The sequence below is a fragment of the Solea senegalensis genome, linkage group LG4, assembly GCF_019176455.1.
Source record: "Solea senegalensis isolate Sse05_10M linkage group LG4, IFAPA_SoseM_1, whole genome shotgun sequence".
Classification (NCBI taxonomy): Eukaryota; Metazoa; Chordata; class Actinopteri; order Pleuronectiformes; family Soleidae; genus Solea; species Solea senegalensis.
In genome coordinates this window covers 5,276,226-5,398,121 of record NC_058024.1, presented here as the reverse complement: position 1 = coordinate 5,398,121, position 121,896 = coordinate 5,276,226, and the positions used below count along the sequence as shown (strand labels likewise).

General features: G+C 41.9%; 2 protein-coding genes across 11 annotated transcripts in view; both read right to left on the bottom strand.

Moving 5' to 3' along the window:
• Window positions 1-1,117: 1,117 nt before the first annotated feature.
• celf4 (CUGBP, Elav-like family member 4) lies at window positions 1,118-97,435 on the bottom strand. 10 transcript variants are annotated; one of them, XR_006360276.1, is made up of 13 exons: window positions 96,697-97,435; window positions 73,305-73,387; window positions 25,330-25,378; window positions 19,359-19,487; window positions 18,514-18,593; window positions 16,847-16,987; window positions 16,266-16,404; window positions 14,603-14,755; window positions 10,916-10,978; window positions 10,494-10,574; window positions 9,088-9,231; window positions 6,225-6,418; window positions 1,118-1,239 (listed from the first exon to the last, which is right to left on the bottom strand). XR_006360276.1 is itself a non-coding variant. In XM_044023892.1 (13 exons), exons 1-13 carry the CDS (start codon window positions 96,971-96,973, stop codon window positions 6,291-6,293), a joined length of 1,602 nt encoding a protein of 533 aa, XP_043879827.1. In that variant the 5' UTR covers window positions 96,974-97,435; the 3' UTR covers window positions 6,231-6,290. The 10 variants fall into 10 exon arrangements, 5 of the variants coding, with proteins under 5 accessions (XP_043879827.1, XP_043879828.1, XP_043879829.1 ...); XR_006360280.1 differs by having other exon boundaries at window positions 10,494-10,571; XR_006360277.1 differs by having other exon boundaries at window positions 19,359-19,484.
• Window positions 97,436-110,002: 12,567 nt separating this feature from the next.
• LOC122767932 (tensin-2-like) overlaps window positions 110,003-121,896 on the bottom strand; it is a 31,450-nt gene continuing 19,556 nt past the window's right edge. The window contains exons 6-24 of the mRNA XM_044023508.1: window positions 121,611-121,794; window positions 120,860-120,910; window positions 120,599-120,721; window positions 120,151-120,215; window positions 119,675-119,758; window positions 119,469-119,581; window positions 119,011-119,071; window positions 118,690-118,765; window positions 118,310-118,439; window positions 117,514-117,579; window positions 116,699-116,815; window positions 114,806-116,179; window positions 114,102-114,252; window positions 113,036-113,901; window positions 112,789-112,920; window positions 111,721-111,810; window positions 110,750-110,827; window positions 110,431-110,508; window positions 110,003-110,235 (exon numbers count right to left, since the gene is read on the bottom strand). Of these exons, the coding sequence (XP_043879443.1) occupies window positions 110,003-110,235; window positions 110,431-110,508; window positions 110,750-110,827; window positions 111,721-111,810; window positions 112,789-112,920; window positions 113,036-113,901; window positions 114,102-114,252; window positions 114,806-116,179; window positions 116,699-116,815; window positions 117,514-117,579; window positions 118,310-118,439; window positions 118,690-118,765; window positions 119,011-119,071; window positions 119,469-119,581; window positions 119,675-119,758; window positions 120,151-120,215; window positions 120,599-120,721; window positions 120,860-120,910; window positions 121,611-121,794 (4,072 nt within the window). The remainder of the gene's footprint in view (window positions 110,236-110,430; window positions 110,509-110,749; window positions 110,828-111,720; window positions 111,811-112,788; window positions 112,921-113,035; window positions 113,902-114,101; window positions 114,253-114,805; window positions 116,180-116,698; window positions 116,816-117,513; window positions 117,580-118,309; window positions 118,440-118,689; window positions 118,766-119,010; window positions 119,072-119,468; window positions 119,582-119,674; window positions 119,759-120,150; window positions 120,216-120,598; window positions 120,722-120,859; window positions 120,911-121,610; window positions 121,795-121,896) is intronic.

The window sequence follows — 121,896 nt, the reverse complement described above, 5'->3', positions numbered from 1 at the left end:
TCCATATATACTGTATATATATATGAATACATTTTGCTTGAATGCTTGTTATACATATATATATGTACTGCAAATATAAACGAGTTCATATATTTCAAACGCTTCGGATGTTGTTCTATCTATCTATGAGGTTAGGATGTCAAGTTAAAAAAGATAAGGCTGTGATACGGAGCAGCCCCTCCCATGCACTCGCCATCCCTCCCGAGACAAAAAAATGAAAACACAAAGGAGGAAAAAAAAAAAAGAAAAAGAAAAAGAAAAAGAAACACCTTTGAGTAATTGTAAACTAGCGAAGTGAGAGACCCCGTTTGGTCACTGGAAATAGTTCCGCCTGTATTCAAAAAGCATATCAGCAATATATATGTATATATACATGTGTTGTATATATTCGAAATGTACACTTCTTTTAAGTGCAACCCCTCAGCCAGCTCACACTGACTGAAAGGGATGCAGTGGTCCGAGTATATTAGAGCTACAAGTCCTCAGCAATAAAAATGTTTGGTCTTTTGGTCCCTAAAACAACTAAGGAATGACAGGTAAGACTCCCTAGAGACCGTTGCTATGGCTCTCCTTGGCAACGGTATCCCCTGGAAACGGACAGGCACTCCAAGCTAAAGATGGCCATCCCAAATCGAAGCCAATTTGTGTCCTAAAAAATATCACATTCCCTACTTAAGTTCTGTCTCTGGGAAATTTTGTCCCTTCTTGTTTCAAGCCTTAAAAATTGGTCTCCAAAAGTCAATTGCCCCAAACTCAAACCGTCTTACAGAAAGATCTCCTACGGCAATCCTCTATTCAGTTTTTAAAAGGTTTGTTTTGTTCTTGTTGGACTTTTGACATCCATTTTCCCAAGAAGTGTTCAGTGGGCTTGGTCATTGTAAGTAGATTTGATAAAAGTTGCTTTTACTTCCCGTTTGTTCACGTAAAAGTTTTTGTGGTCCATAAAAGGTAGCTGTCACTCAAGCAGGGTTTTGTGGGGAAAAGAGGTGTGTATATGTGTGCAGAAGAAAAAAGGATCCTGGGGCAAACCAGGCTGGTACAAATGCTCTCTGAGTTCCAAAGTTTCAGTACATCCAAAAAAAAGGAGGTGTCCTTGACTTGGTCATCGCTCTCTCCCTCTCTCCCTCTCTCTCTCTCTCTCTCTCTCTCCGCTCTGTTTCTGAAGCAGCCTCAGTGGTCCAGATGCTGAGTTTGCACTCGGGCAGCAAGAAGTCAACATAGGATTCAGCTCAACAAAACCTGGAAAACAGTACAAGTACAGTCAAGTACATCCAAGTAAAAGCAGTCTTGTACAAAGTACCTAAAATGGATACTTGGACTTTAATGCGCGTTAAACGAAGCCACGGCGGTTTTATGCAGCCGTGCAGCGATGACTCCGCCCATGTTGTGGAAACACGACCAAACCGCGTCGAGCTGGGACCGTGCATTGGAGACGCGGCAAAAGTCTTAAAGTATATGACATTTATTGTAATTAAGTATCAAAAGTCATTTTCTGAAGGTAATTCCCCCCGACGTCTTATTTTGAAAAATGCCAACAATAAATAATAATAGTAAATAACATCTGACACCGAGTTGCAGCGGTGTGAGATTCTTGATGACACGAGCCTCTCCATGGCTTACGCCGCGCTTCAAGTCTTCAAGAAACGACACCTCACACATTTATAAAAAGGGGGAGGAGTCGGGATTTTTTTCGCCCCACCCCTACTAGATACCCATATACACTGGTTTACACCTGAAACAAAGTGGTTTAGGGGTTTAGTTACACTTAAAATATCATCATTATCAACCATGAGCTTTATTTTTCTTTAATATCCCAACATGCACTGAGTAGATTTCCTTGAATTCATTTTTGAAATTGTTGTTTTCCCAAGGACAAATCGGCCTGAACAATTACAGGATTGGAAATTGCAAATTTAATTATATATTTTGTTAATGTTCTATGCCAGTTTTTTTTGTTAAAGTTCTCATCCTTGCATTACAGTACAAGTTAATATACCTTGATTGTACATTCAGACTCCCCACTTCTGGCGGTTTGGCGGATTTCAAAATAAAAGCTCCGCTTTATATACGAATGTTGTAAAAACATTTCTATACATGTCTATAAACGTATTAACATATATCATATTCAGGGCAGAACATTGAGTGTTGCTATTGTAAATATTACATTATATTAATTAATATTAATATATATATACATTAATAATATAAAATATTATTTCTATATCTAGTATATTTCTGAATAATCACAGTCAGATTGATCAAATCATTCAGCCCCATTATCCAACAGGATCTCTTTTGTTGTGTGTGTGTGTGTGTGTGTGTGTGTGTGTGACAGACAAAGTTGTGCATGGTCATTTGTGGTCCTCAGACGACACATGCACATTTTAATCTTAATTTAGAAATGATGCTGGGAATTTACTCTAAGACACACTCAAACCTTTTCCTGCAGTTAGAATAAGCCGCACACAACCCTGTTGTCTTTATATAAACCCATCAATCTAAAAACTCTGTACCTTTATGAGGTTTTTATTGTTTTTGTGTATGAGGAAAACACACATATAGTATGCAAATGTCATGCAAATGCCAACAATTGTGGTTGTTTGTTGCAATTTTGCACACAAACTCAGGCCAGAAGAAAGAAGTCGTAGAAACGTCGTCTTGAGACACTATACGAGTTGATTTATCGGAAGCAACTGTGCTACATATTTTGTGACGCATTCATATGAGATTGCACTATTCTTCCCGCAGTGATTTGCCTCGGGACACTGTCTGGCACGGTTCAGTTAGTTTGTGAGTGGGTGATAAGTTGCCCTTGAATGAAGTCATCAGCGGTGAATGAACGACACAGCCTAAACTCTCCATCACACAGATGAAGGGAGAAGACAAAGAGGGACGGCACAATTACCCGCCTGAGGGGTAATAAATGCTTCTCCCCGAGGAAGCTATTCCTTCCCTGCGCACTTCCCACTGATCTTTTACCTCCAGGAAGACACACAGGGTCACCCACTGCAAAACTCTTCTTCAAGCAGAGTAAATGCTGCACACGTGTGTTTGCTTGGACTTTTACAAGTGACAGCACAACAACGTAGTGACTTCCATATGTGAGAGATCACTGTTCTCATATGTATACGCTTTCTCCCTCTCTGCCCTTGTGTCACTATGTCGCTTTAATAATAATAATAATAATAATAATAATAATCATTGTCTTTGTATTGTGCTTTTCAAGCTTGAGCACAATGTGATTTTCCAGATGAAAAGGAACACAAAATTAATGAATTGAATTTAGAAGGAGACAAATCAAAAAGTCATCCACCCTATTCCCAACTGATATTAGGTAATTATGTAAATCGATAAATAATCACACGTGCAAAACATAACGTCAAGACTAAAATGTCTATATTAGGAATAACTCATATTAAAAAAACAATACAAATCAGGATAAAACACCATAAAAAGGGACACACAATATAATACTTTGGTGAAGTGGCATTCATTCTTGGCCATCTTATACAACTGCATTTTCAGAATATGTCTAAAACGATAGTTTTTTCTTCTTTTCTTCTGTTATGTATTCATTTTCTGTCCCGTTCACTGTCATAAACCTGACACTTAAACTGTGGCATGGCTCCGGCACGGCTGCAGTTGCTCACTCAACACTTTGAATCAGCCGATGCGTTCACATCCTAAATGAACTGAAAAGTCGGGAACCAAAAAAAACCAGATGGTTTTTCCTGCGAGCGATGACATCATCAGTGGGCGTGTCAATGAAAGCCGTAGACTCACCAACACACTGGTGAAAATGTACGAGCACCGTTTTCTGAATGAACAGAAGTTTAAAGTCAGAATTCTGAGAATAAAGTCAGCATACTGAGTTTAAAGTCAGAATTCTGAGTTTAAAGTCAGCATTCTGAGAATAAAGTCAGAATTCTGAGAACAAAGTCAGAATTCTGAGTTTAAAGTCAGCATTCTGAGTTTAAAGTCAGAATTCTGAGAATAAAGTCAGCATTCTGAGTTTAAAGTCAGAATTCTGACTTTATTCTCAGAATGCTGACTTTAAACTCAGTATGCTGACTTTATTCTCAGAATGCTGACTTTAAACTCAGAATGCTGACTTTATTCTCAGAATTCTGACTTTATTCTCAGAATTCCGAGAATAAAGTCAGCATTCTAAGTTTAAAGTGGCCCTAATCCTCTTCCGTATCTTCGAGACGAGAAAGACTGTGACACTGGCACTCCCTCATAATTTAGGCCACGCCTACTTGGCACAGGTGCGGGCAATCACAACAATTAGCCCACACCTGTTTGGAGGGAGCAATCAATCAAGGGTCATTTGACAGTTGAACGTACATAGGAACAGAATATACAAATACAAAAAGGATTTCCAATGTAAAACTAAAGGAGAAAACACTTTTATCATATTCATATTCAGTGTTCAGTATTTGTATTTTTATTTATTTATTTTTTTTTGCAACACAAGGGCAAGTAATAAGATGTGGTGATTTAGGATTTGATTCATATGAGGACTCTTGAAGCTGTGTCCTCAGCTCCTTTGTCTTAGTTGTATCTACTGAGGTGTGTGAATGTATCCGGGGTGGATAGGGTGTTGTTTTGTTTTTTTTATGTAAAGCACTTTGTGCTGCATTTTATATGTATGAAAAGTGCTGTATAAATAAAGATTAATGGATTGTTGCAAAAGAAATTATATTTACATTTGCTCTAACAACCGCAGCAGCCGTTATGAATAGATGTTAAAGTCCCTTGAGATGGTGTTGCAAACCATTAGGGTTTGCTCATTAAATACATCCGTGAGGTGACCATCAGATTGCTCTACACCTTTGGAGTATTGTGTTATACTTCTTACACAGTGGTTTTTGTTGTTCAAACCTTGAGATTTTTCTGTTTTCCTCATTAAGAAGCCAATCATTGCATGCAATGATCTCATGTCTACACCAACGTCTGTCTCTATGTATGTTAACCTCTCAAATTAGCCTTGATTGTTTGCTCCCTCCCAGCAGGTAGAGGTTAATTGTTGTGATTCCAGCACCTGTATCAAGCAGGAGTGACCTCGAAAGCCTGCCCCACACTTGAGGATAATTGGCCAGATTTCAGTCCCATTCTGTTGCTTCGGACGATCCTGGGTGACTTCCACTTTTAGGCGGATTCGAACAGATTATCTGGCCAAATTGTCGTGTCGTGATGCATCAGTCTTCTCAATTACAAATCGTTAAGTATTAAGCGGGTTTGATATTTACGACAGTCCACCTGTCTGCGTTGTCTATTTAATCTGAAGTCACGTTAAATCACGCGAGTTTCTGTGAGATCCCAAATCCCTGGAATCTCCTCCCTGAAAGAGTTCGATTAAAGCTTTCTCAGAATTAAAACATTGACAATTTCGTTTGTGTCTGTGGTCGCCCACGTTTTTAAAATCAAGTGCATTTACACTGCATGCGACGAAGATCCAAATTGGGTTTTCTGGTCTTTTCCTCCCATGTGGCACAAATCAGATCTGAGCAGAAAAAAAGCACACGGATTCAAATATGGTCAGGTCCGATTCAGGCCTCATCCATACGTGGAATTAGGAATCAGACGTGTGCGTTTGCATCTGCAATCGAAAGAGGCAGATCGGATATTCCACTGGTGTACACCATCCGTGACTATCTTTCAACCTGTGCGATGGAGGACGAGGACTCAAACCAGTGGACTCGTGCTGAGGTTTCATGTCTTTCAAGCGAGGATTTCTAAATTTCATAGTAACACCACTCCCATTTACCACGCCCACCCTGTGGTTTGTTCCCCGCATGTGTTTAGACTGATATGGGCAACGTGTCAGAATTGAGCACCTGCAGTGTAAATGCAGCCTACATTAATGTTTTAACAAAGACAAAAACGTCACTAAAATCAGTCAAAATGAATTCTTATAGAGAAAGCGCGTGCAAAACTTTCTACCCGTCTTCAGACGTGGGTGGACTTCCACTTTTGCAGAGGGAAAACTTCATCACTATTCCTTACAAGTACTTTGTTTGCACATGATCAGCTAGTTATTGGGCAGCTGCAAATGCTTTATGACATTTATAAAAGGTTACTGAGCCCACATCAGGCTGTATAAGTGGGCTTGCCATTTGAACATTTGTCAATATAATATTGCATTTGTTGCGTAAGCGTTGGTTCAGTTAATCGGCCATGAAAGGAGCGTGACAATGAAACACAGTTCCTCAAAGTCTGACCTGTCTTTCCCTGTGTGCGATGGCTGCCCCGGCCACCAGGTTGGCGGCGGCTGGCTGGGGCGGGGGCTAGTAGGGGCGGTTGGCATCCTTTGGCCTCTTCAGCTGCACCTTGAGGCGTTTCATTCCAATCTGGAAGCCGTTCATGGACTGTATGGCAGCTTGGGCACTACCTGGGTTGTCGAAGCTCACAAACCCTGGTAGGAAAGGCCAAAAAAAAAAGAGGGAAGAAACATGGTCAGACGAAAGAGGCAAGGACAGTTTGGGGTTACAGAAGAATGAATAATGGGGATGAGAGTCAGAAAGACGAGAAAAGTCTCTGGCACGAATGAATAAACCTTCACAGTCATCATGAAATCCTGTCATCTGCACATGAAAATAAAAACAAAATCGAAAGTCTCTCCACAATAAAACGCACCACGGAGCGTAAGCGTGAATATAGCAAAAAATATACAAAGACAACAAGAGCATTACAATAAACTCATGCAGCCAGAACCACAGCATGAACGTATTAATGGAAATCTAAAACCATAACATCAACGTTGTTGTGCTGTTTCTTTTTTTTTTTTGTTGTGCTTCATTTATTTATATTTCCACTTGAGAGTGAAAAAAGGCATCAAATCACAAATTAAAAAAATCTGCATCTCAAAATTGCAACATGAATAATACAACATTAACATTCTGTTGTATTAATGAGCAAAAGCTACTTTGCAAATGGGTTGCACCTGACGGACTCTCCATTAAATACTCTGCGCGATCCATTTGTAATTTTCCACATAATTATACGTTTGGATAAATTGTGCTGTCACTGTCATAAAGTGAGACAGCGGTTCTTTATCTCCTGCACTGAGGAGGCTAGAGAGTCAGAGTTTGTGTTATAAATGTGCCAATAAAAATAATATAAAAGTGATGAATTCCTTCCCATAGTGAACAGGTATTAGATATTTACATTGCATTCATAAAGGATTTAGAACTCCTTCAGTCTTCTCACATTTTATGCTGCAGCATTATTCGAAGACATTTTTTTTCCTTCATTAATCTGCACCTTTACATTCCACGATGACAAAACTGTGACAAAAAGTGAACATATATTCAAAGAAATTAAGTATAGAATGTTTTGTAGCCCTCAGCATCAAAACTTTGTCTATATACAAACAAGTGGTTGATGCCGGGACAATGATTTAGAATGACACACTCTGGTTCATTTGAGGCCTCACAGAGGATAAGTATTGCGGCTGCCTGCAGGTGGAAGGCATGATGTCTGCACAAGGGTATTTAAAAAGTTGCTTCATAAGGTTCCTAAATGTGCGACATGACCTGGAAGCATCTCAGTTCCAGCTATAATAAGACGTGTTTCATTTCTATCGTTTAAATGCTATAAGCAAGTGAGCTTCATTTCACATCTCCTTCAGCAAAGGATACACTTGACCTTCTTTAATGAAAGGAACGGAGATAATGTTGCCCCACAATCCAATACAGAAGTTTATAAAGCAGTGGCTAAAGTGCTACGGACAGGACTGAGGGTTCAATTCTTTTTGGACTATTTGGATTTACCCTTAATAATTGGGGTGAGGGCAAGAACACAGTGGCCCCTTCTGGCTGAGCTCCTGTGTGGAGATGGAAGAAAACCTCCAGAAACACAGCATCACTGAGCTGCCAGATGGAAGCCACTACTGTGGAAGACGTGAAAGCAGGGGTCTCAAACTCACGGAGCATCTGTCTGGTCAGGAGGGGGGCCAGTCAAACTGTCTGTTCATGAGGAATTTCAGAATAAAGGTGTTTGTTTTGATACGGAATGAGTTAGCAATAAAAAGAATGCAAAATTGATCAATGAATCACAAAAACAGACAGAAACAACGAATTACAACTTGATATTAAGTGGTGGACCTCTGCTCTCAAACGGCTCCAGAGAGCGTGGCAAACATGAATCTAATGAATGGAAACCAGTGCTCAGAAAATCAGACTGGACCCAAATTTAGGATTCTATGAGAACTTTGTGAATGTCTTAGAGACCTCGTTTAAAACCAGTCAAATATCTCTGGAGGGAAGGCAAAAAAAAAAACAAAAAAAAAACCATGGCTGTCTACCTGTCAGAGCTGGAGAGGCTCTGCAGAGAACAGTGACAGAAGGAAACCAGAATCCACGTTTGCAAAGCTGGCTGCAGCATACTGAAGAAAACTTCAGGATGTGATCTCTTCCAAAAGTGCTGTAAGTACGTGGAGTATTCGTTCTGAAGACGTGTAGCAATATGACATTTCAGTTCTTCCCTTTTTTAATACATTTATTCTGAAACAATAAACAAAACACCACGCTCATGGCTGCAGGATATGCTTCAGTTCCAGGAAAACAAAAAAAAAAACAACAACCCCATAATTATCAGACTCTCTTATCTTTAATACATTTTTATAACTACTATAGTTTGGCTTTTTTCATTATGGGACATTGAGTTTTTATGGAGGCAAAAACATTCATTTTAAAGATGATACCATAAGGCTGCAGCATCATAAAAAAGGAAAAAAAAAAAAGGTGAAGGAGTCTGAATACTTTCTGAATGCACTGTACAGTATATTAACAATAAGAAATTAAGCAGAGCGTCAAAAGAAAACAGCTTGAATGATTGATAGACAAATCCAGAAATGCTCATTCTCCATTCCAGCTTTTGCACAACTGCAGAGAAATCCTCCACTGTGTGTGTGTGTGTGTGTGTGTTGTTTTTAAAGTAAGGGTGTTGAGAGGTTAGGAAGGGGGGTGGGGAGTGGGAGTCGACTGCAGTAAAGAAGGTGATTAGTAAAAAAAAAAAAAAAAAAAAGAAGAAGAATAAGAATAAATAACCAATAATCTTTTGGTTTTGTTCATTTTTACCCACCAAAGCATTTACTTTGGTTTGTCGCCCGATCCACAAACACTTTGGAGGAGATGACATTACCGAAAGGTAGGAACATCTGCATCAGCTCTCCATCCCCAAACTCCTGAGGGAGGTGGTAGATGAACAGGTTACAACCCTCTGGTCCTGCACACCACAACACACACACACACACACACATGGAGAAAAAGACAAGGAAAGAGCAGAAAAGATAGAGGACAAAGGTCAGACAAAGAAAGGAAAAAGGAAACTGTTCAAGCTTGACAGTGGCAGGAGGAGCAAGAGAATGTGAAATCACAGAAAAATAGAGGGGTCAAAAAAATTTGTATAATAATAATAATAATACTACAGTAGCTTGTAATTATCATGTTATTACATTTAACGTTACATACAGTACAGCTTGTTTTTATTACAGTTGTACATTATTATTATGATTATGTTAGATTTATTTCACTGTCACATAAAAGCACTTTTACTTTGAAATGATGTGAAAAATCATCAAAAATATCTTTATTGCAATATTACAATTGGGATTTACTGTCTTATAATGCTAAGCTAACTCTAAGGAGCTTGACACGTTCGATCACTGGTTTAAAGTGGACAAACTTGGACGTATAGCATTTGTAAATGTAAGTAGCCCAAAAATAAGTTGATTAATTGATCGATGGGAAATTCATCTGCAACTGTTAGATTGATAGATAACTCACTTTCCGAGCCAACATGGCAACAATCACTCACTGTCAACAGGCGCAGGCATTAATGGACAATAACTCTGGCTCCTTTCAACTGTTTGACAGTTTGAGCTTTAATGAAAAACTCAGGTTTAGTATTCACAGCTTTCAGGTATCTCTAATTGAATGACTAAATGCTTAAATGGTAACCCCTGGGACGCCACAGCTGTTCCACTGATTTGTATTATGTTGTTTGTTTTCCACAAGGGGGCAGTAAGGTCCCAAGCATTGCTGTCCCATACCAGGAGGTCATCGAGTTCAAAAGTAGTTTTACAGCTCAGTTTGAAACTCTGTGTGTAGAATTAGGGGAGTTAAAGTTAGGGAAGCTACTACTCACAACACCACAACAAGAATCACTTTTCTATATTCCTTCTTTCATTTTGATGGATTTAAAGATGAGGCATCGTTTCAGACTGACGCACACGCGTGTAATTCAACATGTTCTCTATTATTCTTTCACGTGTCTTCACTGAATATTTTGCTTTTGATAGATTTTTCCCTGGCAAGAGGTGAAATCATGCCCGGAAACAAAATGAGGGCTGGGAATTGCCCGGGATATTTCAAAACGTGCCCGTGTCGTCCGCGGCAACATGAAAGATGAATGTCGAGGAGGTAAATATGAGTATATGTGTGCAGCATATATGAATATTAAAGGAAAGGAAGTAAACGCGGCGTTACCTTCTCGCTGCTGCTGTGGAATGATGGGTGGAGGGTGGGGGAAGGCCTGGCTGATCTGGCCATATGCAGCGGGGTAGGCTGCTGAGACACAGACACACACACACACACAGACACACACACACACACACACACAGCACGGATCAGATAACAGTCATGACCACTCACACGTACACTTGGATACGTATAAACAATGCGATATATGCAGGGCCACAGCAGGCAATTGATCAGATAACAGACAATAGAGGCTGCGTGTCACACACACACACACCAGCAAGAATAAATTGATGCAGTGACACTGAAACACTTAATGTTACATGATCAAAATTCAAATTAAAACAAAGGCAGAATCTTTATCTCGCTGCTCTCTCTCACATGCACACACACACACACACACACACACACTATGAGATTGACAGACAGACCTGCATACTGCTGGACTCCTGTGTAAGCCTGCTGGAGAGGATCAGCTGCAGTGGGACTTTGAGCTGCTCCAGCAGAGACACAGAGAGGAGAAGAAGACGGAGGAGGAGGAGGAGGAGGAGGGGAGTGTGGATGGTCGGATGATGGAGGGGTGCATGTGTGTGAGTTGGGCACGGTGAGACGAAGGGAGAATGCAGATGTGGCGAGGGCACGGAGGAAGGCGAGAGTAATATGGAACATGGGTGAGGGGGGAGGAGAGATGAAGGGAGAGGAGGACAGATAGGAGAAGAAAAGCAGAATGGTTAGAGAACCGAATGGCGCCGCCTCAACTCTCTTCGTTTTCAGTGTGTGAGGAGCTGAACTGAGAATTTCTCTCCCTCTTTTACTGGGCATTTTAATCAATGCGCCGTCTCAAGCATTAAAAGTAGAAAAGTGCGACGTTCAAGGACCATACTTTACAACAAAGAAAAACAACACACGGCTCCACAGTCACCACAGGGATGGAAACTCTGAACACTCTATACACAAACTCTGAAGAACAATCGACGTAAACATGTAGAACACGACGAGCACGACACTGGATGCACCTGTTGCGAGGACGTCACATGTGAGAGACACACAGTTAATTATTTAAAAAGGAGAGGTGGACATTTCTCCCCGCAGCCGAAACACACTGGGAACTACCACGGATGCTGCGCCACACTTTACAACCGCCCATCTGTACACAGAGTATACATGCACATCGAGTACACCACTGAGAAAACACACACACACACACACACACAAACCAAGAAACCCACCGTCACCAAAAAACCATAGAAATACTGAACACACCGTGGATTAACAGGACGGGCAAACACAGCTCAGATAGCCGAGGAATGACACGTACAGGCTCAAATAAATGCTCAGTGAAATGTTGAAGCCCGTGCCATCATGTTGAGAAATCATTTTAAATGAAGCAATTGTCACCGTCCGAGTCACTCTCTCACTGCAAAGCTGTCAGAAAACGTGCACGAGTCAGTTTGTGAACGTGGAGACGAGATAGAAAATAAATACTGAAACTCTGTCTAACCAGGAATAAAAAAAAAAGACAGTTTGTACGCAACAGAATGAGACAAATAACTAAATAAATAATTAGTGTGACCTTATCTCTCGCTCCATCTAAATCTAATTTCCGTTATACCAGTGTCTGAAGTATATGTGAGGAAGAGGAGGATGATGAGAGGGCAAATTATCTTAGAAATAAATTTTGCCTCCTTTGAAATGTCCATAGCTGACTTCACTGGGCCTATTTACACCGCTCTATTTTCACGTTTCCGTGTCACTTTGAGCATGGACCCGACATGGCCACATATATACAGCATTTTCACATGTCAAAAGAATAAAATACACATAAAAAATAAAGTTTCTATAAAGTCAATAAATGTGCATTCAGGCTAAACATCTGGCTCCAAGTCGTTTAAGAACACTTTAAACGTGTCTAATGACACCAGATCACACAATTTAGTTGTAGTTTTTTTTCAATGCCTGCTCCCTGTGCTGCTCTGGTGCATGTCGATCAGAAGATGTGATAGGAGCAGAATCAAGACGGTCTAATCAATTCAAATATGCCAGTGTTTGGAGTCAGACGATGCAGACAAAGAAAGAAAAAAACTCGACTTAAAATCCCATGAAGATAGATGAAACGAGACGCTGTGTTTTGCGCCGTTAAAGGAGCCGCGCTTGCGCTGCCTCTTCTGTCTCACTCGCTAATAGCTTGTCAGAAATGTGAAGAGAAGCGCGCGGCGTTACCAACAAACACACCTCCACGTTGTTCTGCTGCTTTATCCCCTCGCTGGTGTGTCGTGTAATTATTAGCACATTTAAAGTGAAGCGAGGCGTTCCAGTGGGAGACTCCAGCAACAAACCTCTGCTCTTACACATAGACACAATCCGAGGTTTCAATGTGTGTGTGTGTGTGTGTGAGTGCTGTTTCAGCACATTTAAATAACAATAACCATGACGTCACGATACAAAACTGTCATCGCAGGCGCCTGGACGACCTTTAGCAGTAAGACCAGATAAAAATATCATTATTGTTACTCACTGATGTTCAGGTACGTTTTACTTTGAAAGTGGAAGTGATATCCTCCAATCTCCAGTGGAGGGAACACCTTTGTGTGGAGAAGAGCTCTGTCATTGAAGATTGTCTATAGTGTATCTTTGGGACAGTTATGTTAACAGTGAGGTTTGACAAAGAGATATGTTTTATGTGCTTAAATATTTGTGTGTCCCTTGTGCCGGTGAAACAGCATTGGTCACATGACTTTTATGTTCTGAAGACCAGTGTCTATGGCACGCAGAGATAGAGAAAAGGTAAAACAAAAAAAAGGGGATCAAAGCACCTCGTGCTGCTGTGAAATTAAATACAATTTCAACTTTTATAAAAATAAATGACGTGAACGGTCGGTCTTAACTGCATCCTGAGGACGAGTTGCTTTCATGACTGTGGGCGCATGCGTCCTTAAACATCTACAGATGTGGTTTTGGATCAGACCTGAGGACACATTCATGACCTGAACTGGGTGCGTTCAGACCTGATCAGAGCTTAAGAATTGAATCGCTTTGAAGCCTCGGGATTGGCGATTTGGTCGGCGCCATGTTGAGCTTTGACAGCCACAAATTCACACATGTCACTTGCAACCAGGCACCTATAGGAGGATTCCCGCTGTCAATCAAACTGGAGTCTACTCGCGCCTCTAAATGGGCACATACGTGAAGAAGAAAACCTGAAACTAGTTATGGAGACAAGTAACTCTAATGAAGTGAGAAGTCAGCTAATGTCCCACTGACTTCCATTCAAATGTAGCAAAGTAGCCCCCTGCTGGCCATTCAGTATATTCTTAATTACAGGTAAGTCTCAACTGGCAAAGATTTGATTTGTTTGCCACATAATGTCCTTTTTAAATATTTAAAACTTATAACTTACAATGCGGGGAAGTCAGAAGGTTATGACGAGACACACTTAAATCACTTAGGATGCATGTATGTTACTCAGAGTCTAAACAGAGCCGGTATATAGTGTTCTGCTTTGCATGGTAAACGTTTCCCCACCCTCCACATCTACAAATCTCTTCTACACATTCACAAACTTCAATTCCGTGTGCAAGTTTACCCAGATTAGAACCACATGCTTCGAAAATGATTTCCCAACATTATTTTTACCAGCTCAAGATCTCATTTGAGCACATTGATTAAGAGGGTGGTGAGGTTGGGAGAGGGAAGAGACGGGAAGGGAGAGGGAGAGGGAGAGGGAATAGGGGCAGGGAGTGCTACCTTCAGAGAGAGAGGAGAGGAAGCAGCCACCCTGAACCCCAAAACAACTTCGCGGAGCCACGCCCAAGCCGTTTTTCTCCGAGTCCTCCCTAAAAACCACCTCCTGTAACACTGGGGAGACAAGAGTGTAAAGACAAAAGAAGAAGACAGTTGTTCTTCCACCTCATCACAACAAGGTACCACGACCACGGCTCATGACACAAGCGCATATTTAGGCTCCAGTAGCCGATAAGCACCTCTGCCACACACTCATCTCCTCCTGAACATGCGTCTGTAGGCCAGCGGCATGCACACTTCCCTGTTACAAGACATATCTAGCTCTGTTTTTTTTTTTTTCGTTGTTGCATACATATCAATAGATTTGTCAGACTTACCAGGGTAATGGTGTATTCCGTTAGTGAAGACAGCCTCTGCAGGCGGCTGCCCATTTGCCTGGGGGGGCGGCATGCCAGTAAAACCATTTACACTAATGGGGGAGGGAATGCTGGTCACTGTGGGGGCGCTGATGCCTGGAGGTGTACTGCCACCTGCAGCCACGGGCAAAGAAAGAGAGACACAGCAGCATTCCACTGATTTCCTTATTTTTCTTCGACGTCACGGAGAAGTTTTACTTTGAGCGGCTCTCCACTAACTCCGGGAAATGTCAGAGGAGCCGGTTCAGTGGGTCGGCGAAGACACTAAATGTCAGGGGTGATTTCTCGTCCCCGTGGGGCCTGGTACTGTGACACAACAGCTTAGCCGTACTGTATGAGCAGCGTGAATGCAGCGTTGATGACATCAAACGGGTGCCAGTTATGCCTTTGCCGCAGATGATTGCGTGTCAGGCCACAAATGTGTTATGTTCATTCCGGCGACACATCGGGAAATATTCACAGCGTGGCTCCTTCAGCGTCGTTTAAATTCACGGCCCGTCGTTCCCTTTTCCCTTTACTTCACAATGACAATGAGTAATTAAATTATTTACATATTACATTTTTGCTGGGCAAAAGACTTTTCGTCCCGGATTAATATCTGATGCATATGCATGTTATGGCGGTGCAGTTTATGCTGACATCTTAAAATGTTTCATTTAAAATTCAAACTACTGTGTAACCGTGAGAAACCCCAGCTCAATTTCATTTGCAATTATTTGCTCTAATTCATAATTTCCAGCAATTTTAGAGCAAGACTTTGCCCTGCCTTGCTGCAATGGGGGCAATTCTGGAAATGGACTCTAATCCTTTCACATTCCCAGTTGCCTGATCAGCGCGCGGGGCTATTGTTGTCCTCCGTGCTAACGCAGAATGGAGAACATGAATGACCTGTGCTGAACAGATAATCGCGGCACACTTTCAGAGTAAACGCGAGGACACAGTTTCATTAGATTTAACTCCACAGATGGAAATATCACGGGTAAAACTCAAGCTGTTTTCTGCCCCTTTAATGACATTAGTTTGCCGCACACAGACGCAGCAGAGGCTCAGCAACTGAATGGAAGTTGGTTTTTTTTATTTTTTTTTATTTGACAGCATAGTATGTTTATGTGTTCTGGTTAATTTGTAGCAACAAATCTTCATTTTGAATTTAGTTAAAGGTCCAGTGTGCAATATTTCTGAGGGTTTACTGGCAGAAATGTAATCAACCAATGTATATTTGTGTATAATCACAATTATACACAATATAATATAATAATAAAAGTGTATAATCACTTAAAATAGAAATGGATTGTTTCATATAAGCCTTTAATATGTACTTATGGTAAGGACTTTGCTTTACAGAGGCCGCCATCTTGTGCCACCATATGAAATGTTTACTTAGTGTATTATTGGAGTGGAGAGAGTAGGGAAAGATTGTTTAAATTACTTCCTGGTATGCAAAGGATACTGTAGTTCCATGAGATGCCACTAATTCTTACACACAGGACCTTTTATTGAAAGTTAACCTTCAAGTTCCTTCCCTGTAATTGCACTGCCAGCTTAAAAAAACAAGAACAACTTTGTACTGGAGTAAGAAAACTGCCTAAAGTCCTTCCACCTATTATCTTCAACTAGTTTTTACCTGACGTGGGGGTCAGTGGTGCTCCTGGGAGGCCATTGATAGTCGCCATGTGCTGCATCTGGGCGGCAGCGAAGGCTGCCATTGGACTGAGGTAGCCTCCCTGGCCGACAGATGCCATCAATGCTGCCTGCTGCTGCACCTGTGCAGGGGAACAGATGGAGTTGTTAGGACGTTGGAGAATAATGAAACTCATGAAAGGAACGAGGAGAGAGAGTTAGAAGTGGCTGAGTTAAGACAGAAGGAACGGGGAAGGAGTGGGAGAGGTAAAGTGAACCAAATAGAGGCAGGAAACTGAGTTACTGAAGTACGGAATCCCTTGATGTGTTATTTTTGTAAACCACTTTTAAGTAAGATATTTTAAATCAGTGTTTCCTTAATGCTTTTAACACGAGGACCCACGTTTTGAAAATCTAAAGAGAGAGTCTGAGCATAATATAACATTTCATTATATTCTATATATTAAAGGCTGGGGAAAAAAAAATTGAGTGATCATATCATAGGGAGACGACTTTCCCTTTAATCTTCATGGTGCATTGAATGAATAAAAAAAAAAGAAAGAGATGCTTTGCAGGGCGTCTTGCCTGAGCGTAGGCTCCGTAGGCTCCAAACTGCAGGGCCATGGGGTTGAAGATGCCCATCTGACCGGCCATCTGCTGCATGCGACGGATGGTGCGCTCCTTATCCGTGTCGGCAAACTTGACCACCAGACTGGAGGAGGCTCCCTGTGCACCCACACATCCAACCACCCACACAGACAGACACACCAAGCAGCGCATGTTAGTGATAGACACAGGACACAGGCCTGTGTTTGCTCCTGCACACATCCTCTCCTAAATAAACAACAGCGTCCATCAGAGTTGGGACGTAACCAAGTACAAATACTTTATTTGATTGAATTTGCTGGCACCTTGTTACTTTTACTCCTGACATTTAAACACAAATATTTGCACTTGTAAGGCTTTATCACTTTATCCTCCACGTGAGGGCAAAGCCATCCTATAGAGAGGAACAACCACTCACTCTCACACTTCAGTTAACTTAATCTGCATGTTTTGGGACTATGGAAGGACGCTGGAGCACACGTGCAAACTCCACGCAGAACTGGGATTTGAACTTCAACAATCCTAGCCACTGCACCACCATGTGCCCCCTTGTGAGGGGTATTATTGATTGTTTATTTGGTCTTCTCTGATTGTTGCCTTCTTAACAGTAAGACTAATTTCGGCCTACACAGATGATGACCTGAGACTTATTGTTATTATTATTATCATTATTATTATTATTGATAATAATAATAATAATAATAATAATAACAATAACAATAATAATAATAACAATAATAATAATATTATTATAGGGAGGGAATGTCAACTGCAGATTAAAGTGTCACTGACAGCAAACTGAATAAAGAAAATAAGCAGAACAGATTCTTTTCACAGGTGCATATTTTTAATAAACAAAGAAAATATCCTGTTTTGTGTGTCTTTTTTTTTCCATTCTGCCAAGCTATCAAAGGAGGCATCGTAAAGTCAAAGGTTCATTTTTGCATTTTACTTCTGTACTTCATGCTGCAGTGGGTAACTTTTGTTGTTGTTGTTGTTGTTGTTGATGTTATTATTCTGCCACTGTTTGGTCTCAGTGAACCGAAAACAATTCAACATGATTTGTACGCCGCTTCCTTTTATCTAAAAAAAAAAAAGGGCTTTGTCATGCAACACGATCCGACCTGACCTGACCCAGGGAGCGTTTGTGCGTATACAACAGCAGTGCAGAAGCGGGTGGGGCAAGAAGCGTTTCTCCTGTCGTACTCCGTTTGACGTAAAACAAATCGCAGCCAGCGACATTATACTGAGAAACACACAGTGTTGGGAGCTGATGAACTTAATCAGCATGGTGTGAACTGAATTTGACATTCGTTTGAATGCAATGGACATTAGCTTATATTTAACATGTATGCACTACAGCTTTAAGCACATTTCAGGGCCTGTTCCTTCTTCTGCTTGAGTTTTTACACAAGTATTCATACTTCTATTTAAGTAAAGAATGGGAGTTCTTTTGCCACCTCTGGTGTCGGTTACAATGAAATACTTGGTATATAAGGGGACACATTTCCTCACAGGGATTAATAAGGTATAGCTTTACTTTAAGAGGGTAATTAAGTGCTGTGTTACGGTCTCTCCGTGTGACTCACCTCTCACATAACTCTACATGCTCACACACACACACAGTTACTGTATAATGTACTCACAGGCATTGTCTGGCTGCCGTGTAGTGCACTGATGGCTGCCTGAGCTTCAGCGTGAGAGGAGTATTTTACAAATGCACAACCTGGAAGAAGCAAATGAGTGCAGGTTAAAAAAAATATATAACAATTACTACAAAACATTGCCAGAAACAAGAGGGGAAAGCTAATTATTTTTCTTCCTTCTCACTTGCAAACATCTCGCCCTCTTGGCTGAGATGGTTTGCGTCAGTGGTGATCGACAGTCAATAAGTGAGCTTAAACGCGCCTCTCCGACACCGCTAACGACTCCGGGATCCTCCGATGTCACTGGGAACGCCGCGGCATTCTGGTGTCGCTGACAACTGACAAGGCCCCGTTGATGAATTTGAGTGATCAAGTTCCCAGTAATTATTGAGCTAAAGCCCACTTAGCAGAGTAAGCTGGCTGATGAGGCTCCGTTAATGGAGCTTCACGGACGAATCAGAATGATCAAGCCCGCTGTAATCATTGGGCTTAGTTGTCATCGGCCTCATTGATTGGTTGCTAAGCCCACTGATGAACTTCACGCGATGAACTGGTGTCGCACTCTGACAACATTCTAAAAAACATGAAGCATGATGGTTAGTCTTTTTTCTTCTTCTCTTTTTCAAATTGAGTGCTGATGATCTTAATGAAGTTCATCTAAAAAAAAAAAAGTAGTGTTCACAGTAGTGAACATAGCCTGCTTTGACATCATTCAACAGGGAGAGTTTCAAGAAAAATCTTTCCAAAAGTCCCAATCGTTGAAAGGTCAAATCATTTCTGTGCCGCGGCCCGTGAAGAAAAGCGTCTCCCCCCCGGCTCAAAGTCATGAAGCGCCGTGAACTCACCTTTGCTGTTTCCGTCAGGCCCTCTGAGGATGGTGCATTCCTCGATGCTGCCGAAGGCCTCAAAAAGGCGCCGCACATCGTCTTCTGACTGTTGCTTGTTGAGCATACCCACGAAGAGCTTTCTGTCTTCTAAAAGGAAGAGGGAATAGGTCATGATCAGAGGACGAGCAAAGGCTTTATGATATCTCACATAAAGACGCTGAATGTTGAACAGAAAGTTTTGAAATACAAAATACATAGTTCCACTTGAAAGATGACATTTTATTCACCCATTCATTGATGCAAAACATGTTTTTTTCTTCTCCTGAGAAATATCTGTAGCTGCCTCGCGCTCTACTTTTTTCAGCAAAATAAATGTTCTCCCTCGCCCATTTGTTGCCTCTCACATACGGTCCCACATAGGTTGATCAGACCTGACAGCACCAAAACACTTATGCTGCAGGCTACGGAACCAAAAGCAAATATTTGAAAGACGCTCAAAAACTTTGCCGACCCGAGACCAACTGTGGAGCCGAGAGATTCTGTGGTTAGTCAGCACGGAAGACCCCAAAATCGTTTTAGCTTAAATCCTCAAAAGCTCTATAGTCAAAGGCCAAAAGTTGTATTCAAAAATTCTAAATCAGTGAAAGTCTGGTATTTACAGTGCATAAAGTGAGATAGAAAGTGAGATAGAAAGTGAAATTTGTTAACTTTAGGATCAAATATTAATAGAACTAATGATGCAGAACTCGCCTCGCTCAGAGACTTCCTTGAAGATCTATGGCCAAGTACAATTTTAAATAGAGTCACTTTTGTCCCTTGTGCATTAAAACGCATATTTACTAGTATATACTGTACATTTTGTTTTACATAATAATTTTGTTTATGCATATCAGGTCTGTAGCTGCGAGGATCTTTTGTACAGAGAACACTGTTGGCACCGTGCCCTCAGCAGACGCTCTTCATATTCATTAGTCACCAAATAAATGTATGTTTGCAACCACGTCTTGGTGAAATAAACACCGTTATGGGCTAATATTTCACTTACAGTCAAAAAGCTATACTGTCATGTCATTGCTTATAGCTGTAGAGCTGTATTTCTGCTCATTTATTCCAGGCAGAAAGCCACACCTGTGATTTCACAGTCTTTGTAAACAATAATAGGTTTTTGCTTTTCGCCTGTTATTTGTGGACGAGGGGAAAACCCTCCTGATGGATTTCACAATTCTCGTTATACTGTAATACACAGAATAACTACAATACTGTATGTACACTGCTATGGTAAATAATAAATGCTCTTTGTCTATTCACCATGTTTAAAATGAAATGAGCAAATACAAATAATAGAGATACAGAATATATATTTTTATATATATACACATAAATGTATGTATATATATATATATATATATATATATATATATATATATATATATATATATATATAGGTATATATATATATACATATATGTATATATATATATAGGTATATATATATATATACATATGTGTATATATATATATACATATATGTATACACACACATATATACATACATATATACATATATATGTATACACACATATATATATACATACATTTATGTGTGTATATATATAAATATATATATATATATACACACACATATATATATATACATATATACATATATGTATATATATACATATATATGTATATATATATACGTATATATATGTATATAGTCAGAGATTGGCCACCAACACCCAGGATGAATCACTTTCTCCCAATTTTCTATATCTTAGGTAAAACATCAGGGTCAGGGTTCATTTCCCAAATGTTATGAACACACAGCAACCAGTGTTTTACATTAAGCAACTATTCTATGTTCCTTTTACTGGACACTTCTAAAACATCTTGGTATCTATCACCGAAAACAACGTAGAACTTCATGCTCGACGATCTCTAGGTTATTTCGACAAGTTTTTTCTGCTGCCGCCAAAAGGAATCTGAGGATCATATGATGAACAAAGTCTATATGTGCGGGGCCTAAATAATGAGTCTAAGCATTAGTTCATTAGTGTGACAGCATGACAGCGTGATTGAGTCACTGAATAAGTGTTTGTGTGGGGGGTTGGGGTGTGAGGCAGATGGCGTGTTAGTGCACAACATCAGCAGATGTGTGAGTGGGCCGTCTGTTTCTACGTTACACGGATTCTTAGCTTTGTGGGGATGGATGTATATGTTGGGAAATTAATGAGCCTCGGCACAATTGCCTACGCGCGCCGCGGCTTAACAAGTGTATAGGTGTGGGTAAATATGTGCGTGCGTGCATGCATGAGGGTCTGCTCCTCACTGCCTGCGCCGCCTGACAGGGTGTCCTTGCAGAGTCAACAAGACTAATCTGTGCTCTGGCCTTGCTTGGGGTGGGTGGGTGTGTGTGTGTGTGTGTGTGTGTGTGTGTGTGTGTGTGGTGGGTGTTTACGAGAGTGGAGCACACATCACAGGTGGAGGACACACGCATATGCACACACACACGCACACACAAATCTTTGTCTGTTTGTCCGCCCCCCCCCACACACACTTCCCACTCCGTCCCACACATCTACACATTAATAGTACACACCTCATTGGAAGCCAAAGTCTACAGTTCCCAAGGGAGGACACCAATAAACATTACATCTTTCTTGGGGAAAGGAGACACACACACACACACACACACACAAATCAATATACACCAGTCTCAACAACAATGTAAAGCTCTCTCTCACGCAGAGACGGCGCATGACAATGACTCCCCCTGATTTCCCTGTACTGTAATATACAGAAGCAGCAGTTGGACCAAATATTAGTTTTTATTATTCATTTTTATATCTTTTTTTTTTTTTACAATAGTATTTATTATCACCATAATGTTATCAAACCCTAACCCTAATCCATTTCACAGTCTATTTGTAGCTGATTGTTTCCTGTGCATCTTGTCCACAGCATTTCATTACACTGCATATGTGTATACAGCAGTTATTATTAAATAGAAATGGATTTTGTATTAAATGTATAACGTGGTCTAAGGAAGATTAAATCAATGGCTGTCAATCTCAGATTGATGGCAGCTTTCCGAAGGACTTTCCCATTGTAACTCTGCTCTCAGGTAATTTCCTTTAAAGGTCCAGTGAGTAACAAATGCTGACATCTAATGGCGAGTACTGTACTCGGGAAACAACTCCTCCTCTCACAACCCGGTTCCCAAGTTCTTCAAGAAAGTACAGTGGCCTTTTCTTTGTCTTTCTCCTTTATTTGCATATTAACTTCAAAACCTAAAATGCAGGTACGGCAACACAACATATAAAATAGGCTTATAAAAGGCTTATTCTAAGCTTACAAAAACCAACCAAATTTGATGGTATTATTATTATTATTATTTGAATTATGCAAACATACTTGTAGTACTTACTTAAATGTTACACACTGGACCTTCAAATCGTTGCTCAAGGCCCTTGAAGCCACTGGACTACACTACGTTACTTACTACGCAAGTAATATTTAAATTTACAGCTCTACTCTAATAATGTACAATAGATCTACTAGTGTAATAACAAATTGGTGAGGAGAAATTTTATTGCAGACAGAGAACTTTATACTTTAATTACTTTTTATTATTGATACTCTTTTTTTACTGGTAGTGTTTGGAATGTAGGACTATTATTTTTAGTTTTAATGGTGCTCCTAAAACCTGAGTAATATCTATCTGCAATTAGGCTATTGTTTTAATGCCTGCAAAAAGAGATAGAAAGACATTGTAGAAACAGAGGGGTGGAAGTGGGCTGAGGACTGGAGTTTAGACCCAGAATGCAGACAGACGTCCTGCATCGCCCTCACTTTCCTTCCTCCAGCTCAGTGCTCGCTCCGTTCCATCCCACTCCATCAATCATACTCACAGCTGCACCAAACTAAATAGAAGAGGATGTCGCACCATCTCACTTCTTTTCCTTAAAGGTTTTTTTTTTCCATCGCGGGCTCACACCTCTCTTTCATGCCCTTTGCTTCTCCCTGCTTATCAAGCCACAACTCCTTGCATGCTCTATTTCTTCTTCTTCTTTCTTTCTTTTTTTTTTTGCACTACATCACTCTGGTGCCAATTATATTCACCACTGCAAAGTTTGAAAGACTTCAGCCAAAAGACAAAAAAAAAACAAAAAAAAAAAACTGTTCAACTACATCAATCTTCTCTTGTACAGTCCATTGATTGGTGTCAGGAGTGGGTCACTCCATGTCTAGACATTGAAAATCAGCTTTAAGTTGTCTTAGCTGTCAATACGGCGCGACATGCGCGAAAATACCTCACCGGGCACACAAGCGCACACTCATTTACACAGATCTGTCATTAGAATGAAATTGCTTGATATGACCTTGTGACATGAGTCAAACAGGATTTGCTTTGCTGCAGTTATTAAAGCTGCAGTGCACACGTTTTTCATGATTTTTGTTGTTGTTGTGTGACATCGTGTTATTATTCTGCGCCCGTTTGGTCTATTTAAATAGAAATGATGTAATGTTATTTGTATGCCGCGTGCTTCGTGTGAAAATTGAGCTCCGTCAAGCAAACCGGACTGAGGGACTGCGGGAGCATTTGTTGCAGTGTGGAGCCCTGCAAACAGTGGAGCAACTGGGTTCCGTGAGACAGACAGACAGACAGACAGACAGACAGACAGACAGACGACTTTATTGATCCCTTTGGGAGGTTCCCTCTGGGAAATTAAACTTTTTTTGCATCCTACTGTGTGCTTTTTCAAACATAGGTCCGGTGATGTCACCATGTGAAGATCTCAACACCACCGTATTGAGGAACACGGATTTCATAAGAAGTCTAAATAAATCTGCTAAATTTTATTTTTCGGGAGCCCTGAAATGCTAATTTTGAAATCGGGGCTCAGAGTGGGGTAAACTTGAAACGCCTCCCTTGCGTTTTTGTTTATGCAACCAATAAGCTACTGACTGACAACCATGATGTCATAATCCCACTTCTGTCTTGCGCTTGCATTCGTAGTCGCTTGTCTTCAACTTTTATTTCAGAATCAGAATCAGAATCAGAAGAGCTTTATTGCCAAGTATGATTTGCACATACAAGGAATTTGTTCTGGTGTCATTGGTGCATAACAAGCATACAAAATTTTAAAAAAGTTAAGTGAAGCAGTATACGTATATATACACAGTATATAAATTATTATTTTATTTTTTTTAAAAGATGAAAAAGAGCACTACAGAAGAGCAGTAAATAGCAGTACAGCTGGGCAGTAAGTGATTTACAGTGAAATAACAGTGAAATATTCACCAGGTGCAAAAGTTCACAGTAATTACGTTCATTTTCTTTCTTATTCTACCCCAACTTTCTTCATTCTGTTCCGGTGTCTGTATACATTATAATTTATACTTAATTAGAGCTTTATCTAAAAATGTTGTATGCTCAACGCCTACTTGTTTTAGTGTATTTCTGTTGCAGCGCTACACTGCTACATACTGTACATGCCTGGCATTTGAAGCATTTAGAGTCACTTTGTAGGGTTTCATTTGGATGAATTCACTTCCTGAAACAATGCAGCGTTTACAGAAAACGTTCCGTTTCTTACCTTAATCAACAACGCGTGAACTTATTTGACGATGGTTTAAATCTAACAGACATTTGTTGACACACGACAGTTTTTAATGTGTTTGACAAGTAGCAGTGATCTGTTTTCCCTTAACAAGACAAACAAATGTATCCCTATATGTGTGTTTCAGGGCAAATGATGAAAGTCCAAAGAAGCTAGAAGCAAGAGGTTGTTTCTACTGAGACCGACGCTTAACATGCTTTGTTGTAAATACTGAACAGGCTGCGTAGAGGCACAGGGTTTTGTGTTTTCGGACAGATAATTGTGAGGTTGACATGTGCAGGCAGCGTGTGTGTAGGGCTGGAAAGAGGGAAGATACAACAAAGCGAAGATAAAGAAAATAGGAAGGAAAGGGCGGACAGTACCTCCTCGGCTCTCACTGTCTGCTGGCTTCACCTGGATCGGTCTGTTCATCTGTGACATAGAGATAGAAAGAGAGGCAAAAAAAAAAGGAAGAAAACAAGAGACAAAAAGCCAGTTACAATCAAGTCATCCTATAATGGCACATGCTTCCACCCTCCGCCCATTCTGAAACAAGTTTTTTTTTTTTTTTTTTAAATTCACTCAGCCAAATTGTGGGTAAAGTGTATTGAAAATCTCCAAAGCTGTTGCACTCATAGCCATTGGGGGAAAGCTGGTTGGGAATACGGGTTGGAAATATTGTTTGATCTGAGATGAAAGGAAGGAGAGAAGGGTTGGAAAGACGGATAAGCAGAGGGAGGAAGGGAACGATGGATAGAGGGATGGTGGAGAGGTAACTCTGGGTCAGCAGAGCTACTGTGACCATGTATCATCTCTGTGGCTGCTTCTGGATCTGCTATCATGATTCATGATGTGGTTTATGTGGATGAGACGGATATGACACGAATCCCAAACTAGTTCATACTAATTAAAATCCTAGCCCTAAATGTAACCACAGAAATGAGGTTCTGTCTCATTAGGACCAGGTCTTGGTCTGCATGAGGACAACTGGCCCTGACAAGTTCAGTATTTATGCTAAAAAAAGGTCCTAACGAGGTGACAAATACAAATGCTCACACATACATTCTTGCACAGATGTCTTAGTGAGGACACTCATAGACATATAGCTCGTTAGCATGACAACTACACGCACAGCATGCAGGTACCTCCGTCATCAACACGGAGCCCGGATTTTGGAACCGCGTGTAATGAGCAAACTGAACTTCTGCCCCACCGGTAGGTGGAGTGTAAAGCTCCGCCCACCAAGCAGAAAAAAACATTTTAACAACTAAAGTAGTCGCCAAGAAAAATCTTCCAACCTCGACCTGGCGACCCGCAAACTAGCTAACACCCGACTCCTCTGTCCGTCGGACCATTCAGCTGTTGAGCCGCTCGAACCAGATGTGTCCAAGGGAGCTGTAGCATCGTTCTCTTCTTCTTGGGTAGGAATGCGTCCAGACTTGTACCGCCACCCGCTGGTGAAGTCAGATACTACAGGACCATATACCAGGGCCTTAAGCCTTAACCAAGATTAGATTATCCGATTATCTTAATTCTAACCCAAACAATAAAACCATATATTGCCCTTTTAAGGTGTGACAGAACATAACAATTTCATTGCTTTCTTTTTCTTGTAGTTTCTTTGTAGTTATTTGGTACACACAGAGATGTACAAGGACACACATATTTCAAATTCCCAATTGTAGATGCTAGTTCCTTAGAAATGAAGTTCCGACTCATTAGGACCAGGTCTGGTCCACTGGTCTCCATGAGGACAACTGGTCCTGACAAGATCCTTAGTGTTTATGCCAGAAAAAAAACCTCCTCAAGAGGCAACAAATTGAGAACACACACACACACAGGTTCTTGTGTGAGTTGTCAAACTCCTCAGCCGTACTACAAAATCTTCTTTGCGCACACACAAGTGCACACACACTCCTTCTCTGCCTGTGTCCCAGTGTGTCCACCGCCAAGGCCCTCCTTTCATTTCAGTCCTGCATGTCAAACCTCCCCTCTCCACCTCTCCACTCTGCTAAACGTTCGGCACCAATCAATTTTTAATAATGCCAATCGCCACGCTGCCAGGAGGAATGGAGGGCGTGTGTGTGTGTGTGTGTGTGTGTGTGGGGTGAGGGAGGGTGGATGGTGATGTGAGCAAAAGGAGAAAGCTGAGGGTGAAAAGGGAGGAGGGGAAAAAGGTCAAGGTTCTGTGTGACGCAGCGTCATTGTTTTGCTAAATGTCATTAAATCTTTTATTCCGCATTTGCTGATACAGTCATCATCTTAATGAACGCTGGAGCTTTCCAATGATTCACCAAAGGGAGGAACCTTCGAGCATGGTGGGGGGGCAGCGCTGTCACGACACAAATGCAATTAACGCTCGGACCTTCACCCTTGTCTGGAGCTTTCCTGCTGCTAATATTAAATCTTCATAATACTCCAGAACACTTATTTAAAACGAAGTTATCCATTCCTCGCTCTCGCTCGTCTCCTCCCTCCGTTGGACAGCTGAGAGAACCCCACTAATGTTTTTAATGCGCGGCGATGCATTATTTATCAGACCGGCTGTTGATATGAAAAAAGGATGAGAGCGGATAAAAAGAGGGAAGAAAGGGAGTTAAAAATGTGTAAAAAAAAAAAAAAAATTATAATAAAAAATAAATAAAAGGTAGGAGAAAGGAAGAGCAGAAAAAAGAGGGAAAGAAGCATTTGAATAAAAAATGGGATGGATTCAGAAAAGAGTAAGAAGGGTGAACCCAATGAGGGTGAGAGAGAGGAGAAAATAATAAGAAAAAGTAAAAGAAAAAAAAAAGGGGGTTAAGAGGAAAAGGGAGAGACAGAGTGGAGGAATGAGGAAAAGAGGACATGGGGGAGATGAGGACATAGATCAGTGTATGGGACAAGGTCAACCCAGTGCTCCCAGGGGAACCATAAGCCTGCATACATATGAGCGCTTTTACCGTGACCCATACAAATGGTCTGGCCTCAATCTGACCTAATTGTGTTCCACCTCCTGGTTTTATGTATGCAAGCGCTGGTGTTAACCTGCACAGTATGTAATGACACTGACTTTCTGAGGTCCCGCTTAATTCACTTAGATCTCCGTGCTCTCACATTTTAGGGTTTCTACAGATGTTCTCTACCACTTTTTAAAGTTTATATTCAGAAAACTGCAACACGCTCCTCGTCTTAAATCTCCAGCCTCTTTCACGTTAAAATAACAGGGTTTTTGAACTTGGGTGAAGCCGCAAAAAAATAGGCCATTCACATCATTCTTTCTGCCAGTGATCGATCAGAGCTGTGGTGTTTTATCCGAAGGATACTAAGGATTATTAGTGGTTATCATTATTATTATCATTATCATTATTATTGGATATAACACGCCAAAAGATCCTCCAAAATGACTAATGATTAAAACAGTAGGCTGAATAAGCTGCTGCCTCCCTAACATCTATGCTTGCGCTCTCTCCAACTATTACTTTTTAATGTTTTCTTTTTCACAATGAAGAAAATTTACATCGCGCGAGTATGAAAAATATGCAGGGAAAAGTATATATCAGTATCAGTAATCAGATATTGGCAAACATTCCAATATTGTAAAAAACAAACAAAAACAACTACAACAACAACTAAAAACAATACCATGATACTGTCCAAGTAGTTAGTAATTTGTATCTTTTATTTAGTCCTCTACTTTCACTAGATCCGACCATGCTGAAATAAAACATATTGGGCACTGCCCCAAGTTGTAAAACATAAGGTTCCCTGCAAACATTAATGGCTAATGACTATGTTTATAACTGTGTTGCAGCAGAAATGACACATCCCAGACACAATGTAAGCAGATGAAGACAAAATTAGCACTTACGTTGCCATTAATGCTGGTGTAAGTTGATAAAAAAACGGCCTGCCCGCTAGTAATTTGACACAGGAGCAATTAAATACAATTCCCCTGGTGATTAAACAGGTTTTTGGACCAGTGGGGATGGTAGTATTAGAATTACATAAAAATAAAGACATACTCATACCCCACTATCTCCATCACGATCTATAGCAAAGATAATGTACACTAAGAAATGAGATATTAAAATGGGTTCTGTTCTTCCCAAAATTCTAAAATCTCCTTTAATCAGTCACAATATATTATGATTATATCCCCTCTAGATTTTATATATTTTTAGCTATGAGGGAGGTTTTTTAAAACTACAGTTTAATTTAGCATTTTGTTTAAATTAAAATTAAAAAAATTTCAAACATCTATAATCTACTATCCCCTATATTAGCCCCCTTAATCCCTTATTTTGTCTGTCGTTGTTCAGCAGAAACATGTAAAATGTCTCATAGTATTTACTAGCTACACTTCAAAATGATGCTGAAGGGCGAAACCATTATTTTCCTTTGTCAGACAAAAGCTGAGCGCAAACTCCATGTGCCCACTATCAGTGCTCTCCGTTATCCCTTGCACATAAACTGCTTCCCGGTCAGTTTTTATCATCCTGCTCATAACAGGGTGTGTTAGCACCAGCCCACTGGACACCTGATCCCAAAACAGTTGTTAAACCCAGACGCTGACTAGCATGGATAGCTCCCCGAGGACGTCTGTGGTGGAGTTAGCCAAAGCCAGATGGCAGCATTGAGCAGTGGAGGCAATGCAACGTACACACAATACAACTTTACTTACTCTATAATGCTGGTATGAGAATAAAATACCTTCTACAGTATATATATATATATATATATATATATATATATATATATATATATGTATATATATATGTATATATATACACACATATATATATATAAATATATATATACACATACATATATATACATATATAAATATATATATATACACATACATATATATACATATATATATATGTGTATATATATATATATATATATATATATATATGTGTGTATATATATATATATATATATATATATAGCGCTTCATAAAGCTTACACACACACACAATGGCTTGCCTCACACACACAAACATGCATACTCACAAATTGGCCTAAGCATTCAAGCCATGGAAACATACAACAGAAATCAAATTAGTATACATGCATGCTAACACAATAGATATGTAAATGTGTCCTCATGAGCCGACATGTGCACCTCTCTCAGGACGTGCTCCTAACACCTCACATGTAGCATGCTCTGTTTTTACCCTCTGCCTCGTAAACGTGACTGTCTATCCGTCCGCACACAAACACACACACACACACATGCAGAGGCTTCTCGCACCGTTGTTGCTGAACGTCCACCTCAGCAGCCGTGTGTCAGAGTGGCCTTGGTACGCCACATGATCGACAGCTCAAAAAGAACTGCGGCCAACACGAACGCATGGGCGCACACACACACACACACTTGCTACGCTTCTCCGTTGATTATGTAACTCAATGACAGCGCTCTGCCTCAGTGCTGCCATAGATTCCCTGCTAACTAGAAGCTGAGGGAATTCATGGTCTGCATGCAGTCTGCGCTGTACCAAACTGGTGAGTCATTCTTCTGAATCAGTCTAGTACGACCCAAATGTCTATAGCGAGGCCCACAAGATTAGCTCAAAACAGCATGGGACTATAGTTTGCTTTATTGGATTCTGCCCCTGAAATGGGACAAAATTGAAGTCCTCGATCTAAGTTGTGCTGCTTATGGTATTGATTCAGCTGCGTACGAAACCACAAAAGCAGCGTTGCAAAAGCGGCGTTACAGTGACAACTCTGTGGGATTTTTTCCATTTTCTTATTTTTTTTCATTTCTATCCACTGAATTTCTGTGCTGTTACCTTGTTATGTCAATTGTGCTTCAGATTCAGTTTATTACCAGAGCTAGCCTCCCAAGCAGCGCACAAACAAACACATGCTACACAACACTCGCAGGGAGAAGACGGCACACAGTCACTCACACTCATATCATTCTGTGTGACAAAAAAAAAAAAAAAGAATATTGAAAGTGTGCTTTATGAAACGCGGGAGACAAGGTAGGGTTTTCTCATTTTCACCCTTGTCTAGCAGATGTGTTGCTGAGAGAGAGAGAGAGAGGGAGAGACAGGAGCGACGCAGGCCAGGTCATTTCATTATCACAGTGAGAAAGCACTCCATGAAACTCTCCCAGGGAAGTAAGGAATGCCTTTATAATGTTGCCCCGTCTTCTATTGTCAAAACTTGCTCTACTTTACATTCTGCAGCTGAAGAAGCAGCTTTTTTTTTCCCCTTTTACTGCTCTGTCATTCTGTCTTCATTCTATTTGAATGTTTGAGGGTTATTTTTTTTGTGCTCTCTGTTCATCCATGTATTTACTGATTCTTAACTGTCATGTATTTAAAAAAAAAAACAACAACAACAAAGGGACATGACAGATGTTGAAAAGTTCTTCTCTTGGCATTGTTCCATGTAATTACATATTTGGAAGTAGTTTTTTGTTGTTGTTGTTTTTTAAAGCTTCTCAGCAGAAGCAATTCCAGTGGGTGTAAGTGTAACCAAATGCCCACATTCATACTGTCAAATGAATCACTGGCACTCGACCCAGATCTGCTTTCCGAAAGTATCTCGGCGCGCAACGCACAAGACTCATCTTGGGATGGAAACATGCCAATGGAAACATTAGCTAAACAAATATGATCACAACCCTGAGACATTTTTGGGAAACTGGGTCTTTGTATGGAGAAAAAAAAAAAAACACCTGATCGCAAGAAAATCTAACATTCAACACATATGGAATAAATTTCACTGGTGGTCACAAAGAGGACAACCTATTTATAAGTATTGATTTTTACATTATTTCACAGATGCCTTAGGATTGCATAGAATACCTCCCACATTTCACACAACGCTCCAACACTAAAAATACATTTCCATTTCATTTTGACTTTTGCAGCCTCTTGAGTCACCGAAGTATTTTTACAAAGGGCAGCTCACACCCTTTCACCACTGTTACTGTGCCACTGCAGACTGCAGAGGGAAGTGCTGTAATGTGACTAATGGAAGCGGCTTGTGTGAGGCGGTAAGTTATTTCTTTTTCCCATGGCACTGAATGTGTTCATCGGGGGTGAAATTCAGGTCAATCAGACAAAAAGCATCGCCTCACCTCATACTCACTGATCCTCTTAGCAAGTGCACAGACTAATCTTGGTAACAAACATTTCTTCCAGCCAAACAAGTCACTCAGAAAGCAGAAACGAGAGAGGCATTGTGTTTTTTTGTGAATAACATCAAGGTTAGGAATATCTAATAGTCTGCGATTCAAACAACACCAACGCTAACTCATGTTCTATTCAGCGGTGCTGCATAGAACATGAGGCGCGGTGACAACATGTTTGTGCAGTTCATACATGCACGGCAAAATATGTTTTACCACACACTGACATCAACGTCAGGCTTGTGGGAAAAGTAGGTTCAAAACAGGGCAGCACACTATTAGGAAAACCTTTGACACATGAAAAATAACACTTGTCCTTCACGCGGGGCCACACGGTGATATAGTGTATAGCACTCTCGCCTTGCAGCGAGAAGACCCGGGTTTGAGCCCCGGTTGGAACAAGGGCCTTTCTGCATGGAGTTTGCATGTTCTCCCCGTGTGTGCGTGGGTTCTCTCCGGGTTCTCCAGCTTCCTCCCACAGTCCAAAAACATGCAATGTGGGGTTTAGGTAAATTGGACACTCTAAATTGACCATAGGAGTGAGTGTGAGAGTGAATGGTTGTTTGTCTCTAGTTGTGTGTGGCCCTGCGATGGACTGGCGAACTGTCCAGGGTGTACCCCGCCTATCGCCCGATGTAGCTGAGATTGGCACAGCACCCCCCACGACCCTCTGGTGGAGGATAAAGCGGTTAGATGATGACTGACTGTCCTTCACGCATTTCTTGCTACACCAATGCTGCCTCACACCGCTGCTGCTGGCATAGCTTTGCTACCACCAGCCCAGCCTTTGTTGCAATAAATGGTTTATTATTATTATTATGAAGATTATTAATCATAATAATAATCATAATAATAATAATGCATTATCAATGTTCCTGATTGAATTTGGTTAATTATGCCTATCAGGACAGGGATAATGATCAGAAGTCCAGCTTTAATCTTCTCTTCGATATGAAGGCTGGTGTATGTGTCTGTAGGAATATTCTCCATCTGTCGTGGTCAACAATATAGTCTCAGCCCAATCATTTGCTACGGTGGTCATTGTTGATGACACAGCAAAAAAATAATGCAATGAGAGTGAGGGTTTTACTTGTTCAGATGATCAGTGAGGAGGATATAATGAGATTTCGAGGCAATGAGATGAAAGTTGTAATATCCGTCAGATTAAAGTGACCATTGGAAAAAAACAACAACTTGCAAATCGATGTTTTCCTGCTATGGAAAAAAACACAATCTTCAACCTTTTTTTTATCTTCTGTGTATTTTAATGTGATTGTAAAGCACTTTGGCCAAACGTGGTGTTTTTAAAAGTACTTTATAGATACAATTCGATTGGACTGGATTGTTACCTATCTTCAAACAGCTCATTTAATGCATTGCCCACCCGACTGTGACTTTTCTGTGTCATCCACTACAGTGGGTATTTTTCCTCTCGCCTTCCCCTGTAGTACTTCATCTTGACATACGGAATGGCCAAACAGCAAACCTCTCTTTTTGATGTTAAAGGAAAACATATTTTAGAGAGATCAATGTCTCTGTGTGAGGGTAACGAGACCTATAAAAACAAAACATCCCTTTTTCTTTTGCTGCATTCCCTTCTGTTTTATCCCTTCTCATGTTTACTGAAAAACAGAGGTGGGCAATCTGTTCCACGTCAGATCTGAGAGGCTCTGGCCCAGTTGTTTGGGCTGGGATGGGGATGGAGTGGCAGTGGAGTGCTGCAGTCAGGCTGAGTGGACGGGAGCAAAATAAATAAGAAAAGCACCCAGATGAATTATGAATTGGCACAGACTGTGTCATCTTGGGCTATTATGCTGCAGCTCGTGGAACAACGACGTGGCAGCAGTGTCCACGATGACATGTGACACGATGACGAGGTATTGCATCAAACATTAATATGAGCGCAAACGTTTTAATGACTAGATACACTGTCATTTCCTAGGGATGGCTCCATGTCAGTTTTTCCGTATTGTGTTGATTGTGTACCGATACCGATATCAAGTCACATGACTCAGTTTGCTCACAGCAGTCAAAAAGAATGGGGCGGGCTACTGGATTCAAACTGTCAGGGTTCATGGCGTACTTTAAATCCACAGAGACTGACCGATATTCACGAAACTTGACAGACTGAATATAGTTGATCCTTATCCTTGCCTCCCCCCGCATGCTTTTTACGAGTTTGGAGAGCACATTATTCCAGACCTGCAGTATCCTGACAGTAACTTCCCTTCATCTTACTTACAGAGAGTCAGTGAAAATGTACAAGAGCCTGGAGGGAAACAAATGGACGCAATCTGGCTTTGTGACAAACATTCAACTCTGGAGTGTACCAGCAAAATAGAGCATTGTTGTCACTGGAATTGTCACGTAAGCTTAACGCAACTGGCAGTGTAATGTAAACAACTGCTGGGTTAACGTTGCTGAGCAGAGCAGCTCTTGGTAAATCTAGTCTGACTCCGTTATTTACCAAGAGCTAACTACAAAATCTGTTGCTTGTGGTTCACTACGGTGTCTTCTTCTTCTTCATTTCATAGCGGCGTTTCACCTGCAGCCGTCTCTCTGGAACTTTGGGGGGTTTGGCATCCTGGGGCACAACCTCTATCCACCGTCTTCACTGTAATGATGAAAACAGCGGGCAAAGTGATGAGTTTTCTGACATTGTGCCTGATTTGTGTGTGGTCTAGTATATATACGTCTATAGAGGTGAACAGTGTCGTTGACTGCCAGAGGGCGGTTGCTTGAACTCAGCTAGTGGATTTCTATACAGTCTTTTCTCAAAATTACGCTTACGGTACCATTTTTTTCCCCGTTTAAAATAAGTCCAACCATTTTCTTGAGATTCAGGCCTTGGATTTGTAAACATGTCCTATCAGAACCTGACCAACTGTTCCACATTTTATATTGCAAGTGATCAGAAATCTGATCTGTGTGTGTCCATGTTGACATCATCTAGTCCAGTCTTTTCCACTTGGATTTCTATAGTTAGAGGCCACACCCCGGCAAAAAATGGTAAATGGTTTGTATTTATATAGCACTTTTCTTGCACCATTCACTCACTCTTACATACAGCGCATTTTCTATCACACGCCGTCAGGAGCAGCGTGGGGTTAAGCGTCTTGCCCAAGGACACGTCGGCATGTAGACTAGCGGAGCCGGGAAATCGAACCCACAACTTTTGAGTTGAAAGACGACTCACTCTACCACGGAGCTACCGTCGCTCCCAAGACAAGTCGTGTAAACGAAATAAAGACAATGGACGATAGAAATCTGTGGCTGTTTGTGTCTCAAATGGTAACGCGGAGCCACGGCGCCAAGTTTCTCCTGATTTTTGAACTGACGTCTTCCATCGTGTCCACTTCTGTCTCTAGATCCACATCATTATTGTTGTCGTCGTTCATTTACTAGACGTTAAATACATTCGAATGACAATAGCGCCCACAAAAACGTTGTCAAAAAGCAAAACTAACAAGACTTTATTTCCACGTGACCCTGAAATCATACGTCTGAGGATAAAAAAAAACAAACAAAAAAAACACTCACTGTATTTCTCTGCTTGTTTCCATATGCTAATGCTCGCTCTGTGGTGCGGCTGTCCCAGTGGTGTCTGCTGAGATCACTACGTCTTCACAAAAGGCAGGTGAAAGGGAAACACACACAGCGATCATAAAAGGAGGCAAGCCTCGCTGTTCAACTCTGATCATCACTGATTCCTTCGTGAGGATTCCTTCACACGCGCGCACCCACACACACACACACACACACACACACACCTGAGCGAGGACGTTCTTCATAGCCAAATCAAAATCATCTCCACTCAAATGCAAAACACTTTTCATGTCTTCCCATTTATCTCTTTTCATTCCTGGCCCCATGCTGCTTTTGCTTCCTAATTAAAGACAATTTCTTTTGTACAACAAAGTATGCCGTCACTCTGAAAATACTTTCTCAAACTTTCTGAAGACCTGGTGTTTGTGAACGTCGTTACAAAACACAGACAATCTTAAAGCCGCAAGTTATCACACCAACCCCCCCGCTCATCCTCCACTCCCTTTTTCTCATACGCCCGCCGTTGGTTGAGAACAGCATCGCTTTTTCTCACAAGCATTGTTTGATCCATTTCACACCAACCCACCTCTTCTTTTTTCCCCTCCTGTTTTCTTCTTCTTTCACTGGTAAGCAACCTGAGCGCTGTTTTGAACGAGAGGTTAAAATGCAAATGTGGAGCCCTCACTGTTTTCCTCACTATTTTCGCTCTGCATCTTATTATTTCCCCGTTATTCTCCCTCAACTTCTCCGGTTCAGATTTATTGTCAAATACAGTAAATGAGTGTGAGTGTGAAAGGTACTTTTTTCTCCCCCCACTGCGACTTAATGCATAATACAGTGTTTTCCTTGCCTCCGCTGTCTTTTCAGCGCCCTGTGTGGGTAAGAGTCGGTGTTGAATGAGGGGAGACAGGTTAACACTTCTTGTTAATGACTGAGTCACAACACAACTGCATCACACAAAGTTCCTCTGCGTCTCCGAATGATTTTTGACCACTGTGCAGGTGAGACAAACATATTGATGCGTCGACAACGCCGGGGGAAAAAGCACAATTCACCTGACTGCATGCACCGTGGACACAGACTGAACATCACGCCACAGCTTGACCCAACGGTACAAGAGACATGACACCGCCGGAGTGAGAAAATTAGAAAAATATAGGCTGCAGTGTACGCACACACACACACACACACGCACACACAACCCCTTTGCGATAGTTACATAATTAGACGTACTGCACCTTGGCAATCAACAACTCTGATGTTGCCATGGGGACTTAAGCTTTGACTATAAAAAGAAAGGATCTATACGTGGAGGCGGCTGAGGGCGGAGGTGCGGAGCGAGGCAGTGAGAGAAAGAAAGAGGAGGAGATGCAGAGAATGAAAAAGTGTGAGAAAATTGGTGTGAGAGAAGTAAAGGTGTCGCTGCGGGGCTGCGCGGCTCTCATTTAATGTGCGAGCGTGTGCCCGTGTGCATAGCACACCTGCATGTACAAAACCTGTACGCGTGTGCACTTAAGCGCATGTCGGCGAGCCTAAGAAGAAGGAGAAGAAAAACGACAAGGACAAAATGTGATAGAGTTGGTGAGCAGGTGAGAGGAAGAGAGAGAGGAAAAAGAAATGCTAACAAGAGAAAGCCTCTCTCTCCCTTTGCCTTTAAGCTTACTTCATTTCTTGGGCTTTGCAGCATATAATAAAGATTAGGCAAGACGAGAAAGCCATAAATTCCACTTTTCTCTTTTCAGAGGTGAAAATAAATCATGTCTGGCACTGGTGTGCCATCACTTGGTTTTTGCTTTTCACTTAATGGAGAAAAAAAACCCAACATGTTAAAAAGTTGTCATATATTCAGAGCTTGGCAGACTGCTGTCACTTCTACCCCCCCCACCACTGTTGTCCTTTTCTCCAGCGATCACCGAGGTACAGACGACGAATGGGCTTCCAATAATTGCTGCCGAAGTATTCATGAGCTGCATATCACTGGACTCTGCGTGTGTGTGTGTGTGTAAGAGAGTGAGTGCTGACTTGAAAGCCCTGTGCATATGAAAGGTACCTTGCAGCATATGCAGATGTAAATATAGACACAAATACGAGCACGGGCAAATAAACAGTCCTTGGCGAGGAAGTGTGGTCGCTCTCATTTTTCCAATTTTTCACTACACGCACGCACAACGTGCACGTAAGCGCACTCCCATCTCTGTCTCATGAGGTTCTGTTGTAATGAGCCGTCACTCACTCATGCCCTTGTACTGGAGAAATACAGGGAGAGAAACAGTTATGAACAACAAAAAGAAAACTATATAAATCCCTTTGTTCAGTAATGTCTCCAACGAGGACGATGTGTAGGGTATCCACTTTTTTTAAATTAATTTCAGAGCCCCGATCAAATCAATAGGTTCTGTTTTCTAATAATTGGAACAGGACACATATGTAAATGACCACTCCTAAATAGGGATTTGGCTGCATTACAACACAGCGGAGGTAATTATGAAGAGCCAGCGGAGTAGATTTGAAGGAAAAGTCTGACAATCTGCAACAAGCACAGGCCAGTGGACAGTGCTGAGGAGGCCCCCTCTCCAGAGGAAAGGGCTACTTGAGCAAATAAGCCTCGGCGAAACCACATGTTGATTAGTGGGCTTTAAAGGCCCTGATAGGCTTTTTCATTACATTCTCACAGACAGACTCTCCCATCATTAATTTATAGTCTTATACTAAGCTACCTGGCCGCTGGCTGTAGTTGTATATTTACCAGACAGACAATTGAGTTTCATTGATCTTCAATTTGAGCTCTCAGCGTGAGAGTGAACGTGCATTTCCCTAAATGTTGCCGTAGTTGAGACTCAGCTCTGTTTTGTTTGTTGATTGTCTATATTGCTTTTATTTATATATTTATTCAAATCTATTGAAAAGTGATGGGTGTAAAAAAAAAAAAAAATACAATCAGACTCTGAATAGACATATTTCATCCTCATCTTTTACTCCCCACATTAGACATTAAAAACTGTATAGACTTGTTTTTTCATTACATTGTAATAGACCATGATGCATATGTCCATGTGTTGCCAATGATGATGGATGTATTGCAAAGCTGATGTCTCTACCTTTCTTTACCAAGTTATCTGCACGGCCAACTAAAGCCACTCGAGGACTTTATGGACAAAGTTTTCTGGTTTGAAAAGTGAAGATGTAGCAGTTAGCCACCAGGGGGCGACTCCACCAGTTGCTAAAGAGAACTCCACTTGAATGGAAGTCGATAAGAAATTATCTTTATTTATTTATAAAGATAAATAAGATTTATTTATCTTAATAACGTATTGATATCAATGTTTGTATGCATATCTTATAGTTTATTTATATATTTATTTATATATATATATATACACACATATATACATATACTGTATATATATATGCATATACACACATATATACATATATACACATATATACATATATACATATATACATACATACATACATATATATACACATATATATATATATATATATATATATATATACACAATCATATGGATAGTACAATTGTATGCATAGTATTTAAAACATATTCACATAAATCTTAACATAAAGGGTTTGGGACAATGTTTGGGGACCCAGAAAAATGTTCCCATGACCCATGTGTGGGTCCCAATCCAGTCTTTGCAAACCACTGGTCTAAAGGGTCTGATGCTAATGTGAACGTGACATGAAGGTATAATGTTGCAGACACAGGCTGAGAGGGACGAAAGTACCACAGGGGTGCCGTTCAAGTCTGTGGTGTCTTAAACCCCCGAGAGACCTGTCATACAATTGATTAACTTCCACACTACTCTGCTCTCTCCAAACCTCTGAGATGAGGAGCCCAAGACAGATATAGTGAGAGATCAACTCTCATTTTGTCACACGCTCCTCTCATCTGCATATTTCCATTAAAATAATCACTGATTCTACACTCCCTGGCTGATTAAATATAGAAAAGACAGGAGGAGAGGACGAGGAGGCAGAGATGAGCGTTGGTAACAGAGGAACAGAGCAGATCCAAGGAGAAGACGGGAGTTAACAGTGAAGGAGTTAGGAGGAAGTGATTCAGTCAAATCTGCCAGTTCGTCTCCGCCAAAGAAACAACACTACAACGACTTCACTGGCTCGCAGCTCCGGCCCAGGTGGGCAATGCGAACGTTCTCTCAATCCCACGCGCTTACGATTTAAAAATACGCACACGCATGTGAATGTGAATACGCGCAAACTGGCGTGGGTGTATGCACGCACACTCAAAAGGTAATGTGCAGACACAATGTCAGGAACAAGACATACTCAGGGGCAGAGAGAAGAAAAAAAAAGAAAAAAAAAAAGGAGAAAAGTATTGTTCGTCCTTTTCAAGCTCCAAGGACAGAACAGTCAAATGTCAGTTCGTGTCTCGTCTTTGTCTTTTATTAATCTTACTCATCCTCATATTCACACTGATGGCTTCAGCTATTCAGTGGCATGTCATAATGTCCCCGCTTTAATGTCACATGCAAGAAAAATCAGAGGAGATGGAAAAGGGAGACAGGTGGCCATGAAAATGAATGTAGCACTGAAAGGGAAATTGAACTGTGGTGACCATAAGAACTGCAGTTTTTCCAATCTTTGTTTTTTTTTTATTATACTCCATTTTGCACTGGAGGTAGATTGTATTTCTTTCACCGTTTATTTGTCTTTCTTCATTTACACCCGTTTCATTTGTCACCCTCCATTTGTGTCTTCCTTCCTGCAAAAATGAAAGTTTCACAGGGGATAAAAGGAGGGGAGCCCGAGAAGCTAAGTGCGAAAGTTTCAAGCAGCACCGCCAGGTTCATTCCAGGGAGAGTGAGAGACGAGGGGAATACGATTTCATTATTGATGGAGGAAACGTTTCTTCCGAGTGAACTTGTAAAGTATCTCCAGGTGCCTTTCCTTTGGAGCAGAGGCAGACTGGGTTAGGAAAAGGAATGGAGAGTATATGAATGAGGAGCTTGCAAGAAGGGAAGGAAAAGGTGAGATTTATATCTACTTCCTATGTCTTCACATTGCCTAGTTTTGGATTAGAGCCATTTATTACTGCTCCTATAATACAGTCAAACCGGGGGATACAGGTCTTCAGTGCACATCTAAATCTTTGAAATCGGATTTTAAAGCACTAATAAAACATCATTCTTCCCCAAAAGTTGAATTCATCAGCATTTAAATACACTATTCCTCAGTAACACAAACATTGCTGTTATTTCATTTCTCCATCACGTTACTTAAAAGCTGCAAGTTATCAGGAAACACATTTCAACAAGAGCATCGAGAGAGCGCAGCCGTCCACCAAGGCTTCAACACTTTGTCACCTGCATTTTATATACCGGCACCTGACTCTCTGAATCTTTACAGAACTTTATCTGCGTAAGCCCACTTCACATTCGAGGACTTTAAAAATCTGACTTGATGTTAAAAACATGGGAGACCACGGACACAACAAACTTTGTCACTGATTTCCAATGTTTTTATACTGAGAAAGCACAGATGAGACTATCCAGTCACACGACCACACACTCTTGGGATTTGGGATGTCAATTACTACTAAATAATAATAATATTATTTTATTATATATATACAAATATATATTAAATAATAATAATAATAATAATAATAATGATAATTATCATTGCTATTAATAATAATAAGAATAAGAATAAGAATAAGAATAGTATATAATATATATATTTATAATAATATGTATTATTATTGTTATTATAATAATAATAATAATAATACCATAATTAATAAAACAACTAGCTGTTGTGTGTGCGATGTTTTGCTCTGAGAAATTTGAAAAACTGAGGATGAAGTCATGGCTGAGAGGACAGAATCAACTTGTTTTGTACAAGTTACGGTTCTAAACAAAAGTACACAATATATATTTCTCAGTCAACTCAATCTCATTGGTTATTGCGTAAATATTAAACAAATATTATTGCGTATAATTTGAAATGGGAAAGACTCCGATTCTTCAAAATGACGTTACAATCACGTCTGTTAACCCTTCACACTACAAGATCATTTGGCCAGATAATCTGTTCAAATTAGCCTAAAATCTGGCAAAATTATCCTGTAGTGTACTGTTTTGCCCATTACAACAGATAGGGATTTCTTGAAAATGTGACTTATTTTTTCATCAGGGAGTGATTCTTACCAAAATGTAATGGGAACATCACCTGGTGATCAACTACCCATCACATAAATTCAGACTGATCCATTAAAAATGTAGACAGGAAGTTGAAGGAAGAAAGGCAAAGAGTACTGATATATTGACCAGTCACTGATGTCACCATTCTTATCTTTATGTCATTTATGTCAGGTTTGTTCGCAGGTCCGGCCATTGCATTTAAGCACCTGACCCATCGTTTGAGTTCAAATTGAGTTATTTAGCGTGTTCACAAGATGAGGATATTTGAATATTACCCTGCCATCTTTAGGACCTGTTAACTCTTGTTTTGTGAGCGCTCAGAGTTCAGGGTGCACTGATTACAAGTTCATGTATTCCACTTGAACGTAGCAGCAGACACAGAAGCTTGTTCAAAGCATTGAGAAATGGCCTAGGTGTAACTACAGCTGATAGGGTCTCTGCATTTTGCTCTCTTGCTAAGTTTATGACAATTCCTTTTATTTACTTCTTGTTTCGCTTTGGTGATAAGATCATTGAAATGCTGATGGTTAATGGTCGTACACCAGGTAAAAGAATACTACGAGTTTGTTACCTGACTCAAAATCTTAAGTTTCATAACATTAGCAATTGGCACCATGGGCAAAGCCGTCATACAAGACCAAGTCGTTGAAGGCTGTAACAGCAAAACATGTTTTATTTATTAGGAATTTCACTTTATGCTGTGTTGGTACTTTAACTGTTCCCTTACTGCATGTCATGACAGTGTACTGTTTTCAAGCGGAGTAGCTTCTGCTTTTGCCATTCTCCCTTGGCACCAAGTCCTACAACGCTTTGATGTATACTTTTGGAGGAATGGTGCCAAAACACACGCCGCTTTTTATATTTATCTCACCTTGCGAGGCAGACCCCTGTTTCATCTGGCATGAAATGACTCAAATGAACTTGGATTTTCCCCAAATTGAGCTTAACCACATAAAAGGGGATATGTCCACGCAGCCACAATAAACCTGTGACACTGGCACTGGCAGAGTCAAACCAAAAAGAGTGTTCAGTTGACTCGGTTCAGTCCAAGACTAGAATCCAGTGGTCAAAGCAGTAAACAGGTCAGAACAGGCAGATGAATGAACTCAAGAATACTGGAAAGACGGGAGGAAGAGAGGACAATCAGAGGCAGAGGTAAGGTGAAAAAAATAAATAAATATATATATATATATATATGAAATGACAGTAGAGTTAGTGATTCATATTATATCAGAGAATAAAAACTAAGAATTACTGTGAATTGTTCCAAAAAACAAAGTCAGCTATAATGATGCAACAGGGTGAAGCCCACAAAAGGTTTAAAGTTCAAATATGCATGTAGAGAAAGAAGCTTTAGCTTTTTTTTTTCCTTTTTAAAATATCTCAAACAGCAAACAGGAAAATAATTATGTTTCCTGTTTGAATCCCATTGCCACTGTCCTACGCACTTGTCTCTTCAAATAACTGTGCAAAGTATGTATTTGTTATTTATAAAGGTCTGGCAGTAGCTTACGCCATATGATATGCCCACCGATTGCTTACTCTATAAGACATAAAGCTATAACTAGGAATTAGCAGCATTGAACAGACCCTCGCACTCCCCATGCAAGTGTGGAGCAACCGCAGTTGCCATTGGGTGGCTCTAGAGAAAGAGACCACCAATCATTTATTTTGTAGAGTATAGCAAAAGTAAACCACAGCCTGAAAGCTTCGTGTAAATGAAACAATGTTTTTTTTACTGAAGGCAGATATTCTGTTTTGGCTTTGCAGGACTGATTGGCCCTAAAAAGAAGATGAAAAGAATAGAGCCTGCTGCATGCTATTCCTGCAAGCATACCTTTGGCCACCACCATGGTATAACTCATACAGATCAAAGGAAGGCGAGAGTGGGGTCTGTCTGGGGGGGGAAGCCTGCTGCAGGATTAGTGGGGACAAAATGTGTAAATATGTTTTAAAGTACTACAAAAATTCATCAGGTCCTCCACCAGAGGGTCGCGGGGGGTGCTGTGCCAATCTCAGCTACATCGGGCGATAGGCGGGGTACACCCTGGACAGTTCGCCAGTCCATCGCAGGGCCACACACAGATAGAGACAAACAACCATTCACTCTCACACTCACTCCTACGGTCAATTTAGAGTGTCCAATTTACCTAATCCCCACATTGCATGTTTTTGGACTGTGGGAGGAAGCCGGAGAACCCGGAGAGAACCCACGCACACACTGGGAGAACATGCAAACTCCGTGCAGAAAGGCCCTTGTTCCAACCGGGGCTCGAACCCGGGTCTTCTCGCTGCAAGGCGAGAGTGCTAACCACTATACCACCGTGTGGCGTGCTCAAAAGTGAAAGGACAAAAAAAATTGAAAATGGAAAAAAAAAATAATCAGAGGAAATAAAAACGCACACATCATTAAAACTTTCCACGTTGAGCGACTTGCTTGTTATGTAGTTTTCTGAGGGAACGTGACGGACTGATTAACTAGGATGCATTATACCACAATGTAAAATAACGGGTTTATATCCAGGGGCCAAATAGAACCTGTGGATGTCTTGGCTGTGAGTGCTGAAATCAAGAGTTACATCGATAGCATGTTGTTAGAACTCCTTAACCTTTAACATCCACCCACTCTGAAATCTTCCCCCGGGATATCCCATATGTCAGGGATAATGTTTTATGTTGTATGAGCTAAAGTTAAAGTGCTTATGCAACTCTGCAGTGGTGCTGCCTTTATTTTCATTACCTGTCAGGATAGGTATTATGTCATTCTTATGACAGCGCTGGCCAATATGTCAGCCTCTTTAGGCTGAGTGCATCCATCTGTGTTACTATATATCTGACTGTAATATCTTGCTGGCTGTTGGCCAACTGAATCTTGGTTTGCCAGGTTGCTACTGTATCTCACTGTATCTCCGCAGCTCTAATGGCGATAGGAAAACAGATGCTTTGGCCAGCTTTTTACACCCATTAAAATCCACCAAGAGAACTGACTGACCATTTTGTACATTTCCAAGAATTTCTGTGGGAACCACACTCCAAATCCATCACCCAATGCACACGTTTGTACTTCCAGTGGTTACAAAGTCATTTAACAAGAGGAAATCTGTAAATATCTAAGTGAAAACCCAGTGCTTGAGAACGCTGAGGCAGAATGACTCATTTCAGACGATAGTTTCTCCCCAGCATTAAGAAGGCCGACTGGCCCTTGGGAGCAGCATGTCATAGCTAGAGAAACTCCTGCTGGGGCCACTCTGTTGAGGTTTTCAGCCAGATCCCAGGGGGTCCCCATCACCACTTACTCGTTGAAACAAAAATCAATGGCTTAATGATCCAAAACAGGAAATAGAATGAGAAAAAAAAGAAAGTCCCTAAAACAACAAAATGTCTTTTGGCAAGGGACATTCTGTCCTGAGCCTTTGTGTGTGCGTCTGTTGAAAGAAATTTGCCGGGATGGTAAGTGAGTATGTATGTGTGTGCGTGTACATGCACACATAGCTTTGAGAGAGTGAGCTTTCCCTAGCTTAGTGGCGCAAAACATATTGATTTATTGATTGCCTGTTTCACCCCCTCACCATCTCTCCCTCTCTCTCTACCTTTCTCTCCTCTCCTCTCTCTCTCTGCCTGTTATATAGGCTCCCGGGACTTGAGACTGCAGCAAGGACTAAAAAAAGGGACGTGAGTTTTGGAGAGATGGAAGAGGAGGGAGGGAGTCAGAAGGAGAGAAAGAGACAGAAAGCAACAGAGGGATGTCCCATTTGAGAGTTGATCCAGCAGCCTTTTAACCAAGGCCCCTACATCATTCAGATTTATGAACTGAGGTCACGACCAAATCAAAACCTTGACCCGTCCGTGAGGATGCCGATTTATAAGCACCATGTGGTGGGGGGGGCGGGGTGTCTTGGCAGGAGCTATAGTATTCTTCTCCTTGGCCTAGCTTCCCTGTGGAGAGAGCTGGGTGAGGACTGGAGGAGAGGCACGACAGTACGTGCAGTACGACATCCTACCCTTGGTTTTGTTGCAACTCCTAGTGCAAAAGAACGTCCCGCGCCATTTAAAGCTGGCTGTCTCACTAGAGCAGAGCAGGGAGGAGCAGATCAAAATTCCAACCCTGTGTTCCAAGTCACTATAGTTATTAGCATGCTTGCTGCAAACCCTTACTTGCCCAGTTGAGCAGCCATCCTTGACAAACTGCTAACCATTTCCACAAACTATCACTGACACATAACGACTCTTGGCCAAACAGTGGTGTAGTGACCAGCAGTGTCACCTCACAGCAAGAACGTCACCAAAGGGCCTTTCTGTGTGATGTCTGCAGGTTCTCCCAAAATTGGGGATGGATCGGTTGTTGGACACTGTACATTGACTGTAAGTGTGAGTGTTGCTTGTTTCTCTACGTTAGCCTTGCGATGGTCTGGCAACCTCTCCAGGTTGTACCCTGCCTGTTGCCTATGTCAGCTGGGATTAGCTCCAGCCCCCCCCCAGTGACCTAGCTGCATGTGGAGGATAAAGTGGTAGAAAATGGACGGATGGATGGATAATGACACTTGATGGGATCTGCAAATGTGTAAGATGGGAAAACAGCGAGGCTGAGCAGTAAACAGAAACATGAGTGTAGCTAATAGAAACACGTGTCACCATCGATTTGTACCCCCCTCCAGTTGCTTATGACTCATGGGGGATGCTTTTTATAAGCATCCCGCATGTTAGCCTAATGTCCCTTCCTAAACCTTGTCTCTCCATAAATTATGGACAGGATGAAATACGAGTCCCTGTTTGACAGCCCTTCATTTCCCCCTCCCAGAGAGACCCAGCGCAAATAAACATTTGCTGTTTTCCTTGCTTGTCCTTCTCAGAACAGGAACAAAGAAATGGACCAACAATTTGCCCCCAAAGATGAACAAAAACTGCAAAGTCACTGAGACGGCAAGAGAGTGAGAGAGGGAAAGGGAGTGACAGGAAGACTGAAAAGTAAGTCTTTTCATTTCCCCCTCACCAGTTGCCTACTGGTTGTCATGACAACTTCTTATCCTGGGGCCGGTCTGCTCCCTCCGGAGGCAGCTGGAGAATCAGGTAGGGGAGGGCTAGCGGGACCAAAGCAGTTCTATTCTTAAATACACAGCATCAGATAAATGCAATTACAAACCCGAGGAGGGCCAGAGTCTAATCTAATAAAGTAGTCATGGTCCACGTGGTGAAAGCCTGCCACTTACATGAGATGGCACAAACAGGCATTGAGCACTGCGGCCTTTCCCCCCCGTGGCTCTCACCGACCCCCCGCCAGGTCCTGGAAGGGACTGTAACATCCTGATTAATCTGTTGAGTGACTGGGACTAAACTTTGCAGCAACCGCCGTCTACTCAACGTTTCCTCTCTATTGTAGAGAAATCCGAAATATTTCTGTGATGTTCATGCACGAAAGATCTATTTCGCTGAGCCATTACTGCACAGTGTCCATTATCCTGGTTCCATGCACTTAAGCGAGATCGAGAGTCTTGGAAAAGCTGTCCACTAAGACGGCTTAAAGACTCCGATTGAGTCCCGGACCTCAGCTCATCATCAGCAACAACTCACTTCAGATTAATAAATGAGAGATCTGATGATGTCGACTGTGGCCAAACTTTCTCTAATTAAATTCACAATGGTTAAAAAACACTGCAATACTGATTTGTCTTTGCCAAGGGAAGTCCACTCTGCCCTTATTAACGGAAACCTAGAGAGGAAAGGTTAATAGCACAAAGCGCTCTGATAGAAGTGACGGTGTAATCCTATTAAGCTTGTGGAACCATGGTTTACACATATATCACTTAAGCTGCACGTCTATCACTTTTTTCCTCGATAAAACTGTTCAGTTACTTCTTAAAAACCCCAGCATCGCAGGGTATTAATGTTCTAATTGTTGCTCTTAAAAATCCAATAATGGAACTACCGTCTTCTGGAGAGGGACAACTTAATTCTCCTAATTTCTCATCAAATATAACGAAAATAAACAAATCAGTTCAGAAAAGGGACACATTTTAATTATGTAGATTTAATTTAATACCAAAATACATGATCATTCTAGGGAGACGTTCAGTAATTATGCTGTAGAACCGTAGTTCTTTATCTCCCTCACAAAATATTTCAATTCAGTCACTATCTGGTTTGTCCACACAGGATTTCAGTGTTGACGTGAAACATATATTTGCCAAACTTTCAATTCTTGTTGTGTTGACTGAGATGAGTGAATTCCAGTCAGGACTGACTGCTGATTGATAAACAGACACACGACAAACACAGTGGGACCGATTTGCGTAGGCTTTTCTACCTTGTTTCAAATGGATTCTGTGCCTGGAGACATGCAGGTTATTTATCAAACAAGCTCAGTGGCCTGGAAGAGCAGTTTGCTTGTCATCAGAAAGCCCACCGTGCATGTAATCGCTTTCTCCTTCACGGGAACGCATTTAGAGCACGATCACAGGAGAAAAAAAAAATAGACCGGATCAGTCCATAGTCTAGTGGCTTCACTGATTGGCACACATTGAACATATACTCATATGTGTAATAGTTTTATTATTGCTTTGGCACTAAAATCATTGCCCTCAGACTGACACTTTTGTTTGTATTTTAGGCGTGTTGCTCTATAGAGGTCACCATGTTGATATGGCAGCTTGAATGGACGATCCAGCCAGTGTTTGGCCCACGAAGACCTGATGCATACACAACAAAAGAAGTAGGGGAGTGGCAATGTTGAGATAGTTGTTACAGAGAGTTTCCATCCTTTCTGGTGTGCAAAGGCCACCGTAGTTGTCCTCTGCTCGTTGTAATCTACAATCTCACCACAGGATGTCACTAGTTCTTACACATGGAACCATTAAGCAAATTGTGTTTTGTGTACAATTTCATCTTTCAGTGAGCAAAAGTGTGCATCTGGTTTTCTAAACATGCCGACTGTCTCAACAGCTCAAAATACGGCATATCCAGCAGCTGCAACGTAGCTGCATTTGGAATTAGATGTCTCTTGAAAGCCGATTTATACTCTCCGTGTTCACGAGACCGAGCAGACCGTACACGCTGACTGCACAGGCTCAAGGTAGCACAAAATCATGCACAGTGGGTCCAGGTATGACTTGGACACCACAGGGGTGTATGTGCAGAGCTCATCTCTGCAGACAGAGGATGTGGGAAGTATGGCGAGGCAGCAATTCCCCTGGTATTCTGTTGCATTAAACCGATAGGATACAATCACACCGTTGATGAGTGTGCTTCTTTTAACAGCCTATGACAGCAGAAATCTCAGTGAACAACACAGTGTCACATTTTCAGACTGCACTTGATAAATTATACAAACACTTTGCTTAAAACAATAAACTCCCTTAGTTTCAAGCCCTTTCTTGAATCATGAGTCATGAATCCAAGCAGTCAGATAAATATGACCTCATAAATGAATTTCTTTATAAATGCAATTGAAATCTTCTTTCTTTGAGGAGCTGCAGGTCCTGGCAACTAGAAAACGTGGCTATAATCAATGCGGAATTGTCCATGTGCGCATTATGATACGTCTCGGAAAGTAAGTGGGGTTTTTTTGTTGTTTGTTTTTTTCAAACTCCCTCGTGTGTATGTCGCCTCCATACTCTCTGTGTAAAGTACAGAGCACACAACAAATCACTGTGTGCATGGCCACATAATTTTTGCCCTGAGACCCAGGGAGCAGTATTAAAATACTGCAATAATACAGTTGGATCTCCGGTTTGTTTTGTCAGAGACTGTGCGGTTCATGTGGTTAAGGATTGTGCACAATATACGCTAAAAAAGACAGGTCTGGGAACTGGATTTTGACAAGACCTATTCATCAGTATAGTGCATTGTCTTCATCGTCGGATAGTCAGATTTTGAGAAAATTGTTAACTTGAAGCTTTAGAGTAAATGAAGCTTTGGAAGTTGATGCAAACATTTCCTCCAGGAAACATAGTGTTTGATTAATAGCCTTCTTTTAAAAACCTCAGTCTGTGTGAGCAGTGTGGGGACAAGCTGTGTCACTGCACAGTCTGATGGATTATTAGGACAATGCTGTGCTATGGAACATATTATTGTATTCTGCTACAAGACCGGTGGAAAAAAAAAAAAAATACCGGTATCTATCAAAAGAAGACAGACTGGTTCATCGGAAGTTCACTCCACGGCAAGATAATGAGCCAAAACATTAGAGGAAAGAGCAGCACAGTCTCCACACTTAAACCATGTTGAGCTGGTTTGGGAGCAGCCAGGCCAAAGGTGAAGGCAGACACATCTTCAAGTCTGCAACCATGTTAGGAAAAACACTATTATTTCCATTGTTTGGTATGAGACAGAATGAGTTTTAAAAAAAATCTTTTGTCATTTATTTAAAATATAAAATATATAGACATATCCAGGATGTCTTGCTTTTCATTTTTTGTGTCTCCAATTTGCAGTGATAAGTACAGATGTTTTTTTTTTTAATTAATATTCCAGCATTTTATTCCCAAGAAAGGCAAAATTGTGCATCGAATGCATTAGCGAGAAGTAACATCCTATTAAGTGAAAACAAAATGTTGTGAGATTGTAGTGAGATGTTCCCCCCTCTTAAAAGAGGTCAACTAAAGTGTAGCTTAGGAGGGGAAATCGCTGCACACAGCTGGAGGAATGAAATAAACTTTGTTTGCCTCTGCAGAGGATTGAGAGCTGACAAGAGCTGAATGTTATTTTACTGACAACTATTATGAGACTGATTTGAACCAAGGAATTTTCAATAGAGACTACAAAAGCTGCATAGGCTAGAGCTGAGACACAGAGAGGGGTGCAGGAGGGAAGCACTCGAGGGAAGGAGCAAAAAAGCAGCGAGAGCTGAGGCTGACAAGAGATGATACATGCTTGGTAATAAATGAGAAATAAAGGGAGAAGAAAATAGGAACAGCCTTCTTTTCCCCCAGTTAAAAGTGAGATGCATTGTAGGCCTCGGTTGAGTTATGTTCAGTTTACTTTGAACACATTTTGGCACACCATATTTTAAGTTTGTCTTTTATTTTTACACTTTGAGAGTAAAATGAGCCGGTGCTTGCTAATTTTCCTATGAAGTAATGTAATCAGTAATCTGCGCGCAGGATGCCAGGAGAAGACAAAGAGCTCCCAACATGTGGGCTAGATGAACTTGCTCTCTTGGAACCTTGCCTGGGCAAACAGGAGAATGAGCTTGTAAGGTCTGTGCATCAACACACCCGACACCAGCCAGGACTCTGGTCTGTAACACATGCAGGCTCTGGCAAGGCCTGAAGTCGGAAAAAGCAGGTTTTGATTAGGGATGGGCATGAGAATTTGATTAGAATAACTTTGTATATTCATAATATATATCAAAAAGACACAAAACAGGTTTTTATCAATGATTGCATTTATAAAAACTAATAAAAAAATCATTATACTCTATTATCACAAGGTGGCAGCAGCAGCAAGCATTAGTTATTGGACTTCATGGGATTTAAGAGATTTCTTGAATGCATCTTAAACTGCTACTCTGAGCTCAACACACTGTAGATTGCCCTGCAGAAGTGATGAATATTTACATGGGTCTTTGAATGCATCTCATGAGCTACTCCCATTAGCTCAACACACTGTGGACCCTGCATTACTGTCACTCGCTCTCATGCACTGGAGTTTAGAATATTCAAATATTCTATGAATACAAGCGTTAAATACTCCCATTGAAGCACATGAAGGAATAAGAGTTCAGATTCGATTAGAAAAAAACACATTGGGAAGTGGTTTGGGAACAGTGTGTGTGTGAACACAACCCATCCACAGGATGCATTAGAGCCCGCCCCCTCAGTGGATGTCCTCTGACCTGCTGCAGTGAACTCATATGTAAATCTATTATTTGTAGCAACCACCCTAATAATAACACTGATCCGTCACATGATTTCTTCCTCAGTGGTTCCCAACGTATTTCATGTCACAGCAGTGTGAGTAGAGCTTTGATTCACTCGGCTCATCCAGACTCTTCTCTCATTATTACACCCATTCGCAACTATTCACTCACACGTTCATCCAATTCCAAAACTCATTCATAGATCACATCTATGTGCAGCGCATTTCCCCGTCACTCATCTTTCATACCCCTTCACACAGGACAGGAGCAACGCGGGGGTCAAGTGTCTTGCCCAAGGACACATCAGCATGAACACTAATGGACACTGGACTCGAACCCCACTTCCAGTTGAAAGATTACTCGATCTTCCACTGAGCTACTGTCGCCCCATGTAGTCACAGGAGATGCATCGCAACACTGACTACTTGTGATCCCATCTCTCCGGACAGACGCTTAATTCCAGCTTATAAGTGCCGCCCAATGTCAGCTGAGATTGGCACAGCACCCCTACGACCCTCCTGAGGAGGATAAAGTGGTAGAAGATGGATGGATGGTGCCTGAGAGTGACATTTTTTTTTGTTGGAGGTCTGATATTCATTCATTCATTATGTACCAGTTATCCTTTAGTATGGTCACAAAGGCCTCACAGTCAACAATTCACAATTCAATCACTTTCACAAAAAGAGTTTATGTCTTCACTGACAGGAATCCTACAGTCTTTCCTCCTACCTTCTCACCTTTCTTCATCTCCTTTTGTCCTCATTCTCTTCTTTCCCATGCCTCTTTTCTCTGCTAATGAGCAGGGTAATTAAGGTTGGCCCAGGCCAAAAGGAGAGGGGGAGAGATAGAGGGAGAAGACAAAGTAGGAGGAGAGGAAGAGGAGACCCTGTCTTGTCTAGCCTGGTGCTCCAGATAGCATTAGTTCTCTCACTTTCTCTATCTCTCTACCCCACCTCTCTCTCTCTATGACACATAGCCCTACGCTTAATTAAACATGCCTCAGAGGGAGGGAGAGAAAGTGTGTTCATGTTGGAGAAGAGGAAAGGAGAGGAAAAGAGGAGTGAGGGTGATGTAAATGCAATGGAAGAGGGCAGATAAGAAGCTGGTGATGGAGTGTGAGTGAGGGTGGTGGTGGGTAGGGTGAGTGGAAAGGTGGGGAGATATAGGGCGAGGAGGCTGAAGGGTGTGTGTGGTTAGTGAGCGAGATGGAGATAGAAGGAAGAGCTGGAGGGGGGGGGGTTCAGAGCGAGGTAAGAATGCTGGAGATGAGGACACGTGCAGAGGGAAGAATAAGTTTGGTCTGATGAAGGCAAAAGGGAATTAAAGACTGAGGTAGAGCGCGGGGAATGGGATTACTATAATGGATGAAAATAATAGCGGAGCGACTCCCATGAGAGCGTGCAGTATACACTCTAGAGAAATCTAAGTAGTGAAAATTGCACCAAGAAATAATTTATCTGCATTCTCATTTCAGGACACAAAGCGAGACGAAAACATGACAGCAATCTCAAGCCTTGCTAGCGCCCAGAGGCTGATGAGTTTACAACTCATCAGTCCAAGTGTATCACGTTCGTGACACGGAGTGAATCCGGCATGATTTGAAGTGTGTAGCACGCGGCAGACACATCCACTGGGTCCAACAAGTCTTCCAAGACTAAATGACAAAATATGTTATGGCACACGGACAATGTGCCTTCCAAAACTGTTCCAAATCACTGCTGAGGAATAAATCTGCATCATGTGATGATACAATTGGTTTAGTTTGGTGAGATTTCAGCACAATTGTACTGTAATGTGGTTATGGCTGCTACGAGAAATAAGCCAAATATTCTTAAATTGGGTTACATAGTCTGCCAATGCGGTAAGAAGCTTAAACTTGAAGTTGACTTCAAGGATGTAATGTATAGTTTTTATAAACTTTTTAATTTCTTATCTTTGTACACACACACCAATCCGTGATGATGAATTTAACTTGCCAGGATTAGTTGGAATTTCGTGCTCACCATTGTTTTGGCTTGTTAGTGGTAATTAAAGCTCAAAGTAGTAGTATCTTATTAAGACAATTTTGAGGCTGAGACAAAATTTGTGTAAAACCTGATGATTTTTTTCTATTCAGAAAAAAAAAATATAACCAATTTCCCACAAACAGTGCAATTTAGTGAACACAAAAATGGCTGAGGGTGCAAGTCAAAGATCACCTCAGAACAAATCACACTTTTGGCCGTTAATTTGTGTTGCCGAAATTACTGACTAATTGATATTTTCCTCGTTACTTTGTGGGTCGTCACGATAGACAGTGTACACACTAATCTACAGCCCAAATGTGACCAAATTAGCTTGTTTTCTGGAGTTTATGGGTCACATGTGGATCATCAGCTCTGTTCAAATGCTGTATCTGAAGTGGACGACTTACACAGAAAAGACTCAATGCAGTTTTGAGGCCTATTATTTCCTGCCACGAAGGGACTCAGACCAAATGTGCCACAAATGTAACATTTATTGAAAGAATAGAGGTCAGGATCCTCCCCTGCGGCGCAAAAGTATCTACAGACAAAATGTATAGAATTACAGCAATTACTCAAACCCAGCACTTCAGGCCACTTTGTCGGGACCTCAAGTGCTATTACGGGGACAAAAAAAAGGAATGACCACCTCCGTATTTCACTCCCCATACACTGGCTATTCGATTTATAACCCTGTTAGATTTGAAATTGATTTTAAAATTATATTGCTAACTTTTAAGGTCCTAAATATGTCTTAGATTTATTGACCTGGTATTCGCCCTCACGATCAGTGAGATCTGTGGATGGAGCTCTGCTAGTTTCTCTCGTCAAATCTTGTAGTAAAGGCTATTGGAGCACCCACACTGTGGCTGACCCACTGCAATTAAGACCCACTATCGCTCCTTTTAAAACGTTTGTTGTATTTACATTGAAAAATCACCTTTAATGCTTTTTCTTCTGTGTGATAGCGTTCACTTTTCGTGATTCCTCATCTTCACAGTCTTATTTATTTATAAAAATTTGAATTTGAAGCACTTTTGACACATTATAAACAAAAATGTCCATCGACTTGATTAAATATCACTATGTAAGTTTAGGGCCACAATAATTGCACCAAAATGTGGTTTGCTGTCACTTAAATATACCTTCCAAAAGGTATGAGTGGCAACACGCTGCAGGCCCATGCCAATTAGTGGGCTTTTGCTATTGTCAATAATAAACCAGGCTAATCATGTCTCAATTACGAAAGTGTAATCACATTAAGGGAACGAGACGACTGGTTTCAACCTGGTGATGACGACATGCAATTAGAGCGCAACTGTTACTGTATCGCCGGGATCATATCAATAATTCATCACCACCCGCATTATGTGTTGCCAAAAGATGACACTCGGTGATTAAGAAGTCGATACACGTATGTCTGTCTGCTCGCCAAACACTGACAGCTGATGCCACATAATTGGAGGAAGCCATTCCCGCAGTTCTAAAGACTGAAGCATTTGGAATATAACTAAATAAACCCACAAAAAAGAAACACAAATAGTTCTGGATTTAATTTCGGCGAGTATCCGCTGCTTGTTGTTGTTAATTTTTTGCAAAGGCACAGCGATCCCAAGAGAAGTTATGGAGTCAAAGTAAAGCAGAGTCAGTGAACGGTTGCAGAAAGTCACAAAATAAGTTTTTCTTCTGCCAATATAAGAAATCAGTGCAACTGATGAGCAATACATGATGCCAATTTGTTATAATGTGGCATGATGTGGTAGGGAAATAAAATATAACGGTCTAATCATAAATAGTTAAAATAACGTGAATAAATGTCCCCATTGATGGACCTTGTTATCTTTAATATAACGCTGTCTGTTTATTTTTGCATTTGTCCATTATATGCATAAACTAATGAGTAAACTCTTGCATGAAAGAAACAGATTGAGTGACTGAGCCGCATGTAATAAGTTTAACCTACATAAATAAAAATACTTCACTAATTAAATAACAATTGGCCAATAGAGATTATGGAATGATGGTAAAAACTGGCCCAGTTCATCAGTCTGACACTTGGTGAAAATCATATATATACACATTACACTGCAGCTCTAAATGTTTTGATACAGTACAGAAAAAACATCCCAGCTTGTGACCGCACAGCCCAAACACTCCAATGGAGTCAGCCTCCATTTAAAGCACTTTATTTGTTTTTTGCTTCCAGTGCTTTATTATGTAAGTTTATCTTCTGAAAACCAAGCATACTTGATGAGTCAAGTTTGGCGGTAAATGTTTCTTTGCTCAGGGCATGAGGTGTAAAAGAGGGAAAACATCCATTAAAGAGCCCAAAACATAAAAAAAGCACTGTCAGCTTCCTCAGAAAAGGGAAATAGAAACTTTCTCAAAGTTTAATTACAGAACAGGAGCATTGTCCTCAAAGACTCAAGTCTCAACATCTGGGTTCTGAGCAGGAATTCTATTCTCAGTAGGCGAAGACAGGCAGAGAAAATGGCTTACACGTTCAGATCCTCAGCATGACACAGAAAAACAAAAGGACAGCAGGAAGGAGGGGAAAAAATAGAGATGGAGTGAGCGAGCAGAGTGAGACTGCGACTGACAACGGAGTGTTAAACTTTAATGAATACAGCCCTTCAGACATGATGTAATGAGATCATGAGAAGGAAAATAACAAAGAAATCCCAACGAGACAGAGAGAGTGAAGTTGGGGGCGAGAACGGAAATAAATGCAGTGTCATTGCTGTTGACTCATCATTCAATGTGTAAACACACCGGAATGATAATCCACTCGTGCTGTGCAGTATCCAAAATCTCTGATGGCAAGAATAAAAGAGCATTTCTGTACTTAGCACACAGAATGTATATAAAAATGGATGTGGCCCTCTGATTGGAAAAGTGAAGTCTACAGAAGTAGCAGTTAGCCACCAGGGGTGCAAAAAACAACTTCGTAAATAAGCATACTTCTCCCTTTTTTGATAATGTCAATAACATTTTCTTTTCTTTTAGGCTCTTCAAGGTCACATGATGGGAGTTTTACAAATTGTGTTCCCATGTAGAGTAAAAATGACTATAAAGTTAGTGTCATTGAATAGGTGCCTTGTTGTGAAGTTGATTTTGCATCCATAAGACAATGTCCATTTTGATATAAAGTCTTCAATACCACAGCAAGTGCCTCAATGCAGTATAAAGTGAATACATATTATATTGTTTTAACAGTTTCAGCAGCTAATAATAAGCATAATTATTTCAGATTTTCATTCTCTCGCTCTGTTCATCTGAATAAGCCAAATGCATGTATCTATGTATGTATTCTGTCAGATATACATCACACATGAGCGAGACGCATCCAGTGCGAAGCAGGCCTATGTTCAACATCTGTACCCGCGTCATGCAACTGAATAATGACCAGGATTGCTATTGCAGAACATAATGTCGTATAACCTCATCAACATCATGCCTTCATGGCTCACCATTAGCATGTGAATTCTAAAAAGGCCACTTGACTTTGACTTGAAGCTGAAATTTGTGCCAAAATTTGAAGAAATTTCCTTTAAGGTGTTCCTGAGACACCACGTGCATGAGAGAGACAGAGACAGAGACAGAGAGAGAGAGAGCGAGAGTATGGAGTGGACACATTCAAGCACAGAAAACCAGAAAACATAACGTCCTTCATAAAAAACAGCATAAAAACATAATTCGCTCAGGGGCAGGTAGGCTTAGAAAATGAAGCAGCTCTCTTTGCCTTTAAGGAAGAGTCAACATCAGTTTCTTTATGAGATTAGAGGGGGGAAAAAAATCTATGATGGCAACTCAGAGATGCAGATTTCTCTTGAACTGACTGAACTTTCATTTCTTAGCCGCAGGCCACACTGACTTATATTATCATTTTGGACCAGTGCCTGGATTGAGATGCAGTTATTCAGATGTATTGCTAAGTACTAATGTACAGTGGCTCGCCGGGAAAACGTACTCAGCGTCAGATGCCTTATCGTTGACATGTTGTCATTATTGGTTAAGTATCTTGAGGCAGCTGTAGCTTAGCTGCAACACCAACACCAATTATTGTGTCGTTGTGTTTAATCTAGTGATGCAGTGCAGATGTTGCGTGTCTCTGTGGACACTGTCATGCTCTTAGACACTGTCTTAAATTCTGTTGAGTGCTTGCTTCACTGGTGTCAGTTGTTAATTTGGCGTTATCATGTCTGGGATTAAGGAATGCTGCCGTTAATCTGGGCAGAGGATTGGTGACAAGGCTTAAAACGAGTCACTGGGAAATGCAGTGCGAACGTAGCACCGTCCCGCTACCAAAGGTGTGTCCCCCCCCCTCCCCCCAAATCAATTAAAAGATAAATAGTAATCTTAGCGATTAGAATTTAAAATGTACCAAGGTGAAGAAGCAGACAGTTTAATTATTTGTGTGCAGGCAGAGCTACTCACAGCAGCCATTAAAGGAGAAAATATACACTTAGGTAGCTTACCACTAAGTGCTCCTGCAAGAGCCATGTCAAACTTTTAAGTCCTTCACTGCCCAGGAATATGTGGTACTGTAAGGTAAATTAATTATTGGTTGGAATGGATCCGTGCCAAAGACAACCTTGTTGTGGAACAAAGGTGCTAATTAGGTCTGCATGTGCTGAAGGGCTAACAGAACTCCAGGCTAAGTATTTCAAAACGCTCTGCCCTTTTAACGCAAGCCTCGATTAAACAACCTGTCAAAATACAAATGTTGGTGAAAATCTATTTTGTATTCATAGAGCACTTTTCTGCACTACTACTAGCTGGAAATCGAACCCGTAGCCTGCCAGTTAAAAGACGACTCACTCGACCTCCGAGCCACTGTCGTCACTGGCCTTTAAGTCTTTGCTCTTTGCCACACAAGTGCCAAGACTCCATTAAGGAGGTCGCGTCCGTGCATCTTTGGCCATCATTTATTCAACAATGGCAATTAAACTCTCCCCCACCCAAAGACGGCATGTGGTACTGAAACCTCTTTTAATTATTGGGTAGTAATTAGTTCCCGCGAGCAGTATCATCAGGTATCATCTCCGGTGCCGTTTTCGCAGCCAGTGCACGTCTGAGATGACAAAAGGAGACAGACGAAAAGAAGAGAATCATCTCTGTAACAGAGAATCTGTGTGAGTTAGAATCCTGTCCAAAAACGTTACAAGGTTGTCCCACGAGAAGCATAATCCATCAAAGTGATTTTTCTTCTCTCTCTCTCTCTCTCTCTCTCACACCTCCTCCCCTTTCACCCCCTCCCATCTTTGCAACGTAATCATTTTCCTCTCACAGGGTGTGACATTCATAAAGGATGCTGGTGCAGGTGCCGCATCTTGCCAAAGTTTGGGATGAGTTTTAGAGGTGTACTTACAGTATCGGAATTGCCAGAGGTGAGTTACAATACTCCTTGTCAGACTTACCCTCCGAAATGTCCTTCTTGCCTAGTTTCTTTTTCCCTGCTCTTCTTCATTTCACCCTTTTGTCCTGTCCACCATTGATCCGTTCAGAGAGGATCCCTCAGCTGTACCACATCCCTGCTCCTCCAGGATTTATCTCTATATAATACATATTAGTTGATCGCAGTGGAAAGGAAAACTGCGGATCTCATTCAGAAGACGAACTGCTTGATTGAGTAGACTAAAATGTCAGGGTCTTGTCCCCCCAGTGAAAAAGTTACCAAATAGTTTGGCCAACTGCTAAGGCCACTCCACCACATCTGACTTGCATCAAATGCTCAGGAATCCGGATTAAGATTAGCGACATCTCAAATCTGTCTTGAGCTATACTGGTAGTAATAAATACCAGTTATTCAGCAGGCGAGGAATGTTCTCAGTGAAACTGTGCAAGTCTTTGTGCCGCTTCTTCGTAGGTAAGAGTGTGTTCCTCTGTGAATTCTGTTGTGTTTTTCCATGGCAGGAACGCAGATGTTCGGTCCCTTAAACACCTTTGGTTTCTGCAAAACATCCTCTATGCAAAGTTTCCACGGAGCCCCAATGGAAATGTTGTTTACTTTTACTCTTCATATATATGCCGACAAGCTGTCTGAATATACAAACCTTATCATCACACAAACTTTGTAAGTCAGTCTGCCCCAATCCCCAACTCCTTGCAGATCCCTATTTCAATAATGACCCAACAAATTCTCATTCTCTTGACGTGCAAGTGCAACGCGAGTCAAAACTTTGTCAAATACATAGACGGAGTTAAAACGCACACGCGACCGCTGAAGTAGAAGTACGGGAACAAGGCGGAAAACAAACATCAGCTGACACGTTTGTGGCACATTTGGTTCAGACAGCGTGATTCCCCTCAGGATCTGAGAGAGTGGTAGCGAAGAGAGCAAGCGTGGGAGAGGAGGGCACGGAGAGGAAGAGGGAAAGAGGGCTGGAGACAGAGTGAACACTGTCAGAGCGATTGTTCTTCCAGGTGGAAAGGTGACAAAAGGAAAGTGTGAAAAGTATCATAAGAGAGAGAGAGAGAGAGAGAAGGTTATTGGAGAGAAGGATGGAGAGAGGCCCGAGGTGGAAAGAAAGGAAAAAAGGTTGCAGGAGAGACCGTAAGAGAGTGAAGAGGATATACTCTAAGGATTTCAGATGGTCGTAAGCCAGTCGAATTTCCAGTGTGTCTGCACACAGTACTCACATAACACATGACTTCACTGAGAGAAATACAGAGCAATAAAGTCCTTTCGCTTGGTTGTTGGTGGTGCAGCACATGTCCTCATATATAGATACACACACTCTAGATTTGTATACATATATATATATATAATAATAATAACATAATATGATATATATTATAGGTGAAGGCTGTCTATCTATCTATGGTTCTTTTTTACTCTGTTTGTCTGTCTGTTTGTGAGCAGCACAATCTAAAAAAGTAAAGGATGGTTCTGGATGCAATTTTCTGGGGATGTAGGTTGTGGCCCAAGGACAAAACTATTCGATTTTGTTTGTAATCTGGATCCAGATCTGGATTCCAAAGAATAATTACACTGTGGGAAACTGAGCGGCCTTGGCAGAGGTTTTTCTTCTTTAAGTGCTTTTTGTACTTTCTGTACTTTAGAAATGTTTCGGTTGTGTTTCTCTCTCTCTCTCTCTCCCTATCGCACACAAAATATAAAGTACCGATGGTACCAATAGTCGATGCTCCTAGCAGCAGCATATCAGGCCGTAATGATGGTGTGTCACACACAGTCTGAAAGTATAAACACACACTTTCTGTTGCCTTCCTCTCTCATCCATACATGCACACTCTCTCTCACAAAACACGGAGGAAGGAGCTTAAGTGGGTGAGTCAGAGGGACGCTCTTCCCGAGTCTCACACACACACACACACACACAAACACTCACCCAGCAGAGGTGAGGCGAGCAGCAGAACCCCTGCCTGGTTATATGGAGGGACAGAGTGTTCTGAGTTACTGCACGGCGCAGCCACTCTCCACAGCCGCACCATGCAGAGTCCATAAAGCATGATGGATGACCCATCATCATTTACCTCTTTGGTGACTTCTCAATGCTGTCACACTCAGCCAAGCACATGCAAGCGAGGTGAGACACACCAAAACAGACAGGCAAGCAAAGGCAAGAGTGTAACGACAAAAAAAACAAAACGAGAAAAAAAAAAAAAAAAAAAAAACACAACAAAGGCGATGCAGACAAATTGGTGTTAAAGGAGGATTAGAGAGAGTGACAAAGGGAGGGAGAAAGAGAAGGAGAGAAAAGACAGAGAGATGGATGAGGGTGCATCTTTGATGTTTGCAGGGATTAATGCACACTCTGTCACATAAGCAAACACTTGTCCACACACACACACACACACACACACCATCACAAGAGAACTGAAGCATCTCCTGTCCCGTCTCTCATTTTGATGACAGCAGCCCACACACGTAGAGGCTGTATTTAGAGCATGCAAAATCTCCTGTCTCCTCCACTCGTCTCTCTCCTGCTCCTCTCCATGCCACAGCAAAGGGAGTGAGAGCGAGACAAAGACAGAGAGAGAGACAGAGAGAGAGAGAAAATGAATGAATGGCAGATGCAAAGTGATGACAGTGAGTTTAAATGTCAAAATGGGTGAGATATCAACAATAGGAGCAAGAAAAGTGAAACAAAGGGAAAGTGTGTGTGTGTGTGTCGATGGCGAGAACAGTAAATAACTTCCATTAGAATAACGCAGCCATGGAGCCAGAGGGGGCACAGGGCTTGCAGTCTGTGCTATAGTGGAAAGTGAAGCACTCTGTACATTGTGATGATGCTGGATTTCGGCTCCTGTGCTATTTTAACCTCCTGATCCTGAGGCTGTCTTTCATTCACTTGTGTTCCAGCCACATATTATGCCATGTACTCTATTTTTATTTTCAGTGGGGCACAGTGGTTTAGGACTGCACTTGTGAAAAGTTAAGAGAGTCACAAAAGATGCAGACATTATAATACCCTTCAATACCAAAACAACAGAAGTTTAGTATATATTGATATCATCTTTACACAGTGTGCAAGCACATTTTGAGAACACGCAATTGATATTGAATGTCTTGCTCCAGATTTGTTTCTAAAAGCACAATTCACTGGCATTATCTGGCAATTTATCTGACATTTTATTCTTATGATTGTCAATACTTGAATTGATTTGAAACCTAGGGTTGTAACAGAGGCTTTATGTAGTAAATCATTGAAGTATCCGAGCTCAGCTGAAGATTATCCCAAATGTGCCATGACAGGTTCTATTTGTCAGACATGAGAGAGCTTAACATGTCCTGTGTTCACGCTTGCTGATGGGGATTTCACCGAGTGAGAATCTCCACCAAGAAAATGGAAACAATCACAGATGAGGTTGAAGGCGACATGCAATAAGAATTGTTTCTGCAATCAACATGAAAAAAAAGTAAAGGAAAACTCCAGTGATTTTACACAAAAAGTCTATTAAAAGGGCTTGGGGAGAACTGCTCTGTGTGTGGAAATAAATGTATAAAAGCCTTTTGTGGCTGCAGAGGAAGCAGAGTAAAGTGTGATAAATTGTCTGAAGTTTTGTCAATTGAGTCAGCGTCAGTTGGGGCTAAAGACTTCAAGTGCTGAAGAATTAAATAATCTCGGGTGTGGAGTCGAGCCTTCATCTCTGCTGCAGGCTTGTGGCTTGAAGCAATAGCAGCAACGACTGTAGCGTTAGCCACTAGCAACACACTCAATACTCTGACCAAACTGTTGGCAGCTGACTTGCATCATTAATAATGTAACTGCCAAAGTTTGACAAGAAAAGACACAGACACATAGGTCGTGCGTTGTTCGTCAATGCTAATAGTCATTTAATCCACCTGCTCCTAAAAAACAACATTTTCACTATCGTTGAGTCGACTAAAATCACACACAACAGCCACAACAAACAAAAAAATGGACCCAGTGTGTAAAAACTAGTGACATCTATTGGTGGGACTGCAGATTGCAACACATGGAGAACTCCATGCCTCTCTTTTCCACGTGCGTCACAAAACTACAGTGACCTTCCGCAAACCAGAGAACGTGTTTGTCGCCTTTTTGTGTGGCTATCTTACACTTCAAAATGCAAATCGCTCTATGGTTGGTTTGTCCGTTAAGAGTAAAGAGCGTGAGGCTCTTTCTAAGGCAACAAAAACCAAATTAATTTATTTTAAAGTGATTCTACACTTGTACAAACACACTGTGCTTACTCAGTAGAATTCAATATCTGCCAATAAACCATCCTAAATGTTGCACACTGGACCTTAAGAGCTTCACATGCACTTTAATTAAAAAAAATACAGTGTTTTTAATGTTATTTGTGTCTGGAGTATTGAAGGTGTTAATGTTGGTTGTGGGTGATCACAGTGATTTACTGTTACTCTTAAACCAAAGCCAGTAGGGGAAAACTCCCCACAGCGTTGCAGTATAGTGCAGGACACGGAAAGGAAAGTGTTTCCACCGTACAAACAGAAAGAGTGCAAACGTGAGAGAGAAGGAGCGAGTGGGGGGGAGGGAGGGGTGCACACTACATCTCTGGACAGTGCCTATTGATCGCCACCCAGCACACATCACCACAACTTTCACAAATTGCTATTGAGAAGTGACCTGTAATGCAATTACTGGCCAATCCGGGGCCTTGGCTGCCATCAATTATTAAAAGCTGCCTGAGCCGTGGCCCCCGCTATCCAGCCTCGGTTGGTGCGTTGTGTCATTATCACATCCCCCGGCCACCAGCTCGCCAGCTGCTACAGCTGGGGTCTGGAACAAGATTTGTGAGCGCCGCTTCCCCGCTCCGATGAACATATCAGATAATGTAGGCCAAATGAAGAAATTGAAATCTCTGGATTATATATTCCGCGGGCTACAGTGAAGGTGAGGTGGTGAAGGTCACAGAATGAAATGGTTTGTGGTTTTTCTTGGCGTATTATTCTCACCGAGCATGAGAATTGTATTTACAGTGGAGTAAAAAAAAACCTCTTTGTAAAAGCTGTGGGGTTAGTTTATGCTTCACAAGAACTTTTAGATGTGGAAAAACAACATTAATATTGCAGCGAGACTCACCACTGGGTCCTAGTTTTAAAAACGGTAATGCTGTCAACAAAAGCAATGGCTACCGTTTCTACCTCTAACCTGCTCCGTCTCACTGTCTTTTAATCATCTCCTGCATATTCCCTTATTGCTACACTGTTAGCACTTCTGTAATCACTTATACATTCCTTGAGTGGTTTCTGCCATCAGGGTTATGATGAAAGAAGACAGAGAATACAGCTATGCAAGCATTGCATGATAATTGCCCTTTGCTTTGAACCGACACAATCATTTTTCTTTTAGTTGTTCTCATTATAGAAGCTCTTGTTTAAAGTGGGCTTGTGATTCCCCCGCTACAGTCCCTGTGAAATAATGTATTTCTTATATAGCATAACACCAAAGCAGCATTTTAAACGACTGCAACCAAAGACGAAGCATTGCAGAAAGGAACTTCAATATCAATTTTGAAACACTTGAACAGTTTTATTCCGAATGACTATGAAACCATTTTTGAATAATGTTCATTGCAGTAAATGTCCAATACAATCATTTTTGTTGGGGACGTGGAAAAAAAAAAAAGAAAAAAAAGTGAACTAATTTCACACTAGCGGTTTGTCCGACTTGAAACGCTCCATTTGAAAAAGTGGAAAACTTTGATTAATAGAAAGATCCGCAGAGCAGTAAAGAAAGATATAGTAGCTACAAGGAGTGAAATCACTGAATAAAAATGTTCTCTGCGGTTTAAAAAAAACCCCGTCCTGCACTGACATCTGAGGGAGAGACAGGGGAGTAGAACAGAGTAGTCAAGCAGCACTAATGCATGACAGAAAGGAAAGGTATACAGTATGGACCATTATATTCTCCGACGATCAATAAAACACCGCTCTAATATATAAATTACGTTATAGGTGTGACTGATTTATTGCATTTTATTGTTTTCAGTTATCTGTTCTCTGTTCCTCGACATTTAATGTGCACGGTAAATTAACTGAACAGGCTCCAATAAAAAGATCAGACAACACTGCACTTACTGTTGTGGAAAGATGTACGGTACTGTATGTGTGTGGGGCTGGAGGGCATGGGAAAGATAAGGTGATACAGCAGTGTGACATACAGCTACTCACACAGAAAAGAAATGGACTGGCGGGAATATTTCAAGGCAGCTTTGGTCAGGAAGCCTCAACGCAGCAGGAGGAGGTGAACGTAACACGCATGACCAGGGCTGAAGCCAGACGCACAGCGGTTAGGACGCTATTAAAGCTTCTTTTGGAGAAATAGCTTCAGCCGCAACAGCCCATACCTCTGCGCTTTCCCCCAGTGACAGTCCAGAGCAGTTTTCTCATAAAAATGTGGAGTGTATCAGGTCAATCCATTGTCTGGAGTTGACCTTTCAGACTTGTAGCACACAACCGGGATTTGTCTCACCCAGACAATTTCTCCAACTACTGGAAATACTCCATTCGGATTAGACGAGTTGCGGTGCCTACATGTCATTAACATGCTCGCTGGCGTGCTGCAAATCCTCTGGACAGTTTTAATCACACGTGTGATCAATGCTACATTGAACAGATGTTTCCATCCTAATACAGTTTGGTTAGGAACGGTAAAGCCCTGGGTCAAGCTTGCAGTGGGGCTTGAGTGTGGGCTGAGCCCCATGGCTGCGTCAGCGAGGTACATACAACGCTATTTAAAATTGCCTCAACTTCCATGGGATATTTACACCCGTGGCAAGGCAGTGACATTTTCCTGTCGCCCAATCAGCTGACTGTCTTACTGAACCATTTAACTCTGGTACCCCAGGGGAAATTTAACTGTAGAAGCTGGTTACTTTGGTATTATTTCTAATGGAAATGCAAAAAAAAAAAAACATGCACCGTACTGTACCAAACTGAACCGTTCCACTTGATGGAAACCCAGCTGCTGTAGTACGGAGCTGGCAGAGTTATGGTCAATTAATGGTCAGTCCATGAGCTTCTCCATGTAATGTCTGGATACACACTTGTATATGTCACAGGGCTGCAGCGCGTGTGTGAAAGCAGCTCCAGCCACTGCCATGTTACCGCATCAGTCAGTAAGTACAGGCCAGTTGAGTTCATGAAACAGAAGTTTTCATCCAACTTCCCTTTTTTAATAAAAAAAAAGTGAGCAAACTGCCAGGAAATTATTTCCCTCCCTCTTTCCACGCTGGTTTATACACTGAAGAGTCCCAGTAGTGACATTAACACTTGTAAATGCTCAGTGAAGTGAGCTACTGAGAATGAAGACTCATCGGTGCGTCGTAAGGCTACGCTTTTGTGAATCAATACAACCTCAGGGGAAGGACAAGTTGATTTTAGACAGCGACAATAACTTGAGCCAGCATTCGATGCCGGAAAGAGCTATGATGCATCTGAAATTTTCTGAAGTGGGGACATGCTCACAGACAGAATACAAAAAAAACATTCGAGTTACCCAAGTAAGAGCACTTAACAGAGGTCTTCATGTTGTCCAATCCATTCTTCCGACATCATATCACACTTTTTGGGAATATTGTGGGCTGAAGGCACTTTTATGTCAGCAGTTTGTGGTACGTGTATCTTTAATGGTGTATAGTATAGCATTAACATTACAGTATAACTTGCATAAATGCATAAATGTATCATGACTCGACTTAACGCTAAACAGCACATTATGCAAAACTATTTTTGAATCTTATATACTGTGGAGTCTTGGCCAAGACTCCAAAGTCCCCTTCTTTAAAATGAGATTAACATCAAAACGTAGGTTACTGCAGTGACACAGCATGCGCTATAAAATTGCCCTGTAGTATAAATGTGTGTAATTTCACATTTGGATCATCAATCTATTGACCCAGTGGGTAGCATCATGTGCCACTTCTGAAATGAGTTGGATTACTGGACTAAAGGGAACTGCTGCCTGCACACAGATGAATCTTCCTCATTTGAACAATCTGCTCGAACTCCACTTGGCAGTGGGAGGTTGTAACATCAGGCCTCAAGCCCAGCGATAATAGAAGCATTCAGACTTATATGACAAAGACGGTGTGTAGGCTTCTTGTAATCCTTGTTGTAATTATGATACCATTCATGCATCTCTCTGTATGTATGGCCAAAGGTATATGTGGGCATCCAAACGTTACATTCACGTGTGACTGCAAAACACTATATTTTAGAAGAAGTGACAATTTAGACCACATTGGTAAAGGTAAAGTGCTTCTAGTTGAAAGAAACACAACCTAAACAAACCTGACATCACACCCATGTTAGATTGTGGGTTTCAGAATGTTATGGCACATTCACAGGCGAAAGCTACCAATTGTACATTGGAAAGTAGTTTTTTTGTTTTTTTATTTCTATTTAAATGCTATCAAGCTATCCAACAAACACTTCAGTTTCTGATAGTTTAAGCCCATACGGCCCGGGCACCATGTGGTGCGAGGCATCAAACCGTCAATGAATCAATTCAACCAAAGCCCTGGAAGTCAAACTGCTGTTATCATAGCCCCCACTCCTCTTCTAGAAAGGATTTTCACAAGATTTTACCAACCTTGCCACCGCGATTTGCTCCCATTAAGCCACAAGTGCATTCGTGAGGAAAGGTGGTGGGTGGTGATGCCTGTGACTATGATTTTTGATGAGGTCCAGCTATCTGCGGTCAAGATGTTTCAACACCAGAGTGTTAAAATCCACGCTGGAATCCCTCCGGAAAATGTTACTACAAGATTGGAAAGCCGAGTTTTGTCCGTAAACAATGGCCTGAATGATGAATTAAATTATCCAAATGATTTCATAGATAGATGAGACTGTAGGTAAAAAAACCTTTATGGCTATATCTGACATGGTCAAAGTTCTGAGCAGATATTCAGTTTAGCGTGCCATAAATTTGGAATGAGGTGCAGTGCTTATGTCGACTCCTTTTAAATGAGCAATGGCTTATGGGGAAACTAACCAGTGGGGTAACTTCATCACTCAATCAGGGACAGATGTTGGCTGGTATTGCTGTTGATGTTCAGCCAAAAATTTTAAACAGAACCATGGGCCGCTCATTGAAAGGTGCAAATATCTGGTTCCCTTCAAAGCTCCATCATTTTCATCACCCGACTAAAATTAACATTGCATGCTGTAACATTAGAATATCCCGATGAGTTGAACTGAATGAAATCAGTGTTACTCTGGATTCATTCCAAAAACGACTTCCTGTAATTCTTTCTGGCTTCCTACTGTCTGTTTGGGAGACTCATTTGAATTTTTATTGCAGGCTTATGACCTGCCAGATTCAGGGAGCATATACTGCCTCACTTAAAAGAAGTGCTCCAGTTTTGGACATTGGATAGTGTTCATTTTCTGTTGCACTGACTTGTGGGTGTGAAGAAAACAACCTTTAGGATTCTTTAAGATTCAAAAAAAAAATGGTCTTGAAATGAGTTTTTAAGCCAAAGGGAGGTCAATGTTGGCACACTAATAAAAGTTAAATGCAAAAGAGTGCAATTAAAATAGTTTCAATGAACAAAGAATGGCGTTCAGACTGACATGTCCCTCCATTTTCTGCATTTTACAGCACTGGAAAAATAAGGCAGTAATGGTGGGAGAGCGGAGGTATGTGTGGACCTATAAGCAAATGTAGCTACAATAACAGATGGCAAACAGCAACAAACCATCACCATGTATCAGGAGATACTGGTACTGTACATTTATTTTTTTAAAATAAGGGTGATTAAGATTGTTGAAGAGGGGTTGACTGCAGCATTATTCATGTGGACATGCAGCTAAGCCTGCTACACACTGGCTGTACCACTTATCTAAATCGACAAGTAGGAGCGGACTATTGTACTGGTGCACGCTCAGGGGAAACAAAGTCCTACCTGAGCACCGCCGACACCCGCCCAACAAACACCCCTCCACCCGCTTCACCTGAGGAGCCTGGCAGTTATCGACCAACTTTGGGCAACTTATTGAGAAAAAGCTGCCATGAAACTGGGTCGCAGAAGCCAATCAATGACATGGATTTCTTGCACTGGCATTTTCTCAACTGGGGGGAGGGGAGGGGTGATAAAAGAAGCAGACACAAATCAGTCAGTATGGAGGCACCCGACTATTCCTCTCCTCCCACTCCTGCCATCCACCCACTCTCTCCAAACGTGCCTTCATCAGCCCCTTCCTCATTCCACCCTCCTGCTACTCATTTGCTTCACCGTCTTTTCTCATGTTTGTTTGCCCCCGGGCTGCAAACTCTCTATGCATGATCTGTGTGTGTGTGTGTGTGTGTTTGTGTGAGTGAAAGAGCACTGAAATGATGCATTGATTCACAGTGTTCTATATTTTCTCATCTGGCTCACTATTACAGTGCAAGTCAATCAACTTCTCTCTCGCTCTCTCTCTCACCCCTTTTACTTTCTCTCTATCCCCCAATCTCTCCCCCTCTCTATCTCTCTGTCCACGAGTATCAGAGTATCACATAGTGGAACGGAAATGTTTACAAGGAGTGTTGTATCGCTGCAACAAGACAACGCTTCGGAGTGTCGGGTTTATGTGATGCAAGTATCAGTTGTGTGCACCCGTGCATGCTTGTGTGTATTTTTTTTTTCATTTATACCAGAAACACGCTGCACCGTGCAGTATTCAAGAGGGCATGCTCCTTGTGCACACTGTGTGGGGGCATATGGTAAAATGGAGGCCTGTACTGTATATCTAAGTGTGTTTGAGTCAATGCCAGATCTTTTTTTTTTTTTTCACTTTATTTATTTATTGCATGTGAAAGTATGTGTGCGGGAGGATCTGCTGGTGGGTGTTTGCACCCTGTGTAAGCTCGGGCTCAGCAACTCCACCCTGTGACCCTCATGCACGCACACACAGGCACAACCGCACTCACAAAAGCACATCCTCCCACTTGTGAGGATTTTTGCCAAAATCAATAGAGGCTTTTTAATGCCTCTTGCTGTAGTATAAGCCTGAAACTGGAGCGCAGGATCACAAATACACCAGCCAAGGGCCTGACGTTTGGGACGCGCCCCATTTTTGGCCTGTCTCACGTACCATCTTCCAAAAAAAGACAATGAAGGGATAAAAAAAAAAAGCAACAGCCCTCTGTTTATCAGCTCTGTTACTGTGGACTTAGAGTATTGAATCTCCTCAGTTGCATTTCACAAATTTCCCAGTTTGGGATCAATAGAGTGTGTCTATCTTGTTATCACAGTTACAGACAACAATAAAAATGAAAAACAATTCAAAGTTGTTTCCAAAACCAGAGGCACACTTTTCCCATAGATAGGATAAAATAAAAGGAACCGATTAAAGAAACTTTGCAGCCTAGTTGAAAATGTTGACCCTACTCATTTCCTAACCAACGGACACCGACACGCACAGATGCATGCGTTTGTAAATGAGATGCAACAGATCTAGTTCCTTTATCCATGTTTCTGGTTGGTGTGTTCAGGGGTAGGAGCTGTGGTCGGCAGCCAAAAGAACCATTCACTTGGTGCCGGTGTGACTTTAATGGCAGTGCTTATCGTATTTATGGCCATTAAAGGACTCAGATAAGGATCAAGAACAAAGAGACACAATTAAAGCATAATTGCATTTCCCTGAGCCCTTTGTCTTTTTTCACACAAACAATTTAAGTAAAAGTGGGTCTTGCTTATCCGGCCCAAAAACCCCCTTGGGGCAGTCAGTGGACTGGACATGTGCGGAGAAGGTCTGCTCACTCATGCATCCACTCTTGCACAGAGTGTTCTCTGTTGTGCTGGTTTATCACTCAAATGTTTCTCCCAAATGTAAATGAATGTCCTCAAACTATGCTCTGGTATCACAGTTTCAGTGCCAGCATGGTGGATTTAATTACATTAGCGGGTATTTATTTTCCTATAGCATAACCCTCTGTACTTGCACTTCCTAAAACGGTAATGGAATGAAGGCTGTGAAAACAATTTCTCATCCGTCATGAGTAGTTCAATGTCAGTGTCACTTTAATACCAGTATTTTTGCTTGTCACTTGTTTATCCAGTCTCTCCTGACACTGCTCTCATTCAGTTGTGCAAGCACACTCACACTCACACGCACACGCACACACTCACACACACACACACAACAGCCCATAGTATTTTGTCTGAGCTACACCAACAGCCTACAGCCATGCTTACAGGCCATTTCCACTCGGAAGCCAAATCCCCTCTTCTCTCGGCTCACCTGGCAACGAGAGAAAAAAGGCTGCAGAAAACTTTTTAAATGTAAGGGTAGGGGAGCAACTTTGACGATAAAAAGCACATCAGGACGTGAAGTGAAGGGGAAAGAGGCTTTAAGGGGAGAGGGATTTCATTTGCAGGGTTTGGGTTGTGTTGGCCAGCGAGTGGGGGATTGATGGAGGATGGAAAGAGGGGGAGAAAAAGGTAGGTGGGGGAAAAAAAAAAAAAGAGGGTGTAGTGCTATAAAACGTGCCACTGCCTTTCCCAGGGCCAAGTCCTCGCTCTGTTTCTAATGAACTCATTTATTCTGTTTTGCTGGCTTTACCTCCACCAGCAACAAAAGACAGTCTCCTGCATGGCCTGCCTCTCTGAATGCACCGCTTCAGGGTCTGTGGAGCATCTAGGTCTGTCCTGTGCCATTACTTTTGTTTACTTAACACTCAACATCGATCAAATGCAAACCTGAGACTGTCCTCTACTGGCAAAGGCATCGCTGATTAGCATTTCCTTCTAAAACAACGTTGATCGCAAGTGAGTGATTAGATGTATTTGCTGTTGATGCATTACGAGCATGCAAAGCCAAATACAGTCTCTTTCCCTTGAAGATGTGAAGACAGAATCCTTAAAAAGGGTTGTTTTTGTGCCTGTATATTCTGGTCCGTGTCAAACAATAGCAACAAAGGCAAAAACATCAATCGGCAGCACATTTTGTGAGAACACAAAATCGCATTCTGGTTTAGGCCAAATATTTAATCTCTCCTCCTCCTCCTCCTCTCTCTCTCTCCCTCTCTCCCTCCCTCTCTGTGCGTGAGTATCTGCCTCTCCCTCCCTTCTGTCTTTCTGAATAATATGCCACTGGGAAGTTTAAAAAAAAAAGGAAAGCATGGATCCCCACTCCTCCGCTCTTCTCAGCTGCACGTCTGTGATGTCATAATCACTCACATCAAAGGGTGTGCGCTCAACACGGCGACTGTCAGCTTCCCTGGAGGCGTCATTAAAAACGAACAGAGCAAACTGAGCCAGGCTTGACAGAGACGCATCAAAACTTCCCAACATGCACACACGATGCACGGGCGGGGTGCATGTACCAAGTCAACGTGCACGCTCACACACACACACACACACACACACACACACAGATGCTTGTGCGTGCAGGTGCATGCACACGCATGCATAATATGCATTTCCGAAACATGCATTTAAACACAAATATGTAACCATTTAATGATATAGTAAAGAAAATGCTAACCATATATTACACACACACACACACACACGTGATACCTAACATTCAAATATCTGCCTCTTCTCAATGACTGTCACTTCTCCCTCCTTTTAACATGCATGAGTAGGAGCTGAGCGCTAAAAGCGATGCATCCAGCTGCATCGGCATCTGCTGTGGAGACATACACCTCCGTGATGTACACCCATGTTGTCGCCCATGCAGGGGCCGCAGCACAGCGCGTGCACATTAATGTACAAATAGCCAACAACCGCCCGCCCACCCATGTTTCATCCGTCTCTGTCTATCTCACAGACACTTGCCCACACACACACACGTGCACAAGGCACACACTCATTTACACAAACGGGAGGAAGGACTATAAATAGTTCGCCTATGATGTGATGCTGTGTGTGGTTTCTCCCCATGGGTTTGTGCGTGTGACAGTCAAAGTGAAGAACGAGGGAGGGAGGGGAGGAAAAAGGGGGGTGTGGGGCGGGGACAGGGGAGGCAGAGGAAGAGGGAGGGGTATTTAAGAGGAAGACGGGCTGTGTGTTCATCCCTCATGTACAGCCGTGATAAACAGTACACAAGACATTGGGTCGCCTTTGATTTTATATAAAGCATTATACTCAAATCAGTGTGAGTGAGTGTTGTGTTTGTCTGTGTGATTCCAAAAATGTATTCATGTAGGATTTCGCCTCTGGGTCAACATGGCGTTCTCCGTGTAAGACTTACCCCTGGCAGGGTCTTCTGCTCATGCAATGCATTCTGGGCTTTCAGGGCCGACTCTCTGGCACAGTAGGTAAGGAAGGCACAGCCTGAAATACAGAGAGAGAGAGAGAGAGTTATGTGGTGTGACCTGGGAACAGCAGCCATGTGGTGGGGGGTGGGACTTCAGCAATCATCAGCGAACAGTCAAAACACAACACACACACACACACACACACACACAGCACAGCATGCCTGCAGCCACAACTCTGAAACTCTGTCTACATGGTTGCACAGGGAATTTGCTTGTGTTTGCGAGTGTGCGCCTGTGAGTGTTTCTGCACAATGAACAGCATTTCGGCAACTGAATAAACTGAATATTCCTGTGTATATAAACACAATCCATATTCTCAGCCACAGAGAAATGAAAGGTGGTCCAGGGGGGAAAAAAGAAAGAAAGAAAGAAAGAAAATTCTGTTGCATACACCAGCCACTGCCCCGCAGAACACACTGAATCTGAAAGCGCTTCCTCCCTGACAGTCTGAAATCGTAGTTATCCATTTGTCCATCGCACTGCTCTGGCTGCTGTGACAGCAGGGAGAGACGTTTCACTGACAGCCTCTCTCTCTTCCTTCCCAACCCTCTCCTCCCTCTACCCTTCATTTCAATGTCTCTCTGGTCCATATGTTCCAAGACTACCCACAATCCTCGGTTTTGTTAGCACCTGGGCTGACATGTGGGGGTTGGAGACGCGGGAGGCGCGGAAGACGAAGAAGCCGTGGGGAAATGCGGAAGCCGTTCCCTCGCCGCCCCCCGTTGACAGTGAGGCACGCGCCACTGTCACGGCGCTGACAAACTGTCAATCTGCAGATCAAGGCTAATGATTCATGTGTTTGACAGTTTAATAAAATACTTACAGAGACAATTGCACAATAGGCTGCGGTGACATGATTCACTTCCAGGCAAATTTTCCTCTTTCGGAATATTTTCCCTGTAAATGCCCAGATGCAGACAGTCAAGTAAAATATATGGTGGCCAAGTAAATGTATGGATTGAAAAAAGCTCATGGTGTGATTCATTTGCTAATATGAACGGATGAGCAGTTCTAATTGTTTGGCAAACTAAAGCCTCTTTCACACTCAAATTAGAAGCTATACATTTTGGAACCCAAGTGTAAAGAAGGTTAACACCATGATTAACACCATTGCAATAGCTCGTGTTGGTTCCGCCCTGCAGTGTTCTTTCACCGCTGCGTCACCTGTGCGTGAAATGTGATGTTGCAAACTGCCGTTGTCGTACTCGAGATCGGTCTCGGTCTCGTCTCGGAATCGTCCGCATTTTTACTCGGTCTTGTCTCGGGCTTGGACAAAGCGGACTCGGGATTTTATTTCAAGGCCGGTCAAGACCACAACTGTGGGGATATCAATACATTGCCTGTGCATTTGTGGATTAACTTGTTAATGTCATTACTGTGATTTTGCGTAAATCGCATTGCATCGGGTACAACCAATAACTTGACTCATTTACCATTTGAAAATTTTGTCACCGTTAACGGCTGTCGGGGGTGACAGCCGTTAACGGTGACAAAATTTTCAAACACACACAATAGTGCATGTGAGTGACAGGAGAAGATCTATAATAAAACTCATCTATAATAAAATTTAGTTACCTGAACCACAAAGACTTTTTATGCATAAATACCTCCAAAGGAAAACACAGCGCAACGTGTAAATTCAAAACAACGCTAATGGGGACGGCTGGGACCACGTCCAACTTTTACTGCCTCGGTCTTGGTCTTGTCTCGGCCTCGACCCCTCAAAGTCTTGGTCTTGTCTTGGCCTCGACCCCTCAAAGTCTTGGTCTTGTCTCGGTCTCAACCCTTCGAAGTCTTGGTCTTGTCTCGGTCTCGACCCCTCAAAGCCTTGGTCTTGTCTTGGTCTCGATACACTGTGGTCTTGGTCTCGGTTTAGGTGGTCTTTACTACAACACTATTATGAACACAACGAGTTGGAGGAGAAGAAGAAAACAAGAACAGCACTGGGGAAGGATGAGGTTTCTGTGTCTTGTAATTCTGTTGTTTTTGACCATTGTCACTCTTTAAATCGAGTCTCTACTGGTGTATGATCGTCAAAGGCTCTTGGATTTTCTGCGGTGGATCAAGTTCCGTTTGATTATGATGGACAGAGAAACTTTGCCCCCACTCCTGTCAGGGATCCCTGCTCACCTTTACCGGGCTTCAGTTCCACCGTCGCCGCGGCACACGCAGCGGATGGCTGGTAAAGCTGAAGGTCTACCTGGCGTGTACTTCTTCTACCGCTTCCAGAATTCACGTTACATGGATCCCGGTGATGCCTGTCGGACACCGATGGCCGGCTTCGATGAGGGTTTCCGCCCCCCACCTGCTCTCCCCGACTCCGCCAGCGGGGGGGTAAATCCCCCGCACTCTGACGCGGCTGTGCCGGGCTCCCCGGTCCGAAGAACGACAGGTCCCGATCCCCGCCAGGTTTTGCCTGGTAACGGCTAGATCGCTGGCGGACAAAACTTTTTTCCTTCATCTCCCGTGATGTGGATTTTCTCTGCGTGACAGAGACATGGCTGAGTGTCCGTGAGTCCAGCTGCTTGCGATTGTTTTAATTCTTCGCGGACGTCCGGCCGACGAGGAGCTGTTTATAAAAACAACTATAAATCTAAGCAGCGCCCTCTAGCGTCTTCATTCCCCAGCTTTGAAATGACTTTATTTGAGGTGGGTCGCTCTAATAAGGACCTTTTAAATGACTTCTCAGAACTGGAATTGTTCCAAACTATGATCGTGTTGTTATTATTGGTGATTCTAATATTCATGTGTGCTGTTCTGATAAGCTTCTTTCTGGTGAAGGACTTTTTAAACCTCATCGACTACTCTTTTAATCTGGTTCAGTCTGTGTCTGGTCCCACACGTGAACATGGGCACACTCCCATGGTTTGTCTGTTTTAAACCTGGAGATCTGTGACAGTGTGCGTTCGGATCTATTATCCTACACAGCAGTTGAAATAGCTTATTTATCTCTGTTGTACAGCACTTTTTTTTCCCCCAGCTGTTGTTGTTGTTGTTTTTAAAGTGCTTTATAAATAAAGTTGGATTGGATTGGATTGGATTGGTTCTCTTTTTTCTGTGCATCGCTGCTAAAGATGAAGCAGAACAACATTTGTCATTCGACCCATTTTAATTAAACACATTCCTACTGGTCAAAGACCTTTTTGACCAGTGAGAGTGGTTATAAGCATGGTTTGTTTTGAGAATGAACATTAGATAATTATGACAGGCCCCTCCCCCCCCAACTCCAACACTGCAGTTTATAAAAAGCAACTCTTACAGCTCTTCCCAGTTGTTCTTTCTCTTTGTTCTTTTTGCATACTGGGGGCTATTTATTGTTGAGAGCAGCACTATGTACTGTATGCAGAAGCAGCATGCCTCCCATCCTCTTGGCTCTATGTCTTTAACCCTGGGTCGTCCTGATGGCGGGACGCTGGGGAGCTCCGCCTGTTGGTGTTTTTAATTAACGGGCTTCTCTCTCATTAGGCGAAGTGGGAGCTGGCCGTTGACAGCTTGGCTACCTCCTCATCCTCTCCGGGCCTGTCGCGTTAACGCTACATGCCGGCGTCGTCCCACAGGAAACACACACACACACACAAGCCTCTGATTCACATGCCTAACGCTCACTCACATTTGGAGTATAGCTCCCCACCCCCACTCTATTCTGTATATGCATGGGTGGAGGATGAGGAGCGGAGCATGACAGGCTCACGTCTCGTTTAATACGTAGCCCCAAAGCAAAATGAAATCTGACCATTGGTTGACGCTAGGCTCAAAATTATCGTTATATTTTGTTGACATTAGAATCAAAGATTTTTCCACTGTAGATTATGGCTGTCTCTTTTATCTAGCCATAAATCAGAAATAACCCTTGAGAACGAAACGTTCTACAAATCAAGCTGTGAATTTTATATATAAACACACCCCTCAGTAAAAGTCTTTGCTGTACAGATTGTAATTAACGTGGTATATCCTTCTGAAGTGGAGATTTCCAAATGAGGAAAAATACTATTTTTGAATAAAAGGTCTTTGAAGAGAGAGTAAAATTCAAATTACTAAGATCATTTACTATTTACAGATGGGAGTATGAGGTTTTAGCGTCAGAGCCTCTCAGAAACCAAACGCCAGACAGGAAAACACGCAGAACACAACTTGGAATTGTAATATTTAGCTCTGGAGAAGCCAGGGGAGTTTCACAAAAAAATACTCATCTGTTATTTGTGCGTCACAAACTTAGAGAACTCAGCAGCCAAATCCAGACAGGTCACAGTAGAACCAGGGATCAGCTTATTTCTCTGGGGTCTTGTTTTTCGCACAGTGCAATACTCCAGGCTAGCCACAACCTGGTCAATTTTGTTTGCAGTTTTCTTTTAATCCAAAAATACTTACTCAACCTTGAGATTATTGCCTAATTGTTCCATTCTAAACTCTTTCTGGAGCTCACAGGTGTGACTGATTGATCAGCTCCCTTGCCCCTTCACTTCCTGCTCAAGCGAAAAAGGGCTGTTTGGCCATTTTGCCTTATTTTCTGACACATAACGAGAGCTGAAATATTTTAATAATCCACTCCAACCTCAAAATGACTTCACAAAAGTCAAAAGAAAAAGAAATGGTGCAAAACATTCTCGACCCTTCTACTCATTTACTAATATCCATGCACCCTCGATTGCAGCACATAAACTGTTATCGCCGGGGGCATCCTGTTGACCTCTACATTTAAAATGCTGACATGCATTTCAGCTGTGGACCTTTGTTACATGTTTTTCCCCCATCCTTCCTCTGTCCTCGTACTACGTCAGCTCCACTGTATCATGCATGTGACATGGTAAAGGAAAAATAACACAAAAATGGCACACATTGTGCGTACAAAAATGCAGAACTAGACCTTCTCCTGCTGTGTGCTTGGTATGGCATGGCTGCCCAAACTCAATATATAGATGTTGTATACATTTATCATGTATACTGATCAACACGGCGTAAGAACTGTGGCTGGTGTTAATGTAATGACTGGTCGGTGGCCTTCTACTTAAAATGTTACTGTCATAGTTGAAGAATGACCCTCATCACACCCCCTACCCATGGTTGCTCAGATAGGAGCGAAAGCAAAATGGGAGTATGTTGGTGTGAAACTCGCAAAGACACTTTTGTGACTCTCAGTGCAAGTTAGGGCCCATCTGCATATCTAACAACCGAGCAAAGACAGATCATCTAGTCAAGGTTTCACATAGTTAACAAGGTCACATCTCTACAGCAGTCATTTAATGAAGGCTGGTGACAGTTTCACCACCAAAGCTTGTCTTTCTTCTTTCTCCACCATTAGGTGTTCAGAGTATCCACCATTCCCTCGCTGCTTTCTTTCATCTCCTTACTTTTTCTTCCTCATATACCCATCTCTCTCTCTCTCTCTCTCTCTCTGTCTGTCCCTCACTCTTTTTCTGTTTCTCTCTCTCTTGGTTGCTGTGTGTCCCTTTAGGGTGTCTGCAGCAGTTGAGATAAGAAGCGAGTGTAGGACACAGGGGGATGGTGTTCACAGAAGCTAGGTGATCTTATCTACTTCCTCTCCCTCTCCCTGTCGTACTGAGCATTCCTCACTGTTTCTGCTTTACCTTCTGCTGTTCTCCTCCTCCCTCTTTCTTTTTGCCCCTCCCTCCCTTTCTTTCACAGATCCCCCTGCTCGGCTGTTGATTTGAATTTGAAGTGATGGGAAACCAAATTGGCAGCATTGACAGCAGAAACAAACAGCTTATCTCTCTCTCTCCTGGGCCAATACGGGTCTTAGTCAGATACTCGAGCTGCTGCCAGCATCTGACTTGTAACAATGATGATAAATTGAACGTTTGTTGACTGTCACTTTCTGTGTGTGTGTGTATATAAGAGAGAGAGAGAGACTGAAAGGGAGAGAAAGTGAGACAGAGTCTGTGTTAGCATCTTCACCAGTCAGCCATGACATTAATGCCAAGGGTGATTGGTGTTTTTCATTTACTTTAGGACATTAGCCAAGATCTTAGAGCTTTTCCTAGAGTCACGCCCTTTAATTGTTATTTTTCAAAACAAAAATCCAATCAGTTTTAAGTGAATATGCTTAACATGTTAGAGAGCAGATACCTCATGCATCGAATGTCAAATAACATTGTCTTCCACTTAATATAGGATATTTAAGAACGTAAATGTGCTATATGCTCGAGCTTACCGTGTCTGTTTGCCATACACAAGCAAACGTTTAAGTAGCTGCTAAGTAGGGCTGTCACTTTTCCCCCCAGAATCAAGTTTAAATTAATTTATAGTGACCCATAAACACCCACACACCAGTCCCTATTACCCCACAAATGTCATAGTTTTCATTACTTTTTACTTTTACAGTCACGGCTAACAGCCCAACTTAATTTCTGATATTTTTTGCCAGAAACATGTGTATAAATTTGACTGGGATTAATTGTTTTAATTCATTTAGTCTTTTTTAATTTACAATAATACCCACAGATGACGATGAGATGCATTAAGAGTGCCAAGGCACACACAGCTCACACGTGCCGCGTTTCCATCATGGTATGGTTCGGTTTAGTACGGTGTGGTACTGTTCCGAAGGGTAACGTGCTGGTAGAGGCCGATGGCCGCGTCAGTATGAAATATGGCTTGATGTCGTACCAGTGCGATGACATTGAACGCAACACACAGGAGAGTTTGTGGCAGTGGCTCAACAAGACTTGGTAAGACTTGGTATGGTCCAACAAGACTTGGTGTTACAGCTCCACCTGGACCGTACCATTTCACTTTGGTACTACATGGGGAGGGGACCAAAAATGGAATGGTTGGGGCCAAGTATTGTGGAACTAATCTTAATGGAAAACTGAAGTGTTCCAATGAAAACATGGCAACATGTGCCCTGGATTCAACCTGCATTTATGTAGAGCTTCTCTATTCTTTACAGTCACTCAAAGCACTTTGCCCCAAGAGTCACATTCACCCGCTTACACACACATTAATGGAACGGCGCTTCTATAGATGTGACCACTTTCTATCACCCGTACACTTATATAATGAGGCTACATCAGTGGCAATTTGGGGTTCATTATCTTGCCCCGCAGCTAATTTAAGACGCAGACTGGGGATCAACTGACCTTCTGATTAGTGGAAGCCTCTCTTCCTCCATGCTTGAATAATGCTGATGAAAGCAGCAGAGTAAACATCAAGCAGTAGCTATGTCTTAACACCAAAAGTTATAAGTGGAAAGATTCTAAATGACTGCATAGCACCTAAGGGGATCGATCTCCATGGATTTGTTACCCAGCAAGAGAGACTTTTCACATTTAGTCAAGTGAGACTTATAAAAACAATGATTAGAGCTGCTACATGTCTTGGTGGGAATGTTGCATGTCACATCCATAGTCAGTCGTTCCATCAATTAATAAAACCCCGCTATCACACTTTAGTGCCTAAAGACAGTCCCATTTAAAGACATTGTGTCTCAACATGTGCCATTTCATTTGTGTGTAAATCCATCCTCAAGTCATTAAAACTCATTTATTCCCAGAAATCACGATCTCTGTGACCTCAGTGTGAGGTACAGCATCTCTAGACGGGGCCGCTCCAGTTGTTCACTTGTCCTCTGAAACTAATTATGTTTTTACTAAAATCATAGCTACGAGTGCAAATTGAGTCAGTGCCATTCAATGTTATGTGAACACATGAATGATTTTTACCAGTGTGTATTGCCTGATGCCACCCAAACCTTTGGGAGAATGTTTTTGCATGGACTTATCTAATTATCTAGTGCCCATTAATTCAGGGTTTGTACAGGCTGCCCCTCCCCACTCTGTCCTTTTATTTTCAGCCACAGACAGGCAGAAAGTCCCGGTCCCAGTGATCATTTAAATATTTCAGAACATCTTGGTAAGAGAGCCTAAAAATTAAATTAAAAATCTTTATCCACAGCGCTGCTGAAACTCCACGCTGCACAGCCCTGGAACTCTGCCTTGAAAAAGTCTGGCATGCAACTTAGTTTGAGGCTGTAAAATTTCAGTCAGTCAATAGAACTCTCCACTTCTCCCACTGCCTCAGTTCTTTTAACACTTATCTCTGCCTGAAAGGGTTGAACAAGGACAGCGTTTGGTCAATAAACAGAAGAAGGTTTTTTTTCCTCACCTTTTTAAAATATTGACCACAAGACAGGAACGTTCTAATTGGATTTTTGTGAATGCTACGAGGCTAAGATAACACCTTTTTTATTCAATCTTGAAATGGGTCAGAGTAAGAGTGTTTTCGGAGAAGTAACACACAAAACCTTGGTCTTTTACTCATACGGTAAAAACAAGTAGTGCTAAGTGCTGTATGAACAGAGTTTCTTAATTTAAGACACACTCGCCCTTGTACTAATGTATCTGAGACGCTCAACAAGAGCCATTTGATTGCTATTAATGAAAGTTGATTGTCGCACAAAATGCACAAAAATAATTACAGCCACGGTCTCTTGCGGCTGCTTTACATCCTGTAAACACTTTTCCCACATGTCGAATCCATGTCTAAACCACCGGAATAACATTTGTGCTTTTTAAAATACAACACACTGAATGTGGTAAATATATATATATCGTTTTTATGCTGTGAGGAATCGTAATTCAATAAAGTCAGCTGCAGTCACTCATATTCTCCTCACCTTTGCTGACCTTTCAGATCATTACTCACCAAGGAAAGAAACAGACAGAGGATCGTGGCTATTTTAGGGGACGTGGCCAAGGGCTCCAGGAACATGCCAACTTTCTCCCTGTATCATCTTAAAATCTTTAATTGGCAGCTGTAAACCCCGATTAAATGAAAATAATAATAATAAAAAAAACATTATAGAGGGAGAGAGAGAGAGAGAGAGAGAGATGAACTTTCTTTCCAAATTAAGGATTTTTCTCTTCACGGTGTGAAACAGGCCTTAAAAGTTCAACAGCTGTTTTTAAGGATTAATGAATGCTGGCCTTGAGTATGATGATATTATTTCAGTGAGTGAGGCAGAACAGTATTATGAAAGAAGAGGTGAATTCATTTATAATGGAGCATAGGACCAGTTCTAGTTGTCTTATAGGCAGATCCCCTAGTTCTCCTCTTCAGTGGAATAAGAACTGCGCTGCAAAAACAATCAAAAGTCAATAACCAGAGATGATGGATCAAACTCCCAACTGTTACTTTTTTTCTTAGCACAGTCTGTATACATTCTGTCTGCGAGCAGTTAACTAAACTCTTTGAGATGACAATATGAAGTTATTATCTTGTATCTTGGGTTTGGACTGGCTGGGAGTTGTCAAATAAATGCTCATAGTTGGGCTTTTTCCCTGCACAATTGTTACATCACCTTGCCAAATTAGTGCACACCCAGGGTTTGAACTGTTCTTTCAGCAATGTAGTGAAAAGTAACCTGAATAAAGCTCAAGCAATGTGTGGGTGACTACTGTGGGAATAAAGACGACAAAGCACAAAATAAATGATCAGAATATTACAAAAAAACAAAACAAAAATGCGGATTATATATCCGGAAAACTCCTTTACAAGATTATAAAGAGAAGCCAAAAATGATATGGACTAGAATATTTCAATATTGGCATTTACAGGTAGGCCTATGTCATGGTCTGCTTCTGGACATGAAAAGAAATAAAATAAATCCATAACTGAAATACAAAAAGTTATAATCACAGAACTTTGGTTGCAATCACTGATGAACCTAAATATGTCATTCTAGGGCACTTATGGGGACCAAAAACAAGTCTCTATAACGTCAATGATTATATGTTAAGGTGAAGATATGTTGTATTGTTAGGGTTGGATTAAGGTTTGGGTCAGGGACGTAGTAGTAATGGTTAAGGTTAGAGTAAGTCTCCAGGAAATGAATGTAAGTCAAATGTAATGTCCTCCGAAGTCATGGAAAGCAGACTGTGTGTGTGTGTGTGAGAGAGAGAGTCCCTGAAGATAACAAGTCCCATCTCTCGTCCTGCTTCCAGAGTGGCCGTCTCTAAGCTGTGCTAATCGATTGGCGAAGGAGGAAAAAGGGCCAGCTTTAATGTGTTGCATGTGAAGGATTTACTGGAGAGCACAGCCACTGAATCAATGGAGTAGAAAATGCATCATTAAGACAGTGTCCCACCAACACACACACACACACACACACCTCCACCACCACCACCCCATAGTCCCTCGAAGGTCGTGACAGAAAACACACTCTAACATACACACTTGTCCATGCACATAAAGTGGACTGAGTTTTCATGCTACAGAGTAAAACACCTTTGTTGAACAACACTTACCGAGTCCATAACAGTTTACACACATTGTGCTTGAGCTCACACACGCATACTCCCAGTGGTGAACACACACACACACACACACACAGTGTCTACAGCTGTCCCCATTTGTCAGGCAGGCCAATCACCTCACTCTCATCCTACCTCAGCCATTTTGTCGGGAAATGTTTGAGAGACCCAAATTTGGCTCTTCAAGATTTGAATTATTAAATGTGGTTTGGGAGCACTTTCATGCCCAAATTACAGCAGTCTGCGTATAGTTGGGACCTTTTAAGTGGAAAAACCTCAGAAACAAATTCCCTTTCTGAAAACCAGACTGCACAGCACTTTAAGGTGGAACGTTTTTTTAGCCGATTTGGTTTGGTCCCGCGTACGTCAAGAGCTTTACAGTAAAGGTCTACATGTACCTACACCAGGGGTGTCAAACTCATTTTTGTTCAGGGGCCACATACAGCACAATTTGATCTCAAGGGGGCCGGACCAGTAAAAATAGTAAAATAATAGCATAATAACCTATGAACAACAAGAACCCCTTTGTTTTTTCTCCTTTGTTTTACATTTAATGAAGGATAATTTTACAAAACATGAAATTTCTTGAGAAATATAAGTGCAATTTCAACAATATCATGCCTAAATGTACTATTTACACATCACACTGGATCTATAAAGGCACAAACATTTAGTCACGGGTATCTGGAGCATTTGACATTACGTTTAGATTAGTGTGAAATTTTAACAAATTCATCCTGTGGGCCGGATTGGACCGTCTGGCGGGCCGTATGTTTGACACCCCTGACCTACACAGTATCCCAAGGAATTACATACGTCCATATTGGACATTTATGTTCGTCAAGACTTATTATATGTTCCGTGCCAATACAGAAAGTAATTGAACTTATATACTGTAGGCAGTGAAGCATACATTTGGCTGCTCAGGTCGAGGCTGTGGGTGGAAAAGCGGCATGTTGGATTTGTGTGCACGGGACTGGAATAGTAGGTGAGTCACTATGCCTCGACTAAAAAAGAACAATAAGGTGTTTTTTTTTATTGTAGGTATGTGTCAGTAAAAACAAAACTTGACATAGCAGAGAGAGCAGATGAACTAAAGCTTCGCAAGAAACTGGCAGCAGACGAAAACAGCAGATTAGTTAAGAGGCTGTAATCTCCCTGAAATTAATAAATTGAATGAAGAAATGTTGTCTATCGCCATAGATAGATAGCTAGAGTGTCAGGCAAGGTCCAAGCATATCCAATTAATCACAAATCTGTCTGTGGACGAGTCATGTATCATGAAGGAGACAAAGTGCTTTACTTCTGTCATGGGAGTGGTCCCGTGTCTTGTCCCCCTGGTAAAACACTTACAGGATAAACACTCCCATTAATATTCCTCTGTGCACCTCTCCTCTCGACTCCACTCTCCTCTCCTCTCGTCTCCTTTCCTCTCCCTGCCCTATTATCCTGCCTCTGCGGACATCCTGTCCTGTCCCGTCCACCTTGCCAACCTGCAAGACGGCGAGATGAGAGGACGATCCGAACTCAGAAGGGGGAACATGAATCATTACACTTCCTGTTGTTGCATGCTGTCCGGGGAAGGAAGAGCGAGGACGCCCCCGGGTCTCCAATTGATTCCGGAGACTTAATTGGGTTTATTAGCCAAGATGTTGGGCCCCACGAGGAGGCTCCCAGAGGCCACCGAGCCCCCCGCCCCACCCTCCTCCTCCTCCTCCATCCATTCCCAATCTTCTGAAGGAGAAAGCCTGCGTAATTGTTTTCCCTCCATCTTCTGTGTCATTGTCAGATGGGTCCTACGGGATTATTAGCAACCCCAGGTCCCTCAATAATTCATCCAGAGCTATTTATACACAGATGGAGAGTCCTCTAAAGTCTCCCCCAGTGAGCTTATCTGACGCTTAGACAGACAGACAGAGAGAGAGAGGGAGACAGAGACGAGAGAGAGAGAACGTAATGTAGAGAAGCAATGCTACAAAGAGACAGAAAATAGGAGAGACATACAAAGAGAGTATGTAGAATGGAGAGAGCGGCAATCACAATAAGAAATGCAAAGACGGGCTATGTAAGTCTGACAGTGTAAGACAGTGAAGACGGCGTGTTAGGTGGACACAATGACAACGTCTCTGCTTTGCACTGAGTTTCAAGGTGAAACTCTCATCTGCTTTGTCAAAGTGAACAAAAGCACCATCCCGGGAATAGCAGACCCTCACGCAACACACAGTAATGGATTTTAATGCCCCTCCCACCCACCCACCCACGCACCCACACACCGTTTAACACAATTAAGATGTTTGCAAAGCTAACATGGACCAGTGGTCGCTATGGAAAAGGACAGATGAAAGACGTTCGTGGATTTCCACGTGCGGGGTACACAGTAATCCGTCGCTCCCAACGTCAGAGCGACGACACGGCAAGCAGCCATTTCTGAAATCACCTCATAATTCACTATAACAACATTGACACATTAGCATATTAACATTAGCATGTTAAGTAGCTCCTAATCCTCAACAGATAGCGGTTGGGCTACACAAAGCTGCATGCATTCATGTTTTTAATAGCTTTGGAGATACCTGTGTCTTCTTGCCTGAGAGTGGAGGCGACATTTTGTTGTTGTCAGACTAATGAAGCCTGTGGCGCATTAAGTTGATTTTCAAAGTCCCCTTGTTGGCGCTCCAGCCACAGATAATTATATATATTCATCCCCCCTTGGCAGTCACTTTTATCCAGCTCATTTTGAAAGCTTGGCGTCCTCGTGGACAAATTGGGACATTGAAAGGCAGATTGGAGTGATCGTTTTTTTTATTTTGCATTGATGGCACATGAATCAGGGCAAATATAGCTATGGGAAAAGATTTGCTTAAATTCCCTGTGAGATGTCTGGCATTTGTCTGTCAAATGGCAAATAGCAGCACAAAAGTTGTGCCATTGTCTTAAATACAGCCTGTTTAAAAGTTTTGCAGTATAAATCCAGCTCAGCTCCCATGGAAGAAAAAAAGCAAATTTGCAGAATGCATATGAATAAATTTATATACATGCTTGAGCCAGAGAGTTTTTGTTTACTGCTCAAAAAGTCTATGGCAGCTCAGTTAACTGAGTTTTTAAATAGAAATTGAGTTAAGTTATTAAATTAATGACTTGTGCCTTGTTCCTTCTTTGCTGCCTACTTTTTTTTATTACTTTCAAAAACAGAAATACTCGTGTGGATATTCAGTTTTAACTTGAATTAAAACTTTTTATGCAGTGCACTGTTTGTGAAATGAACTTCTGTTGGCTTTCAGTAGAGCACAAGCCAAATTAATTGCTGCTGCCCACTGTGTCCCCATGGTTGATGAATGATCCATGGAGGAAATTTGTTGTTTTCTCATCACTGTGTCCACACACACACACACACACACACACACACACATGAAAGCTTTATCAAAAAGCCAACTCACACACTCATTCATGTGTGCACACAGACCCTCGTGTCTCTATCTATACACCCCATGAAATCAGTCCACACCAAAGTGAAGCCGGGTGTATATAGGTTTGGCCAGGATTCCCATCTCCTGTTCTGTGATTAAAAGAGCAAACTAATAGGCTCTGTCTCGTTGGGAACCTGCATGGGGCTGGGAGAGACCTCAGAAGCCATTAAATTGCAAATCTGTAATAATTTGCTGAAGGCTTTCTGTCCAGATCATTCCCTGGGCTGATTTGTGCAGCGAGGAAACACTTTGAATGGCCCAGCACAAGCCCAGCTGAGGCCACCGGCACACCGGCCAAGTTAGTCTACCAAAGGGCACGTTCCAGTTTCACTAAGGGCCAAATTTACTTTGCAAGAATCCATGGTGCAGAGGTGTGCTGTGCCCTTTTCATTAAATGTGTGCCTGCAGTCTGTGCAAAATTAGAGCCTGATTTATGAAGGCAGCCACTAATCATGCAATAAGCAACTAGACTGGTCCTCTGAGAGAAGTCTAGCTTAAAAGACACAAAAAAGATGCAGGCAGTAGACAATTGAATAGAAAAGGGGTAGAAAAAAAGGTGTCTCGCAATAACACTTAACTATTTACACATTTGTTTTATTATCGAATTTATTACGTGCATTTCCAGAACATAAAATAATAAGGTGCAATATATTAAAGGGAAAGAATCTAAATATTTTATCAAAACCAAAATGAACTCACCACAGCAGTTCAGTCAATGCCACATTAAAGTTCAGTTTTATAACCACGATATATTACCATTTTATTCTGCATGTGGTGTAAGTTGGAGGAGGAAAAGCTTGTTTTGGTTGTAGATTTTCACCTGTTTAAATGTAGCTGCTCTTCCATAGGTTAACATGTGTGTTAATTAAACTGTGGACATTGTTAACCACATTTTTGTGGCACATTGTCCGCGACGCTGCAAAACTAATCAGACTGTATGAATCCACCACAATGTTCATTGTCAGCTTTTCATTGTACAGAAGTTCCCAGCCAGAGTTTTGTTCTGGCTTAAACTGGTCAGATAAATCCAGCAGAGGTTTGATTTGATTATTAAGTCTGTCTTAAAAACACATTGTTTCTCCTTAACATTCAACTCACGGCGAGTTTGTGCTGTGTATGTCTATGTTTGGTTTATAAATACATTGGATTGGATTCCACTCTATTTTTGATGGAGATAAACTTGACATTTGGCCCTCGATCAGCGACATATCTGACTCGCGGTGGGAACAGCCGTATTAGAATCCACGCCTATACTATTTTTGCCTATACGCCTCGACGATGACAACGTCATCTGCAAATAGCTGAATCTCACACACAAATGTGCTGCTTCAGCTTCTGTTTCTTACTTCCCCCTATAAGGCTCAATGGACGTATCAATCATCCCAACAGCAAAAAAATGAATGTATCTAATAACACTAGTACATGCTGCTTAAAATGGGCTAATGAAAACTTTATACGTTACATATGTATATGTATGCGTAGTATGACAAAAACACTGCCGACATATGCAGCAAATAAAACCCTGCACACGACTAATTGACAAATATATGGTAAAACCTGTTATCAGAGATCCCTTAAACAGGGAGGGCTCTCGCTTATTTACCCTCCTCAGGATGGCTGGGAGCTGCAGTGGTCTCATTTTGCTCCAATCCCAGGAAGGTCATTCTCCTTCTCCAGCCATGATGGCCACAGAGTAGTGCTTAAATCTGGCAAAACGCAGCCTATAAATTACAGCAGAGGACAGAGGGGTCGGAGCCTGGCATGGAACTGGGCCAGTAGCTATCAATCTGCTGAGGGCCAGCGAGGGCGACATCTGTCTCTGGGACTCCCTCACTCTTTCTACTTTTCGCTCAGTCTGTCGTTTTCCTTTCCTGCTTCTCAGGGTTTTTTTTTTATCTTTTTCCCTTCCTCTTGCTCACGGTGTGCCTGTCATTGAACAATCTCTCTGCGCCTCCATTTTTCGTCTGCACCTGTCTTAACAATCTCCGCTCTCTTTCTTTTATACTGCTCTGCCTCTTGATATTCTCTGTCTGTCTTTGTGTGCCGCCACCCAATCCACCACCCCCAACCGATCTCTCTTCCATGGATCTCCCTTGCCTCTTTTCACGCATTCTCTTACATCACCCATGTTTCAACATCTCTCTAATTCTCCCTCTCTCTCTCTCTCTCTCCCTCTCACTCTTTCTCTCTGTGTCTTGAGCTCCTTGTCGTTTTACGCACTCTTGCACCATCTCCCTCTGCAGCGTTATGTTTTGGTCTATCTGCTCTCCAACAAGCAGGATAGGATAAAGCCTTGTTCTACTTTCTCTCAGTGTGATGCCGGATTTATTTGAATGGTAATATCTGACAGCAAAATTCACTGACCTACACAGTTTTGGGAGAATCGAATTAGAACACTATGGACACAGCTGGTGTGCAGACACAAATGCAAAGTTTGAAATATGAATTTTAAGCAGATGTGATTCCTTATATATCATTCAGAGCGGCGCATTACTTAAATATAATTTGAAAGCATTACAAAGATCCATGTGACATATTTCTCTTGCGATCCGCGGGGCTGACTCCAGGAGTCAAAACTCGTCAAACCTCATCGACAATAGAGATTTCTGTTTGGTTATTGCTTCCGGCATTCATCAGAACATCTCGTGCAGGTTACATTTACCTGCACGACATATTAATGCCCCTGAATCGAACTTGGCCTTAAACAACTATAGTCCTGTCCTCCTTTTACATGTCAACTTAGTGCATTTTTAATTGGCTTAACATGAAATAGTCATGAAGGAAGACGGGCACGTTGAGTCAGGGACACTCAAACCTGGCACTCACGGCACCGAATAGGAAGACTGCATGTATGCATATGAGGGAGGGCTCAATGCTGTATGTCTCTGGCCCTGACAAGTCACACAGGCTCAGCAGTCTCTGGCGTGCCTTGGGACAAATAGTACACAGCTCGTGTAGTCCTTGCTTTATAGTTTCCCAGCAGGCAGACCCAGATACGTCACACTGCGTTACATTTAGCATTTTCGGTTGAAAATAAACATCAACAATTCAGCTGTCTTTGAAACCTAAATGTCAGAAGATAAACAATTTGTTTAGTATAACTGATATTGTTTGAAAAAAAAAAGAAAAAAAGTTATGTTGACAATGATTTGCTTATTTGCAGTACGACAGCGCAGTTTCCAGATCTCGATCGTCCAAAATCGAATCATTTCTTCCTCATGTCATGACCTACAACCCAAACAATGTCATCAAAATCTGTTTTTTGGGTTGTAGGGGGGTGGGGGGTGGGGCATAACCTTATTGGTAAAGGTAACAATGTTACAAATATAATTCAAAAATGTTTCATTTCCAGGAAAAAAAGAAAAAGAAAAATCAATGCTTGCTTGATTTTATTATATTAATGGGTCACTGCTCCAATTAACTAACAAAGTTTGGTTCCTCTTTTCAAATTGCTGCTGTGTCATGCTTCTCTTTCTCCACAGAAATAAGCCTCTGCAGTCTGACTGCAACTGATGTGCATGTATACTGGGGGTTGGAGTCAAAAATTATAAAATACAAAAAGTCTTACTGTTAAATTATTAAAGGTTCCCATGATAAACTGCTGATATTCATATGCATATGACACGGTGCAGCGCGACGTACAAACACGTCCAAAACGCATGCACACGTGGACGTAGACACACACTTGCACACTGTCGGCCACATATGCTGTACACACAGAGATATTGAGCGTGGATATTATCATTTTCACATTACCCATAATGCCTCCTGACTGTGCAAAGCTTGATAAAAGGAGTCAGCTGCTCTAATCCAAGAAGGCAAAACACCACTTTCCAAGTTCACACACACACACACACACGCTCACACAGAAGATTCATAACATTTTGACTGTTAAACAAAGGAAAGGCCCTGTGGTGGACTGGCAAACTGTCCAGCGTGTACCCTGCCTTTTGCCCTATTTTAACTGGGATTGGCTCCAGCGGCCCTGCAACCCTCATGTGGAGGATAAAGCGGCAGACAATGAATGACGGAACAAAGGAAATTGTGTTTAAGCCTTTTACATGAGCGACTGCGTGTCGAGCGCGGTGACGAAGCTGCAGCAAGAAAATCGAACTAAACGTAACATACGAAAGAGACAGAAATGACATGTAGTTAAAAATATACAATGTATAATGCACTAATACTTTCAGCATTATAGACTCCATCTGAAGAAACAGAGCAATACCCCACAATAACATGTAAGACGTTGCAACATTTCGAAGCTATTGCATTAACCATCTCGACGATCTCAGCCACCACTGTTTGAAGCAGGGGGTGTGGACGTGGTATTGAGGCTGCGATAAAGGATTGAAGAGGCCCAAAGCGTCAACCTTTTAAATATTTACCACAAAGCACAATAACGCTTAGCTGACGCAAGAGCCTTGAAAAGTGAAAATATTTACCTCTCCAAGGAGCACCCTCGGAAAGAGTGGCACACCGTGACAATGAACGCACTGGGAAATTGGAATCCAGCGCAAGCTGTTTGGTCTCGCTTTACAGCGAGCGTTTGAAGCGGACTGTCTGTGTGTGTCTCACTGCGAAAAACTGCTGACACCTGCGGCCTCTCTCTGACCTGTAATGATAATCACAAATCATCAGCGTTGTGCCTCGCCACAGATCAGCACTGCAGTCCACAGCAAGCCATGCCATTGCCATGTGGAACCGTCTAACTTTAGGATCTACTGTATGCTGACCGCACGCTTTGACTGGAGCCTGCGATGAGCACGCACTCCTCGACTATTCCCACAAAAACTTTTCCGCGCCGCTCATGGTGCACGGGAAGCCCAAATGACTGCGCACCTCGTCGTTTTGAGTTAAAGCAACAGGGATTTTGCATGTACACAGTGGGTATGTGCATAATTTATGTGTGCACCGATGTGGTAAGATAAATGAGTACGTCCAGCTATCATTTTACTTACTCTCTATGTAAAGGGCAGTGGCTTTAATGAGAGGACCACTGAGATCAGAGGGGCCAGAGGACTCCACCTAGCTGTCAGGCGTCGTGACTCCACCTGCTGTTAGCATGCTAATCCTTGCAGGAGTTCCGCGAACACTCCCTCCTTTGACTTGGTGCGGTCATCTCTCACTGTGACTAACTGGCTTCCTGCTCGGCCATCAGCCGGCCCCTATCCGACAGTGTCCTCCAATAATAACGGACAACAGAATCAGTGCTGCCTTGACAACGGTCCTCCTGACAAATTAGGCTCACTGTACTCCCTGCACTGGCTCCGCCTCTCGTTTTCCCCTCTTGTTGCTTGGCAGTTCTGGGCTCTGCCAGGACGAGCGGCGTGGTGGGTGCTGTGTGGCGCTTCGCGGAGTGTACTTTAAGGAACGACCCCCTCTGTGACACATGTTGCCGTTGCTCTCTGACAAAACACTCAAACATCGATTGCGACGTGTCTCTTCATAGGAACTGGTCACAATGTGGGGCCTGAGTGTACATGCTGAGCTGAGATGAGTGGAAACACACACACACACACACACACACACACACACACACACACTAAACCAAATGTGAGAGGAGGAGAGAGAAAGATCCCGAGGAGAGGATGATGCAACTGGAGTGAAATTCTTCGGCCGGAACGCATGCTGCATTAACGCAGACCTGCAGGATGAAAAAAGAAAAAAGAAACACAAAAACAACACACCCTTGCCTCTTCCTGTCCTTGTTTGAAACCGAATTTGGTTTCATCCTTGTCGTTTTTTGTCGGGGTTTTTTTCCGACATTACTTATCAAATGTCAACGTGACGTCTAATGACCTGCAATCAAACGCAGCGTGGGTTTTTCATGTTTCGTGGCGTCATGAAACATCTTCGCTGACACATTCGCTTCTCTAAGCTGAAATATCAAAAACCAAAGGATTTCAGCGGGAACCATAACTCCCTTTATGACCTGCACAGATTACAGCCGCCATCTGTGGCATGAGCCATCTGCAGTAGGGGTAAATTTAAACAAGATTACTATTGGTCATTACGCCGCTTCCACTTGTTTGGTTTCAAACATATTAAACCTGATGTGATCATATAACCATTTTCTCAAGTATTGATGTGAAATTATGGAATGGTTTAACAGCTAAGGTATCATCACTAATCACCAGAGTCCTTTTCATAGAGTGGGCTGGTGGTGTCTTAAATCTACAGTGCATAACCTCTGGTGATTGTTGTTATTGTTGTTGATGTAGTTATTCTGCCTGTTTGGTCTGTGTGAGCAGAAACAACGATATCTGAATAAGGCTCTGTCAAGTAACACCATCAGGACTGACTGAGGGAGCTTTTGTGTGTATACAGTGGCAGTGCAGGGGAAGGTGGAGGAAAGAAGTGCCGAGTTACTGTTTTTTGAGGAGAATAATTCACTTCTGAAACTTTTTGTGGGCCCTTATTTCGCATTGTCAGCCATACTCCACCCCTTCCACTGGAAAGCTGATGATTTAGAATCAAGCAAACCAAAAGAAACCTGCTTTGTTGACATCGCTTGCTGAATAATCACCTCACTTAATTAAGTCTCAACACCTGCTCTGACTTTGAACAACTCCTTGTCTTTGTAGCTCCTTCAAATGACAGAGCCTATGGTGAGAGCCGCTGCTAATTTATTCAATTTGGACAAGGACAAATATATTACTCTTATTAAATCACCACCAAATGAAACAATAGCAATAAAGCAAACCTGGTGACACATGCATTTGCATTTGTGGGAGAAGAAAAACTGTTGACGAGGAACCACCTGAAGATGTGACAGCAGTAAATAGTAATGGATTATCTCTTCATTTATTAAATGGCTTCCTCATATCATCACTGCACAATTGCCCCAGTGGTTATTACATGAAATCAGACTGATGAATAGTGCAAGAAATCATATCTGCACCTTTGCCTCTTCAATAGATCCCCACCTCCCATGCTGCATTGCCAGGGAGAAGAGAAAGAGAAAAGGGCTGGCTCCTTTGTGCTAGCCATGCCTCTCAGCCCCGTTGTGCTTGGTATAGCAGCAGCAGCAGCCGGTGACCATTATAAATGGCCTCTATTAGCATGGCTCGGTCGCAGAGGGGAGAGAAATAAAATCATTGGGAGAGTGTAGGCTCGCGCTGGTGTCCCTTCACCCGCTCCGAGCCTCTACAGAACCCTGTCCCTTGCTCCCCTTGCTCCCCTCCTGCCTGCTCCCTCCATTCCAAGGGGACAGAATCCTAAAGACTAGATTACTAGTGATACATGGAGTCATTATGGGGAGGGTTATGGCAATAGTATCACAGGCACGGCTGACAATGGCTATAATAGGTGTCTCTTACTTCAGAGGTAGCATTACCATAGCAAAGGTTGTTTCATTTGGCTTGTTGATGTAGAGTCGAACAGGAAGAGGCCCTTTTATCACCTGATGCAGAATAAAAAAGCTCGGTATTATCTCGCTGAAAGCCGTGCCTATTTCTTTGCAAAAGTGCTACATCTCTTTGGGTAAAGTTAAATGAACACAACAGTATCCCGAGATAAGGCATTACATTGTTAGCGGTGACAGCTACCAACACTGTGCGGTTTGAAAAGGCACAGGTGGAACAAATGTGAAAAGGAAATGGCATCGACAGTGTCTGGCTCAAGATGAGGCTTTGTACGTCCACAGTCATTACAGAACATGATGTACTGTCACGGAGGAGGCGACATGTCAGTGCAAGTACATGACTGTTGGAGGACACATTTTTCTTCATCAGAGTTTTACATGACAAAAAAGAAAAGACCAGGAGCATACATGAGATATATATTTTTTTTCTCTCTTAGCACTCTGTGTTTACATTTGTCTCCAACTCTCACTGTGATAAAGAGTCTACCTGTTCAATGCAATGCTGTGCAGCCTTCAATAAAACCAGTATGGAAGGCAATGTACACAGTCAGTCAGTTTCCCTGTTATTTGTGGGACATGTTGTCTTTTACAGCTAATTTGGGAATCTTCTATGGAAACCTTCAGGACGGCGTTAGGAGTCTGTGGAGGGAACGCTGCCTTCAAACATCTTGCAGTGAGCCAGTGAGCCGGTGAGGCGGGGAGTAGCTAGTGCCTCCAGCTAGTTAAAATATGAGCGCAGCGGGGGCTTGCTAATGAAAGCGGGGGCCCTGCCCGGGAAACAGGGCTGTATATCGTGGTGAGGAGACAGTTCTTAGAATCAGCTGGCAAGCCGTGCCTATATAGTTCTGGGCCTACTGGTGATTAACCGTCCAACAGGGAGTCGCTACTACAGCTGGGCTATTAATAAGAGATAACCCCCACCCACACCTCCTTCCTCACCCCCACCCCCCACTTTGGCTTGCACCGTGCCTGCAGACACTCTCCACCCCGCTGGATTGACTAGCGTATCATAATCATTCACCGACACATGGTGCATGTCACACATTGTTTACATGGGGCAGAGGGGGATGCTTGAGGTGTAGGATTGTCTGGGGGAGGGGTGGAGGGGGTTGGCGGGTGGTTGTGGGGGGGGTGCCGGTGTGCAAAAAGTGATAATTCATTCTTAATGTACTACTTTGTTCCTGTGGGAGATGTCCTGCAGGTACAGCAGATCAATTAGTGACCTCACATTAGATGGTGATTTGCGGAGAATGACCCTTCCCTTGAGAGTGGAAAATAAAATATAAGGTTAAGGCACCAAGATTCATTTTGCACCGTGATGTGCAAGGCTGCTCATTAACACTGACACGTTAAAAAAAAAAAAGGACCATGTAACAGAGTCATGCCAAAGTTGATGATAATCCACTGGCATCAATACAGTAACAAAGAGATCTGCAGCGTGTCAGTCAGTGTTACAGGAAAAGTTAGATATAGACAAAAATGGACCTGGGTCATAAATTGTACAGTTATGAATTTGACAAGGAATAAATAAATGCACAAAACATGATCTGTGCTTTGTGGTCAATTTTTAATCTTCATGGATTCATAGTTGTGATTATAAATACATTCATTCACAGGCCTCTTTCTTACACACGTGTGCACACACGTGCACGCGCGCGTTTGTGTAGCAGCGCCACTCCACCCCCCCACGCACACATACAAATGCACACAGCCACCCACCCACCCACACACGCACACGCACACGCACGCACACACACACACACACACACACATAGTGAGAGAGTTACGGGCAACAGAGTGCACAGAGCTGCGGGCAATCAAACACAGCCTCCCCGCTGTATTGCAACGTGAAAACGTGATGTTAATGGCCTGGATTTAGCGCTGTAGTGCATGAAAACACGTTTACAGCAGGACTGGACTATAGACGAGTGATTACTCCTCCTCATATCACCCTACATAAATTCCTGCCGTCGTGACTCTCCGATTCGTGACACTCATGCTTGCACATGTTTTTCTCCCCTCGATTTCAGCACCATGGACAGGTCTACTAAAAATATCACTTCTATTTCCACATAGGTCTTTCCTTCAGGCTCCAACACTACACAAATGTACACAATTTACCAACAACCGTGCAGTTCAAATCATGCGTCCCCAGGCTCACCAGTATGTGACAGCTTACACACTGACAAAACCACAGTGTAGTTGTGTCACTTGGAGAAAAACCCACCTTTGTGCATGCCCGTGAATCGGTCCTTGAGCACGGTGAGCTCGTAGATCTTGCCGAACTCCTCGAAGAGGGGCCGGAGGTCCTTCTCGTCCAGGTTGCGCGGGATCTGACCAATGAAGAGTTTGATGGCATCGTGGTCCTTCATGGGGATGGTGGCCGGACAGCCCGCCGGACTGTGGCTGTGGCTTAATCCGTTCACGAGCCCGTTCGTGCTGGCGGAGACCACACCGACACCGTGCACCGTGGCGTCCACCTGCCCGTTGGTTAAAGTTGCCATCTTCGCACCGGCCAGTGAGTTGGGATGGGTAAGAACGGCAGCAGATGATGGTGATGATGGAGAATCGGTGTGTTGTTTTAAAAAATAAAAAATAAAGGAAGCTGGTGCAAGTCTTGGTCAAAATTTGGTTCCGAGACCAAGTCGTGCCAGAGCTGATTCCGCTCTCGTCCTATCAAAGCCAATATTTACATTGATGTGAAAACACATGTAGCGTTTGGCGAGGACGCATATCAAAAGCGCGCATGCAGAGCCGTTGGTCCCGGTGGAGGCTTTGATTCCTTATATTTATGTCCTACCCAATAACTCGTTCATTGATTTCATAAAAGAGAGACAGAGAAAAAGAGAGATGGAAAAGGGGAGGGAAAGAGAGAAGAGAGAGAGAGAGAGAGGGAGAGAGACCAAGAGCGTTCACTGTCTATTTACACCCACGTTCCCTCGTCCCAGCTTCTTGGCACCCTTTTATTTTTTTTTGCATTGAGGAGTCGGTATGGGTGTCTTCTCGGTTTAAACGGACGGGGCAGGTTCATTCTCCTTCAGAACAGTGGGGAGGTTTCAAAGAAGGAGGACCGCTGTAGACTCGGCACATGTCGAGGCAAGCGTTTTCTATTCCCCCCATTTTCTTATGCTAAGACCGGGTGGTACATTCCACCAAAGGGGAGAGGGTCTATAAATAGAGAAATATAGAGAATACGGTCCTTTGTGCTCTCACTCAGAGCAAATAGCTACACATGCATGAAGTCAAGAACCCAATACTCCTTGAATGGCACACACACACACACACACGATTCTCATCAATTGCAATAAGCTGTAAAGCTGGTGATGACGATTTACACTCGACATGTTTCGATCGGTGTAAAATTAAACATCCACTGCAGAGAGGGTGTGATTGAAAACGGTGGCTGTCGCCGTCAGGAGCTTTGATTTTGTGCTTAAATCACAGATCGCTATTGTCAGCAGCAGCAGCAGTGAACCGCTGCAGTCGCTCCTGGATGGTGGACAGCTCCGTGGTGCTGAAATGCGGTGCCACAGCAGCGAAAACTAAACTACATCGACGGAGGTGTATGCTCAAACGCGGGTTTGTTTGTGTTTGTTTGTTTTTGTTGATTTTTTTTTTTTTTTTGCCGCTGCGAGGGTGTATTATGAGCTTCATCTGCAAATTAATTTGCAAAGGCATGTCTCTGGATTAGATAGTTTGATATTCAGAAAGGGGAAGACTGTGAGCACCGCCGAGTGGCGTAGAGAGGGGCCACATGGAAGAGCGCGGGGAAAAGATTACACTCAAGTGACAATAGAGTGACAACCTTCGTAATTGCGATGTCGGTGGTACCTAAGCTTTCTCCGGTTACTAAAGAATTATGAAAATCCTCCAGAGCTTAATAGGTTCGTCTCTCACTGCAGTGCAAAAGCAAATAAACAACTATTTTCATTTGAAAGGAAGAACATACTCATTATTTCTCTCATTAGGTTAATGGTGATCTTACCTGTAGGCATCAACCAAACATTTTCTAAATCATTTCTCTGTTGGCAGAGGTAGACTTTAGTTTGAGGTATTCAAAACTACACAGAGAGTAAATTAATTGTATGAAACTATACAACTATGTTATGTGTGTGTACTTATATGCATTTTTGTAAGGACAAAAAAACACAGAGGAAGCCCATCTTGAGAACGTTAGGATATATTGGGTGGTACAACTTTAGAATTTGGGTTTGGGTTTAGGGTTTAGTTTGGTTCAGGGTTAAGTATTTAGTTGTGATGGTCAAGTTAAGTGGCTGGGGAATGCATTATGTCCATGTACTTTATATGTGCTACCTCTTTAGGACCTTCATAAACACTGACCTTGTGAGGACCAGTAGTCCTCATGGCGACCAAAACCTGGTCCTAATGAGGCAGAATCTAATTTCTGAGAAACCACTTTACATAAGTCAGAATATTTGAACAGTTTAAGGTTATGGTTTGACATTAACTGTTTATGGTATAGGGATAACGCTCTGTCCATATGAATGGAAGTCAATGCAGTTTCTTAAGAAGGATCGTTGTGCAAACCCATGTGTGAGAGTGGATTCCCAATGATTCCCAGAAACTGCATCCCATATCAACATATCATCTTCATATACAATCAACTTAACACCTTTACATCCCATTCAAGAGCAGCATGATCTTTGTCAAACCTAATCTGTGAAGAATAGTGCACAGAACAAGGTGAAGGTGGACAAAGGTGAAGGTGTAGGGTTAAATATCCAAAGTAGGTAAACTCACTAATGTCGTAAAGCTTTTTTTTAATTATTATTTTGAAATATATCAAAATAAATTTCCAACTAGACTTAGCACTCCTGCATGGCGTCAAAGTGAGTGTAGATTATTGACTGTGGTGTATTTATTTGGGGAATTACCCACTGGACTTTAACTCACTGCAATTTATAAATGATAAGAAAACTATTCATACTGAGTTTGATGAGGGTGTTTTAAACCGTAGTGACACACTGCCTGCGGTACATGCATGAATAGCACTGGTGCAAAGACATAAGGCTGTCCTTTAATATGGAAAACTCATACTTACCTATGCTTTCTCAACCTGTGATCTCACAGACATGCAAATGACCCTCAACACACAAAGAAAGAGAGAGAGAGAGAGAGTGAGAGAGAGAGAGTCATGTGTGTGTTCTCCTGCTAAAAGGGAAACACAATGAAGGCAACAATAGAATTTATACGTAATGTCATATTAAATTCATAGCCAGACCCAAAGTGTAAAATATAGGTTACATAAAGCCACAAGGCACTGAACTAAACTCAAGTGATGATCAAAACGAAATGGAATAGTGGTACTCCAGTTATGTTCCAGTATCTTCCGTTAAATCATGTTCCCTAAAGGCCTTACACTGTAGCAGCCACATCCAAGGCTCATCATGTTGACCTATTTTTTTCCATTTTTTGGCTACGAGTCGCACCCCCCCCCCTCTGCCTAGACATTAGCCAACCATTAAATAACAAAAGCGACACGCACAGTACCTCTCTCACCTCTCTCTGCTCCTCTGCCAGCTAAATGGCCCGGTAATGTCATCCCGTTCTCACGGCATGACCGGGCCCCAGTGGGGTGGGGTGGGGTGGGGGGGCCGAGTTGGGCGTGGGGGACTTGGCTTTCTTTGGCATGACACCGTGCTCTGCTCTCCAAGCTTTCCCCTGGGGCCACACTCCATTCACCACGGCAGCCTCGCCTGCGCTCACGCCTGACTTACCTCTGGCAATATTTTTTTTTTAATACAAGGGTGAGATGGAAGGGCACAAATCATTGTAATTATGTTCAGTGAGTACTGCTGTGATGATTGTGTAAGGTATGGCGCCATGATGGTTCCCACATGGTCTGTCGTGTCACACAACCTGCCGGTTAGCCGCGATGAACTGTTTTCAGTGTAGCCCGGAGTGAGATGACTGAACACATTGGACTGGTAATAATAATAATAACACTACTAATAATAACAACATGCAATTAACAAGCAAGACGTGTAAAAGTGTGTGTCTTTGCTCCCTAAATAGTACTCAATTCAGTCTATTGGGGTACTCAAATGTGACTACCCACTTTACTGTGAGGTAAAGGCGCCTTGGTCTACCTAATTTCATTCATCCATTCATTAATTGTCTATCATGTTATTCTCCACATGAAGAGACACCAACAGGGTGAAAGACAGGGTGCACCCTGTACAGGACGCCTGGCAGGGCTTACACACAGAGATGATCAACCATTCACGCTCACATTCACAACAAAGGCTGGTAAATCTCTTTTTTTTTTTTTGAAATGCAATATATTCTTTTTTAACCAGTATAAATGAGGTGGCCACTTTATTAGGTACACAGGTCATCTCATAAAGTGGCAGGGGAGGCACCAGATGTGGTTTCCTGCTGCTGGTGTCACGTATTGTGAGTTCAGAGATGTTGTGCACATAACTTGATTGTAATGAGTGGTTATTTGACTTACTGCTGCCTGTTTATAATTAAACACATGTGGCCATTGTCTGACTTCTAATATCAAGGGATGTTTTTGTAAAAAACCTTAGAGATATTTAGATCAGCAGTTCCTGACATACTGGTACCACCAAGCATGTCATTGTGATGCTTGGTTCAAACTTCAGCAGGTCATCTTAACCACGCTTAACATTCCCAAATGCATTAGGTTGCTGAATTTCTGGTAATAAGCACTTAAACAGATGCATCTAAAAAGTCATTAGTGCATATATGGTCATATCAAATTACAATAATTGAAGTGTCTTCAGTTAATAAGTAAGACACTGAAAGTGTGCCTCTCTCCTTGGTGCTGAAACTAACACTGCAATGGTAACAAATACAAGCCTCTGTCCAGGGTTCTGAAGTTAATGCAGGGCAATACTGACAAGTATCGCTCCATTAATGGGCCTTTGTGAATTCCAAGAACACTTAACACAGCTCAAAGCCAGTGAGAAGGCTCTGAGAACAAAAGTGGCAATGACCAAAGACAGCCTGCTTTTTTCAAGATATTCTCTTTAGCTCCTTAAAAAGAGGTCACTTCAACCGCCCAGTCCATAGCCACCCTACCCAAAAAGAACATCTGCAGGCGTACTATTTTGCCCTTGAAATATTGCTCCTTTGCTTGTCATGGCTTCAATTTTCAGTTTCAGCACTGTAAACGGTTGCAGCAAGGCAAATAAATGAAAAGGGAAATGAAATTCTGGGTGGCCAAGATACACAAATAGATTGATAATCTGCATGGGCCACCATAAAGGGCTCTTTTTAATACAACCTATTCTGCATAGTAATGTCTTTTCTCACCTCTCCTTCATGTGGGACAAAGTTCTAAATCTCCTGTAGCCTTGGGACACACAGGCTGTATATCACCGCCCGGTAATTTAGGGGGAAGAGTGCAAAGGAATGAGGGAATGTCAGGCACATGATTTCATCCTGAGAATGTTTAGAGGGACGAGGAGGGCAGGAAGGTCCCCTTTAACTTGATTAGTGCCATTTTGTCAAATATCCGAGGGGGTGTGCCAAGGATGAAAAAAAAAAAAGCAGCCTGTATGCCGTCTTTTAAAGCGTGGAGCATTTTTCACATGTACAGTATCACTGTGACATGAGGATTTTATGGGTCACATGTGGAATTATTATTATTTTTTTATGAGGACATTAATAAGGAAGGGTGTAGAATTATGCAGACGCCTATACAAACATATCTGGGAGATGGGCTATTTCACAATATCCAAGGAATAAAATGTGTTTTATTGGGTCATGTGTGTGAGTGAGTTATATAGGTTTTTTTTCTCCATGTACACTAAAACAAATAATGCAACAAATGCTGTCAGTACCACTTGATTACCATTAAAACTAAAAGGAGATCTGTGGACTATACGTTTTTCTTTACCTATGCTGCTGCTGGAATCTATAGGTTTGTATGTATGGTATGTCCAGTTCCATAAAGTCCACATTTTACAGACTGTAAAGACGTCACACTTCAGTAAACAGGGAAAATAGAAAGAATCTTGTGGAGAGAAAAAAAGAAAAAAGAACTGGGAAATTGCTGCATAACACTGGCCACCCAGGATTCCTAAAATGAGCACACAGCTGAGCTCAAAACAATAGTGACAAGATGCTATGGATTTCATTAGAAGAAAGCCTGTTGATTTGTGAATTGCAGAGCCTCTTGGGAATCTCATTCTGCGGAGCAATGAGGTGTGTCTGTCTCTGGCCCCCGCGGTTATACCTGCGCTGCATTGGAAAGAGATTAGTGCTGTGACATTTGACATGGGTGGGCGTCTCTGCTTGTGCTGAATGCCAGCTGCACAGCCATGCTGTCAGCTCCTCTCTTTGAATGACTCGCCGCCCTGAAAACACAAGCGTCTCGACAAACAGCAGCACCACAGGCTCCAAGAGTCTCAGAACGCTCACCTGTTCAAACAAATCCAAGAATGCTCTCACACTTTTTGGACTTATACTTATAAATGAATACTTTTTTGTATTCATTTATTCAAAGATTGCAGAAACAAGTACAGGAACACAGGAATCAAAAGATTTAAACGGATGTAAATAGAAACGTTAGTTAATCTCTAATATTGTGTATTCATTTTAATATGACCAACCACATGTATACAGTTAGGAGGAGCCATCCGTGCAGGCTTGGACCTTGAGGGTCTGCTGACTATGTTTAAACTGCCTGTTTTGTTTTTTAAAGTTTTTGGATCTGCTGTGTGCATGTGAGATGCTCTTCCCTGTTTTCAAATCTCCGAGTTTATATTTTGTTATGTTTTGATTTCGCTGTAAAAGTCATGTTTGTATATGTTTTTACTGTATGCACTTGAGTGTTTTGTCTCGTTCCATAAACCTAACGACAAGGACTACATGTAAATTAACCAGTGGCTAAAATCTGGCATATTTATGTTAATTGATGTGCAATGTCCTTATTTCAATAAATAAATAAATAAATATTGAAGAAAGGATTATTTTGTATTCATTTGTTTGTGCGTGGTATCATTTTAGGTTACTTACACACATGGTTTCACAACCATGTGACCTAATTCTGATGCATTTCCTTTGTGGCCAAACAACCATGTTATCTGACGTGACAGAAACTGTCTCCAGTGTCTGGCCGCTGTCCGACCCATGCTGCACCAAAATCCCATTTCCACTGCAACAGATCAATTCCACAGAGAGGTCACGAGGTGAGGTGAACTCTGACCCCCGGCTTTGTTGGCGCACACTGATGATACTCGGAGGGCTCGACCTGGTTGTCAGGGTGATGTGACACCTCCATTCCAGATGGGCAGCCATTTTGGGGCCAGAGTTTTCTGGCTCCTCTGTGTCATTAATTGCTCTGAGGAGAAAAGTAGGACTCACGGGGGAGTGAGGTAACACCTGGTATTCTGAATGAAAAATGTCTTGCGTAAGGATGAGGTGTAGTGTATTTGTCACTGCCTCTCTCTCTCTCTGTGTGTGTGTGTGTGTGTGTGTGTATTTGCCCATTCATGTGTATATTTCCATTTCTAAAATTAAGTTATGGAGGCTTTCCTGTGTAAAAACTTACAAACAATAACAAATATTAGCTAATTGTTAGTGTATGTACTATATATACACATATATAAAACAAGTAGTAATTATGATAATAAAGGATGTGGCCTTTTACACTGAGCATATCAGGAGGCTTAGTTGTTTTTATTGTTTTTATTTTTTCTCTCATATTATAATACTGTGCAACATTACACAATGGATTTTCCAACAAGTTTTTGTTCTTTAGAATTCTTTAAAATCCTACTTGTTTACTGTCTTGTCTTCTGTAACCAAACACTTGTGTTTTGAAATTCTGTGAAATATTCATTACGATGGGATGGAATATCATGATATACTTTTAAGCTCATATTTTCACTCCTCCTCCTCCTCCTCCTGACCAGACTAGATGCTCATTTGAGTTTGAGACCCCTGCACTGTGGTCTCTCATCATGCTGTTGTCTACTGGTGTCACACCTTGTCGTTTTCTCCTTTCTTCAGCAGTTTTGTCAGTTTTTGAAGATTCATTTGCCTTCGACAAACATAATAATGCTAGCATCATTTCCATGAGGCTCACTTTTTTTTTTTTTTTTTTTAAACCACGACTCATAACTTGATGACGGAAATCTTTTAATTTCCTTAAAGCCGTCTCCTCACAGAAGGCTTTAAGACTCTGCGTTTGGCTGAAGTTCTTCACAATAAAATCCCAGTAAGCAGTCTAATTATAGCCGTAAGGGAGAAGTAGTGGTGAATATTGATGGTGCAGTTAAAACCCTGGCACAGACAAGAGGCTGTGATTGCATACAATAATTTGGCATTTGGTGAGAGACAAAAGAGGCTGCAGAGAAATATGTTTCAACTCACCGATAGAAAAAAAAGTGGGACGACATAGTGGGGGATGAGCTTTTGCAGAGTTTGGTGCATGTGCATTTCCAGGTCTCCCATGACACTCTCCGGAGTGATGTGCAGAGTCTTATCAGCCGGAGAGAGAAAGTGTGTGTTACATTTTTCGTCTGATAATGACAGATGAATGGATTCAGACAGACAAAGGGACGACAGAATGATGGAGGGGAGTTTGTTAGATAAACAGACAGGTGGAGCGATAGATAGATAGATCAGTTTCACTGTACTGTCTGGCAGTGAAGTTTGAATGTGTTTAGGCGGGTGTCTTTCACCGTTGTCAGTGTGTAGGCACTGTGAATAGAAAACCGAGCCTGGATGAGCACATTTGAGGTGATTGTTTGAGCTCACGAACACACACACACACACACACACATACATATGCACATCCACAAGCGCACACTCAAGGCAGGCTGCACGCATGGCTGCTCTTTAAGTTCAATTAGCATGAGAATGCTTTTTGATGAGATAGAAGGCGTTAAATGCAAGCAGAGTGACGGAGCGGAGGAGTGACTGCCTGTCTTCCCGTAATCCTGCATCCAGCTCTGTCGTCTCTCCTGCCAGGTAGAGACAGACTATGTAAATACCGAACCACCAATCCTCCCTGTCTGACCCCTAATTTGTGTTTAGTATGCTGCTGTGAACTTTAACATCTTGCTCGCTATGTTCATACTCTTCTTTACTCAGCATGTGGACTCGGCGGGTCAAATTAAACAGTATTTTGTGTGAGCGGTGCATACAAAGTGTAGGAATCCATCAGCCAACAAGGCCGCGGCGTCTGCCCTCAACTTCTGCGGACACAAACATGAAGGGGCTTCCTGGCAACAGCTTTGCTCAGGTAAGGAAAGGTCATTAATAATGAATACTAAATCAGCATCTGAAAAAGGTTACTGTTTTCAAAACGCCGCGCTCTCTCCCTTGTACCTCTGCCGCAGCATTTATTCTAGCCTTTTCACTTTCCTTTCACTGTCAACCCCCTTTTGTTAGAGGAAATATGAGCCGTGGCTTTGCTCCGGTTCTGTGGGGGGCAGAGAAGGGAGATGAGAGGAAAATGGTAGAATAGTGTGATTCATTCATACGCGGATCAAGTGTGATAGCTCTAGAAGTGGCGTCGGGTTATTTGGTTTGCTATAGAGCTCAATGTCATTGTGTGAGGTTTTTCATAAAAGTGTAATGCAGTCCCAGAACAGTAAAAAGGTGTGTGCATATGTTAGAAAGTCTATAAGGAATGGTGGGCGAGTCTAAATATCTTAGTCAGGAGGTGGACACGTATTATATGTTTTTCTATCACCATTTGTGACTCATTCTATAGCTGGCAGTGATACACATATGGACGACATACATTCATTACAAAGAGTGATGCGGACACAGCACCCACACTGTGTTGTCAGATAAAGGGAGTGGGAAAGGAGTAAGCGGTGTTACAAATAGATTTCCAGGACGGCGTTTGAGCCGAAGGAAGGAAAATCCTTGAAGGGTGTGAGCCTTCAAAAAAGGCAGACGACAGCACGCGGGTGCGTTTTCCACCGTCCTTCCCCTTCCCCCTCCACATTCACTGCAGACAGAACATGAAAAAAAGAGGCATATTTCGTCAGTTTGTTCATAAGTTATTTGCCTGATCTTCAAATACATCACCCACATCTTCCCTCAGAAATGCTGTACTCTCACTCACAGCTTCCATGTGATCCTCATGGAGGACTCCTGGAGGACATCGTGGTGTCATGCTGTGAGGCTGTGGCCACATATGTGTGTACCACATGGTTCCCCTGAGGGAACCGTCTGATTGGATATGGGTGCTGGAGCCTGTCGCCTATCTGTGAACTCTCCCTTAATCTGGATATAGTAAGCCCACGGGGAAAGACACATCACAAGGGGCTTGGTTCAGTGTTGACTTCACACTATCCCTTTCTTTTTTTTTCAACTCACTCATGCAGCTGACAAGAAAAATCTAATAAGAGTACTGTGTTAAAAATGGTCAAAAACTGTCTGCAGTGAGAGAGTGTTTCTAATCAGGTAAAGGAGCTGCTAATGTACAGGTGTTATGTCAAGGAATCTTAACATTTACACCACTCACCATGACAATTTTGGTTAAACTTGGAGATTTTGTCCCAATGTTTAACATTCATTGAAGGTATGTCAGTAAGTTTTAGAAGGGGTAAGTGAAGTATAAGACGCAGTCGTGAGTGTAAATAGCAAATTATCACAAGTTAACAACCAGCAGGTGAACATCTGCCTCAAAGTTCATCCGCCGTCAAATGTGTTACGGCACAGATGGAAACTATTGTTGGCTTTTTTTTAAAAGCAAACTATAGTGTGAGAAATGTAATTTTCTCCTTGTGGTGAGAGAAAAAAATGTGATGCACTGCTCTTGTTAATTACTCCGACCTCATTACCGGGGTGTTGAATCATTAGGAGGTAGGCAAGTTTTAACTGGGGTGATGCTGCTAGGAGACGTTTCCAAGGCAACTTTCCCCCACACAAATGCACAAAGAACATTATTGTTACTGTATAAATAACTCTTGGCAAGGCAAAAACAAAATTTACATTTTGGATTTCCCGTGCAGATTATTGTTGCATCACTTGCATCCCTTACATATGTCCCTTCTACGTGCCGACATCTAATGGACACAGGTGTTTCAGCGTGACTGTAGCCGAGTGACCTCTCCCTTTATGTTCGCACCTCATGTCAGGCACAGGCAAAAGCAGCGCTTCCACGTGTGCATCGATCTCTGCACCGCAGCACTCTGCTCATCTCAAACACCAAAGGGAACGCACCTGCCTGGAAGTGTGTCTCTGACACAAGGCCTGCAGGGAATCTCTGAGGCGTGTTGTGGAATTGATGTTTCCACTCCTATTCATTTATAGCCAATAATGTAAGAGCCGAATGAATATAAATGTGGAGAAGGGCCTTGTGTTTAAAAACGAGTGATGAAGTGACAGATGTGACAAACGTGACTTCAAACGGTAAATAGGTGCTTAATAGCTAAGCTAATTTATCAACTTTTAGAGTAACAATGCTGTGATGATATAACTTAAAAAAAAATAAGATTCAAACTGTTATTACATTTGTTGTAATAAGTGTAATTTTGTAAACCATGTGGTGCCCGTAAATCCTTTTATTGGAAAACTGACACTTTTTTCCAATATTCCGTCTTCAGTTAAGTCCAACAAGAAACCATCTGCAATTGCTGTAAAAACAATGGCTACTGATAATAACATAAAAACTGCTGTTTTGTTATGAAATTGTTACACCCCCAAAGTTAGGCCTTGTTTGGACTGCATCCCAAATATATCAGAATCTGATCTTACAGACCAACTTAAAACACTTTGAAATCGTATCTGCGCGACCGAGATGTTCAGATTGAAATGGATCTGTAAAAATCCGATCAGAATCACATTCGAAATCACCTCCGCATGTGGTTTGAATCAGCTTTGGACAAATTGGATCTCATGTGTTTTTTAGCTCTCCAGAAAAATCAAGGTATATACAATCTGGATATACAGTACTTAAAAATCCAATTTGGGCTGCAGTCTAACCAAGGCCTTTGTAAATCACCCACCAACTTTTAAGCTACTTGTTGGACTGTTATGCAATTAACCTTCAGACACTCAGACAGACATTTCTTGCTTGGATATTATTGAGTGTCAGAAATATTATATAACATCAAAAGTCTGGCATTGTGAGGCTCGTTCAGATATGGTTACGTAGTTTACTTCCAGTTCCACATCATGAAAAGGCCACGATGAGCCACGACAAACATACAGTAAAACGAAGGAGGAAACAGGAGGAAACAGACAACCAAAGAAATAAAAGGTGGCGTTAAACATGCTGAAACTTCAATGCACATCAGAAACACTGACAACTTAAACAACAGAGCCTGCCAATTTCATCAGTGTCAGGTGTCCTTGTTTATAGTGATTTATGGCAATCAAAATTAACACGCTAATGATTTATTGATGTTAGATTTTCTTTGACTTCAGAATGAGCCGCCTCATTTTCATTGAAACACTGAATATGGGCATCGTGTTTGTTTGTTTGTAATTCTTCACATGAAGGTAGGATTAGGCGAGCTAATGTGGTAATCAGCAAAACATCATTAGCTGAATGATGCCGTGTCATATGGAATATTTACATCAATCTCTATTATCCTTGTTAAATGGAGTGAGACTGGGAAAGCATGGGTATTACGAGATCACTGCTTTGATTGACGAATAATACGATTGACCTCCGTCACAGAGGGGTAAACAGACAAGAAGAGACAGGTACAATACAAAGAGACAAGGACAAGGTCAAGACACATGTACAATGGTGTTTTTAATCCACCTCAGCAACAACACAGACAGGAATACTGGCAATAACCTTACAGTTACATTTTGTAGATGGAAGGGACCTATTTTGTGGATAAAAGTCCTTATTTATATGTCTGTTACATTTCATAAAGGATCTAGGATGCAAGATCTGCATATTTGATATGATAGAGATTTTTACTACCTGACGCAACCCTCCAATTTACTGGGGCTTGAGACCAGCACTTGGTGTACACTGAATGTGGCCCCCCTGTGGCTGGGGTCAATTAGAGTGGCCAATTAACAATTAGCAATGGAGATTGGGTACCTTGCTCAGGGGCACTCCAGCCCTTGACCTCGACCATGGGCTGCCCATATATTTCAAAATGGAATGTAAATTCTAATTTACATATCTATAGGTATTTGTGGTGCTTTTTTGACATACATGTGGTATATGTCTTTGCATTAGTATCATTGATGTCCTCATAGTCGAGTGTTCACATTAACACATGGTGTTGAACAGCCAATTTTTTAGAGTATTATAGATACTTTAGATACTTCTTAAATATCTAGCTGCCAAATATAATTTCTTAACATTTTAATTAATTTTATTTCCAGATATGTGACATTACCATTTTATATTTGTACTAACCAACATCCAACTATTAATCTTCTGTTCAGTCTGTTCCTGTTGCAGTCAATTACCGATTGATCGCTTTAACAGAGGCTCTGTTCAGTTCCTCTAAGTCAGCACAGAGTAACATTGAACCAGCATGGACTCTCTAACTGAGGAAGCTAAATGGATCTCAGCCCAGCCAGGATTACTGAAACCTGTGATTTTTCTACTGTGGCCTGTCATTAACAGTGTTGTTGATATGTAGTGAGGCTGCAGTGTCCAGGATGCACCTTCTTTTGCTGTCCGTTAGAGTGATTCCCTGAGACGACACTTTGAAGTGAACCACTGTTGCCACTGGACGTGGACTCAGAGCCAAAGTGCACTTAGTTGCCTTGGAAACAGCCTCCGGTCCCGTCAGAGACTCGGTTTCCACGGAGTTCAAGTAAAGCACGTTACAGGCTGTTTCACAAAATGACAGGAAAACATGGATTAGTAAAGAGTAAAAATATCTACAGTGTGGGTAAGTCAGGGGAAAGTAAATATGGCGCTTCAGCGGTCTCTGCTGGTGACAAGACACAACTGCACTACATGTGAGTCCTATGAAAGTTCATATGACAACAAAACCACCAAAAACAATTGAGACTCATGTGATACCTGCTCCTTGTTTGAGGAGATCAGCTGCTGTGCTGGTGCTTGTTGTACTCTGCGTCTCTTGAAGTTCCCCAACCAGATCTGCAACATCAAAATCTTCAGTTTCACAACTGCTGTGTCACTTACTAAGAACCCTGTCTATAACTATTCTAACGACAACTAGTCTTTGAAGAGTAGTAATTAATTCCTCCTTAAATAGTAGAATAATTTGAAAAGACAGATATTTAATCTCAAAGGTACAGTGTGTACAATGAAGCAACAAATATTGATGTACACATTGGACCTTTAAAAATACACAGATAAAGATAAACACTGATATTACCTTTTTCTGGGATACGAAGGGCACAAGGTAAAGAGATGGGAGTGATTGAATGCTGATACACCAGAGCTGATAAACTCCCTGAAACAGAAGACAGAAGGACAAAATAAAGGTACAAACACTGTGTATATATAATCAACGTCACTTTATTAGGTACACCTGTACATACATGATCTAGACGACCTGCTTAAGTTCAAACCCAGTATCAGCATATGGAAGAAATGGGATTTAAATGACTTTGAATCACGTATAAAACGGCAGTTTCATGCAGCCGTGCTGGGATGACCCCGCCCACGTTGAGGAGGTACTGCACTGTAATGAAAACCAACCTAGAGTCGAGCCGAGGCGGTACTATATAGTGGAAAAACTTCCTCAGTCTGGTCAGCAGGGGGTCAGTCAAGTGAAAAAGTCCAACTGTTTAAAATTGGAATTGATATATTGATATATAGAAGTGGTTGCTTTGATACGGAACGATATAGAGCTCACAATACATTTTTTTATTTATGATGCGAAATGAAGCTGCAAATTTTAAAACACAGAGAAACAACTCATTATAACTTGATATTAAGTGGTGGGGCGGCACATGGTAGACGGGCCGCATGTTTGAAACCTCTGCCCTGAACCATTCTTTCACAATTCAATCACTTGTCTGAATATGTCTAAAACCCACCTCAGTAAAGTAAAAATAGGTTTATTAAGTGGAGCTCATTCTTAAGCACGTAACTTTGTTGAACTTAGACCTGACCAACTGAAGCAACCACAGCAAGGTACCCAACCCCCCAGTGCTCCCCGGGGTCAAATAAGTGCTCGCTTTGTGTGTTTACTACTGGTTAAATGCAGAGGTCACATTTAGTATCAGTAATTGGTGTTTGTGCAGAAATGATTAATTAATAATAATTAATTCTTATAATATTGAAGAAAATAAGGAACTTGGAAGAAAGAAAGCAGCACTTTATGTCTACCAGACAACTGACCAAAGTAGGACTCATTCTGACAGCCCTTTATCTTCACTCCTCGTGGGCCGGTCTCGATGAGGAAGTGTCTCACCAGCTGTTCCAGAGGATCTACTGGGTGAGAGGAGAGAAAGAGGGTGATGAAAAGTCAGGCTTACTGGTTTGCAGCAGAGCATTAGTCATGAGAATGTATGATAAATCGTACAGAGAACACGAGTGACCTTCCTGACTTTATCAAAACCACATCATCATTCCTTGCTGTGGCTCTTTAAATTTTAGATTTAATACACAAACATAAACAAAAACAGACACAGTAAACCTATGATCCATTAGTAACATCTGCTGTTCTGGAGGCTATAGTAAATTTACATACACAAGCACGCATCATCATAATAATAATGGATAAGGCTCTGTCTCAAATTATGAAGTGGCAGAAAAAGCCCAGGTTAAACAGAAAATATTTTAATAGTACAGTTGTCAATGTACTTTGTACTGAGTTTTTTGTGTTATGTGCTGTATTTTCAATGTTTTGTTATTATTTTTTGTTTATTGGACTGTGAGTTCAAAATGAGGTCTGAACAGAATTGAAAATTGAATAGAATATTGATGGAGACTCTGTTCTATGCAAAAGTCAAAGTGAACTAGCATATAAAGGAGCCTGACTGTGAGAGAGCAAAATGAAACTCAGTCATCTACTCAATTTATCGAGGTTAGGTTTTTGTCTGTTTTGAGCAGCATAACTCAAAAAGTAAAGGTTTCTCCGGTCAGAATTTGTTTTTATTGCTTTTAATGACTGCTAAATACGACATTGCGTCACCCGAAAATTGTCAACTGTCTTAGAAGAAGAGTATTCTGCTATTTTAAGTTTTATTTCCTCTGCCAAAGAGGATGTGTGTGTTTTAACAAAATCTGTCTGTTTCTGAGCAGCATAAGTGTAAAAGTAAACTAACAGATTAGGATTAAATTTTCTGGGAATGTTGGCGGTAAAGCAGAGGTGGAAGTTTGTGCTTCCTGAGTGTTTTCTCCTCTTTGTGCTTTTAATGTGTCCATTGGCAGCCAGGTCATAATATCAACATTCATAATGAATACCTTTGCTGCCACTGGAATTGGCATTGGGAGGAGGGGTGGCCACTTTCAGGGCCAGACCGTACGCCCCCTGAAAGGAGTTACTGTCCCTGATGAGGAAAGTTCCAGGTTCCTTGTCCTTTAACACAGCTATAGCTGTGGAGAGAGGAAAACAGCAACATCTCTTACTCTTCAGTGCTCACTGAAGACTGACTTGCTTGGTAATACTAAAATATTGGGCACAAACACTGCTTTTGTATACAATCCTCACCTTGGTCTCTGGAGATGCCTGCTTTGTACCAGTACTTGGAGCTATCCTGGACAAATTTGGCATTAACCCGAATATCTGCCTCGTCTTTGGAGTTTGACTGTGCAGAGCCTCGTCTCTGTTGCCCCGCTGGAGGAGAGAAAGTAACGTGGTGTGCTGGGACTGGAGCTGAGGAGACTCTCTGAAGAGAGCTGTGTCCATTTTGAGATCCTGCAGTGGAGGAAAGGCGCTTCTTCTCTGGGAGTGGTGGCTGGACAGCGGGGATGGTGACTGCAGTGTAACCCGTGTATGGGACATGAGGGACGTTCAGTAAATGGTAGTAATAAGATGCTAATGGAAATGTGGGTGTGTTGTATCCATCTGGCACAGGTGACGGAGGTTTGTTGTCAGCTGAGCTGTCTCTGTCAGGAGTTAGTCTGTGCCCTGCTGCGTCTGTAGCCATCGGGGAGCGCTGTGGAGACGACTGAGGCTCTGGGGAGCTAACAGGAGAATTTGGGGATGTGGTGGAGGGGCTAGAATTGAGACTGGTTGAAGAATTAACGGTAACATTCCTGCTACAGATGGATGGGGTATCACTGGGCAGAGCAGAACCATTGAGCTGCATTTGGACAGGGGGGATGATGACTGCAGCATAACGGGAAGCATGTGACTGGTTAGATCCTTCAGCATTTCCTGCATTCTTAGCTGCACCAGTCTTACTGTCCATACTCAAATTCTGCTCACTTGATGACTGTGGGGTGTTTCCAGATAAGCTGACAGTATGGGTTTGTATGACTGTTGATGCTGTTGCAGTACTCAAGATGCTATTTGTGCAGGATTCTAGCTGTGTGTGGTTTTCCTGGCTTTGAGGAGGGCTGTCAGCAGTCACACTGGAGACATGACAAACAAAAAAAGATAATTATTTACAGATAAAGTAAGTAAGTTTTGGAAAGTATGGAATGATCTGACTGCGGAATGTGATGAACTGACATGTTTTTCTGTCTGTCAGTTGCATTTTCACACAAATTGTAACACATTGTGGCTCATGAATGAAACCAAAAATGAATGCATATCAATGGCTTTCACTCACCTATCTTCAGTGTGTGTGGGGCTGCTGCTACCGATGAGTGTGTAGTCATGATCAGAGTCCAGTCCAGGAGTACTTGATGGACCGTTAGAGTCTGATTTACCTTCTGAACCGTGGGATACATCATCCTCCACAACAGCTTTGGCTTTTTCCACTTTGACAGGAGAAATAAAACAAGACACCACTTATTCACCTTTAAACAGTCAGAAAAATGAGTTATATAATTAGGTATAAGAATAATAAATAAAATAAACATGTTTTTTCAGTGAAGCGTTGGACAAAAACATTATTACGATAAAACACTTTCAAAACTGTCAGAATTGATCATTATTGTGACAGAATATCAGTTAATTAAAGTTTTGATCATGAGTAAAAGTAAAAAAAAACACTTAAAGTGTTTGACTCTAACAGTTAGAAGAGAACCATTTCACAAATCTGAGGCAAACATTTAAAGATACAATATGAAAGATTTCTGCATGAAAATATCTAAAAACGATGTGACTAATGTTATATATTTTGTTGAGTAGTGTATTTAAATCAGCCAAAACATTTCCAACACTCATAGAAATACATGTTCTATTCAAATTGACCGCTTTGCCTTTAAATGACATTATCCGCTTAAACTGGAACTGTTATGAGTTCCAGGAAAAACCTATGAAATGTCAGAGTGAGGAAGGAAATACTCTATTTCAGTTTACATCATTCACCTTCACTGTGTTGCTGTTCTTTGGATCTAGAGGGAGTCTCAGGCAGCTGGACTCTCCCAGGAGACGGGCTATTAGCAGGCAGAGGTGAGGCCGACCCAGACTGGTATCCTGAGACATAACCCCGGCTCTCGTGGCTCTCAGCTGGGGACGACTGATAAGGAGAGCAGGGGCAGGAGTGGCGGGGCTGTGGAGGTGTGTGGTACCCACTGCTGGCTCCATCCCGCACATCCACCAAAGACTGGGGACTATGGTAGCTCTGGTGAGATGCAGGTACAAATCTGGGCTGTTCCTGGTTTGAGCCCTGACCCAAAGAAGAGTGACAGACCTGGAACGAAGGTGTGGCTGATTTGCACTGCCAGACCTCTGTGTCTCTCACCACCTCCCATGGATTTTCACTTTCCCACAGTGGGGGCACCTCTCTTGTTTGCTGTACCCCTGCTCCCTGGGACCATTGTAGGCTCTCTGTTTGGTCTGGGTGTAATGGTTGGAATGTTCTGACTGAGCCTCGCCTGTTGGAGCAGTCCCGACAGGGGCAACCAGAGGACTGTGTTGGAGAGCTGAAGAACATTTCCCTGTAAGGACTGGAGGGCAGTGACTGGTGGGAGAGATGAGTGGATGGGCTGTGGTTGGGATAATGGAAGAAGTGAAACTCCTCACCACTGCAGAGTCTGTTTGACATCGGGAGGGAAAGACTGTGTGGGTGTGCATGTTCAGGGGCAGAGTAAGGGTAGTATGGTCTGTGGAGACAGGGCAGGGGTGGGGGAGGGGGTGGACGTTCCCATGGTACCTCAGATAAAGGATGGGCACTATGACGATGGCAGAGTTCCATGTGAGCTGGATTCAGAGGAGGGGACACAGGTTTGGAAGGCAAAGCAGGAAGGGTCTGACTTTTTGGGTGCACTTTGGTGCTGTTGCAACGTCCGAGACAGTGACTGTTAGAAATGCTGGGCCCTCTCTCCCTCTCCAGTCCCACATCATTGCACTTTGCACTTGTTCGACTACAACATGAGTGCTCCCGCCTCAAGCCACCTGAACTTAGACGGTCTCCATCATCTAAAATTGCTGTCTCCCTATCCTTTTCTTTCCCTCTAGTTTTGTCTCGTGCTCTGGCTTCTTGACAGTCGGTGTTTCCTCTTTCGGGGCAGATTGTTGGTGAAATAGCATCTTGCAGTGGATCAGGGGGGAGCGAAGAGCGATTGGGATTACTGGTGAAGGTGGGAGGCTGCGGGTGGCTCAGAGTTTGGGGTTTCACTGTTGGGCTGCGAGTAAGGCATCCATTTGGAGATGCTGCCAAAGTGGTGGAGCCTGGCCCACGTCGCTTCCTCACCTGTGCGTACAGACTTCCATCCAGAGGGCCCTTCAGATGAGAGATGTCTGGTAAAAATAAGAAGGAAGTGTGTTATGTATGTTATGTTTAAGTGTACCGTCTTGCACTGGATTTACACGTATGCATTTGAGGCATCAATTTAAACGTCACTTTAAATGGAGCAGGATCAAGAGTCGCCAAACTGCAGTGTGTGTCTGTTGCTTCTCTTTGCTCGAGTTGCATCCAGAAATGTTGAACTTTCCAAGTGTCAGCCAAACAAATCCCATTAAGCATCTAGCTCAAACACTACACAGCCCAGACTGAGCTCTAGGACAAGATTGTTTTCCCCATTACAGATGTTTTTGTCGGGTTAAGTGCACCCAACGATGGCGGACATCACATAACCACTGCTTTCGCAAAACTAGCAACTCTAGCTACATAGTCAGCAATGACAAACTGCTCTGCTAACGTCTGTTAGCTACCTCTAACAGCAGACCTGCCCACTGTCGAGCATTTTGGTGATGTGTGAATCCAGCATGAATGCAATGCTTACTTTTTTTAATATTATGTATGTAAATACTTCTTACTCTCCATGCTGTCTTGGTGGTGTAGGTTGAAGTTCTCATATGAATCCCATCTGACCACAGCGTCTGAGGTGTTATAATCCACTCTGACAGAGGCATCATTCTTGCAATATTCCCGACCTTGGAAAACAGATATTACAATGTCAAGCAATTGGAAAAGTAGGCCCTGTTCAGATCTGGTAATAGCACTAAGTACGATTGTTCACACCTGGAATTAAAATGAGTCAGGATGCATCCTCTGACCACATGTGATCAGATCGGGATATGAATAGAAGGCATTTCAAATTATGTTTCTAACAAGTCTGACTACAGATGTGTCAGCTGTCAGCGTGTTTGAGTGTGCGTGTGCATCTGTATGTGTGAGTGCAACTGACAGAAGAGAGAGAAAAAGAGATGAGAGGAGCTTTAGTGAATTAAAGCTCTCTATTCATGCGGATATTTTCACCATTAGAAAAAAATAATCATAAATAAGTGTTGCTCTCCTGGTAGTGGCTAAAAATAAATTAACATATTAGTGCTGATGTCGGCTGAGGAGGAGGTCTCTAATGTGTTCTAGGGACAGATTACATGCATGTAGTTAAGGAATGTTGCCACATTTGTCTTTAAACCACCTCCAAATATGGTTTCAGTGATCAGATCTGAGGATGTGTTCAGGATAATAGGGAGCGGTCAAACTGACAGTGTGATCTGCCACTGATCAGATAACTCAAGACGGATGTTATTACCAGATCTGGATGTGATAGTGAAAGAGATTTGGAGGGTAAAATGTACCACACAATGCAGCAGAGCAACAGAACAGACCAAATGATAATATTCACCTTTCATTTTTTCTGGCCCATTTGAGAAGATAAACTCGACAGTAGCATCAGGGGGGAACCTGTCATCTGCAGAAGAGATTAACATAAAGGCAAACTAAAATATCCTGACTGTAACTAGGAACAGTGATGAAAAATACATGCAAACAAAGTGTAAAGAAGAAAAACCAACAAACAACAAAAAAGATTTGCTCTCTCTTTTCATAATAGAAATAAATAGGACATTCAAAGAAACTGACTGAAGTAAACAGAGCATAAGACTTCAAAGAAATCTATTTTTATTTTCCTGTGTGTGTGTGTGTGTATAAAATACAGCACTTTGTGCAACTGCCATGAACTCACTGCTTACTGAGCCATGCACAAGAAACTCTGTTTTATCACACGTGACACTGTCATTTGCTATTTGTCTCACAATACACAGAAACTGACTTAGGAATAAGTAGCTCTTGAATTATGCAGTCTTGTAAACAGTAGATATACTCTATATACACACTACCATTTGTTCAGTGTAGTATAGTCTAATTCCCAGAGACTGGGTCAAGATAAATTATATTGGTGTCACCAAATAAATTAGCCTTTTTTGAAAGATATCACAGAAATGGCAGTAAAAAATTGTCAAAAATGTTGCGGCATACCTCTTTAAAAATTAAGCCCCATTTCAAAGAGTGTGGGAGACAGTGACACAGTTGTTTTAAATCCCTCAGAACATTCTATGTGATTCCTTCATGACTGTCCAAAACTTAAAAATCACTGTCATCATATACTCTGCCAAACAACTGATGAGCCTGTGTTTGTTAACCTGTGCAGGCCACGTCCAGTTCAGTCTTTCCAAACCACAGCTGGGCTCCGTGAACAGTGCAAGTGTGGAACTGGACTCTGAAGACCACCTCCCTCTCTGATGCTCGACTCCGCCGGTGATAGCACTTCACCTGCGCACAAAAAGTCATGCAGAAAATGTTGACATTGTAGTTGAGTTTGAATTGATTTGCTCAGATGATAAAAAAGCAGATTTTCTTTGTAAATGCTGTGCTAATACGATGTTCATTTTATAGGAATAAATCAAGTAATAGTTTGGTAGTAATGACGAAAAATATGTGTGGGACATAAAAGAGTGTGTGGCGATGAATAAGGTTCCAGCCATTTCCAACCAGTGAGGAACAGTTCATTTTTGTTCCTCACCATAATGTCCCCCTTTAGCAACAATGCAGGCTCCATAGTCACACACAGCTTCCTCGCCCTGGAGCTCTGGGGATCACTGGACACACACACAGAATAGAAATGGTCATAAAACCAGTCAAAAACATGTCCCAGTTGAGTAAAATACTGGCAAACAACAGTAACTTCAATGTAAACACAGACCAGCCTATACCTAAACACAGACACTGGCCTATATAGACAACATCTGTCAAAGTAACAGGGGGAGGGAAAGACGTCTGCCCGCAGGAGGTGAGGAAAAAAAAAAGCTCAGTGGTTGAACTGGACAAATTAGTGTGTACTTACTATACGCCTGACGTGTAAACCAGCTGTAGAGACTGATAGATTTTCAGGAAGGGATAGAAACCTGTAAATACACAAAGATGTTTGGATATTAGTCATAAGACATCAAGTGACATTGTTTGTTCTATGGCAAATGCTGAACTTCCGGGGGAAAAACCTTCATCTGATAAAATATAAGAGCTAAATAAAAACAAATAATACACAAGTTCGCTTAACTTAAACTTTTAATGAACAAAATTAATGATGTGTCTCTGTGTCTATTTTTTTATTATTATAAAACTATAACTTATTTAAAATAAAAATGATACATTAACTTTATATTAGGGTAAAAAAAAAGGTCAAATATTGTTTTGAATGAAGTTTTGTTTTGTGAATTTCTGGACACAAAAATGACTATACCAATAATAAAAAATGACAAAAATCAGTCCCAACTGTGGTATACAAAAAAGTCAACAACTTACCTCCTCCAGCCTGGAAGTTTGGTAATGAGGGAATGAGGATCTGGTGGAGGAACATAGGACTGCTGTTCATTTTGATGGCACCTGACAGCAGGCCACTAAAGTAATAGATGTACCTGAAAACAATGAGGTGATGCACAGATATGACGACAGCATAGAGCAAGAGGAAATACATGAAAACAGAAATGTAGCTCGTATAATTATCTGACCTGTTGTGAGAGGGCTGTAGGGAAGAAGAGACTTTATCTTCACAGAACTTCCTCATGGCGAGTGTGGTGAGAGCCTGGTCTGCACTGTGGACACAACCAGCAGTGTAATATCTGGAAACCTTACATACAGTGCTTTATTCATTAAAAATGATTATGTTTATTAATACATTCTGCAGAGATATGTATTTTTTTTACTTTCGCATAATAAAACAAATTGATAAAAGTCTAAATAAAGGAAAAAAGAATAAAAAGCAGAAATATTAAACACTGGCAATATCAAAGCGAAATAAAAAGATCTCAGAATAAACTAAGATATACTTGGTAAGACATAATGTGAAAAAACATGTTTAAAGTCCTTTTTAAATGGTGCTAGAGTTGAAATGCATTTCTGATGGCAGGAGAAAATTCTGAATTAATCTTTACACATGTTGATATAGTGAGTAGCTTGTTACATTAATAAAAATACGTAAGATTACCCAGCGGATATCTTGCTGTAGTGCATGTATGCTGCCACGATGACGCCCGTCTTTCCTTTGTTTCCCTGTAAGGACACAAATCAAGGTGACTATGACGTTTTGTTTTGGGTTTTTTGTGCCATTGTGTTTAATTTTTTTTTAAAGGTCCAGTGTGTAAGGATGAGTGACATTTAATGGTGAGACTGTAGTTGTTTTTTATTTGCATGGTAAATAAATGTGAAAGGTCAGTTTGTCTGTTTGGGCTATTATAGAAACATGGTGGTGCAAGATGGTGGCATCTATAAAGCAAAGCCTTTGCCTAAGGTAAATATCAAAGCCTTTTCTAATGCTCCAATAAACAAACAATGCAAAGACAAGTATTATGTTCAGTTTCTGCCAATAAATCCTACAGTTACACACTGGACGTTTAACAGTAAAGTAAATAGATGCAAATTCAGGCTGCATAAACCTTGCAGTGGAGAACCACAACATTGCTGGGGTCAGCACTCAGCCAGGTCTCCATGGCTTTACAAATCGCACAGATCCTGTCCAAAGGTGGGGCATGAAGATCAGGCCAGCCATAGTCCTCCACCTAGATCACATGGTAAAATACTTTGGATAAATCATTTCATGACAATACCAAAGTGATCACATGTACAGATAATGTATTGCATTCTCCTACAGCGATGTATGTTCTGTTGTGTTGTCAGACAGATGTCAATCCACCTACCTTTTGGTTAAGTCTGGTGATGTCATGTCTCTTCTCTGACAGATTGAGTAGCTGTCAGAGAAGACACAAAAGTGTAAGCTATCATCACTAAAATCGCTGATCATTTAAAATGACCTATTCATCAGTGACCAAAACCAGCATCAATTATGAACAGCGACACAACAAATAAACAAAGCTTTTTTATTTATCTAAAATGAAACCTTAAACAGCAGCTATTACATTAATGGGTCCTTTTTACAGCAGCCATTTTGTCACAGTAGAGAAAATCAGATTTAAATAATCAAAACAATGACAGCTGAGTTCCTTAACCTCCTCACTTTCAGGGCACTTTCAGACTGTTCTGACCAATAGGTGAACATTATTAAACACTGATACAGCCATTACTGCTACTTGCAAAATAAGTCAGTTTGAATAGGAGACAAAGGTAGAATGAGCCACTTTGCATCACAAGTTTTGAGTTACAGGTTTTCTTCATTATAACATGATGTCGATTTTGTGAGTAACGTTTCTGTTCAGAGGAAAATAGACAATAAGTGCCGCACATATGAGTGGATACCCTGATTGACAGCTTGTACCATTCAATAGGTGTTTTCATTGCAGGTGATGTCAGTGTCCAAATTGCTCATCTCGAGTCTTAAAAATGGGAGTTTGTTATGCTAATGGCTGCTGTCCAAAAAGCCCCTGACATCCTTTTAGTGCAACCCATACAACATGGAGTTTATAAGTGTGCGACTTAAGTTTTATTACAAACCAGAAACTTGTCCTGGTGCTTGGATTTCAGCATGGAGGCGACTTCCTGTAGATTTCGGCGGTACCGCTGCTCCTCCAGGTCAGGCAGGAAGAAGACGGAGATGATCCGCTCAGTGATGTAGGTGAGGTCAAAGTCGTAGTGGTTCTCCATCACATGCTCCATTACTTGTTCCACACTTTTACTCCTGGACATGTGTGAGAACCCAATATCATTTCAGGGCCATTAAGTGATGAAGATAACTAACCTTTACATGCTTAATATTTTCTTTTGTCTTGATGTCTTATTT

Excerpts from the sequence above, each read along its gene's own strand:
- celf4 (XM_044023892.1), bottom strand. The coding sequence starts at position 96,973 with ATGGCAACTTTAACCAACGGGCAGGTGGACGCCACGGTGCACGGTGTC. Across the intron at positions 14,756-16,265 it reads ACCACTGACCCCCACGTCAG|GTGGCAGTACACCTCCAGGC; the intron begins GTAAAAACTAGT and ends CCGTGGCTGCAG. Across the intron at positions 10,575-10,915 it reads AGGAGTCCAGCAGTATGCAG|CAGCCTACCCCGCTGCATAT; the intron begins GTCTGTCTGTCA and ends TCTGTGTCTCAG.